Below are 144,179 nucleotides of genomic sequence, written 5' to 3' on the forward strand. Positions count from 1 at the left end.
GACCATTGAGAAAGAACTACAGCTAGGAGTGAGACTACTGAGAAAGATCAACAGCTAGGAGTGCGACCATTGAGAAAGAACAACAGCTAGGAGTTCGACCATTGAGAAAGATCAACAGCTAGGAGTGCGACCATTGAGAAAGAACACTAGCTAGGAGTTCGACCATTGAGAAAGAACAACAGCTAGGAGTGCGACCATTGCGAAAGATTAAAAGATAGGAGTGCGACCATTGAGAAACATCCATGCTATTGTTTTTTTTCTCCAGAACTGGTAAAAGAATTGTAGAATAAAAAAGACATATGCAACCGTCATTACTTCACATTTACCAAATCTAAAGGATCAACCTCAAGATTATAAAATATCTTTGAAAAACACAAAATACTTCATTTTGAAATGTAGTTTTATTATATCCAATAGTACTAGCAACACATATCGAATATAGAATAAATGGTAGAATGAAAGTGGTATTTAAGAAAGTATAAACAATTGTTCTCTAATTGACATAGTTTCATCTAACTCAGCACTCGATATCTGCTCTTCCATTTTATATATTTCGTCTTGGTATCATCGACATCTGATCACGTGCATCATCAGAAGGGTTCCAGTAATACGTGTAGTCCTTGGTGCGTTTTTTCCTTTGCGTGTCAGTCATATCACCATAAGATACATATGGATAGTAAGAAGAGTACGGATTCCAGATTTGAGGATCGACAAAATAATTGCTCGTTGGTTGCAAGTAGGACTCATTCTTTGTTTGCTCTCTATAATTACGTCGTGGAATTCGTACGGAAGGAACCAAACGAGGATCATATCGATATGTTGGAGGATTTTCCCATCTTTGTACACATCGTGCTAAATGCCCGGAAACAGGTGGGATATATCCGGAGCTAGCAGGAAAATATCCAGATTGAGCAGGTACATATCCAGTTTGAGCAGGAATATATCCACTATATGGAGGATACCACATAGGAAGCTGTACAGGAGGACAGGTACATCTGTGATTGACGTCATGCACGTGACAAGGGGCACAATTACAATTACCCTCGGGTATATAGGCTCCAATTGGTTCTTTTTCACTCCTTTTAGAATATTTTCTATTTCGTCTGATTCCTCTTTCGTGGAAGGCGAATAAAAACGCCAAGAATGCAACAAAAATCTGTAAAAATTATGAAATGTTAATTTATTTTATGGGTCTTTTAAATGTTGTCGTCAATGTGGGAAGAAAAAAACCAACTGTAGCGGTACCTAATCCAATGAAAACAATGATATATCTTACCCTTCCCACAATAAATTAGATGAAAATACTAAACCGATACATATCAAAAATAAATAATTATATAATATACTGATAACGAAATCTACCTACTATTTATTAAAATACTATCCAAATGACTAAGATAATACAATTAAATCGACAGCATTACCAATGAATAAGATCATATTCAATACAAGTACGATATAGCAATGTCAATGATACAATAAAACAGATATTTAATCTAATGAAATGGAACTTCTCAAATGAATGGGAAATATAACTATACACCTGCTCTAACGAATAACTTAAAGATGATACAATCAAACAGATATTTACCCATTGAACAAAACAAAACATTTTTACAGACATTTACTCTAATTAATAGGAAAAAACTATTAAAAAGATACCTACCACAATGAATAGAATGATAAAACTTAAAAGATACCTACACCAATATATAGAATGATGCCACTGCATAGATACCTTCTTCAATGAATAGTATGATACAATTGAACAGATATTTATCCTTATGAAAGAAAGATTGTACAATTTAACATATACCTACCCCAATGAACAAGATGATAAATGAACAGGACAGAAACCCATCACTGTAACTCTTCAGATAATCAGACACCGCTGTGTAGCATCCCTAAAATATAAATACAGGATTACTCACGCTGATATGTCTCGCCTGATTTACTAACCATGATTGATTTTATGTTTGATAGTCCTGAAGTTCAAGTGTTTCTACAAGTAACACTTTAACTAGATGTTATCAATAATCCACGAAAATGAGGTCAAGGTTAGAAAAAAAAACAAGCCAGGCACATCTAGACTTATTTATAACATACTAAAACTGATATCCAAATTACAAAAAGTCTAAAATAAATATTTTTTAATGCTAGGGCTCGATCATATGTATCAGCATTTCGTGTGTAATTTAGTCTCGACGCCATCTAAGTAACTATCGAGGTGACCTCCGAAAATTGTTATATGACCCGATTAGAACATAAATAAATATGGAGCAAACTGTTCCAAAGGATTTGTCTATGTCTGTTTGATTTCATAGTATAGGTTAAAATATATATCTTATTCGTCGTAATACCTGTATAAGGATGAGTCAATTAAATAGTTTACCCCTTTTCACTTTCAATGATGACTTATTATCCTTATTTTTTTTTAAAATAACTCCGATTCTAGCTAAGGGTTAATTTGAAGGTCACATTAATATGAATTAAATGAGGTTAAATTAATTACTTGCAAGTGAATAGTTCATCAGCAATGTTTCTTAGCTTGTTTTGACAAAATTGAACCAAACTGGCTAGTAATTTAGCGAGTTCATATTTTACTGCTTATCTTTCGTTATTGATTAAACCAAAACAAATATGTATAATTTGTTTGTATAGGTTTCGTTGCTAATATGAAAAAGAAGTTGTGGTATGATTGCCAATGAGACAACTTTCCACAAGAGACCAAATGACACAGAAATTAACAACTATAGGACACCGTACGGCTTTCAACAATGAACAAAGCCCATACCGCATAGTCAACTTTAAAAGGTCCCGCAATGAAAAATGTAAAATAATTCAAACAAAAAAACTGACGGCCTAATATTTGTAAAAATGAACGAAAAATTAATATTTAACACATCACCAAACGACAACCACTGAATTACAGGCTCTTAACTTAGGACAGGCACACAGGGGTTAAACATGTAATGCTCCGATATTTCCAAGAAATTAATAATAAAAAAAATATCTTTAACAAAAACATGACAACAAAAGATAAATGTGTTTACATAAATCATAGGTAAACGAGTATAAATATACTAAACTATACCTTGTCCAGCCAAGCATTTTGTAAGGTAGGATTTACAGTACATGCTGCCCCCGAGAAACTTGCAGCAGTGTTTTTCATTGCATCTCTACAGCAGTATCCGGGAACTTTGTCGGCACCTCTTGTCGTGTTCCACGTGGTTCCCGTAAAATCGTCTACTTCGTTAACCGGATTCACACCACAACAATCAAACTATTAACAAATTAATTAAATATATGTAACTAAACATCATTTTCATAGGATTAATAACTATTTGTATATTACTGTGTCAGCATGTTCGTGTGATTTTTTTTTAATTTAAATTTACATCATTTAAATGTATATTTATTTAATTGAAACTTCTAAGTGTTTTAAGATAATCTTATACTTTTGGATATTCGGTAGGATGTCAAAATAGTACCTTCCATCTTTTGTTTAATTTAAATTCTAGGACAGCAACAAAAATCACTGCCTATTATAAAGGAAGAACTTGCCAAAGCAATCATAAACATCTTGAAGTGTAATTTTCTGACATTTAAGAGATAACTGTATTGTATTTTAAGCTCCGACGGCATCAATTGGGGATTTGATGGTCGCAAATTAAGTTTACTGGCGACGCGTTAGCGGAGACAGTAAACGGGTATTTGCGACCATCAAATCCCCAATTGATGCCGTCGGAGCTTAAAATACAATATTGTTATCTCCATTCTAATGAAACTGACAGAAAACAACGTTAAAACATGTATTTAAAATCTGTCATATGCCGTCTGCGCTTGCGCGTAGGTCCCATATCATCAATTGTCAATTGATGCCATGTAAGAAAGTGACGTTGTCCAATCAAAATGAACGTTACAAACGTTGTTGCATTAGAATGTATATTTAATGGTATCGTACGTAGTATGTAACCAGGGACATGTAACTTACCCATAGGAAAAGATTATTCCATGCTTTAGTGATAGACTTGGTGCCAGTATTCCCTTCGTAATGGCTCAAAAGAGAAAGCATTTTGTCTTTAACTGTGTAAGTAACCTATAATGCAAAGATCTGGATCAAACTGATAGAGCGTCGTTGTAGCCAACATATTTTAGAACAGTTACGTCAAAACATACATGTTATTGGTAGACAAAAACATGAACATACAAACTAAGTGTTAAATCCTTGTATAGAGTGAATTGCTTTAATTTTTTACATTCTCACTTCAGTTTGTGACATAAGTATGCAATTGCTGTCATCAAATAAAACAACATTTTTTTGCGCCACGGTCTTCATTTTTTTTTTCATTTTCAACCAAGGCTTGTCCTGCAAAAAATATTTGCCAGTTGGACCCATGATGATAAGCAACCAACAATAATGATTTTAATCAATAAATCTGTAATGGAAAAGTAGTGCAACAAACTATACACAGCAATAGTGTTCCTATTACCTTTATTGTGTTATTAATGTCATCTTACCTCAACCTTCAGCTTAAACCAGAGATAAAGAACAAAGATCTTACCTCGTCCCTCAGCTTAAACCAGAGATAAATTACAACGATCTTAATACTCGTCCCTCAGCTCAAACCAAAGATAAATTACAAAGAGCTTCAGTACCTCGTCCCTTGAAGCTTAAACCAAAGATAAATCACAAAGATCTTACCTCGTCCCTCAGCTTAAACCAGAGATATATTACAAATATCTTACCTCGTCCCTCAGCTCAAACCAAAGATAAATTACAAAGATCTTGCCTCTTCCTTCAGCTTAAACCAGAGAAAAATTATAAAGATCTAACCTCGTCACTCGGCTTAAACCAGAGATAAATTACAAAGATCTTACCTCGTCCCTCCGCTTAAACCAGAGATAAATTACAAATATCTTACCTCGTCCCTCAGCTTAAACCAAAGATAAATTACAAATATCTTACCTCTTTCTTCAGCTTAAACCAGAGAAAAATTATAAAGATCTTACCTCGTCCCTCAGCTTAAACAAGAGATAAATTACAAAGATCTTACCTCTTTCTTCAGCTTAAACCAGAGATAAATTACAAAGATCTTACCTCGTCCCTCAGCTTAAACCGGAGATAAATTACAAATATCTTACCTCGTCCCTCAGCTTAAACCAGAGATAAATTACAAAGATCTTACTTCGTCCCTCAGCTTAAACCAGAGATAAATTACAAAGATCGTACCTCTTTCTTCAGCTTAAACCAGAGATAAATTACAAATATCTTACCTCTTCCCTCGGCTTAAACCAGAGAAAAATTATAAAGATCTTACCTCGTCCCTCAGCTTAAACCAGAGATAAATTACAAAGATCTTACCTCTTTCTTCAGCTTAAACCAGAGATAAATTACAAATATCTTACCTCGTCCCTCGGCTTAAACCAGAGAAAAATTATAAAGATCTTACCTCGTCCCTTCACCTTAAACCAGAGATATATTACAAATATCTTACCTCGTCCCTCGGCTTAAACCAGAGATAAATTACAAATATTTTACCTCGTCTCTCAGCTTAAACCAGAGATAAATTACAAATATCTTACTTCGTCTCTCAGCTTAAACCAGAGGTAAATTACAAAGATCTTACTTCGTCCCTCAGCTTAAACCAAAGATAAATTACAAATATCTTACCTCTTTCTTCAGCTTAAACCAGAGGTAAATTACAAAGATCTTACCTCGTCTCACAGCTTTAACCAGAGATAAATTACAAATATCTTACCTCGTCCTTTAGCTTCAACCAGAGTTAAATTACAAAGATCTTATATCTTCCTTCAGCTTCAACCAGAGATAAATTACAAAGATCTTATATCTTCCTTCAGCTTCAACCAGAGATAAATTACAAAGATCTTACCTCGTCTCTCAGCTCAAACCAGAGATAAATTACAAAGATCTTATATCTTCCTTCAGCTTCAACCAGAGATGAATTACAAATATCTTACCTCGTCCTCCAGCTTCAACCAGAGATAATTTACAAAGATCTTACCTCGTCCCTCAGCTTAAACCAAAGATAAATTACAAATATCTTACCTCGTCCTTCAGCTTCAACCAGAGATAAATTACAAATATCTTACCTCGTCCTTCAGCTTCAACCAGAGATAAATTACAAAGATCTTACCTCGTCCTTCAGCTTCAACCAGAGATAAATTACAAAGATCTTATATCTTTCTTCAGCTTCAACCAGAGATAAATTACAAAGATCTTATATCTTCCTTCAGCTTCAACCAGAGATAAATTACAAAGATCTTACCTCGTCTCTCAGCTCAAACCAGAGATAAATTACAAAGATCTTATATCTTCCTTCAGCTTCAACCAGAGATGAATTACAAATATCTTACCTCGTCCTCCAGCTTCAACCAGAGATAAATTACAAAGATCTTACCTCGTCCCTCAGCTTAAACCAAAGATAAATTACAAATATCTTACCTCGTCCTTCAGCTTCAACCAGAGATAAATTACAACTATCTTACCTCGTCCTTCAGTTTCAACCAGAGATAAATTACAAAGATCTTACCTCGTCCTTCAGCTTCAACCAGAGATAAATTACAAATATCTTACCTCGTCTCTCAGCTCAAACCAAATATAAATTACAAAGATCTGACCTCTTCCTTCAGCTTAAACCAGAGATAAATTACAAATATCTTACCTCGTCTCTCAGCTTAAACCAGAGATAAATTACAAAGATCTGAAAACCACATATCATAATCACGAGAATACCAAACTGAAAATTAAACAGAATGTAATTATACTTTTATGTATGAATATATATAGATAAGAAAATGGTTTTAAAGAAATTGGTCAATCATTTGAATTTTTATTTTTCAAATTTATTATCACTTGCCAGTTGCGGATGCTTCTTTGGTCGACAAAATAATAAATGATTATATTATGTTATTTAAAATCTTTCAAATTTTTCGCGGTATATAATCAGTTTTATTGAATTGAGCCCCCTTTCAAAAATTGTTTATTCGCCTTGCATGCTTCTGAATGATTACCATGGTAAATCTACATTCATAGTTTTAATGTCAAAAAGAGCGAGTGGTTTAAAAAAGTCAATGAGTCCTCATCATAGTTCTAAGAGATTAAGGTAACACGCCATGATGTTCTTATACAAACAATTTTATACATGGACTAGTAATAGATGACTAACCACAGACGTTTGATAGACATTGACAGATTTCAAATATTTATCTCAAAGATAAAATGGACACTACAAATCAAGAATAAGATTTCAAGAAACCAATTGAGCAACTTCATTATTGGCTTTAAGACACAAATTATCAACGCTCTTTGATAAATCGGTTATCTAGGAATATCTGTAGTTTATATAACAGCATGAAGTAAAATCTTATGTTTTTCTATGGATATACATAATAATTCCTGTCCAATTCTATGGATATACATAATAATTCCTGTCCAATTCTATGGATATACATAATAATTCCTGTCCAATTCTATGGATATACATAATAATTCCTGTCTAATTCTATTGATATACTAGTACATAATAATTCCTGTCCAATTCTATAGATATACATAATAATTCCTGTTCAATTCTATGGATTTACATAATAATCCCTGTCCAATTCTATAGATATACATAATAATTCCTGTTCAATTCTATGGATAAACATAATAATTCATACATAGCTGACTTACCAAAGCCAATACTGGTACGGATCTGTAAAATATTCCTAAGAAACCTAACAGAGTTACCAAGAACAGTATAATAGCCACAACCAGTATTCCTATAACGATCTTGGTGATGACTGATCCGACTGTAATATCGTAAGATATCGTCAACTGGTCAAACAGGACAAGAACATTGTTATCAGTGGCGATATCCCCAGATCTGTACAGAACAGCAGATACCACTATCAGTCCAATGGCCAATAACTTAAAAACAATCAAAGTGATTAAGGTCTGAACTCTAGATAGAATATATCTATATACAATAACACACATCATACCCGTAGCCAGGGGGTTTTGGAGGTTCGGACGAACACCCCCCCCCCCCCCCCCCCCCTTAAAAACAAATAAGCACTGTTAAAGTCAATGTTCTGTTCGAATTGTGACTGTTGAAGTCGATTTTGTGAGTCCAACGATCCCCCCCCTTTTTGGAAATTCCTGGCTACGGGCCTGCACATTATTAGTGAAAAAACTGTTTAGAGCTAAACATTACAAGTTTGCACTTCTTTTTAAGTGGAATGTGCACATTATGAACATATTCGAGACTTTCATTATATGTATAAAACACAACAAGCAGCAACAAGATCCTTTATGTAAAAAATACCTTATACGAATCAGTAACATGTAGCTTTATTTAAGAATTGAATACTTCTTTTTGTAACTTTATTGGGGTGTAAAAGTGTTGACCGAAGTACATTTTGTATGAAGCGCGGAAGCGCTTCATTCTAAAAATGTGCGCGAGGTCAACGCTTTTACAACCCTATGAAGTTACAAAAAGAAGCATTCAATACTTATATAATTACATTTTTTAGCTATCGGATCATGAAAAACACGAATTTTATAATTTGTTTTTTTAATTCACCTGTGCACTTTATTTTGGAACCATACATTCCTTTTTATACTATAAAATAATCAACTCGACGAAATATTAAAGCTTTCAATGAATTAATCTGTTCTTGGTAATTGAATTTGTAAAGTAAGATCTCACTACACAAATCCTTGGTTAAATAAAAATTATTGAAATATTTATAGAAAATAAATACGAAAGTGAGAGAGTTCCTGCGTATATAAACTTATGAGAATACAATCTAATATCTTATAATAATTTGGCATCTTTTTCTCATTTAATCATGATGGCGCTACGGATCGTAACACCTTTAAAGTTACTATTTTCAACTTAAAACTTGACCCAGTATACCTTCTTCTTCCCTCCTTTAAGTGAGGAACCGAATTCATATTAAATGTGTATGGTCCTGCGAAAACTTTCACAGTGTCGGGCAATACCGCTAGTCGTCTAATAGCTATTTAAGACATTCACCAATTTACCGTAAAACTATGCTGTTTATTTCCTTCCAGAGCCTGCTTCCCAATCAATGGGAAATTGGATAATCACTTTCACTTATGAATATTGGCAGATTTTCAGATTTTGAATTTATTTCAACACTTCGCTCCTTTTGACTTCCTTCGCACCCACAGGCACTTGTCTAAAAAAAAATCCTATATACCTTAATATAACAATTAAGGTGTATAGGATTTTTTTTTTGAGACAAGTGTCTGTGTTCGCACCCCTAAAATTCGGGCAATCCTAAAGCTTTATATTCCACGATATCCATTCCAATTTTAAACAAGTCATCCGGACTATCAATTGAAACCTTTGAATTGTTATTTAGCGTACAGTGGATCCTTCCCTCTTTTGCTGATTTTACATTGGTCTGCTTTTTAATGTAAAAGAGTAGTCAGTTCTGATAATAATTTTGCACAGTGTAACAGTTGCTTCCCTTGTCATCTGCAGTTTTTGGAAATATACACTCTCTTCCGTTACAAAATTTTCAAAGACATTTAATTTACCTCAAACTGCTTTTATTGTAGTATTTGGGTTTATAAATATGTATAAAACTGTAATGTTGAATTGATTAATAAAATATTCATGTAAACAAAGTAAAAATGTTTACCTTTATGGATTACTCAGCTTGGAGTTATATATAAAGATTGATTTTAATCATTCAATTGTGATGTATGTGGTACTACTGCTAGTCAGCATGTAGTTAACATTAAACTTTTGCAAATCCTACCCAGTGTGGGATTAAATATATAACAAGTTTGTAGTTTTTAAAGTTAAATCAGGAAAATCAATACAAGTATAATGATGTCTTCCTGCGCATTAACATGGTATTACATCACATAAATAAATATATATTATGTATGACAAAAAATCAAATCAAAGTTAAATGAATAAAATTACAAAGATTCAAAGCATAATTGTATGTAATGGCATATATTTTTTGCTGCTCTTTGGTCGGGTTGTTGTTTCTTTGACATGTTCCCCATTTTCATTCTCAATTCTATTTGTAAGCCCGTCTGACTTTTGGTTGCCGGATGATAAGGAGTACCACTTGAGCAAATCTTAATATTCAATATTCAAAAGTTATCTTTTAAATTGGATATTATTTTTTTCATTTAATCGTGTTTTATTTATGTGTGTGTTTTTCTTTCGGGGAAATAGGGGTTGTGGGCTGGAGGTGGGGGATAATTGAAGTTACAGGGCAAAATATTTTTAGATGTCGTTTGAGAGTTGGGCACCCTCCGCAATAAACTTTAGAATAGGGATGTTTGTTTTTTTAGGAATTTGGGTTGTTTGGAAGTTCACCGGATTATAGTAAGTATTCCCCCTTACACACTTTTTGTCGTTTTTACTTTCTGTATAATTGTTGGTGTTTCCACTTGGATTTATCTTTCAGAATTTGATTACCATGTCAAGGACCATGTAGTTAAGGATGTACTTAGGTGAGGTTATGCAAAAATTAAGAAATTAAGAAATTAAAATTGATACTATAAGCTGGTAGAGCATCAATTAAGGATTAAGATAAGCTAAAAATATTGATAGGTCATGGACCTCCTTTTCGAGATATTTGAGATTTAAAATATGGCGGAAAAGGGCAGACAGCGACTTTTACTTTATATTTGCATTGCTAATATTTGGGTCTCAAATCAAAAGAAAAAAATCAAGAATCTTCTAACATTTTGGAAAATAACCTTTCATGAGCTCTTAAGTCTAATATGAAAAAATAAATGGGTGTTATGGGGCAAAATATTTTACATAGTATTGTATGGAAAAACACCAAGGAGTCTGAACATTTGACACAAATTCCAAAACCTCACCTAAGTACATCCTTAAGTACTTTTTGACAGTGTTAAAATGCAGTTTAAGAGAAATACTGTGTGTGGGGTATTGCAATCTAATTAAAAACCGATCTCTCATGCTCCCGTTTTCTGATATGTCGCGTGGCCAGAAAACGGGAGCATGAGAGATCGGTTTTTAATTAGATTGGGGGTATTGATGACCAACAGATTACCTAATTATGTGATAATGAAGACTTTTGTGGTTTACTTCCAGTGGCAATTATTTCAACCATATTAGATCGTGAAAATATTAATTTAATATGAACATGCACTCTTGTTACATTTTACCATGGACTAGGGCATCGACCATTTATCTTGTAAAATCAAATGACTAAATTCGAGTATGTTATTCACATCTATATTATTTTGAAGTCATTTTTTTGTATTTCATTTGCATTTGTCACAAGTATTCATTATGTTTACTTTTATACATATATTTTTTTTCATTTTAGCAATGTATGATAATGTCAAAGTCTATATGGAAGTTAATAATTTTCTGTACAAATACTAATACTTTATAATAATACTTTAGGCCGTGTTACATTTTAAAACTTTATAAATAGTTGAAGTGTTATTACATTGAGATAAGATCAATTTGAAACAAATAGAAATAAAGGCCGCTTTGGTGTTATTGAGATTGTCATGTAAGCGAAAAAATATATTGTGTTAGAGGTTGTCGAACAAAAGAAAAACATATATACATACCAACAAAATGAAATTAAGAAAAACTAACACCAATTTGGCAAATTTCGCAAAGCCCGGTGATAACAATGGCATCTTTCCCTGCAAATAATGAAAAATACAGACAAATTATTCAATTACGTACTTTGGTATGGAAAGACACTACTAGTATAAAGGTCATAATCTAACTGATTGTTTGATTGATATTTTGGTCACTTTTGCTAACCTATAGGCCACTCATGTGGCTTAATCTACCAATTCTAGAGAGGAAGAAGCGGATACTAATCCTTGGCTAGCGAGGTGACAAACATTTGAACCTGGAAAAGTTTTGATTTTTAAAAAGTGCCTTAACATTTTTCTATGTGAGCAGGGTGTTTTGGTGTAGACAAAACTGTTCGTCTTGAAACGTCTTAGGTATGGAAAAACTATGATAATCGTTTCAGATATGGAAAAACTTAATTGGAAAATCGTTTCAAATATGGAAGAACTTGGAAAATCGTTTTAGACAAAAGATAAAAAGAATCTCTAGATTACAATTCAAATCATAATTCAAAGATTTATTCATAGTCGGCATATTATACAACAAATAAACATAAGCTCTCTGATCTTTTATAACCGACAAATACATACATTTACATAATAATCATACAGAATACTAATATTAAAACATGAAAGACATAGAACAAAAAGTTTTATTTTTTTGAAAACATAAAATGTATTTTAAATATATATACATTTTATGTTTTCAAAAAAATAAAAACTTTTGTGCATGAAAAATAGATTTACACATCTTGGTTCTGTGCAGTGTTAACACGATCATGTCTGTCAATTTCTTCTAATGAACCTATATAATTTAGCATCTGGAATTGTAAGTATTCGAGTTCACCGAACACTGGTAAGGATAAAATAGTATTTTAAATTTGCCCAATGTTTTTAAACTTTAAGAAACTAACCTTGGACTTTCTGTTGCTGACAAGGGTGTTGCTTCTTGTACAATGGTCAATGCACCTGAATAATTAGTTCATTACAGGTGAGAACAGTTCAAATCTATTTCTGACCCGGAAAAAGTTCACAGGACACCAGTTCAAGTTAGTCCTGTTCACAGAGTGACCATTCTAACAAAAGCATGTCATTTTTTGAAAGTTTACTTTGTTAAAAATTTATTGCAGCCGAAACCAAAAATTTCTTTTTACGTACGTGCATGATATTGTTTTAGTGTTATATCATCGCATGAATAGCTCTTATGGTGTTATACTTTTATTTTGACATAATACAGAAGACAAGTTTAATTTAAAGTCGGTATATGCAATACAAATACAAACATAAACTCTGAAGAGCTTTTAAAACCTACAAACAAAAATAAAACAAAACATACATAAATTAAACATACATAGATTAAACATATAAAGCATAGTTCGTTTCAGTATGTAAACATGCAGCACACAAGTTCACCCCGTATAACCCCGATACAAATGAATCCGGACGTTGACGCGTTCGAAGCGATAATCAGGACAACATTTGGGATGACAATAATTTCGAATGCCTCTCTAGAATTTATTTGAGTATATATAAATATGTCAATGAGCATGTTAGTTTGTTTATTAAATTATACAATTGTTGTAAGTTTTAGATATTGTATAAAACGTTGATAAAACTGCTAGATGCAAAACGCACAGACATGGTGCAATTTCATACGGTTTATGATATAAACAATGCTGAATATCTTTTCGTGCATACAACTTTGCGTATTAATACCTTCAGCAATACTAAATAACTATAAATTGAACTTCTACGTGCCTTCAAATGTTCCCTAGAACTAAGAATAAACACAATATCATACAAAATAAATTTTTTCTTACTGTATTGTTCGTGTCACCAAATGTGTCTCGTTCGTTGTGCGTTTTGAAATAATCACTGTACAGTTCGTTGACAAAAACCGTCACAAATCACTTTCTTGTCAAGGTTTTTTAGATGGTGTCGGCGACCTCTTTCTGTATTTTATTGTAAATGTCCATCTATTAACTTAGTCAAAGTAGGTGAACTTAAAATATCTGTCATACAAAGCCAAAATTGAAATATTTAACCATCGTACATCTGCTTGGAATGTTTCTATTGAAAATTGAGACTGTCAATGTTTTGCCAGATGAAATGAACAGTTAATAAATATATTCCAGAGGAAGTAAAGTTTCAAAAAATATATAATGATTTCCTTTTTACAATTTGAGGCTCTTCCAAATGCCGATGTTGGTCCAAATTCGCCTAGACGAAAGCAGACACACATGTAGGAGCTCGTTGAACTTAGTTTGCCGAATCCCATAGATGGCATTCCAACTGCTTTATTTTTATGCCCCACCTACGATAGTAGAGGGGCATTATGTTTTCTGGTCTGTGCGTCCGTCCGTCCATCGTACCGTTCGTTTGTCCGTCTGTCCCGCTTCAGGTCAAAGTTTTTGGTCAAGGCAGGTTTTGATGAAGCTGATGTCCAATCAATTTGGAACTTAGTACACATGTTCCTTATGATATGATCTTTCTAATTTCAAAGCCAAATTAAACTTTTTACCCCAATTTCACGGTCCACTGTACATAGAAAATTAAAGTGCGAGTTTCAGGTTAAAGTTTTTGGTCAATGTAGTTTTGGATGAAGTTGAAGTCCAATCAACTTGAAACCTTATACAAATGTTGCCTATGATATGATCTTCGTAATTTGAATGTTATAATATTTTTTGCCCACTTTCACGGTCCATTGAACATGGAAAATAGTAGTGCGAGTGGGACATCCGTGTTCTTTGGACACATTCTTGTTTTTATTATTTTTATTACATATGAAGCTTTGTAGATGCGGAGTGATGGCCCGTGAGACAACTTTCCACCAAAGTTTAAATGAAGTGGGTGTATAAAGCAACTAATATAGTCTAATGTACAACATTTAAAACAATAAGGAAAACCTATACCATACAGTCGGCCAAAAAAAAAAGCACAGATAAAAAAAAAATTGATGAAAAATTAAAACGATAAAACTAACGGTTATTAATTTATAACTTATGAATTATGTAAAAAAGAAAAAGAATGACAGATCTATATAAGCAATGTACTACAGGATCCTGACGTTAGACCAACAAGAAAAAAGTGCGGCGGGATTAAACATGTGAGCCCCCAAACCTCTCCTTAATCTAGAACACTGGTGTAACAGCACAACATGATACAAAAGTTCAGTTGCAATTGGCTACACTCAAAATGTCGGTATAAGGCACAAAAACGAAAAGCGAATTACAACTAAGGAGTAAATCATGTATCTAAAGTGTTAATCAGTATATCCTACGCTTTTAGGTAAAGACGTAATAAAAAGCATAAACTTGTGCAATGCCAAATATAAACAGTATCGAGAGGATGTACGGTATTATGAGTTCTCATAAGTGTGCATAAATCGTAATAATGTTAAGTGATGTTTTGATTTATCAGGTACAGCAAAACTTTTTATATTATGGCTCAAACAAAAAATTTGCCACAATATAGAAAGTTTTGCTGTACCTGTTTTTTTTTTAATTATGAAAGAATTTGGTGAAAGGTGACTGGGAAATATACTATTAGATATGATCACTTTGGTCTTTTTCCGATCGGCAGTAAAAACTGACAGAAGTTGGCCACCCGTTTAGTTGTGTGGGATGTAAAAGTACACAGTCACGTCCAGTCCGAATGGGAATATAAAATCCAATGTCTCGTGTAAAGAGAGTACCACGCTAACTACACTGTACAGACCCCTGCAAAAACTCCAAGAGAGGTCCATAAATATCCTGTTGAAAGGCACCATTTGTGTTCTTATAAAATATACATCATTTTATTCAGTGGCAGTCAAAACGTCTCTGACGTAATTCTGGAGGGTCTCCTTCCAGGACTTGCATGCAGTATGTGTTGCTACTTTGTGCTTGTCCTGAACATGCATGACATATTTGCAAGTCAACGTTAATCAACCAACATTCAGTTATTACGTACGCGTGTCATAAACAAATAAAAGGGTCTATATATTGTAAAGTACCAATATGAAAGAAGAAACACAGCAAATGTCTAAGGTTAGGTTGGTGATTGATGCTTTGCTCAACCCATAATTTACCAATGACGCCAAAGATAACTGGGGATTATAAATATGGTCCTTGTGGTCTTCTGTGAGATAAATCAAAATTTGAATGAAATACATATGGGTGGGTATAAACTTTAAGCTTATGAATAACCAGAATGACCTGACCAATTTAGATGTTTGCACCACAGTAGAAAGACTGTTATGATCGAGGAATTTAAGCATAACCTTTATACCTTAAAAATTAAACAAACACAAAACCATAATTGAAGAAAGCAAACCAGTTAATTCCTTCATCTTTATATCTTCACATTAAAGTAACTGTTACTATTGATTGCTATCAGTTACATGTTCCTTGCATACACCTATTCTTTAGCCTTAATGTGACTCTATGGTAATCCTAGGACCCGCCTCTGAGATTCAGGTCAAAAGGCTTAACCTATAATCCATTGATTGTTTTTGATTGCTTTCTATATCAAATAGAAGATGTGGTATTGAAACAGCTCTTCGCAAGAGACCAAACGAAACAAAAATTACCAACTATAGGTCACCGTACGGCCTTTAACAATGAACAAAGCCCACACCGCTATAAAACACACCGAAATGACAAATGTAGTACAATTCATACGAGAAAACTAACGGCCCAATTTATGCACAAAATAGTGAAAAAATTTAATATAAAACTACTTAATTACACGCTCCTGGCTTTGGACAGGTACATACAGAACATGGCGGGATTAAACATGTTAGCAAGCACCCAACCCACCACCTAACCGTACATTGACTGTTGTATGGTAAACAATTTCAAAAATGCTATAAATTAGATATTCGGACGTGTGTATCTGTATGCGTAGTCATAGTTGCATCTGTCGAGTTATTGGAATTTGTATTTTCCTACCAATTCACACTTTCGAATGTATAACATGAGGATTTTTTTACATGTAAAAATTCCTCCGAGAGTTTTCCGACAATATAACGGACATTATGGGTTGCTGTCTGCATGTTATGGGGGTAAATTATTATTTTCAAACATGCATATTGGTTATAATCATATCAAAGCATAATTTAATACATGCAAAATTCATTGACAAACGCAATAGTGTGTCAACGAAGCGTACAGTATAAAAAGGTGTAATGACAACGAAGCGTACACAACATGAAAATAAAGACAATTCAAAACGTGTATTGTTTTTGTTTCTAGATACAACATAAACAAACGATCTTTATAAGTTTGTTAATTTATACTATGAAGTTTTCAAAAATGTATGTTTTAAAAACTATGAGGTACGAGAAACATTAAGTTTTGGATGTTTAAAAATACCAAGCACGTTTTATCATTGATTCCGTCGTGCGTTTTTTTATGTTTGTATCTAAAAATGTCACATATTTGAAAAACCTTTTAGTAACTAATGAGTATTATGGCAAAGAATATATTGGAGCAAAATATCCGAAGAATAGATATTGGATTGTCTTTAAAAGTATGAATTCCTTACTGTCTGAACTCAGTGTTACACGGTGTGTTCGACTCGAACGCGTCAACGTCCGGTTTCATCTGTATCGGGGTTATACAGGGTGAAGTTCTTAAAAGATTCTTACAAGTTAAACACACACTGAAAAATTGAAAACAGCACGTTAAATAATTTCTCGCGTCCGGAGCGCTTTTCTGGATTTACCTTCATCAGCAACGCTCAAAGCCAAACATTTGAAATCCTAGGATGTATAAGCATCGAAACCGTTGGAGAGCTATATGTAAAAAAAAACTAAAATAAATAGCCAAATTCATATAAAGTCAACTTTGCCTGAGATGTTGAAACCTTAGTTTCTTAATAATTTCAAAATTTTAGAAAACATCCACGAATGAGATACACACACAAAAGCAAAAATAAAATAGTTTACACATTAAAAACACATATAGATAAGTTGAGTAACTAAATGAGCACAAAGCAGCAGAAGCACTATAGTAAAGATAATAAAAAAAAATAGATTTGCCATGCTGAAAATAAAGCATGAACAAAAATAAAAGAAATTAAATGTAGGCAAAACATTGGCATGATCTGCCAGACCAAGAATTTATCAAGTTCTCGAATTGATTTAAAGATGATTGCTTAGCTCATAGCTTAGCACCTGCATACCTTAAAGATTGTATGTCGTATGCATACAGTTGTTCTTATATGTGGTACCGTAGTTCGGCTGAATTCTGGTATCTGAAAGAGTAAGTGTATTAAATCATGGAGTTAACAGGACGATCTTTATTAATAATTTTGCAATCTTCAATAGCCAATGATCTCAATCTACTTATTTTTAAAGACGATAATTTTGATTTGAAGAGTAGATCTTCATAACTTGCTGAATAGTCTTCATAGATAAACCCTAGTGCATTCTCTTTTGCTTTTACAAACAGTTATTCTTATTACTCACAATGGGCTTTCGTATGAATTACAATAGGCATTGCTTCGTTAACAAAAAGGATTTCCTATACATGTATCTCGTGGGTCTCATTGGGGTCTAAGCATGACGCGGGATTGCCGATTTTTTGTAAGCGTGACCCGTGAAAATTATTGTGTCGTGAAAACGTGAAATGAGGTCTAGCGGGACCCGGGAAACGACAAAAAATTGAGAATTGCTTACGTACATAGTTTAAGCGGGGTACAGGATTCTAACAAAGAACCCCCCAATGAGACCCCCTATCTCCAAATAGACTTTCGTATAACTGCATCATGTATATGATTAATAGTCGTACTCGTACTGGTACTCGGAGTCGGGTAGTAAATATCTAATAACCTTTTTGTTACACCCAATACGAAACGATATTACACTGAATAAGATTTCACATTTCTCCCAAAAGGCTGTCGTGTTTCTCTCAATAGGAGTTTCATATGATTGTCATATGCTTTTGTATTACTCCCAATCAGCTTTTATTGCTATACCATTTTTTTTTGGTAAATGAATTCATATTCACTTTCGTATTACTCTCGATAGGTTCGAATTATTCTCAATTGGCTTTCGTATTACTCCAAATAGCCGCTTCATGTATAACAGACTCTCAAAGTTTTCGTATTTCTCCGAATTAGTATTCATATTACTCCCAATAGGCTTTCTTATTTCTGCCAATGCTTTTTTCATTTGTATAAATCCCTATACACTTCCGTGTTCGTATTTCTTCCACTGAATAGTCTTTTGCTTTTCACTCAATAGGCAAAAGCCTTTTGCATTTATTAAAAAAAAATCATGTTATATTTCAAATTTTAAGCCGGTTATTTGTTTTAAAAATATATTTGCCTACATCACCGAAAGCATTTCATTTTTTTTAATCATAGAATACCTCAAGGGAAATCTAATTTAACTACATATCTATGAAATTGATCCTGTGAACTAATATAATTATAATATGTGTATATAGAATAAGAATAAGAATAAGAATATTTTATTACTCCAATCAAGGGCCCTTGATGGGCAGCATAACATGTACACATAGAACAATACATCATGATTTGTAACAGAAAAACAGTTTTATATAATAAAATATTAAAAAAGTTCAGACAGGTGTTATTATCTTCATTATATAAAAATCATATATACATTTAATTCCAGGCACGATCAGAACCATAAAATTATTACAATTTTCAATAATTGTTATTACTTACATTAATTAACATTTCGTCTAACATCTAGACATTTAATAATATAGCTCCCTAAATATTTAAGTATAGACACATTTTCATTAATAAATAACCAAACAAATTTTGCCTCATTTGAAAGATGTATAAAATTAGGACAAATACAGTTTATCTCCTTGAAAAATATCTCCCTATCATTTGTGTATGCTGGACAACTAGTAATAAAATGTTGTTCATCTTCAACCAGATTTAGAGTACATTTCTTACAAAGCCTTTGATCTCTTTCTATAAATAATGTTTTATACCGGTCTCTTTCTATTTTGAGATCATGACAAAAACAAAACCAGCATATCCTTAATTGGAAATAAAATATGTTCTATATATAAATCATGTTTTAGTCCCACCCTTTAAGGCATTTAGAGTTTTAACATAGAAGCTAGGGCTATATATATCCTTGGAAAAGACAAAGACAGTGCCATTCCACAACAAATGGAAGTTTTTAACGACCTTGACTGGCTATACAGCCTTTGCACGGTCGGTACTTATACTCCAATTAACCAGATATCGATTTTATACTCTATTTTTCTACCACGGAATTTATCCTTTACCGTCTTTGATCCCACAACAATTAATTTTCATAACTTCCGGAAAGCGGTCAAAATGAATTTAGAACTTTTAGGTTTGTAAAATTATGAATTAAATGACAATCTACACAACTGTTTGGTAAGCAGGCATATAAAATACAAATAGGTACACTGTGTTTTTGAAAACTACATTGCAATAGGAGTTTAACGCTGATGGTACAGCTTTTCGGATTCTGTCATTGTAAAAAATGTTTTGTTTACATCTCGAATATAATAGGGCTCTTCACGGTTAGTTCGGCCATATTGGATAGGGGGCAAAAATACGGGAAAACATCATAGAAACAGAGCAGTTGCTTGGAAACACACATAGGATTTCCCATACTTTCATACTATTTCCACCTCTTTCTAAGAAATCTGCCCCCTATCCAACATGGCCGAACTAACCGTGAAGAGCCCTATTTTTACTGATCAAGTTAAAAAGCATAAAGATATATCAGGACCGGATCCAGCCATTTCAAAAGAGTGGTTCCCAATCCAGAATAAAAGGGGAGGGTTCGAACCCCAGCACCTTCTGCATTTGTTCTGGATCTGACACTGTATGTATGTATGTACAGACATGTAGATCCGAAACCGTAGATCCCACTGTTTACTGAGACCCCTCGAGATCTGTGAGGCTACAGTGAAATCCGTATACACTTCCAATGGGTATTAATGTAGAGTAGCCACTATCATATTTACAATGTTTAATATGTACATATATGATGTAAAATGACAATTCCCACCCCAACACCAGGAAGAATTAGGAAAATGGACAGAATCTGTCATTATGGTGGAGAAAGCCGAAGTACGCGGGATAAGACAAAGCAAAGTGATTTCTGAAAATTGATCTCTAGGTCAAAGTTGGAAGCAACTTTGACCAACTGAGACCCCCATACAATTAATGTAGTATCCGTTCTACATTTGTAGTTTAAACTCAGGTCTGAGTTCCAGAGATGTGTATATCAAAATTTCCTGTTTCATGAAAAATAAAATCCTTTTTAGTCTATAAAACCAAAATTACAAAATGACAAAATGCATTGCATTCCTTGAATGAATTTTTGTTTCTTTTAATTACAGAATCTTTTGGACAGAACTATCCAGAGGTGAGTTAATCTGTTCAAATATGAAATTGGGTAAATGATGTTTAAAAGCAGACATATTTTCTCCAAAGTTATATTGAAGTATTAAATTAAATTGTTATGCCCACATGTACAAGTGAGTGAAGGCAACAGGGAAATTAACCTTGACCTTCCCATTTTCATTTCTGTACTTTAACTTTAGTCATTTGTCAGTTTGCCTCATGCAAATTTTCTGAAATTAAATGGAATATGCTCAAAATAAAAATTAACCCTTTTTAAAGAGTTATGCCTCTTTATAAAATTGCAAATGTTTTCATATGTAAGTAAGTAAGTAAGTAAATTATTTATTATAGTGACATGTGTAAATTATGTACAGATTATAAACATATAATATACAATGATATATGATCAATAGCAATACACCCGGCCCAATGGACCTATAAGTCACCTCAAATAAAGTAAAACAATTATATCACGTTCTAATCGTTCGTTGACGTAAGTAAATTTCAAAAATATATAGACATAAAAATATTTGTAAACAAAAATTTAAGCTTTAAATATGTAAAAAAATTAAGTGTTATATAACAACTGACGTCTGATATGAAATGCATGAACTATATATTTTGCTAATTTTCTTATGTGGAAAGACATTAAAAAGTTCAATTTGTCAGCATGATTCAAATCTGTGAAATTTTCCTCAATTAAAAGTTTACCAAAAAAGTTAACTCGACATTCAATATACAATGGACAATCAAACATAAAATGGAACTCAGTTTCAGTTTCTTGATTTTTACAAAATATACACAGTCTTTCTTCTACACTTTCGTTTGAGTATCTACCAGTTTCCACTCTTAATGGTAAAATTCCACTTCTAAATTGCGCTAAATGTGACCGCTCAATTTTACTCAAGTTCAAATTCACATAATTTTCAGTTTCAAAGACTGTTTTAAAGTTCCTATATGTTCGTAATTTTGAAACGTCTTGGACGGAATTCCTCCATATATCTGAATACAGACGAACAATGTTAGTTTCAACCAAAGATAAATCGACCTCTGATTTCAGTTCGTAAAAATGTCCTAGTTCAAGCTGGTCTAGTATATCCTTTACTTCACTACACCAGTTACTTTTACAACGATCATAGTCAATATTGAATGCTAATTTGGTGATGCGGTTGTTGTCAAATCGAATGAGTCTATTCCAGTATCTCACCATATTGATCCAACGCCGATACTGACTCAGGATCCAGCCGATATCTCCGTGTATAGCAAGGATAGGTGCAAATCTGTGTACTCCTAAATAGTAACGAATAGCCCTGTTCTGAATATTGTCTATTGACTGATATTTTCGGTATCCCCATACACCAGAGTCAGACGAATAATCAAGTATATGAACAATACATGAGTTGAATAATTTTTCATATGATTTATATCCAAAGTCCTTAATATTATGAATTTTAGCAATTATATTCCCAAGTGCTCGTCCGCCACTTTTCGCAAGAAGATCCACATTTGGCAAAAAACTGCCGTTGTAGCTAAATGTTATACCTAAGTATTTGTACTCGTTAACTAATTCCAACTGGTTCCTGCCCACGGTGAAATTAAACTCAGTTTGTTTCGATTTCCCTTTCCTAAAATGAATACATATGTGTATAATAACTAACAAACGCATACATAATGCTAAAATGTAAGTTAACAAAATTGGCACTGCCAATTTGGCAGTCAAAATTCAAATTTAAGCAGTGAGTCACTTATCGTTCTAGAATTATGCCTCTTTTTAACTTTTTAAAATAGCAAAGCTTGAGCTGTGGCATTCCTGACCTCAGACACATTCTTCTTTTATTATTGTAAATTTAACTAAAAAAGGAGATTTAGAGCATGTTATCAGATCACACAAGAAAGATTATTATTTGTCAAGTACAAATGTAGTTCATTGAAATGTGTAGTTTTAATAAAAGATATACCGGTATACATTTGTATGTCTGTATTTTAAAAATCTGAAATGATAAAAATTATTTAAAATTAAAAGTTGTGCAGTTTTACAGCTATGACCAAAAATGATGACATTACCAGAACTATAGTTATTACAAAATCATTTTACTTGGTAAAAAAACAACTTTGTAAATGTTTGTGTTAAAGTACATTGTACATTTTTTGTATTTGTTGTACATATACGTGTACATAGATTTTGGTTCACTGTCGATTATTATCAAGCTGTTTTCAGATTTGCAAAGATTGAGCCTATGCAAGATCAAGGTTGATAATTCACATCAGTGTTTTAAATAATATTAAAACAGTATCATGAGTATGTCTCATATATATTTACATGGTTTATGTACATGATGTACAAAATGTATTTGCTTGTTATTCCCTGCTCATGTTTTTCAACACATACTTTAAATATACAATGTACATGTATATACATTATATACATTTTATACTGTAAAATCTTTGTGATATTTACAAAATCTGAAACACTTTTCAGCTCTAAGAATAGAACATCTGCATGAACATGAACCTATCCATCATTTTAAATCAAAATTTAGATGATTTTGTAGCATAGGCGGAACCAGGGGGCCCACCTTTTGTGGGGAAAATTTAGTTGATTATATGGGGAATCACTGAAGCGTGACTGGAGTGGGGCCCACCTTAGGTCAGTCAGCAGGCCCCCTTACAAAAAGTTCTGGATCCGCCACTGTGTAGGACTTTATATTTTTAAGAAAAGTATGGATTCTCCTTGTTTTATGTACAAAAATGATGTACAAGCTTACACTATCAGAATAACAAACATAATTGAGATATCTTTCTTTTTACAAATTCTTGACAGGAATCTCAGTATTATTGGATGAATACATTAACTACATGTAGACCATAAACAACAAAATTATTTTTTAATACAAAGAAACATCATCACTTGATCATATATATTTTTATTGGCTATATTTTTAGTGACAGGCCTTTAAATAGAACCTTTTTAGACATAGCATTTTTCCTTGTTTTCGTTTTTGATTTTGATTAATAACATGTATATATTCAGTATATTTGTTTACATTTATTGTGTACATGTCATTGTTTTTTTCCCCACAGGAATTTGATGGAGCATTAGATTGTGTTAGTATAGCTATAACATGTGCATTCAATAGACATGGGACATTATTAGCAGTCGGTTGTAATGATGGACGTATTGTTGTGTGGGATTTCCTTACAAGAGGGATTGCTAAAATCATCAGTGCTCATGTACATCCAGTGTGTACTTTGTGGTATGTATCAAATATTTTTTATCAACTACTGCACCTAGTTAATTGTCGTTCTGAAATTAAAAACCTTTTGGTTGTAGATTTTGTATATATATTATATAAGTCTAAAAAAAACAGCACTTTTGGACGATGGTTATATACCAAAAAGATGTTATAAAATCGAGATGACAAATTTTTCAGCTTAACAAATAACCTTTAACAGTGTCTATAATTTTATCAAAATAGCATTGATATATACAGTTTTTTTATAGTTTTTTTTCAATTAACACCAGTTATTGAAATATTACTATCATGCTTTGAATATGCACATGATATTTGAATACATTTTTAACAAATATTAATTTTTCAGTTGGAGCAGAGATGGACATAAATTACTGAGTGCAGCGACAGATAATACAGTATCAGTATGGGATGTAGTGGAGGGGGAGTGTGATAAAACATACAGATTTCCCTCCCCTATCCTTAAAGTACAATTCCATCCTAGATACAGGTAACTAGATAACAAATCATACATGCTAAGAGACATCTTATAAAAAAAGTGGTTTCAAATTTTCTATCAGTGCTTTTTCCATCTTTGTGTGTTAGAAATAATTTGAAGATGAATATTGATATGTTAGGATTTTTTTAAGCCACATTACATTTTGAGTTTACTGTAGCTCAAAAGTGAGTTAACTTTTTTTGTAGAACACAGTTTTTAGTATGTCCAATGAAACATCCTGCAGTTAAAATGGAGATTGATGGAAAACACTCAGTTATTCCCCTTGATGATGATGTAAGTACTAAGTTATTCCCCCTTGACTATGCTATTAGTATATAGTTATTCGTCTTACAGCACATTTCAGTCAGTATGTAGCTAATGGTAATATCTTTGGTTAGCTTGCTTGTTAGCTGAACCGTGAAGTCACTGCAAGGTAAGGTAAATTTCCCTCCTTTAATAGTAGACTTGCCCAACTGATAAAAAATGTATCTCTCTGTAGGACTAAGCTACTATTAAAGGAGGGTAGTTTACCTTACCTAACAATAACTTCACGGTTCAGCTAACAAGCAAGCTAACCAAGATATTACCATTAGCTACATACTGACTGAAATGTGCTGTAATGACGATGTATATTTACAACTTTTTGTTATGAATGATTGATCATTTTGATTTTTAGAGTTATTTCCCTTTTAAAATGCAACAGTGAAAAATTGATTCAAACAAAATCAGAAAGTTGGTATAAACAATGAAAATAATGCAATGAATCACTTATTATTCTTTATTTCAAATGAAAAAAATCCTTCAACATATATTGACAATCTGTCTCTTTTGCTGATTTAGGTAAAGAACTAGACCAATTGTGTTTCGCTATTTTACAATCTAAGTATACAGTTTATGTCATGCATATTACAGTTAAAACAAAATTAACAATAAATCCAATTGGTAGGTTTATTTACATGCAGAGTTTGTCAAAACTACAAATTAGATATCCAAAGGAAAAAAAAACCTTCTATCAGTCCATTAATATCAGTGTCAACAAAAACTAAAAAATGCATAGAAGTCAAATTTTCAGTCTTTTATTGTCTTTTTTTTCTTCCTTTGTAGTCAGATTTAAACATCGTTGCATCATATGACAGACGAGGGACAAACATTTATACAGGAAATGCTAAAGGAAGGGTGAGTCTGTCTGTAAAAATGAAACACAAATAATTCAAAAGATTGGATGAGTTATTCCTTACTCAGACAATCTGCTGAGTAAGATAGTGTTTATGTCCCTTTTTGTGCAATTTTTGATTTCTTATTCCATTCTGCACATTTAACGGTTTAGAAGAAATATTTAACACTAATAAAAAAAAATCAAGTTAGAAATCTGAGACAATATTTTGTAAATTAATTTCTCTACCATGAAAAATTCTTGTGTTAGGTCAAATTAAGGTATCATTTCAGTGTTAAAAACTATGGCAAAGTATAGAATCAAATATGTGTAAAATGTTTTATATCATTCTAACATGCCTTATCAAGTGCAAATTTACAAATTTTACAAAAATATACAAACTAGACGATGTTTTCAAAGTTTGTTGATGAATTCATAAGTGTAGACATGGAAAGAAGTCTGACTATAAAATATTTAAATTATAAATTTCATATAAAAAAAAAGATGTGGTATGATTGCCAATGAGACAACTATCCACAAAAGACCAAAATGACACAGACATTAACAACTATAGGTCACCGTACTTTCTATCTTTTAAGCAATAACATGGTCAGGTATGGCACTAAATCCTCAAGTGGTATATCAGTCTCTAGGTTCATTTTAGCAATTTTGATATAACATAAGGAAACAAAATAAATATTCCATAACATTTAAGGATTCTTTAGAGAAATATTGAGATTGGCTTAATACATTTAGTTCAGATTATAAGGTTTCATGAGCTAGAATAATATTATTATACACTGACAGAGAGGAAATATATATATGGCATGAATGGTAAAAAAACACTGTTATTTTATTCTTAGTTATTTACACATGTATTGAAGTTATCTAATTGATGAATATTATGCTGTTTTATTTGTAGTTGTTGCTGTTCCATAAGTAATTTCAAGAGTATTGTAAAATAGATATATTGATTTTATTGTTTATATTTTTTCAGATCCTTGTATTTTCTGAATCAGATTTAAAGTTACTAGCATCATTCAGGGTAACCACAGGAACATTAAATACAACAGCAATTAAATCTATAGAATTTGCAAGGAGGGGGAGGTAAGAATGTTTGGATGTTTGGATGTAGCTACAGAAATTAAAAATTACCATGTTTTCAATATCTTAATGTGAAAGCTAGATACAAAATGACAAGGCACATATGTGTATAAACTCATAGAAGCAAAATGTTGATTTTCTGTAATTTTAACATTTCACATAAAGAACAAACTGTGAATAAAAGGCTTCAAAATTTTTTTCAGACTGAAAAAAAAGAAAAATAGAACATCATTAATTTTATTCCACAAAAGTTAAAATGTTTATTCAGAAGTGATATGGTATTAGTATCTGCATTCTTGATGTATTATTTATTTATTAATTGATATTTGTATGCCCCACCTTCCATATTGAAGTGGTAGACATTACCTTTTCCAGTCTGTATATATCCATCTGTTTGTCTGTCTGGTTTGAGATAGTTTAAAGTGAAATTATAGTCACATCAACATATGAGAGTTATAATGTACTTACTGAAAAGCTCAAAATAGATGACAAATTTTAAAGGGTTTGGTTCTTATTTAATGTTTCAATGAACATAAACCTGTGATAATCCGCAGTAGAAAGAACAGCGTCCTGATGATGCATTTTCTTTTTTAGCTGTTTCCTGGTAAATTCAGCCGACAGAATAATCCGTGTATATGAATGTGGTGAAGTATTGGCTTGTGGTAAAGATGGGGAACCAGAACCTGTACAGAAACTACAAGATCTCGTTAACAAGTAACTTATTATTATGGAGTATATATTCAGAACTTGAAGTAAAATATCCTATTTATCATTATTGTGCATTAGCTTTTCATTTGAATTTAAAACACTATCATATCTTCTTTCTTTTAGGACATATGCAAAAATATACGAATAAAAAATAAGTTTCTTAATACACCATCAAAGATTTTTTTTAAAAAGACCGACAACCAAAACAGAACAAGTTACATGCTAGATGTATGTACACATAATATAAAAGGACAGACAACTCTGCATTGAAATCATAATGACATAGAAGTTAATGACTTTTAGTCCCTATACAGCCTTGTTAGTCCCTATACAGCCTTGTTAGTCCCTATACAGCCTTGTTTGTCCCTATACAGCCTTGTTAGTCCCTATACAGCCTTGTTTGTCCCTATACAGCCTTGTTAGTCCCTATACAGCCTTGTTTGTCCCTATACAGCCTTGTTAGTCCCTATACAGCCTTGTTAGTCCCTATACAGCCTTGTTAGTCCCTATACAGCCTTGTTAGTCCCTATACAGCCTTGTTAGTCCCTATACAGCCTTCAAATGGGAACAAAAGATGGTTCAGTTTAAAATCAATCTTAGATAATGATTGGTTGTTTTTTTTCGTTGAAAGACCATAGCTAATTTTTTGGATGCTATTTTCAAGGCAATGTAAAGGATGTTATCATGTTCTCATTCTAGTGGACTGAGAAAAAACACATCTCAGTCAGGAGGCTTGAATTGAAAAATTATCACACAAAAAGATCAAAGCAAGAAAGTATAGATATATCCTAAAATAATTACACAACTGAAAACTCATGTTCAGAAATATGATAACCTCTTATGTGAACAATGACATCAGATACTGCAGATAATACTGAAATCAACATTAAAATACTGTAAATTCAGAAATTATTGCGAGATTTTTATTATTGCAAATAATGCGACTGAGTTGTAAACGCAATAATTCAAACTCGCATTTTGTAATTTTTTAACTGAATTAAGCCTGACTTTTCTCAAAATCGTAAAAATTAAAATCGCATTCAAGTGTAAAATGACAAAATCGCAATAATAAATGAACGCAATAATTTCTGAATTTACAGTAATCCACTAACAATGAAGCTAGCTAAGTTATCTATAATCATTGGTTGAATACTGCTACACGACAATACAGTTTTTTCTATATCTTTATATTCACTTTGCAGTGTGTGACCAATATTTGAAATACATGTATAATAATAATCCTTTTTTGTAATAATTGTCAAATTAATGTTTTTATTTCAATCTACAGAACATTATGGAAGAAATGTTGTTTTTCTGGAGATGGAGAGTACATTGTAGCAGGATCAGCCAGACAACATTCTCTGTATATGTGGGAAAAAAGTGTGGGAAACTTAGTCAAGATATTACATGGAACGAAGGGAGAATTGTTACTGGATGTTGTGGTTTGTATCATCATTTTACTTTTAAATGAAACAAGAATATTGTGTATTTCTAAAAAACTAAATTGATTTATACACTATTTAAATTAAAACTGATTTACTGCACTGTATCAGTCTAAAAATGGATTGTAGGACAAACATGACCATTAAAGACTAACACTCATTAACTCGTGTACTGAATTATTAGTTTATTATTATCTGTTCAGTTCTTCTCCTGAAATAAAGATAACTAGTGTAAAATAGCAAATAAATAATATTCTAAATTGTAAAAGGTTTTTCCATCTTTATGGTGACACATCTTCCGCCATCTGTGTGCAGAACTAAAGATAAGTTGAAAGGTATACTGAAATTGTTGCTTTGAGGAATATCATTTTATAAAATTACAGTGTTTGCTTAATTAATAATCCTATATTTAATTTCAGTGGCATCCTGTAAGACCTATCATAGCCTCCATATCTAGTGGTCTTGTATCTATATGGGCTCAGAATCAAGTGGTAAATATACATTGTAAATATTAGTTAGGTGGAATGCAAAAATTTACCACAATATTATTGTTCATGAAATATAATGCCATATAAAACTACAAATCAACTTACAAGAAAAAAACAAACATATTTTTTTATATAATTGTCAAGTTTTTTATTTTGGGTTTATATCCTTTCTTTTTAGAATTCTTATCTTTGTTTATATGATCCACTTTATAGAAATATGATCACAAGTAGATTATGCTGTATTGTCATAAATAGGACAATTAGTTGGGTTTACATATACCAGTGTCCTAGGACTCTGAAGATTTGTAATAAAATGAAAGACAGAAAATTTTCAATAAATGGCAATTTGTTAAATCTTTTCAAAATGTAGATACCATATTAACATGTTTTGTATGAAAACTGGAGTGCATTTACAACAGATACTCTATAAATATGTATTATAGGAAAATTGGAGTGCATTTGCACCAGATTTTAAAGAATTAGATGAAAATGTAGAATATGAAGAAAGAGAATCAGAATTTGATATTGAAGATGAAGACAAAGAAAAAGAAGAAACAAAAGGTAGTGTAGAATCATTCAGTGTACTAACATACACCAGAAGGAATTTAAATGAGTGAAACAAGTAGAGAGAAGAACATGTAAAGTTGACATTTGAGGACTTTTTTCATTTTCACAACAATATTTTCTTACATTATATTTTATAAAGATTACGCTGATGTTAAAAAACAATGTTATACTGCTTTGCAATACCTAACCGACATGTTTTAATATGCCAATTCTATTTTATTACATTTAGGAAATGTGTTGAGGAAATTTCATCCTGAAAAAAGAGCTGCTTTTGCACTTTTGTCCATTTCAATTTTCTAATTGATAATTCTTAAGATTATTTAAATTATGAGTAAAAATAAATACATAAAAACAATTGATAATTTTTATTTATTTTAGGTCCCTATGATGAGGATATAGAGGTTGATGTAACAGCTATAGAACCTATACAGGCTTTTGTCAGCAGGTAGGAATTAAGATATACCTGTCTTTGAAGCTTTGTGGCTTCCATCAGCAGTTTTACCGTCACACATCAAGTTTACCTAGTGAAAATATCAGATCATTTAATTTTAGTCGTGATGTCAGTAAAAATTTTCATTCAACAAAAGTTCTACAAAATTATGTTTTCTTCTTTTGGTGCCTAAACTTGGTGGTGTCATAGGCATGTTTCAATATCACACAAGGAAACCTTCTGGCTTCTTGTTTGCCTGAAAATGTAATAAATTTGAGGAAAAAGGGATTTTCGGATGTAAAATGTTGTTTTTTTTAGTTGGACTGTAATAATAAGTGTTGATTTTATTACAGTGATGAAGACGATGAGGATGATGATGCCTTGTTATATTTACAAGTAACACCAGAGATAGATGAACCAGAGGAAGGTTGGCCATCTACCACAGATAATAATGTAGGTAAAATAACTATTAATACCAAAGCCATTTAGTTTTCACCTTCAACATTGCTTTATTTTGTGATAACAAATTGTTGTTCTATTAAACAAACTAAATCAATAATTCTGTGTTAGATATAGTGATTGTTTGGGTTTAGTGGTAGTACTTCGCTTTTATTCTTAATATGACCAAATTTTGGCTCAGACTCACAGAACAAAATAACTCTCATTAAAGAAGCATTTGAAGAGTCCAAAATTTTATCTAAAACATATAAAGACAATTGGTTGGGAAGCATTTATTCATTATTTTTAAAAATATCTTAATTTAACCCCAGAATATTTGTTAAATCACAAATCTCATATAAAGTCAATTATCATTAAAAAACTCCAAATTAAATATGATGAAATTTGGCTTAACCAACTAAATAATGACAAACCTGGCATGGTGCAAGGAAATAAATTAAGGACCTGTAGACTTTTTAAAAATAATATAGGCCTTGAAAAATATTTATTGCTAAATAATTGTAAAACATTAAATGAGTTAACCAAATTTAGAATTAGTGCCCATGAACATGAAATAGAAAAGGGAAGACATAAAGGAATACCCCAGATAAAAGATTTTGTAAATTATGTAATATTAATGACATTGTTTAGGATGAAATTCATTTTCTTCTTCAATTTCCATCACTTAAAACTGAAAGATCCAGTTTCATTTTAGATTTATCCTCTAAATTTACTAATTTTAAAACTTTAAATGACCAATCTAAATTTCTATGGTTGATGTCAAATGAAGATCCATTTGTTAATAACATAACGATTAAATTAATAGTTTAATTATAAAGACTAGAAGAGTAAAATTTAGTATTAACGCATGAGTAGTCCACAGCTCTTCTTTTAATTATAAAACGGTATTGATTGTGTTCACTCGCTCATTATCTTTGAGAATATATACTGTGTTTGTTGTCTCCCTTCTCTTATATAATATAGTTTTAGTTTTATTGTCATGTATTGTAATTCCAATGAAAAAAATCACCATAATTATTTGTTCACTTTAATTTAAACTGTAATTGTACTGCTCCACGGGGTGTCTTGATTGACAAATAAAAATTGTTGTTGTTGTTGTTGTTGTAGAAAGACGTGTGTATATTTCAAACTTGAGATGTTATGCATACAAAGCGTAATAATCATATGACGTTACAATACGTTACGTTAACAATAAGAGCTGAATAAGTTATTGTCTCTGTATTGTGGCTAATTTGTTTTGGTGATCATGAGATTGAACCTGTAAAACACTAAACAGATAATAAAACATTTTAAAATACCTGCCCAAAGGTGTCTTAGGGGCTGTTTGGTCTAATATTTCATCTACAGGAATCAATAGCCTGTCAAAGCTGAGGTTTGTGTGAAACCCTATTAATGGCAAGGTGTGTATGACTATTAGGTTACCATTTATCCTGCCAGAAGTCTGTGTTGGTCCAACTTCTCTGTCTACCAATAAAACTGATGTCACAATAATGTCAATGTTTAAACCCCACTTAAGTTTATATCCAAGTAACTTAAGTGTGGTTAAAAAATGGAACAGACGAACACAAAACTTAACGATGTATAGAAAGTTTCAAGAAACAAGTCACTATTTATCATTATTGTTTCATGTTAGATTTGTTGGGAACACCACGTTTTGTATACTTTAGAATTATTTTAATGCAAATGTACAATTCATTTTATTTCCAACAGGCACCTGAAGATCAAAGTCAGAATGAGAAAAAAAGAGGCCATAGTCAATCAAGTAATGCTCCATCACCGAAAAAGAAAAGAACCAAAAGTCAGGAGATATCTATAAATCTACCTAATGCTCCTTCAGAAGGTAAGCTTTATTCCAATACTGAGGGGGGTTGGAGGGGTCCCGATCCTGAAATCCTGGGCTTAAAAACATGAAATCCCAAGATCCTGAATTTTAAGAAATGTAAATCCTGACCTTCCAAAAGTCGAAAAAAGAACCCGAGCTTAAAGAACCTGATCCCGACATTATGAGAAAAGTTCCCCCCCACTCAATACTGATCTGTCATATCTAAGACAAAATTATTTGATTTATGTTTCAAGTTAATTAATTAAAGTAATCAGACAATTTTCATTTAATATTGAAGATTTTGTAAATATATTTTTTTCCTGTCAGATTTAACAAAGAACATCAATATGTCATACTTTGTATTCATTATTATTGGTTGGATTCAAATTTTCATGGATTTTGTGGGTACAGGTAAACCACGAAATAAAATGTTAAAAAAAATGTTATAAAAAATATAACAGATCTGATTTGTCTACATTATAAGGCATTTTTATTGTTAGAAAAATCCTCTGTAATACATGTAATATAACTGATCATGACTGCTGTATATTACCTCTGATTATTAAATAATTTTTTTTAAGGTATAGACAATCTCATAAAATCTACAGATCGTGAGCATCTGAAAAATAGTGAGAATTGATGTTTCTCTAGTTGAGATGTCTAAGATGATAATAAGGCTTACTAAAAACAAACTCAGCAATATCTTTACCCAACACTAGAATGTTAAAATACATAAGTCATTTGGGCATGATTCATAGGTTTTAATACATAAGTCATGAGGGCATGATTCATAGGTTTAAATACATAAGTCATTTGGGCATGATTCATAGGTTTAAATACATAAGTTATTTGGGCATGATTCATAGGTTTAAATACATAAGTCATTTGGGCATGATTCATAGGTTTAAATACATAAGTCATTAATACATAAGTCATGAGGGCATGATTCATAGGTTTTAATATATAAGTCATGAGGGCATGATTCATAGGTTTTAATACATAAGTCATTAGAGCATGATTCACAGGTTTTAATACATAAGTCATTAGGGCATGATTCATAGGTTTAAATACATTAGTCATGAGGGCATGATTCATAGGTTTAAATACATTAGTCATGAGGACATGATTCATAGGTTTAAATACATTAGTCATAAGGGCATGATTCATAGGTTTTAATACATAAGTCTTGTGGTCATGATTCAAAGTTTAAATACATTAGTCATGAGGGCATGATTCATAGGTTTTAATACATAAGTCATTAGGGCATGATTCATAGGTTTAAATACATAAGTCATGAGGACATGATTCATAGGTTTTAATACATAAGTCATGAGGGCATGATTCATAGGTTTAAATACATTAGTCATGAGGGCATGATTCATAGGTTTAAATACATTAGTCATGAGGGCATGATTCATAGGTTTAAATACATTAGTCATGAGGACATGATTCATAGGTTTAAATACATTAGTCATGAGGGCATGATTCATAGGTTTAAATACATTAGTCATGAGGACATGATTCATAGGTTTAAATACATTAGTCATGAGGGCATGATTCATAGGTTTAAATACATTAGTCATGAGGACATGATTCATAGGTTTAAATACATTAGTCATGAGGGCATGATTCATAGGTTTTAATACATAAGTCATTAGGGCATGATTCATAGGTTTGGTTGTCAGTTGTAATGTCCTGATTTCTTTATTAATTTTCAGAAATTCATCCATTGCTAAATGTTAAGAAACCAACAGACAAAAACCAGCAGAAGAAAGTGAGTCGAACAAACAAAGGAAAACCATCAAAGTCTGAGAAATCAAAACACAAATACAGATCAGATGAGGTAAATTTACATAAGTTATTTATTTATACACCTGACTATATCATGCTGGGGCTACTGACTTATTCTACAAAGGACACATGGACTACAATGAAATATTATATATTAAATTCAGGGTTTTCATTAGTAATTTTTCATGTTGAGTCCTGAGACTCATCAATATTTGAAATCATTATTCTCCTAGAACATTGCTTAGTAAAGGTTTTGTATGTATTCTTCAACTACATAGTACCGAAAGCTATGATACTGAAAATGTATTCATTTACCTCTGTCAATGAATCAATAACAAATGGTATACATTGATATTGTCTTTTTGTTTTGAGAAATTTCTGAGGTTATGTTTGTCTATAGATATATAAGGGAAGATGTGGTATGAGCACCAATGAGACAACTCGCCATCCAAGTCACAATTTGAAAAAGTAAACTGTATTAGACATATACGCTTTTGAAGTATCAATTTTGATGTCATAGAATTCAATTGACATTTCCTGTAACTTTGACACATTTACACAATTCATAATATTGAATGTTTTTTTTTTCCAGATATGAATGGTCAGTGCTTTTAATGCGATGTTGGGAAAGTTCTTTGACATTTGACAGAATGTTAGTCAGTGATGCAGTTCCAAGACAAAACCTGTATGAGCTAGATATGCTCAGATATTAATTAAAACTAAGCAATGCTTATGGGCATGGATAACAACTAGATCGTCCCCATATTTATTATGTAAATAAATAGAATGAAAAACTGTGACAATGACTTTATTATTGTGGTTTTTAAAAGAGCTTAATTATGCAAGGATAAGATGTTGTATGATCAATTCGACAGCCTAATCTTAAACAAAAAATGTAGACTTTACTATACTGCCTTCAACTATGACAAGCAGCCAATTAGCCAATAACAACCAATAAGTGGTTATCAGTGACTGCATTTTAGTAGTTTGCTACATCCAGTCTGTGTTTTTGTTAGATGTAAGATGTTTTTTTGCTCTTTGTCCATCTTATGATTTATTTTATTGTCTACTGATTTTTTGTTTGTTTTATACCACATCTCCCAAATTTTTAAAACATTTGACAAAAAAATAGTGTATTGACAAATCAACCACCAGGAAAACACATACACATATATATTAACTGTGGCCAATATTACTTAATATGTATGCAATAACCCTTTTGTAGTATCAAACACATTTTTATACGCCCGTCAAAATTTTGACGGGACGTATTATGGTAAACACATTTCCGGTGTCCATCCGTCTGTCCGGCGTAAACATGTCGCACAGTAACTTGAGAACGACTTATCCAAATTTCATGAAACTTAATATAGTTGTTTCTTATGATGGTCAAATGATCTGTATACTTTTTGGTGAAAATTAGATTTAAACTTTTTGATTTACGGCACTTTGTAACTAAAACAGGGGTGTGGTTTTTTTCACATGTCACACTGTATCTCAAAAACGATTCTTGATTATGGCTTAAAACTTTAAACACTTCTTATTTATATTAATCTTAATATCTGTATACTTTTAAGTGATGATTCAAAATTTCATTTTTGAGTTATTGAGTATTTTTTTAAAAAGGGGGATTTTTTTTTTACATGTCCCGCATATCTCAAAATCGATTTATGATTATTGCTACAAAGTTTACACATGCCTTTTTTATATTAATCTCAAGATCTGTATACTTTTTGATGATGATTCCAAATTTCATTTTTGAGTGATTGAGTATTTTGTAAAAAAGGGGGAGGGTTTTTTTTACATGTTGTGCCATATCTCTTTTACAATTTATGATTATTGCTTACAACTTTACACACTTCTTTGTTATATTGATCTAAAGATCTGTATACTTTTTGGTCATGATTCAAAATTTTATTTTTAAGTTATTGAGTATTTTGTTAAACAGGGGAGGTTTTTTTTACATGTCGCGCCGTATCTCTTTTACAATTTATGATTATTGCTTACAACTTTACACACTTCTTTGTTATATTAATCTAAAGATCTGTATACTTTTTGGTTTTGATTCAAAATTTTATTTTATTGATATTTAGTTTTTTGTAAAAAAAAAACAGAGTGGGGGTTTTCCCGCCGTGTCTCAAAAACTATATATGGTTATTGCTTTAAACTTTCTCAGAAACTATTTATGATTATTGCATATAACTTCCACATAAGACGTCGGGCGTATCATGCGCTCATGGCGCAGCTGTTTATTCTGTATTGGTGCAGAGTAATTTGAAAAAGAACAAATGTTTGTCTTGCATGCAACAAAAGTTGCAGAAGTTAGGACATAGGTTTTACAATTAACAATTGTCCTTGTCCACATTATCATGGTTCAGTGAATGCCAGAAAAAAATATATAGGATAACTGTATTTGGTGTTTGGAATCTTTGCAGTTGACATGTCTGTCTGACGGTCCACCTAACCTCAACCACATATGGATCAGTGATCAAGGTAAGGTTTTGGTAGTCATTTGGGTATCTCAGATACTATATTCTATAAGCAATAGGTCAATTGTATTTGGTGTATGAATTGGTTGTAAGGTGTACATATCTGACTGGCAGGTTTTGTTTTTAAGGTGTGCTGTTACACAACTGTCCAGATAATATAGAATTGACACTCACAAACAAGTTAAACCCCACAACATTCTGTATGTACCTTTCCAAATTAGGAAACTGTAATTGATGTATTAAACTAAAGTGGATGACTCAAGCTTGAAGGATTTAGGGTCAACTAATTTACGGTGACCTATAGTTGTTAATGTCTGTGTCATTTTGGTCTTTTGTGGATAGTTGTCTCATTGGCGATCATACCACATCTTCTTTTTTATAATGATGCTTACATCTGTCATTTAATTTCAGGAAAATAGTTATATCATTGGCAATCATACTACATCTTTTCTATTTCATATTGGGACCAGCTGAATTATATCTGTTTAATGTAATGACACATTTTCTATTATTTGTGACTTGTGTTTGAAGTTCATTTATTAAGGATAATCTTATAAGGGCTATTCCAGAAAAAAATGTATGGGGGTTGGAAGGCAGTTTTTGTCAGCACCTGCCACCCATACAATTGTAATTGAGAATTAAAGTGCATTATAGTGTGAAAAGTTGCTCTGATATCCATCACCCATGTATTATTAATACAATGTGCCTTCCAACACCCCATACATTTTTTTCTGGAATAGCCCTTAAGCAAAAAATGGAAACTGCTGTTTAAATGCAAGAAATGAAATCATAATTTTTGTGACTTATAACATGGATGATTTGATTGATTGGTTGTTGTTAGTGTCTGATGTCACTTTCAACTCTGCTATTTTGTGGCATTTTGTATAGGTTGAAGAAGCCAAAGTGCTTGGAGAGAACCATTGACCTTTGACAGGAGAATTAACTCATACTCAATATTCAAACTAACACCAGTGTTGACAGGCTATTTTCTATCACAGCTGTATATGAACTACTAAGACCACTTAACCACAAAGACCCCTTGATGAAATGGATACTATATGAATGTTTCAGTGTACTGATAATATTTTTTTATGATTAGTAAAGAATTTCTATGGGCCAAGTTAATGAAAAAAGATGAATTCAGGAAGAAAGTAAATTATCTCCCTTCTGTGAGAGAACCAATTTTGACTTTTAATGGCACACTACATTATTAACTGAAACAAAAGAGCACTTCAGCTAAATATAACTTTATTCATAAACATTTTGTTTATCATTCAAATTGTATATTCGGTACCAAAAATTTAAAAATCAACTAATTAAAAATAACTGGATGTTGGTTTTAATATGTAAATACTTCTAAAAGATGTTACTTATTTTATTCTTGATTCTTTCATTTAATCTACATATTGTTCATTAAAATTTTATCATGAACATAATATTATATTTTTAAAGAACCAATCAAAATAGGACAATTACAATATTTGGCTTGACAAAAAGATGTACACATTACTATATCAAAACCAAAGGGAATTGAAAATCAAAGATGTGATTCTACAAATTGCACAGTGAACAAATATAAAATTTAAAATTTAATAAATATACACATAGTAAATAAATAAACAACAGTATCACAGATCTCTCCATAACAATATAAAATTTACTTTCAAAGTAAATATATTCACCGATAATCATGGAAGAATACACAAAGACATTTTTGACAACAGATTTCAAAATAACAGTTACTTCCCTTAAAGATAACTAATATTTTGTCCATTTAACATAATAAGTTTATATCATCCAGCTTTAGATTTTGTGTGTTTTAATTGGACAACTACTTCACATCAATGAGTTGCCACCACCAAAATATATATTTATTAGATAAAAAAATTAGATGAGGGTTAAACCCATTTCCCTTGAAAAAAACTTAAAAAGAGTGAGTAAAGTTTCAACATGTTAGAACAAACAATTCACATAAACAATAAACCGGAGACTGGGCTTAACTACTAGTATATAATCAGTATCAATAGATCAAAATGGCATGTAAATATTTCCAGCATATATTTAAGGCCAAAACCATTCCCCCCAAGTTGCAGGCATATATATTTGTAATTTTTAAATATACTGCATATTTTTCATATAGGTATATAGTTTAAAAAGTAATCAAGTGAAAAAGACTTGCAACATATCAAATTCTTATTTCCCTAAAAAGAGGGTAAGAAAAATCTCACAATATATTTTGCTCTAAATTATAATTACAAGCATTAAAAATATAATCACAACGTCATATATTGAATTACAATTTATTCTCATGATTTAGAATGTTTTATTAGGCTATTAATTAGAAAATGCATTTTACTGTACTCACAAAAAAATGGCAGTGAATTTTCTATTAAAATAACCACCAAAAAGTATTATTATTTAAGTATGTGTATACACTACTTCTACTGATAGACTTTTAAAGCATAAAAAGTGAAACTAGTGTAAGTTTACATAAACAGTAAAATTTACTTCTTAGAAATTTCATCATAATCTGATCATTTTCTTCTTTTAACATAACTATGTCTGTTATTCCCGTTTTTCAGTGGACTAGGCATTATTCCAAGTATACAACTACTAATTTTCAAAATGTCTATGCTTGTACTGGAGGCTCATATGATTTAGGAGAGGGCCAATTAATAGGAGTTCTTGATGACAGCACTGGCATATCTGGTTCATATGTTCCAGCTACGGCACAATTCGTTGTGGCTGGGTATTGTCCACTTCTTCTGGATCCTGCCGACCTAGCTGGTGACTGTGGGTGTGGCCAGTTAAGTGTTGGAGTAGGCGGTTTGGAACGATAGGTAGGTGTCATTGGTTTATATCCTATTGGTGGCATCTTTGGACTTGTGGATATTGGCTCTGGATTTCTAGCACCTGATCTTCCTCCTGAGCCATTCATCAAAAGAGTTTCAAATGGTCCTGGGCCAATACCACCATCAGCTTTAATATCTTCCTTTACACGTAAGGCATCTGGAACCTGCAAATCACATAGTAATAAATCATACATATTGAGGTATATCAATATATCAAGCGAATGGCAGATGTTTCATGGAATTTTGTGCTGATGACTTTTATTCTTTCTTTATGTTCTATATCTATAATTGTCTATAATACTTTTATTTGCAATTCTTTTTGTAGATTTTAGATTTTGATATTGTAAATACTCCTATCTTTAAAAATTGAAGATTGTGTGTTGACCACAGGCCGGTACTAGCTACCTTTTGGTCTATAAGGTTCAAATACCTTCGTATGAGAATTAGAAGTTCTTAGAACATTTAACTCGTATACAATTTATGCATTCCGTAATCTTCAAATAATGTATAAAAACTTCCTTGATAACAAATTTGGTTTATAAACATGAACAATCAGTTGTTTTCTTTCCCAAATAAAATTATATATTTATCATAATATATAATATAATGATATTAAGTGTAGTTAACCTTTTATTAAACCAGTTTTGTTTTTGTTTTTAACCGTACCTTTAAAAAAAAAAATCTCAAACAAATAAACAAAATTTTCATTTAACCTTGAGTAATCTGATACATATACCTCAGACATTAGTGTTTTTACCTTGCATCTCTTTAATTTTCCTCTAAGAACAATATCACCATCTGTTTTAGATCTCAGTAAACTTTCTACTGCATGTCCAGACCGTGCTGTGGGGTTTGTGTTACCTGTGGACAAACAAAATATATGATATATCATTTATTGCTAATTATAAACCCTCATTAAATAGTGGTTATACAGAGATTTCTGGAAAACATGCAGGACATGTTATATCACATTAATAAAAACAATGATCAATCCACAGGTGACAAATTATATGTATCTTACACAAATACACTGGATCTTTAATTTTATCAACACAATTATTGGTGCATACTCTCAACTGTTATCATTATACTTTGTAAGTTTATTTGAAATCCCCAAGTTGCTACTCTTCTTTTCATCCCAAAAATTACAAATCACAGCAGTTCTGTATTTTGATATAAACAATTTAAGTGTAGTGATTGATACTAATTCTTTCATACCATTTTATTTTACATATTTGATAAAAACATGTCTTATCTGTTCACATATTATTCACAGAAGACAAACTTTAAACATCATCGTCTAACTATAAAGTCTTTTTTTCTGACCTGGAATTTTCAGTGGCATATCCCAGGTTCCTACAAATGTGCCCCATGGCGAATCTCTTGATCTTTTGACCCCTGGAATCAAATGTCCTCTGTTGTTGGCAACTATCTGGGTAAAGCCATCAAATGATCTTGGCCTCTGTAAAAATAGAAGATAAAATAATCAGAAATTCAACACTTTTACAAAATAAACATAATACATTTTTTTTTAATTTGGAAAATTATATCACTGAAATATTTTAGCTAAAACTATAAGAAAATTCCATAAGTCTTACTGTTTCCTTCGCGTTCATGATACAATATTACATGTGTGATGACAAAGGAAAGCTATACACTATACCAATCATAAAAATATACATTAACTTTAGAAATGTCGAGGGATGTGGATTTTAAATTTTAACAACTGAAACCATTCACTGTGACTTTCCAAGTGTAACTACCTAAATATGAATACTACCATTATGTTAGGTCAATGGTCATAAATGTGTTCAAATAACATATAACTTATTAATTATATTCTGATCATAATAGAAGTCTTCAATATTAAGAAAGATTTTACTTGGTAAATAAATGCCAATTTCTTGTGATATAATTAATCAACAAAGGTAAATATGAATGAATAAGTGCACATAGGTCATTATTGTTAAAAATACAATAGGACAATAACTTTTTGGTGTACAATGTATACATGAACATTTAAATTTAACATTAACATGACTAAATAAGTCATTTATAAAAACTCCACTACCTTGTTTATTCAAACTGTAAAAATATCAAGTTTTAACCACATAAATGTATATAGCCCTTCAATGTACAAAGATTTATTTCTAAATATCCGATCTTAAATTACAATACTGTAAGTTCAGAAATTATTGTGTGCATTTATTATTGCAATATTGAGAAAAAAAACTGTTAAATTCATAAAAAAAAAATGAAAATCAAGTTTAAATTATTGATATTATAACCTTGTCACATTTTTGCCATTAAATTCTGAATCTACAATATGACAAATGTACATGTATTACCTCTCTGTATTCTCTTGCCACCTGCCAGTTCTGTAACTTCACAGGATCAAAAGCATTTGTGTACTGGAAAAAAAATATTCTACAATTATTGTGTGATGCTCATGGTAAAAGTGCTTAATTTCTACATGTTCCAAATCTGTAGTTTCTGTTTGGTTTTTTGTTTTTGTAAAAATTATTAAATAATAAATTTTATAAACATTTATTAAAACAAAACCAATATATGGACAATGTCACCTTTCTTTAAGTAGGTTTTTCATATGGGAAATGGGATCAAATTTAATAGTGTTTCTTACAGGTTTTGGCTTGATATCATTGGTATGGCACCCTGCACTTATGCAAGTATGTGGTGTCATGCTGCTTTTTCATCATAATTAATAATGCCCTATTAGTATTACTGTTGAAGATCAGGTCCATAATAAGCAGCATTTCTGTTCACTTTTCTTTCAACAAAATCATTAATTTTAATTATGGATGATGAATTTTTTTTAAATATATGCTTGAACATTTTTGAAGCGACTTATGTTTCATCATGAGTTGAATAAAACTTAATGCCGTCTGCACATCAGAGAATTTTAAATAGGCAATTAAAAAAAAGGAACCATGTGATTGTTAGAGTTGTAATTTACGATGCAGCGGTCTAAAATTATGTAAGCAATCAATTGCACCAATTCTTTTTGTATATTAAATTTCAACATCATTGTATGCTCTCACTCCTAAATGTGGCAGAATAGTCAACCAGTTGACGGTGGCCACTTTAATAACCGAAAGAAGAAGCTGTTTATGTTAAACTGATTTACCTTTTAATACTGGAAATGAAAACAATAAATCTATTATAAATATACTACTTTGTATTGAATTTGTAACGAAATATGTTGAAATAAAGCTTAAGATTATTTTTACTATTCTTATCCACACGCAAGATTAATATTAACAACACACTTTGAATTCAGGATAATGTTTAGCTGTGAAGAACATTTTATGGGTGACTGCTGCTGCTGATAAAAGTTTCTTTGTATGTAAACAAAGGGGCACTGTTTCCCTTCATTTTTAAACTCTTCAGCAATACAATGTAGTTTTTGTTGTTCAACAAATGCTAGTTTATAATTAACAGTCTATACTACCCTAACCAATTTGAAATATAGGCTAAAGACATTTCTATAAGCATAACATTTTGCACCTTCAGACTAGAGACAGTAGAGTGACATGTATCAAATGCAATATAAAAGTTATAAAATTTGCATTTATCAAGATGACAATACAAACCTGATTTGCACTAAAGTGTAAAGACATCACGAAGGATTATTTTTATAATATACAACGGTTTTATGAGAGGCTTAACGCCTTTTTATCAGCTCAGATATCCCTTATCTTGTTGGATTCTTTCACTCGATGATGTTCGCCATAACAATACAGTATCGTTGCCCATAGAAACGGGTTCAGAAATGGTGATGAAAAAATAAGATTTATATGAAATCATAAAGAATAAATTAGTAAAGAAGTACAGAATTCCCTAGATTTGAAGAAGAATCTTAATTTCACTTTTAAAGATAACATTTACCCCGTTAATCGCGGAACCGATACGCACTGAATATATCTATTTCTACTTCCGGTTAAAGAAGCCGGCGACTCTTGCATCTAATTTCGCATTTATTTAACAGTTGATACGAGAAAATGACGTTATTCCACTTTGGAAATTGTTTAGCGCTTGCTTATGTGCCTTATATGATTGTTTACAAGTTTTCAGGATTGTAAGTAAAACTAGCACAAAAGAAGTGTTGCAGTACAGCTGAGACTACTAATGTGTTCTAGTTGTCTCAGAGTACAGCCAGTATAAGGGGTCTCATTGGGGTGTTCTGACTCCAGATCAAGCTAACTTAGTTGTCAGATTCCTGTATCCCACTTACACAATGTATTGTAAGTAAGCAATAGACAACTTTCGAGTTCAATGCATTTCTAATCTTCAATCTTTGTCGTGATGACAGAGTATACTCTCTTGTAAAATAAGATTTGCATTTCCCTCAAAAACTCTGGTTTTAGTGAACGTCATTTGTGTGTTTAGGGGCATCGTCACTCCCATTCTAATGTTGAGCGAGTGGTTGGAAACTATATTTCTGTATTGTACGAATTATTCCTCAAATTGAATTCTCAAAATTGACAATCAGCACTGCTTTCATTAGGGAATTTTCATTAAGAACCTACAGAACAACAATTATTTCTAGTTTATCCTGCACAATGGCGATCACGAAGACGCTTGATGAACGTTCATAGTGCAGGGATACAGGCGACTCCCTCTATCAGGTAAATGACGTCATAAAGGCACATATAATTGATGATTTTTTTCCAGTGAGGGATGAACTCGAAAGTGGTCTATTCTCATATTTTGGTAATTTCCTGAGTCCCGCTAGACTTCATTTACAATTTTTACAACACAATAATTTGTCTTTCACGTGTCACACTTACAAAAATCGTCAATCCTGCATCACGTCTAGGCGTTATGTATGTACATTCTTTACCTAAATTTTGTCTGTATAGTGTTTTTTCCAGGCTGATAATGAGGCTGTGGGGTTCACGCTGCGGCACCGCAGCGCCTTCATAATAATGCAGATCCTGCAGCATCTTAATTGGCCGTTTTCCCTTAATTCTTGATCCGGCAGTGTGTTAATTTTCACATTTTCATTTTGTATGTTGGTTAAAATTGTCAATTGCTGATCACCGCTGAGAGGTCTTTCAGTGTTACGCAATAACTGATAATTATTTTTACCTGAGCCTCTTATCTCAGCATTATCAGACTATGTTATCATGTAAAAGCGTTAATGATCATCAAGATATTTAACAAATTATTAAAAACTTCAGTGCAGATATTGAAGAAATAGACAGCAAATACTTTACACATTGTCTGTAAGATCACTGGACCATTTAAATAACGAGTTTGTTCATTGGTCATGAAAAAGAATCTATTTAACAGTGTTTTCCATTCCGCATTCAAGCCTGGTCTGCCGACCACCTAAAAGGCTTTCCATTTAAGGAGGTGGTAAGCTTTTTTTTTCGGTTGCAAAACGTAAGAATTTAAATACATGTACTAATCGCGCCTCGCAGTTTGTTTTCATTGACAAAAATGGGGGATCGTCAAATTTCAATGTTTTCTTTTATAAATGGGGGGAATGGAAAGGCAGTTGACAATTGATAAGGAAAATTCTAAGCCATATAAGTCAACTAAAAAGGATAGTTGAATTGAAATTGTTGAAATAAAAAAAAAAGTAACTAAACAACAGAAAAGGCACACAGGCGATCGCGAAGATAAACAGGTTGGGAACGATCCCAAAATGAGGGATATTCCTTAAATGAGGGACTGTCCATCAGGCAAGGGGTCATATTACTGTTTAAGAAAAAAAAGAAAAACTTAGATTTATTAGCATAAAAGGGGGGAAATCGTTTTATTTGGTACAACTTTTCTAAATGAGCGTCCATAATGATAAAAAGGCCAGAAACAAATATGTCCTCATTTGTTTCTCTTTAAATGTACCCTACATAAAAGGGATAGTCATTACATGGAGAGGTAACCCCTCATCTGTTTCTCTTTAAATGTACCCCTCATTAAAGGGATAGTCATTACATTGAGAGATTACCCCTCATTTGAGGGTTGGTGATAAATATGAACAGGACTTTAAATGGATAATCGTCACAGAAGGATATTACTGTTCTCTGTGCCAAAAATATAGCACTAAAGCGAGGAACATGACAGAAACTTCAATGGTTCTATAGGCCATGCATTAGCAGACTTCTTGGAGGAGGGAGTCCTGCGAAAGCCATTATGATCTGCTATCCCAGATGCACAAAACTAATTTGTCAAATCATTTAAAGAATTTAATGAAAGGCTAGCAGTGATAGCAGAAAAATGGTTCAATTCCATTAAATGTGAATACAATACTTATCCTTCTATTTGTGACCCCAACCCACAGTAAAACTGAAAAAAATAAACCCGCTTGAAAATGTTAAAAAAAATCACCCGGTTGCCAAATCCAGCTAAGGTAATCTATGCCTGAGGTAAAAAAGCCTTAGTATTTAAAAAATTCTAAATTTTGTAAACAAATAATTTATGAATATAACCATATCAATGATAATTCATGTCAGCACAAAAAGTGCTGACTACTGGGCTTGTGATACCCTTAGGTAAATAAATCTCCACCAGCAGTGGCATCGACCCAGTGGTAGTAAATAAACTCATCATAGATACCAGGACTAAATTTTGTATATAAGCCAGACACACGTTTCGTCTACAAAAGACTCATCAGTCTTCAAATTGATAATAAAAATATCTTTATAATTAATTCCCCAACTTTTATTCAGAAAAATATAATGTTTTTTGGTATATACATGTACATCTAGAAAAATTTATCTAATAATAGACCACTTTCGAGTTCATCCGTCACCGGAAAAAACTCGTCAATTATACGCGCCTTTATCACCATCATTTGTGCGTTTAGGGGCGTCGTCACTTCCATTCAATGTTGAGCGAGTGGTTGTAAAACTATAATTCTATATTGTACGAATTATTCGGCAAATTGAATTCTCAAAATTGACAATCAACACTGCTGTCATTAGGGAATTGTCAGTAAGTACCTACAGAGCAACCATTATTTCTAGTTTATCCTGCACAAAGACGATCACTAAGACGCTTGTTGAACGTAAATAGTGCAGGGATACAGGCGACCCCCTCTATCTGGTAAATGACGTCATAAAGGCGTGCATAATTGAAGAGTTTTTGCCGGTGAAGGATGAACTCGATAGTGGTCTATTCAACTGGAATTTGAATAACAATTGGGTGTGAACTCAATTAGGGGGCGAGCGTGTGATGTGTGAATGTATAGGGTGTGAACTCAATTAGGGGGCGAGCGTGTGATGTGTGAATGTATAGGGTGCGAATGAGAAGTGATACCTTCACTCAAACCACATTCTTATCAAAGAACTATTTAAAATGAAATTGTTATTGTGCTCCTTCCTATACTTTTTTAAAACTGATAAATACATAATTTATATATGTCTCACCATCATGACAAACGAGACCAGACATTTCTTTCTTCCAGATAAATTAGAAGTTATCAATTTTGAGTTCGCTAGAAGATTTTATAAAAATAATAAAAAAAAATCTACTGTGTATCATTTTGTAATATTCCTTTACTTGCATTTTTTGTTGTCCCATGATGTTAAAAAAAAAAAAAAAATATTTTGAAAATGGATCTATTTATTCTCTTAAAGTCTGTTTGTTATTTAAAAAATAATAAAACACTTTTAAATGATATTTTACAAAATATTAATCCATGAAATAGTGTCTCAATGCATCTGGATGATCTCCCTTTAACCAGTGACAGTCAAATTCAAAATTGTCTATCTATCAAAAAGACCAAATTTCATATTGAAAATTGTCCTACTCAATTAACAGTTATTTACGAAAAATAATTGTACGTCAAACATATTGACATAGAAGCACTCTACTTTTAGCGCAGTGAATATACTTTTTCAGTAGGTGAATGTGCTTTTATTCAAATTTTTTAAATTTTACGTCTTTAATTTATGTTGTGGTAATTTGATCTTTATAAAAACACACAAATGTGTAAGCTCTATTAAGAATAACCCCATGCCAAATATTGTTGCACATGGAATTTTTATCACATATTATTATTGTTATCCTCATTTTGCATGTTTTGATCACATTAGGGATACTACAAATGTGCCTCAATGAAAATTTTCTCAGAATTATAAGGATGTTCCTGTATAAAAGAACACTGAAACATGCTGAACAAAATATATACTGAAGTATTTACACATCCTACTTTCAAATTTTCAGATCTTTATTTCCATGTGCAGGTGGTAGTATATATATAAAAAAATACCAATTTTTGTACACATATTCAAATGCCTATTTTATGTTCATTTCAGAGCCGAATATGGAGCATTCTGGAAGTGTGTACAGGCTGGAGGAACCTACCTGTTTACACAGTTATGCAAGATGTTAATTTTGGCGACATTTTTCCCTGCCACTGAAGTATCAACAGGCTTGGATGTTGTTGGGGTAAGTACAACTTTGACAGAATATTCCAGGACGTTGTTTGAATTAAGTAGTACATCCACAAAAGTATTGACAGGACTAAGTATAAGAGAAACAGTCACAGTACATGTATCTCTACATGCTTGTATGTTGTATGAACCTGACTGATACATTTCACAAGCACAAAGAATTTTAGATATAGCACTTTTTACTGTGAAAGAAATAATTTCTTCTTGGCTGAAACTAAAGTATTTAGATTTCATGGTCTTCTCTAATAATGGAATTTAGTGCATTTTTATGTACCAAACAAAATTAAAAAAAAATTGTGTTAATTATGGAACCAGAAATTTAAAACACCACACAATTTAAGTACTTACTATCACAGTATGTGTTCCTTCTCTTTAAAAAAGGGAACACTGCTTTCTCTTATTCTTTATACTGTGGATTCATTTATTTTTCAGGGATTAAAAAAAATTGCATGATCTTGAATACTTAATTTCATGGTTTTTATACCACAGTCTACATACAATCCTATTCATTGAACCTTGATTTCGTGGTTCACCTGTATCCATGAAATACACAAAAATTAGGATCCAAATAATAATAAATCAACAGTAATTAGTCGATTTTTTGTTGATTTTGTATGTATTGGTGAACTTATGCAATGGTCAAATCTATATTCAGCTTTCTCAGATCATCTATCAAACTTTGTCATCTTATAATTTTTTTCCCTGAAAACCTACACATTATCCATGCATTATTTGTGAAAGTTATTTTGTTTGAAATTTTGTTAAATTACACATTGTTACAGTACAGATGAATAATATAAAAAAGAAGATGTGATATGATTGCCAATGAGACAACTATCCACAAAAGACCAAAATGACACAAACATAAACAATTATAGGTCACCGTACGGCCTTCAACAATGAGCAAATCCCATACCACATAGTCAGCTATAAAAGGCCCAGATAAGACAATGTAAAACAATTCAAACAAGAAAACTATGTTCTCTGCAAAATGTGTATATGTACAAAACAAGGCCTTTTTAAAGTATTTACCAAGCATAATTTTACAGTTCAACTCATTCCTTTATTCCACACTTGATCACATACTGGGTGTGTTTGGATATCTATAGGTAACATATAGACAGAAAATAAGTAAACCTTGGTTAAAATGTAGACAATCCACGGGCTACCCATAGGTTTTGCTTTAGAACATGTTGGTACCTATGGTTTGCAAAGCAATTCCAAAAGATTTTTTATCACCTGTGGCTATTAAAATTAAATTTAATGATGAATTTGACTCAAATGGAACTCAATGTCATGGCATAACTCTCTACCATTCATATGAAAAATGCACAGCAGATATTGTTTTTTTTGACAACAAAAACAATTTACCGTATAAGTACACAAACAACACATAGAAAATTAAAGACTAAGCAACCCAACCCCCACCAAAAACTGGAGATGATCTTAAGTGCTCCGAAAGGGAAAGCAGATCCTGTTCAACATGTGCCACCCATTGTGCAGTTCATATTAGTGTAAACCCAGTATTAAGACTAATTGGGTAAGTTTCTACCATGTTTGTGACTAATAATTTCATTTAACCATACTCTTAAATATGGGTAGGAATGGCAACCTATAGTAAGTAAATGAAAAAAAACTGTGGGTAAACCCTAGGCACAAAAGGTCATCCATGGTCAGATTTATTTCTCGAAATAACTAACCATAGGTACCTAGAGCTACATATAGGTAACCATAGAACGCATTTGGCGTATATCCAAACACACCCATATATATTGCAGTATCAATCTTATATGATATGTACATATAAGGTGATATCTTAATCATTATATTAAATATCTTTGTGAAATGTCTTCTAAATCTTAAGATTATTTTTTTCTGTAGGAATTCATGAAGTCAACAGTAGATTTTGCAGACTTAGTTGGTATATATTTTGTAATGTCTAAAATAGCAGGAAAAGGACAGCTTAAATTTATGGTGGCAGGTCTGGGATGGGCAACGGCAGAACTCTTAGTTACAAGGTAATAAGAAAAAATTGTTAAGTTGAGCACCTGCAGAACTCTTGATAATAAGAAAACAATGTACATGTACATAATGTTCTTAAAAAGGGGGTGTTTACAGACAAGCTTTATAATCATAAAATTTCTTAGTCATGATATTTACAAAGATGAATGCTTCAAGCATATTTTTTTTACAATTTAAAAAAAATTGAAATATACATTCTCCTTTTCAATGTAGTTCTTCATATTTTTACTTTTTAACTGGATTTTTGTGACAAAAATGTCCGTTATTGATTTGGGGATGTACGGCAGGCAGGCGGGCTGGCGACAATCAAATGTTGTCCGTGCATTAACTCATGAACCGTTCAACCAAAGCTTTTAAAATTTTAATATGCTGTTACTGACAATTCAATGAAGGTCAAGTTCAATAATGGCCATTTTCACTTTTATTGTTCAGGAGTTATGGTTCTTGAAAGATTGAAAAATGGAGTTTCTAGTCTTGTCCGTGCATTTACGCATGAACTGTCCTACCAAAGCTTCCCAAAATTTAATATATTGTTACTAATAACAAAATGGACGTCATGTTTAATAATGACGATTTTGACTTTTACTGTTCAGGAGTTATGCTTCTTAAAAGATTGAAAAATGGTGTTTCCAGTCGTGTCTGTGCATTTTCTCATGAACCATTTAACCAAAGCTTTTGAAATTTTTATATGTTGTTACAGATGACAAAATAGAGGTCAAGTTTAATAATGATGATTTTGACTTTTACCGTTCAGGAGTTATGGTTCTTGAAAGATCGTAAAATGGCGTTTCCATTAACGTTGTTGCATTTACTCATGAACCATTCAATCTAATCTTTTCAAATTTTAATATGTTGATACTGACTAAAAAATGGAGTTCAAATTTGATATTGACGATTTTCACTTTCACCATTCATCAGTAATGGTTCTTGTGATATTGCCAGAACACAAATAAATGTTATTAAATCCGTTTTGCTGTCATTGTGACAGCCTCTTGTTTTGTATATCCCCTGCTGCCAAAAACTTTTTATATATAAAGGCATCACCATATCTGTCTATCCACACATGTTTGTGCACACAATCACCCCTAGTAAACAGCTGGTCAGATGTTGAGGAAACTTTACACAGTTGTAGAAAACTACCTTATGATGTGCCAAAAGGAATATTATCTTGGTCTAAACATGTTAAAGGGGAGATAATCCTGGTCTAACATGTTAAAGGGGAGATAATCCTGGTCTTACATGTTAAAGGGGAGATAATCCTGGTCTAACATGTTAAAGGGGAGATAATAAGATTCATATCTGTAATATTTTTTGAAGCGCTTAAAAAAAATTGTGGCATATTTCATTTTGTGTATCACATTTTAATCAAAAATAGTATTTCCCCGAAAAGGTAATTACATTATAAACATATTTCAGAATATTACCTTTATGGGTTGGTGCCAGAGGAGTAGAGTTTGACTGGAAATATATACAGATGTGTTTTGAATCTAATATTAATTTGGTAAGTATGGAAAGTCTTGCTCACATAGATTTTGATACGTGGTGCATAGCAGGGCATAAAAAAATATATATATATCTTGTTGCATTTAAGCACTTAAAAAAGTCTGAACTTGACCTGATCTTTATGGTTCAATGGTCAACATTAACTTGATAAAGGTTTCGTAATTAGATATGTTTCTCAGATGCTATAAGCAATAGGCTAATTATATTTGGTGAATAGTATGATTGTAAGTTGTAAATGTCTGTCTTGGTTATACTTGAAAATATTAAGCTGATATTGGATAACTTAGTATAAAACATAATGATGACCTATGCATCACAATTATGTAAGCTCCTTTTAATTTTTTATAAAATTCTGATATGACATAAAGAGGTAATGGAAATTCTTTTTTTGAAATTGCGATGGGCATATCATGCTCTCATGATGCAGCTTTTTATTTGCATTTTGTTCTGGTTCACTCGGGTTGATGAACTTGCTGCAAAAGAGGCAGGGACATTTTTGTTGTACTAGAATGTCTAGCTTACATAAGGATTAAAAGCTTTAAGAAAACTGACAATAATTGCTCTCTTCTTTCCCAAAGATTTTTACTTTTTACAGTACTTGTATTTCTAAACATTGTTAATAATAAATACATAATTTATCTACAGGGACATCATATGTGTTTGGCTATGTTAGTATGGTTATACAGTAGAAATGACCTTCAAAAGACATATGTTCCTATAGTGATGACCTTGTTAGCACTAAGTTGCTACAGACCACTTATTGTAGAGTAAGTATTCTAAATGGTTCAATGGGATGACGTATTAAAGATAAGCTTTTATTGCAAAGTGTAAAATTACAAAATATAAAATCCAGAAATACATCAATAACCTGAACTCAATTGAATGACCAAAATATTTTCTGAACATATTTTTTTCAAGCCTTATAAAATCCCAAGTTGTTTGGCAAATATGAATCTTTCCAGACCAGATGAATTCATTTATTTCCGTGGGTTCCAACTTTCGTGAATTAAGGACAATTTAGAATTTTTTGAAATACTAAGGCTTTTATACCTCAGGCATAGATTACCTTAGCTGAATTTGGCAACACTTTTAGGAATTTTGGTCCTCAAAGCTCTTCAACTTCATACTTTATTTGGCCTTTTTAACTTTTTGGAATCAAGCGTCACTGATGAGTCTTATGTAGACAAAACGCGGGTCTGACATACATCAGGGTTTTAGCTAGGATTTTGAGGGCTTTAGTCACTTTTGCGCGTGATAAAAATCAGCCTTATTTTTTTATAAAGCAAGGGATCTAGGATGTTTATCAAACTAGCTATACATATATGTCCAAGTCCTTCAAGGACTAGTCTAGGATCTTTGAAGACTTTAGGATTACTAATGTAGGCAGTTATTGGCCATATTGAATGAATTGACTGATGTGATGCTAAGATATGAAGATCAGAACAGGAATCTGGTAATATGGTCAAAACTTCACTTCAGTTATTTTCAGGGCACACCCCTTATCAACAAAAGTTGGGTGCCTTTTTTTTTTATCCACTGCACAAATGAACTTGTAACGACTTTTTCACTTCACAATCAATTATATCCTTGAAAATACGTTTTGATATCTATTTGGAATCAATTTCTTTAATATTGGATAGCAGGATCTGCATCTATACTTAATGTGACGATTCTAATGACTGTAGACTGTAGATCACGTTTACTTTCGATCTTAAAACGAAATGAAATGAAAACGGGAAGTGACAATTGATTAATAATTTCAGAATAAAACCGGATTCATCTACGAACTTTTACGCATGCGCAATGCATAGAACAGGAAGCACCTGTTTGCAAGTGAAAATATTTTCGTTTTGAATAAAGTTCATTCTTTTTAAACGAAGTTGTCGAAAGTTTTTGATGAATATTTATATGAAGTATGACGAAAATACGTTGAAATGACGAAACTACGACAAGAAAACTGCAAATTATGATCGTAAGGGAAATATTGAAATTAAAATAAAGTTGAAATGTCCGGGAAGTTTATCAATTTTGTTCAAATGACGAAAATACGACTGAACTGTGAGAAATGATTTAAATGAAATGCTGACTGACTGATTTATCTTAAATAGATTATCATGATGGTCATTTATGAGGTTTTATAATGATAATTAAGGGATTAGTGACCCTTCTGATTGGCGATAAGCGGATTACTTGTCATCACAACTTTTAACACCTTTGGTTAACGTTAATTACCTGAGGGTCATAAACTTGTCACAAACATAAAGACAGGTAGAATGATCACTTTCCAAATTTAAGTGACGAAATTGATATGAAATATTTTCGTCATTTCGAAAACCTTTTCGTAAAATACGAAAGTGACGAGCGCTAGCTAAATCACTGCATACATACAAATTTTAGTTCTGATATCTATGATGAGTTTATTTACATGTTCGTGGATATATAATTTTGTGGATTTGCTGAAGTATGCTTACAAGCCTATAGGAAATTTTCTATTCTATGAACATTTTATTGCGTGGTTCCCATATACCCACAAAATCCAATGAAAATTGGTATCCATTGAATAATAGTGAATCTACAGTATTTGAGATATATGTTATAAATATCACAACAAAAATTTATTAGGAAAAAAATCATGTCCTTAGGTCTTCCTTTAATTTATCCTTGCAAAACATTTTATTTTTGTACAGTTGTTATATTAGAAAATATTTGACTGTGGTCCAAGTGTTTGTTGAATATAACAACTGATCAGTGATTTGGAAGTTGTCCAAAACATTGTAGGAAATTAGAATGAGATTTAGGACAGATACTTAACTAACGTGTATGGATCTATCAACGGTAGCCAGATACCTGTTTTTGTTTACTACATGTAATGATACATGTATGTGTATATGTTCAGGTGTTTTGATTGGCTGATGAAATAAGGACAAGACCACGGATATAAGATTTGAATTTCCTTCACCTCTTAATCAAGCTGATCCTTTACCTTACAACTTAGAATTGTTTGTTTACTTTATAACACAATTCAGGAAATCATGCTGTATGTTTGTTTGAGTCTCCAGCTAATGAGATCATTATCATTATAAATTGGCAGCTGGTTTAAGGAAGTGATATACCATCTTCCTATTAAGACTACTAAGTGGTATTGTAATTCAGAACATAGATATATGTTTTTTTCTCATGTTTTTCACACTAAGGTTCACTGTTGTTTTTTGTTTTTTTTATCAATTTATGCAATAGGAAGTTAGAAGCAACAAAAACAACTTGCCTTGTAAATCTTGTTTGTATGTTGAACTTTCATAATTACATTCATGTATGTGGCTCAATTACAATGATACATACATTTGATAATTTCTATATTTTCAGTATACAATGATATGATGCATGTTTTTATTTTTCAGAATTTTAATCCATGCAGTTGGCCTAGGATCATGGACATTATTAGCAGCCAAAGCTTTATTTACAACAACAGTTGGGGTGATTGGACTTCAGATATTCCTAACAATGACTGTACAGACATCTAATAACCATTACTAATGAGATTAACACCTTGTATATGGAGTGCCTAGAACAACTGGAGTCGGTTTCACCAAAAAACTTACGATTAAGGTTAATAATAAGTCATGAACAATTCAGAATATTTAGGATAAATCTTAGTTGTACGTATTTTGGTGAAATTAACTCCTGGTCTTAAACAATAGACCAAAACTATAAACACACCCTATTACTGGTTATCGGTATTGGAGATTTAACACAGTATAAAATCAGCTATACCCTGTTGCAAAATCCATTGTATTGCAATGGCAGTCAGAAAAGCAAACATGAATCTGCTGTACATAATAGTATGAATAATTGTAGTAAATACAAAGGAAAAATTGCAACATCTGTTTTTCATATGATTAGGCACGATATAAAAACATGTTTTTGAACATATGAAAACATGGAAAACACATATGAAAACATCATAACACATATGTTACAATTTTTCCTATGTAGCAATGGGAACACATATCCTATTATATCTGCCATACCAATGGACAGTAATACGGTTGGGTAGTAAATGTGTTATCCTATTTTCTTATGAACGTTTTTATTTTGATTTGTCAGTCTGGTAGTTTTATTAAATTGACAATTGCTGAACCTTATTAAATGGTCTTGTAAAACTATGGTCGGGAGAAATCTAGAATATTGTTTGAAATAAGCTGTTTTACCTGACCAATATCAATCTCGGTATTTAATCATTGTTAAAATAGCTCTAGATGACCATACATGATTGTGTAAATGTTAGAGAGATAGTGACTTAGTGTTGCAGTATAAATGAAGAATTCAGATTTTAGTTTTTTAGGAAATGTGCTTTTCACTAAACATTCTAAAGTATCCTAAGTTCTGTTGTGTGTGATATATTTTATCTATTGTTTTTATTGTAAATCATTTTATATATAAACTTTTCGTTGATGAATGAAATTTCATACTACAATCATGTCATCATAAAGTATATTGTACCGTTAATTTAGGTAGTGGTGCTTGCATTTATTGTGTCGCCTGGCTGCATCCATATCACACTGTTTATTTATAACTTTGTAAAAACAACTGGACAGTATTTAATCAAACATGCTCAGATTATTCTGCTAGGCATGAAGTTTTGCACAGCCTATTTTGCTTTTGAACTGAGTGATCTTTTGGGGTTTCACATACTAAAACAGGAAATTAATCATTTTTGCTTGTATTATCTGTCCAGCAGCACACATCTTCATGGAACACTCATGCATTTTTGACACTTAATACTGCATATTTTATTACATTATGTTACATATTTGAAATATTAAAATAAATAGGAAGAAAAGTGAACTTGACCTGAATTTACAAATTATATTTTATTCTAAATGGAGTTCACACACTCAGTAGTTATGGTGATTCTGTTCAGATAATGATTTATAAATCTTTATACAAACCAAATATAGGAAAATATTTAGCTTCACTTCTCCCTTCCTCAATATTCTGTAAATTATTATTTTAAAACACTGCCATTCCCATGATATTGTTTCAAAAATTTTAAATCATTTCATTTATATTTGACATTTAGTGTTACACTTGGTTTGCCTGGTCTGTGAACATGTAAAATCTTTGTCCTTTTTCACTACAACTAGTGAATAATTTGTTTGTATAGCTATGTTATTTAAAGAAAATAATGTGTCACTTATGTTAGAAATTGTGCATTTATATATAGTATTGTATTCTATTCAGAATAAAAATTAAGAATTTTAACATTTTTATTCATTTTTGTCAAGCCTGCAGAAAGCTTGACACAGGGAAAGTGATCCAGCAGCAGCGTAAGCTAACTTCTTAAAAGCTTTATATGTTCAATGAATAAAAAAATTTCTATAGGCTTGTATGTAGACTTATGCAAAACCATAAAATTAAATATCTATGAACATGTAAGTTTTCCTTAATCCACGAAAATTGGTACCCACTAAAATAAATGAATCCACAGTATATGCAGTAGGTCAACTGTATTTGGTGTATGGAAATATTTTATGATCTATATGCCATTCCCACAGGTTTTATTTGACCTTGACCTCATTTTTACAGTTCATTGCTCATTGTAAAGATTTGGTGTTTTGGTCAGATTTTATTAAACAATAAGCTAAAGGTCAACTGTATTAGATGTATGGAAGAATTGTAAGCTGTACATGTCTGCCTGGCATGGTTTTTCTGACCTTTACCTTATTTTCATGGGTTATTGGTTCATGTTTAGTCTTCTGGTAAAGTCTTGTTTTTTAGAAACCATAAGCAATAGGTCAACTATATTTAGTGTATTTAATCATGATTATAAGGTGTACATGTATTTCTTGTCTGGTTTATATGACATTGACCTCATTTTCTTGGATCATGTTTAAGTTAATGTTATACTTACATAGTCTGGTCATTGACCTTGAAAGTCTGGTCCTAGTGTTCTAACTAACCATGAAAAGTTTGGTCATAGTGTTCTTGTTAACCTGAAAAGTGTGGTCATTGTGTGCTAACCTGGAAGGTCTGGTCATAGTGTTCCTGTTAACCTGGAAAGTTTAGTCTTAGTGTTCTTGCTAACATGGATAGTCTGGTCATATAGTGTTCCTGCTAAACTGGAACGTCTGGTCTTAGTGTTCTTGCTAACCTAGAAGGTCTGGTCATAGTGTTCTTGCTAACCAGGAAAGTTTTGTCGTCGTGTTCTTGCTAACATGGAAAGTCTGGTCATAGTGTTCTTGCTAATCTGGAAGGTCTTTTCATAGTGTTCTTGCTAACCTAGAAGGTCTGGTCATAGTGTTCTTGCTAACCTGGAAAGTTTAGTCTTAGTGTTCTTGCTAACATGGAAAGTCTGGTCATAGTGTTCTTGCTAATCTGGAAGGTCTTTTCATAGTGTTCTTACTAAACTAGAAGGGTTGGTCATTGTGTTCTTGCTAACCTGGAAAGTGTGGTCATAGTGTTCTTGCTAACCTGTAAGGTCTGGCCATAGTGTTCTTGCTAAACTAGAAGATTTGGTCATAGTGTTCTTGCTAACCTGGAAAGTGTGGTCATAGTGTTCCTGCTAACCTGTAAGGTCTGGTCACAGTGTTCTTGCTAAACTAGAAGGTATGGTCATAGTGTTCTTGCTAAACTAAAAGGTTTGGTCATAGTGTACTTGCTAACCTGGTAAGTGGTCATAGTGTTCTATCTAACCTGTAAGGTCTGGTCATAGTGTTCTTGCTAAACTAGAAGGTATGGTCATTGTGTTCTTGCTAACCTAAAAGGTCTGGTCATAGTGTTCTTGCTAACCTGGATAGTCTGGTCATAGTGTTCCTGCTAACCTAGAAAGTTTGGTCATTGTGTTTTTGCTAACCTGGAACATCTGGTAAAAGTGTTAGCGCTATATAACCAAGTTTAATCCACCTTGTCTACATTTGAAAATGCCTGTAGCAAGTCACGAATATGACAGTTCTTGTCCATTCGTTTTTTATGCATTTTGTTATTTGATGTTGCCATGTGATTATGGATTTTCCGAAATGATTTTCCCCTAAGTTCAGTATTTATGTGATTTTACTTTTTGCTAACCGGAATGTCTGGTCAGTGTTCTTGCTAACCTGAAAAGTCTGGTCAAAGTGTTGTTGCTAACATAGAAAGTGTGGTTGTTGTGTTCTTACTAACCAGGAAAGTCTGGTCATAGTGTTCTTGCCTACCATGGAAAATTTGGTCATAGTGTTCTTGCTAACCATGGAAAGTATGGTCATTGTGTTCTTGCGAACCATGGAAAGTTTGGTCATAGTGTTCTTGCTAACCGTGGAAAGTCTGTTCATTGTGTTCTTGTTAACATGGAAAGTCTGGTCATTGTGTTCTTGCTAACATGTAAAGTCTGGTCATAGTGTTCTTGCTAACCTGGATAGTCTGGTCATAGTGTCCTTGCTAACCTGGAAAGTCTCGTCATAGTGTCCTTGCTAACCATGGAAAGTCTCGTCATAGTGATCTTGCTAACTGGAAAGTCTATTCATAGTGTTCTTGTTAACCTGGAAATTCTGGTCATAGTGTTCTTGCTACCCTGAATAGTCTGGTCATATTGTCCTTGCTAACCTGGAAAGTCTGGTCATTGTGTTCTTGCTACCCTGGATAGTCTAGTCATAGTGTCCTTGCTAACTTGGAAAGTCTGGTCATAGTGTTCTTGCTAACCTGGAAAGTCTGGTCATAGTGCCCTTGCTAACCTGGAAAGTCTGGTCATAGTGTTCTTGCTACCCTGGATAGTCTAGTCATAGTGTCCTTGCTAACTTTGAAAGTCTGGTCATAGTGTTCTTGCTAACCATGGAAAGTTTGGTCATAGTGTTCTTGTTAACCATGGAAAGTCTGGTCATTGTGTTCTTGCGAACCATGGAAAGTTTGGGTAAAGTGATATGTCTAACCTGGATGGTCTGATCATAGTGTTCTTGCTAACCGTGGAAAGTCTGGTCATTATGTTCTTGCTTTCATGGAAAATTTGGTAACAGTGTTCTTGCTAACATGTAAAGTGTGGTCATAGTGTTCTTGCTAACATAGAAAGTGTGGTTATTGTGTTCTTGCTAACCTTGAAAGTCTGGTCATAGTGTTCTTGCTAACCATGTAAAGTCTGGTCATTGTGTTGTTGCGAACCATGGAAAGTTTGATCATAGTTTTCTTGCTAACCTGGATAGTTTGGTCATAGTGTTCTTGCCAAATGTGGAAAGTCTGATCATTGTGTTCTTGCTAACATGGAAAGTTTGGTAATAGTGTTCTTGCTTACCTGAAAAGTTTGGTAATAGTGTTTTTGCTAACATGGAAAGTTTGGTAATAGTGTTTTTGCTAACATGGAAAGTGTGGTCATTGTGTTCTTGCTGACCTGGTAAGTCTGGTCATAGTGTTCTTGCTTACATGAATCTGGTCATAGTGTTCTTGCTAACATGAAAAGTGTGGTCATTGTGTTCTTGTTAACCTGGACATTCTGGTCATAGTGTTTTTGCTAACCGTGGAAAGTCTGGTCATTGTGTTCCTGCTAACCTGGATAGTCTGGTCATTGTGTTCTTGCTAACCTGGAAGGTCTTGTCATAGTGTTATTGTCAACCGGAAAGTGTGGTCATAGCGTTCTTACTCACCGTGGAAAGTCTTGTCATAGTGTTCTTGTTAACTGGAATATCTGTTCATAGTGTTCTTGCTTACCTGGAAAGTCTGGTCATAGTGTTCTTGCTAAACATGAAAAGTGGGGTCATTGTGTTTTTGCTAATCTGGAACTTGTGGTCATAGTGTTCTTGCTAACTGGAATATCTGGTCATAGTGTTCTTGTTTTCTGGAATATCTGGTCATAGTGTTTTTGATAACTGGAATATCTGGTCATAGTGTTCTTGATAACCTAGAAGGTCTGGTCATAGTGTTCTTGCCAACCTGGAAGGTCTGGTCATAGTGTTCTTGCTAACCGTAAAAGTCTTGGTTACTACAAATAGAGTTTTTAAAAGGTTTGCTGAATTTTAAATTTGTTTTACTTGATTGATTGAAACGAAACTTCAATTGTAGAAAAAGGATAGAATCCTTTTTATTACGGGGTCGAAAGTCAAGGTCATTGTAATTAAAAAAAATTTTCAAATGGTTTATGGATGGAAACTTGATTTTCACCTGCTTTATCCTAATAGAGACGCATTCAAAGGGAAGGAGAGAATGGTTTTGATGTTTTGGAGTACAATCAGCTACGGAGCGGCAGTGTGGGGAGATAGAACATTTTCATGTATAAATTCGATACAAAATAAGGCAATTCGTTTTTATATGGGAGTCGGACGGTATACACCTAATGTAGCAGTGAATGGAGATTCAGCCTGGAAACCACCTTGTGTAAGGCAGTGGCGAACTGTTATAAATCATTGGAATCGTTTAAGGTATATGCACACTGATCGACTTAATAAAAGAATCCATAACTGGGCGGAACATAGTTTTAGGCGGTATAAAGCATGTAAAAATTCAAATTATAGACTTTATCAGCAGTTTGAATTGTGTAATATTAGTGACTGGTATAATGAACACGAACATTCACAAAACTACGGTGTTAGCCAAAATAGAAGATAAACTGTTAATTGATTTTAAAACTAAGTGGACCGAAGATCTCCATAGAGTTTCTGCAAGACGTGTGGATGGTGGTTGTAACAAATTAAGAACATATAGAACATTTAAAACCGAAATTAGTTGTGAACTTTATTTAAAAACACTTTTATCTCCTGCTCAACGTAGAGCATATTCGCAATTCAGATGTGGGGTTGCACCCATACGAATCGAAACCGGGCGCTTCGAACATTTACCAATGCATGAACGGACTTGCTTTATGTGTGAAAGTAAAACTGAAACTGAGGAACATGTACTAATTGAATGTCCGCTTTATGACGATTTAAGGAACGAACTTTATGAATATATAAACAGTGTAGATGAGAACTTTAACATGTTAACGAACCGTGAGAAACTGTCTTTTGTGTTGGGATGTCAAAACGTTAATGTTATTTACAAATGTGCCAAAACCTGCAAATCTATTTTAGACAGAAGGAGACGTTTTTTATATCGATAATATTTTTTTTAGACTGTAAAGTTATTTAAATTTGTTTTAGAAATTTTAAATAGTACATGTACATAGTTTTATAAAGTCCTTTTATTGTTTGATGAAATTTTACTTTTTGTCTCTCATAATTCTTTTTAGAATGGCATTAATATATATTTATGTTTTTATGATATATGTAAATATTGTATTGTGTATATTAATGGTGAGACGTTAATAAACTATCTATCTGTAAAAAAAAAAAAAAACAGGCAAAGTCAAAGTCCAAGGTCACATTAAAAAAAAAATGGAACAAAAGTAAACAAACGATCAAACTTTAAAAACTGATTTTTGTTGTTGAAAATAATAATTAGTTTTTCTGGAGCAATACAAAAAAAAAACCGGCATTACAGTACTTCGATACTTTGAGTACAGACTATTTTCGAAACCATATTTTACTAGTTGTCAAGCCAGATACTGTATGGATATTTCTCACCGTTCCAAATCTCCTTTTATTTATATTTATAAGGATGATATAATCCGGACACACGAGTGTCACTGTTATGTCATAAAATTGATATTGACATACAGTATTTCACCTAAAATGGTCATTAACTCATAATTGGATATAAATGATGGTCTTATTTAAAAATAAAACTTTTTACCCGAATTAACATCTTTCAACGTAATAAAAATCGTGTTAATTAAAAGATTTCTTTTCGGGGAAAACCACAGGTGCTTGGGTATATGATACAGATATCTTATTTTTTTGATTTTTTTTGTTTTTGATTAAAATATTCAATTTCTTTAATATAATACATATCTATCACTTCTTTTGCATGTCTCACCTAGTTTCCAGTGATTTAAACGATTCAGAGAAAAAAATCAAATTTTACTATTTTTTTCTTAAATTTTTCTTAGTATGGATGGTAAAATGGTTTTTCTGAGTCGTGATAGATATGTATTATATTATAGAAAATTGAATATTTCAATCAACAACAAAATGAAAAATTAAAAAATTATCTGTATACCAAGCGCCAGTGGCCTATTTTAGTAATATTTTTTTATTTTATTTTTTTCTACAACCATGTGTAAAGGATGTTACTTGATATGTATGTGATACTTTTTTTCATCTTCAAGTGACTAAGAAAAGTGGCCTAATTATATATTATACTTTTCCAGTCATAGAAAACTGGTAATGACATTCAAACGGAATAATTAAATATATGTTCATATCGATGCACGTTAAAGGAAATTAATTATGCAGCATGAGTATGTTGAATGAGTTCAGTGCAACAATGTTGTACACATGAAAATCGACATATATAGTCGTCAGAAACACTATCGCTATATGAAAAAGAAATATAATATGGCGTGTTTACATTTCAAATCACACATAGAAGATGTTACCTTATTGGGTAAGTAAAGACCCATAACGAGTATCCCCTTACAATACATTATTTATCACGTGTGTCAGTTCCAATTAGTTGCCAATTAAATCATCACAACAGATGATGATTAATATCGTACCATTGGTTACTATAAATAAATTATAACATTTATAAAAGCTTAAACAAATTAAAAGAAACAAGCTTCGAGAAATGTTAATTTGTCAATATATGTATCATCTAAAAATTTATACCTTAAAATTTATCAATTTTTACATTTTGAATCTACAACAATATCAAAATGGTAGCGACGTCGACGTGTAGCATAATTAAGAAGCGCCACCTGTTTTGCTGCTGTGTGTGTGGATTTATCTTTGGTTGTGCCGCAACTATTGGTGGCATCGTCGGAATAGTATGGTACTTTCAAAACAGCATATCAAATCATTTGAAAAAAAATAATAATGGTAAGTTTCTCATATAACCCCGCCTCATTCTGTATATATGTATATATATATACGTGTTTTCCGTTTCTCGTTATTTTTTATATAGATTAGACCGTTGGTTTTTCCGTTGGAATGGTTTAGTAATTTGGGCGCCCTTTATAGCTTGTTCGGTGTGAGCCAAGGCTCCGTGTTGAAGGCCGTTCATTGACCTATAATGATTTACTTTTTTTAAATTGTTATTTGGATGGACAGTTGTCTCATTGGCACTCACACCACATCGTCCTATATCTATAGGTACCTAGGCTTGTTCCAAGTCAGGATCCTGTATTCAGTTGTTATCATTTGTTGATGTGTTGTTTTTCGTTAAATTTTTGCACGAAATTAGGCCGTTAGTTTTCTCGTTTGAATTGTTTTATATTAGTCATTTCGGGCATTATAGCTGACTATGCGGTATGGGCTTTATTCATTGTTGAAGGCCGTACGGTGACTTATAGTTGTTAATATAGATCTGTCTCATTTGGTCTTTTGTGGAGAGTTGTCCCATTGGCAATCATACCGCATCTTCTTTTTTATAAATATTTCTCCAGTTTTTCTCCAAAAGAGATGATGTTTGAATGCGTACTTTCATATTTCTATAATACATTAATGAATTAAGTTTATTATCATTAATTATCTCATGCATAGAGGGTATTGTCAGACTATAAAGAACAACATTAAGAAAAAGGAAAAAAGTTAATTAGAATTTAACGACACAAATATTTTTTTATAAAATTAGAAATGACCTTGTTTGACCTTGTTTGATGAAATGTCAAGTTGGCATAGCAAAAGTTATTGGCATATTGCAATTTACGAGACAAATTGTGTTGCCTTTAAGTTTGAATTAATTTTAACAATAAAAAAACCTAAATTTATATCCTCATTTGCTCCTGTGTTGAATTAAAATGATACAACTCATGTCATCCTTTTCCATATCACAAGGACTTAGATTTCCGGTACAGTCACTACAAAGTTATATTTTTATATCTTCCCAGTGAAACATTTAGTTTGTATTGTTATCTCGTCAGAAACGAATTAAAACATGGAACTGTACGCAAACACGACAGAATACAATTTCGACGATCCATGTTATGAAAATGGAGACACTCTAAAAGAAAAACAAAAACTACGATTCGATGATTATCACAAAAACGACACAAAAACGGCGCCTGTGTCTAAACGTTATAAATTTGTTGGTAACTTGTATGATACCGAAGAAAGTTTAAAAGCAGAAAGAGCTACTCGTTCTGTTCGAACATATAGTTGCTGTTGTTGTTTTCTTGGTTTTACATTAGGATGTGTATTTGCGACTAGCGTCTGTGTCTTGGTGTATTATTTTGTATTGCCTTATTTAGTACCGTCACCAAAAGGTATGTTGCATGGTTATTATTTTTCTTATTTGTTATTTTTTACTTGTTGTTTAGAACTGTATAATTTTTGATTCACCAAATGGATATTTTAATAAACAACGCTCTAGTATGCCACGCCTCGAGATCTTAATTTATAAAAATCACAACACGCACCAGACAAATCACAAAACAATTTAACAACACGTTTACTGATGTTTTAAGTCATAATGAGGGGTTTAACATCACAAAACAATTAAACTATACTTTTACTCCTGTTTCAAGTCAGACAAAAACAATGAAACAACACTTTATTTACTGTCTTAAGTCACGCTAAAACCATTAAACAACACTTCTGTACTTCTGTTTCAAATCGCACAAAAACCATTAAACAACACTTCTGTACTTCTGTTTTCAAATCGCACAAAAACAATTAAACAGCACATGTACAGCAGTGTCGCTGTGAGCGCTCCAACGTAGAGTGATTATTTAAGATAAAACGAATAAGAAATGCTGAACCAAAATCGAATCTATTTGAATAATGACGAACTTATTTAGTAAATATTCAAATCATCTAAAGTCCACTTCATATATGGCCAGTTGTATCCTGATTTTATTTGCACTGCATTCTTCCTTTTCTACTTATCTTTCGATAATTGTTGGTATTGTTCATGAAATCGGAGTCAGTGTAGATAGAGTGTCAAAGTATCAAACTTATAAAGGAAACACGTCATCGTATATCCTGTCTGAAAACAGTAAAATTGATAATCATAAATACACAATCCTAGGGGGGTTTGACGAACCCAAACAGAAAATTGATCACAAATAAATATTGTCCGATCAAATATGCATTGCATAATGATTTTAATTAAAAACTGTTTAACGGTGATTTATGATAACAGCATGACCTATTGGCCTGTCAAGTGATATGATTTCATTGACCGTAAAAGGTTTTTTTTTTTTAGCGGAATCATGTATATATATTTTTTTATGTACATGTATCCTTTGTGTATCGGCTAAAGCACATGAATTATGTTATCTACTTCCCCCAGATATGTGTGCAATAATTTCCAAATATTTCTATTAAACTCCGTGGATGATAGCCTTGTATTTTATTTAATTCCTGTTGTTAAGTCAGCCCCACAAATGTATAAGAAGAAAACTATTTTCTTGTTATATTGCTCAGGATTCCATTTCGAGTTTTTAGAGTTATAATACAGACCAGAGGTCGAACGACTATTTGTTTTTGGGTTTACACTCATCTTTTTTGGTTTTTATATTACTGAAAAATTATTACATAAGAATTTGCGAAAGTATCACAAACTAGTCAAAACAATTGCCAAATTTAATCATCGGTACAAGGACATCATTCGTATAAAGCAGACATCTTATACGTTAGGTATTTCATATCCAATATTTTTATGGTAATATTCTATACAAAGCACAACAATGTCGCCATTCACCCCAAAAGCTAACCAAACCTTTAAACAGAATTATTCAGAACGGACATAGTTACTTATAAAATTGAGAATGGAAAAAGGGAATGTGTCAAAGAGACAACAACCCGACCAAATAAAAAAACAACAGAAAAAGGTCACCAACAGGCCTTCAATGTAGCGAGAAATTCCCGCACCCGGAGTCTTTCAGCTGGCCCTTAAGTAAATATATACGTATATTTTTTGGACACTTTAAAGCTTACTGTTCGGTGTGAGCCCTAGCTCCGGTGTTGAGTATAAAAATGGCATATTTTGGAATTAATATTGATTCACTCTTATATCATGTATATGATATAGGACCTTTGCATCGGAAGTAAAACACGTGTATTCTAAAACTGGTTGTTGGCATGATACGGGTGCTGAGCGTTTGTTTGACCTACATTGGCTAAAGGTATAGGCGTAGGGCTGAGATATCACAAAACAGGTTTAAACCACCACATTGTTGTACCTGTCCAAGGTCTTTTAATAATTAGTCTTGCATGTTTTATTTTTATTTTAGTACATTTATATGTTTCTGAGTTAATTGTGAAGTTCATTTTCACTGAACTAGTAATCATTTTAGTTAAGGGGCCAGCTGATGCCCGCCTGCCCTCCAGTTGCGGTATTTTCTCGCTATGTTGAAGACCCATTAGTCGCTATGAGCTGTTTTCTGCTGCTTCGTCGGATTGTTGTCTCTTTGGCAACAAAGAGAGATTACAGAATTTCTTTTTATATTGAGTTTAATCATGTCTACTATTTTCAGGTACACAACAGATTGGATGTTTAAAAGGCTGGGAACGATACAAAGGGAACTGTTATTTTTTCAGCAAATTCAATATGTCATGGACTGACGCTCAGGTTAGTAAAGATTAAAACCGTCAATTATGATATACATGTTGTTTAAAATTGAGAATGGAAATGGGGAATGTGTCAAAGAGACAACAACCCGACCATAGAAAAAACAACAGCAGAAGGTCACCAACAGGTCTTCAATGTAGCGAGATCTTTCCCGCACCCGGAGGCGTTCTTCAGTTGGCCCCTAAGTAAATATATACGTATATTTTTGGGACACTTTATAGCTTACTGTTCGGTGTGAGCCATAGCTCCGGTGTTGAAGGCCTTACTATGACCTATAAAGGTTGACTTTTACAAATTGTGACTTGTATGGAGAGTTGTCTCATTGGCACTCATACCACATATTCTCATATCTATAGACAATAAATACAGGAAAGGTGAAATAGAAAATTAATAATATTAATTGCTGATTCTTTGTCAAAATGTAATAGTTACCTTTCTATTATACTATAGACACATATTCATAATAAAATGAATTATGTTAACCAAATATGAAAACAGATAACCTTAATCGTTTGCGTATTTATTAAATCAAACAAATAAGAAAGTGCAAACTAATATTAATTATCTTTTACTTAGTTACCTGCATTTCTTATACATTATTATGTAGTTAAAAGAATGACAAGTTTTCTATATTTAAGAAAAAATGCATGCTTTTATAAATATGCTTAAACAATGAAAATGTCTTTATGTAAAAGAAAGATTTTCAAATGTGTTTTTAAACTGAGTGTATTTTTTATACAGACAAATTGTACCAATATGAAATCCCAGTTGACGGATATAGAGGACCAAGAAGAGGCTCTTTATTTTGCATCATTGACGAACTATTTTATAGGCAAGTATTTTTCAAAATAATCTCGTTCACAAAAACTCATAATTTGTTATTTTGAAAGCTGGAAAACATAGAATGATTAAATTGAGAACATTAAGAACTATTTTCGTTTCCCATTTCCTCGTATTACTTTTTTTTATCCCATTTCTCTCGTTCAATCTTCGTAAACTTTTCATGTACATTTTGAATGCTCGTGATTCTTAACACATACATCGTCTGTGTGTATGTGCGTTACTGGCGATCGGGAAACACTTACCATATCTAAATATAGAGGACGACTGTTTGATATCTTGGGGGTGAGGTGGGAGTGGCAGTAGAATTGTTTCAATAATTAATCCAGAGTAGATGATTTAATTATTTTACGTTCCCTAAAGTCTAGGATTATTATCATAAAAAGGTTAAAATTGTCTCATTGGCAATCATACCACATCTTCTTTTTATATAAGATGCTGGTTTTACAATAAGGCTGATACTGTCTGAGCCTTCTTTTGAAAAGAGGTGGTAAGACCAATTTCCCCTGAGTTAATAACACTCGTGACTGATTTAAATACAAATATAGATTCTCAAGAAGTGAACTTGCAATTCGCGGGTCTTGTAAACTAATTCGAAAACAGTTTTAAAGAAAAAAAATACTAGAATTTCTTATTAATTCGTAATGTATGGAATTTCTTATTAATTCGTAATGTATGGAATTTCTTATTAATTCGTAATGTATGAAATTTCTTATTAATTCGTAATGTATGGAATTTCTTATTAATTCGTAATGTATGAAATTTCTTATTAATTCGTAATGTATGGAATTTCTTATTAATTCGTAATGTATGGAATTTCGTATTAATTCGTAATGTATGGAATTTCTTATTAATTCTTAATGTATGAAATTTCTTATTAATTCGTAATGTATGGAATTTCGTATTAATTCGTAATGTATGAAATTTCTTATTAATTCTTAATGTATGGAATTTCGTATTAATTCGTAATGTATGGAATTTCTTATTAATTCGTAATGTATGGAATTTCTGTTTCAGGTGATGATGCATGGATAGGCGGAAGAGGAACAAATATTAGTAACTTTAAGTGGTTTACTGGTGTCCATGGCAGTATTCCTAAGGTCATGAACTTTACATACTGGGCACAAGACAAACCTTCATCATTAAAAATTGGAAAACAATTAAATTCTTCCCCGCCAATAGAGAATTGTGTTCTTGTCTGGAAACAGAAGAATTACAAATGGACTAATGAACAATGCTCGAAAGAAAAACCATTCATATGTAAATATGTATATAATAAATGATCGTTAAAAAACTTTGGTTGATTTATTATTGAATTATGGTATTTAACCATTTAACTCTGAAATAGTGATAATATCTGCTTATTTCTGGTTTTGGACAAATTCAAACAAAATATACGTTTATATACAAATTGATTTTAAAATTGAGAATGGAAATGGGGAAGATGTCAAAGAAAAAACAACCCGACCAAACAGCAGACTACAGCGGAAGGCCGCCGATGGGTCTCCAAAGCAGCGAGAAAGTGCCGCAACCTGAGATGGTCCTCGTCTGGACACTAAATAAAATTGTGTACTAAGTCAGTGAAAATGGACGTCACACAGAACTCCAAAACATTTAAATGAACTAAAATTAAAGAATCTACAAAACTAGCAAAGGCCAGAGTCTCCTGACTTGTAGTGTTTTGCTTAAAAATGACAGCAAATGCGTATGATAAAGAATGTCCTAGTAATTTGTTGGTGACGAGAAAGAATGTCCTGGTAATTTGCTGGTGATGAGAAAGTATGTCCTGGTAGTAATGAGTAAGCATGTCCTGGTAATTTGTTGGTGATGAGAAAGAATGTTCTGGTAATTTGTTGGTAATGAGAAAGTATGTCCTGGTAGTAATGAGTAGGAATGTCCTGGTAATTTGTTGGTGATGAGAAAGAATGTTCTGGTAATTTGCTGGTGATGAGAAAGAATGTCCTGGTAGTAATGAGTAAGCATGTCCTGGTAAGTTGTTGGTAATGAGAAAGAATGTCCTGGTAGTAATGAGTAGGAATGTCCTGTTAATTTGTTGGTGGTGAGAAAGAATGTTCTGGTAATTTGTTGGTAATGAGAAAGTATGTCCTGGTAGTAATGAGTAGGAATGTCCTGGTAATTTGTTGGTGGTGAGAAAGAATGTCCTGGTAGTAATGAGTAGGAATGTCCTGGTAATTTGTTGGTGGTGAGAAAGAATGTCCTGGTAGTAATGAGTAAGCATGTCCTGGTAAGTTGTTGGTAATGAGAAAGAATTTCCTGGTAGTAATGAGTAGGAATGTCCTGGTAATTTGTTGGTGGTGAGAAAGAATGTTCTGGTAATTTGTTGGTAATGAGAAAGTATGTCCTGGTAGTAATGAGTAGGAATGTCCTGGTAATTTGTTGGTGGTGAGAAAGTATGTTCTGGTAATTTGTTGGTAATGAGAAAGTATGTCCTGGTAGTAATGAGTAGGAATGTCCTGGTAATTTGTTGGTGGTGAGAAAGAATGTTCTAGTAATTTGTTGGTGATGAGAAAGAATGTCCTGGTAGTAATGAGTAGGAATGTCCTGGTAATTTGTTGGTGATGAGAAAGAATGTCCTGGTAGTAATGAGTAAGCATGTCCTGGTAAGTTGCTGGTGATGAGAAAGAATGTCCTGGTAGTAATGAGTAGGAATGTCCTGGTAATTTGTTGGTAATGAGAAAGTATGTCCTGGTAGTAATGAGTAGGAATGTCCTGGTAATTTGTTGGTGGTGAGAAAGAATGTTCTGGTAATTTGTTGGTAATGAGAAAGTATGTCCTGGTAGTAATGAGTAGGAATGTCCTGGTAATTTGTTGGTGATGAGAAAGAATGTTCTGGTAATTTGCTGGTGATGAGAAAGAATGTCCTGGTAGTAATGAGAAAGAATGTTCTGGTAATTTGTTGGTAATGAGAAAGTATGTCCTGGTAGTAATGAGTAGGAATGTCCTGGTAATTTGTTGGTGATGAGAAAGAATGTTCTGGTAATTTGCTGGTGATGAGAAAGAATGTCCTGGTAGTAATGAGTAAGAATGTCCTGGTAATTTGTTGGTGATGAGAAAGAATGTTCTGGTAATTTGCTGGTGATGAGAAAGAATGTCCTGGTAGTAATGAGTAAGCATGTCCTGGTAATTTGTTGGTAATGAGAAAGAATGTCCTGGTAGTAATGAGTAGGAATGTCCTGGTAATTTGTTGGTGGTGAGAAAGAATGTTCTGGTAATTTGTTGGTGATGAGAAAGAATGTTCTGTTAATTTGCTGGTGATGAGAAAGAATTTCATGGTAACTAGTTGGTAATGGGAAAGAATGTCCTTGTTATTTGTTCGTGATGAGAAAGAATGTCCTGGTAATTTGCTGACAATGATAAGGAATGTTCTGACACGATGTTCTTTTTATTTGAGTCTACAGTGGTATAATTGCAAATAGATAAAACATTATATCCTAGGAATTGGTCCATCCATGACAAAACTGCTGCAAATAGATAAAACATTACATCCTAGGAATTGGTCCATCCATGGCAAAACTGCAGTATTTGACTTATATCTCAAATACTTCAGCAGAAATCTTATATGGTAAATAAAGCAAGACAACTTTGGAACTTTTGATAAATCGGACAAAAATAAGGAGATTGGTATAATCGTCAAAGAGAAAAAAATCCACGAATATTCAAATGAAGTGGATATAACCAATCATTGGAAATCATACGGCCTTCAACAATGAGAAAACCCCATACCGTATAGTCGGCTATTAAAAAAAGGCCCAGAAATAACTTTTTTCTAAACAATTGAGAAAACCGTTGGGTTTATATACTAAAGGAGCAGATATGGCCATTTTCTTAGTTAATAGCTTTGACCCAATAAGAAACCAAATTAAAACATCAGATAATCGTCAAAAGTCATCATTTTCGTCTGTGTTTACATATTGTTTTAATGACAACTAGCAACCGTTGTGGACAAAACCACCATCGAAGAACATCATTTCGGAAGACAATATTATCCGCCGCGAATTAGCAATGTGTAGAATATACTGAAACAATGGTGGGCCTGTCGAAAAAGGCCTTATTTGACTGTCGTTAACGCTTAGTATTATATAGTATCCGAAAATGGTCGCCTATGAATACATCAAATATGTAGGATGCAAGAGCACGTGAGTGTGCTTTCCTCAAAATTTTCTTTTTTATAATTCGCTCGATATTCGGAACCCGTCGTGACTGATTTTCTCAATTCAAATCAAGCTGTGCCCTATTACAAGAATCATGTAATCCTATAGTGGTATAATATATAAAAGCAAGTAATGAACTAAGCGACCTAAAAACAAACCACAACGAAATATTTATGGTCATAGTTGCGTGGTATCTATATCAAATCTCAATTGAAAATGGATTTCCCCCATTTTCAACACAAATATATAAACTTGGATTACGTCCATGAGAACATTACCACTCCGGCATAACAAATCCAATATAGATATGACTCGGAAACCACTTTCCTGTAACTTAAAACTGTTATAAAAGTTCAAGTTTCCTTATTGATATTCGTACGGAAACAAACTAACAATACAGTTTGACTACACAGTTCCTATATAAACAATTACATAGCATTATCAAAATATAGTCATTTCAACAGAGTGTTCAACACTTAAGTGCACTAGAGAAATCGAATACGGAGTAGAGGTGGAAGCTACGGAAGCCGATAAGGGCCATTCAAAAAAAAAAATTTATGTCGTTATTACGACATAGCATGTCGTAATTTCGACATAACATGTCGTTATTACGACATCTCTATGTCGTAATTTCGACATAACATGTCGTTATAACGACATCGCTATGTCGTAATTTCGACATATCATGTCGTTATAACGACATCACTATGTCGTTATAACGACATCGCTATGTCGTAATAACGACATCGCTTAATATAAAAGAATATGTATTATGATTGCCAAGAGACTAAATGACACAGATATTAACAACTATACGTCATCATAATGCCCCCAATAATTAGAAAAGCACCCGCATAGTCAGCTATAAAAGAGGGAGGAAAGATACCAGAGGGAGAGTCTCCGAAATGCTGTGTTGCGGACAGTGTTATTATTCAATTATTAGCTCCCTTGGTAAAACTCCAAATTTCATATTTAGTGCATGCTATTGATAAATAATTTACATGATGCTTAATAAGTATATATTTGTTAATTGCATAGCTTTGCTATTTGAATTCATTGGTTAAAGATATTTATTTATATTGTAAAGTTTAATATTTGCATCGTCGCAAAATCTTTGGATACCTTCTTTGAATACTTTCAGTGAGAAACTTATATATTTTATAATATACAATCGAGGTTAATAAATTAACGAATTTCACATGGTGGTACAGACAGATTATGTAGATAATACTATGTGAATATGCGAGCCAGCTAAGCATCCCATATCCCTCAAAATAAGCGCATACTACATGGCTTCTTGTAATGAGGGTGAATTAAAGTTTCAATTGCTTTAATGCTACTTTCAAACGTTGAGCACGATATTCCTACAACACGTTACACTTAAAATGTGACGTCGAAGAGGATCTTTGACTTCGATTAATTTTTGCAAGTTTAATTCGTTTTTTTTATATTGTTGGTTGATTCTGGTTCTGTTCGTTTTGTGATGTCATTTTATCAAAAAATTACCTCGAGTTGTGGAAATCGATATAATAATGTTTACCCTTTAAGTTATTTCAACATAAAATGCATTATCGCTATTATCTGTATTTTTCCTTTGATGTTTTTTTGTGATAATTTTCATATCACTCGTGTAGAGTGAGAATGAAAATTATCGCTAGTTTCTAAGGTCCTTAGCAACAGCGTATTAATATAATGCATGCGCTAGAGTGTCGGCCAATCAGAAAAGATTAGCCAGAACTATACAAAAAAACTGTTATCGGATGACTTCGCTGAAATGTCAACAATAAAAGATGATTTCTCGTTTTCATATTTTACCGTGAATTTCGCCGTTAACTAATTTATTGGAAGTTAATAAAAGTAATCACATCATGTTATTAACAAATAAAAAAAAAACTTTTTTTACATAAGTCTACTTCAAATCATCGTAGGTCTGTCTGCATGTACATTTCTTCATGCATGTATATTTCTTCGTCTGCTTTGAAAATACATAATATATTCAACCGTTCACTTCATTTTGAGACGTGGAAACACCAAATTACAGCTTATCAATAGTGAAAATGGTTTTCGCCATATTTGAACACGTCGGATGGTCAGATGAGACATCTTGTTTTAAATGAATGAACTACCTGAGCGACTACATAAATATATCAAATAAGCCTACGCCAAAAAAAATAGTACCACAAAAGAAAATGCATTATCATCGTAAAAGATACTTTTTTTTTACTGAAATTTAAATTAAATGATATCCGAAAATACAAATAATAGCGATAAATAGATTATTTATGTTTTTTAAACTCGATGCATTTTCTCATTCTCATCTCATCTCAGGGCTCCGCCCTTCGATGAGATGAGAATGAGAAAATGCATCTCGTTTAAAAAAACATAAATAATCTATGAGTACTGTCGCAAGTAATGTAGGAAGGAAAGATGGGACGGAAGTACGGTTTTCATAAATTTTTTTTATCATAGGATGTTTAACTTTCAAGTTGCATATCATCTGTCATTGTAAAATTTCTATATCTTAATTCATCACCAATATAAATATATCTGACACTCTGCAAAAAAATAATCGAACATTTTTTTCCCTTGGTTAAATTTGAATAGAATGGTATTTTCCCTGACATATAAGTTGTCGAAATACACCCCTTCAATTACTTGAACCTTGGCTTGAGAATTATTTCCCAGTCATCTTCAGATATATACACTTTAAAATATAGTAATCTACTCCTGGGTCGTCCGCGAAAACGGCAAATAAAAATATAATCCCAGTTTTTTTTTAATTCGATGAAACGGTTTTCGTTGCTGTTTGGGATTCGTCTTTCAATTACCTCCATTTCATGCACAAGTTTATATTGACGAAAAGTTCCGGCTTCGCTAGTACAGGAATTACTTTCATCACGAAATAGCAGGACAAATCGCGAAGTAAAACATTCCGTGAACTGGTATTAGAGATTTCCAATAAAATGACTTTACTAGACAAAACCGACCTAACTCAACGTATTTCGTCCTACTGCATTGAAGCATGACGGAGGGGAGCATACACTGCATGCATGTGTTGCTCTTTGAACACGCATTGTTGCTGGAATAAGCCTTCAGTAAAAATCAACCACAACTATTTTTTTTACTCTTTAAATATTTTGTCATTAAACTTTGAATGATTTTTATTAACATAAATACTTTAAAGGAACAAGTACATTACCAACTTGTAATCAAACACACCCATCATTTCTTGTCATTTCACTTGACCCATATCTTAGTTCTTCTCACATTAATTGTCCCCTGTTTTAATTCCATGAGTGAAGAAAATAAATTTGATTTTATATTTTCCTGCGAAGAATGTGATATTTTACTTATCATTGTTAACTACATAAGTGAAATGTATAATGAGAGAAACAATTATAATGTCAATATATGAACTGTGTAATGTATATTATAACATATTTTTTGATACATAAGCATAATATTTTAATACATAACTTTAAAGAGGAGGCATGCTGTCAAAAATAGTATTATAATTAATACTATTGATCTATGTTTTTGTTTTTCTTTCAATGCTACATGTTTGTAGTGTAACTGTTTATTGACTATCGTTTTGTAATTTTAATATGCCTGTTTGTTTGTTTTTGTTGTTGTGTATTTTAGTAACAATCCTATTGTTTGGATTTCAAACTAATAAAATTCTTATTCTTATTCTTATTCTTATTCTCACATTATGAATTTTAAAAACTACCAAGATGACATTTAGCATACAAATATTAAAATAACGAATTCCGAAGCGATAAGGTTGCCTTTTTGTTGTTTTAAAAAGATTTAACGCGTAAAGTAAATTCCAACACACCCGAATGTAAAAGGTGTACTCGACTTGTATAACAAAATAATATTTTTCTATAATTTAATTGAAGATAATTTGATGAGGGCAGAAATTCATATCAATGATATATTTTTCAAAAGTACTTTTTCGTCTTTAACTATACCAAATTATGGGGCGAGGTTTTCGTCTAAGTATACCTAAACTTGCATCCGAGGATACAGGGGTAGAGGGCGTACTCCCCCTTGTCGATCGATAAATAAGAAATTAAATATTATAAAACATTAAAAATCGAAAAGAGGAATATATCTGATAACGACACACAAAATCAATACAAATATCAAATAATAAGTTCATTAAATTTTGCAATTATATCTGAAAATCAAAGTCATTGTCAAAACCATGAAAGACAACTCCAATGAATCGTATGATAGGTAAAGATACGTATATATACGTGGTCTTATGACAGTGAAGTTTAGGCGGGAATCTCAAGAATCACGTGATATATAAATATCATGATTTCTTTCGTTTTTCATCATCTTAGAAATATTTGATATTGATTAAATTTATCATGAATGGGTTTCCTAGTTTATGAATACTTAGTTAAAACTTGAGTAACGCATTTTAAAAAATTAATTGGTTAGCAATAACCGGTCCCGTTACGTGCGTACGTCAAGTTAGGTACGTATGTCATTTTATTGGAAATCTCTATTAAGTCTTTTGTTATTGGTGATTTCACTGAAGTGACGACTTTAAATGATCAATTTCGGAGTACTTCCGTAACATAAATTTCAATTTATTTTATATAATGGGATTTTCCCCCCATTTCCAAATTCTTTTAAATAAATCGTTAAAAGTTATACAATTAATATAAATTGCAAAATTTAACCTGTGTCGAACCTATGCCCCCGGGCGGAGTCTTTAGCAAAATCCACTATTTTTTTTTCGGCAGCAATCATTAACATCTTTCTCCAAATTTCATAACACGATTTGTTTTAATTATCATAAACATTTAATTGAAACTTTAGCACGTTTAACGTCGGAAATTAGCGTCTTTAGGATTTTAGACGTTTTCAGACATTTGGAAAAATTGGCTACCGTTTTGTAATGTATGGAAGCATTTTATTCCTTTAAGACCCAAATATGTAGTTAATAAGGAAAGAATCTTGGCATTTTTTACTCTTCGTATATCTATAACTTTTGTTTTGATCAATTATAAAAAAAACGCCTTAACTGCTTTGAAAAATGAAATATCAACTTGGACAAAATGGCTACCGTTTGAAAAACGACTGTGTAGAGAAGATTTTTATTGAATAAGCAATATTTGAACTCACATGAGGCAAATATTTGTACTTTTGTTAGATATTATTATTGTCTTACTATTTTTATTCATTTTGGTAAAATAACGGATTTAACGCCACAAAGAACCGACACATGTCGTTGTTCCTGTCAAGAATCAAGAAGATCAGAGAATAAGAAATAGGATCACTATACATAAAAGTTAAAACAGTTTTTCATAAATGTAACGTTGGATGGGGACATCCGTTTTTTTCACATAGCTTTCTTTTTTTAATCCTCAAATATACTAGATATTAATTAGGAGATGATCAAGAGCTGTAAAAACATAATTTAAAACATATATTGAATTTGTTTTAATATTGGTTCGTGTTTTCTAACATTTTAATTTTGTTTTGCGGATGAAATTTCGAAGATTCTGTTTTAAATCCTAGGGGTTGTAGGAACATCGCGCGTGCCCAACGTTTGAAAGTAGAAATAGAGCTATCAATATTTTAATACACCCTTATACCAAGAAGCCATGTAGTTTGCGCTTATTTAAAGGGAGATGGAAAGCTTGGCTTGACTTGGTTGTACAATTTCAGTCCTCTGATAATTCACATTTGATTTACGACCGGTAACTTGGTAATTTAAACGACTTTTACTGACTGTACAGCCTTAGCAATATGGGCCATGTTCATCTCAATTGGTATCTATAACATATATAACTTTCTCATTGAAGGTATCGAAAGAAGGTAACCAAAGATTTTGTGACGATGCAAATATTAAACAATATAAATAAATATCTTTAACCAATGAATTCAAAAAGCAAAAGCTATGCAATTAACAAATATATACTTATTAAGCTTCGTGTAAATTATTTAACAATAGAATACATTAAATATAAAATTTGGAGTTTTACCAAGGGAGCTAATAATTGAATAATAACACTGTCTGCCACACAGCATTTCGGGGACTCTCCCTCTGGTATCTTTCTTCCCTCTTTTATAGCTGACCATGCAGGGGCTTTTAAAATTATCGTGGACATTATGATGACGTATAATTGTTAATTTCTTTGTCATTTAGTCTCTTGCCAATCATAATACATATTCTTTTGTATAAAGCGATGTCGTTATTACGACATAGCTATGTCGTTAAAACGACATAGTGATGTCGTTATTACGACATGATATGTCGAAATTACGACATAGCGATGTCGTTATAACGACATGTTATGTCGAAATTACGACATAGCGATGTCGTAATAACGACATAACGACATGTTATGTCGAAATTACGACATGCTATGTCGTAATAACGACATAAAATATTTTTTTTGAATGGCCCTTATCGGCTTCCGTAGGGCTGTATTTGATTTGATTCTTCTGGGGGAAAATCAGTGGCCACTGGCGGATCCAGAAATTTTCATAAGGGGGGCCCACTGACTGCCTAAGAAGGGGTCCGCTCCAGTCACGCTTCATTGATTCCCTATATAAGCAACCATTTTTTTCGAAAAAAAAAGGGGGGGCGGCCCCCTAAATCCGCCTCTGGTGGCTGGATGTCAAGCAAACACAACACAACACAATACAACAAAATAGATAAGCTTTTCTTTATAATGATCATGTCTAATAACTGTTGCTACACGTCCAGCGGAAAGTATTACGGTATCGGATAACATTTTGATGGCAAAATACATAATTCTCGAAGATCAAATTGTCTCTAATTGATTTGCTTCGCTATGTTCTGCAATAATAATTAATTTTTTCTGGAATAATCCCATTTCAAATATCCTGATTCCGCCACGGAATATACATTTGTGTGTACCATACACACTCAGAGGAGCCACCCTTATATGGAACTAGATACATGGTAAAGGCATTGACTCTTACAAGTATCTTTACATACGTTGGCTTTCAGCCCCTTTTCAAAATCCTGGATCCGTATTTTCAGTACTATACCTACTTGTCTGACTCGTGTATGACATAAGCTACTTCAAAGTTAACTGTCATGTCATTCTGAATGATTGTAATCTATTCAGTAACTTATTTGTAAATATGACACTATCTACTTCAATACACTTGGAAACTTTCAAGTGTTTAAACTCATGCAAATGACAATACCAACTCTCATAACATATCTTGGTCATGTTTACAATTTTCTTGTTAAATTGCCCATATTACATATTGTTTGATAAAAAAAAGTAATCCCACGAAAAAAACTAGACAAATTAAAGCAATTCATTTTGGAAATTGTAAAAAACAGTATTGAAGACCATTAATTATAGATGAACATGATTAAAAAACGTTTCTTTAATAAAAAAAGAAAGAAAAAGATCAGGACTTTAATTATTTATTGATTTTTTATAGCAGGTTACAGCTTCCTAGTTCATCAAATGATGTTTTTGTCATTTTGTTATCATATGGGATGATCATGTGCACCTTACAACACATTTTCAAAGTATAAATTACCTGTTCAACATACATATGTAGTAACTTGTTCCATATCCGCGAGTCTGACATCAAAAGTCGAACATAGATAAATGAATCACAAATTATGATACCACAAGACTGTCATACACATCTCACAACTATTTCTAAGTAACAACTTCAGTTGACTTATAAAATAATAAATTCACGTTGAGTATTTCACCAAGAAAAGGAGGTCAAGGCCAGCTGATGATGCCAAACATAAATGTTCAAAATGAATAAGTTGTAATTGTGATACACCTTTTTCTGAATATTTTTGCTGTTCCTAGTTTATACCTTTCTATCGGAGATAATAGGCATTAACACTAAAATTAGCCAAAGATCGTCATTACAGGCAATAGCTCCTTCATTTGGTGACTTTAAAGAACTTGTACAGCTCAACATTATGCCTAAAACAGATTATGCCTGTCTAATATATTTTGAGGTAATAGTCAATAGATATATTTTCCAAGATATAAAACAATTAATTTATTTATCTTGTTTTTAATTTCAGCCATGGTGGCCATGTTTCTTGAACAAAAATAAACACAATTTGTGTATACAAGACAATTTTTATTTATTCACAGCAAAAAAGGGGGAAATCGTTCTTGTAGTTTAAGAGAACGACCCCTGAACATCAATCTATGGCATTAGTTTACAGGTGATCTAAAAAGGGAGGATTACATACCATAGAGGTAATCAAATACCAGCTGTCAAAGAACGACCAAAAGAGAAAAAGAACATATCAAGTCCAGAAAATTAAATACTCAGCAACATGACCACATGAACTCCGTTGTAAGCCTTTAAGTTGGAAAACTATTTTACATTTCAGAATATAAAAGAATGATGATCATTTCAATGGGATAAATTCTCAAAATGTCTCACTTCTGGGTCCCTAAATAGGTGAAGATGGTGAAATATGTAGCGGTACAAAACATGTGATCACTTCTGCAATTTTGTTTGCTGTAAACTATCTTTACAAATAAACTGGCTGTACCATGGCCTATACTTGCTTACAACCACTACATTTGAATTATTGTGGATAGTTTTTCTCATTGGAAATCATATCTCATTTTCTCAATTTTATATTTATAATATATATATATTGCTATATTTGGGTACACAACAACAAACAAATGACTGTAAATATTTGATAATCAATTTCACCTGCATATAGAGGTAATATAAATGTATTTTACAGTCTCTCATAACTATTTTTAGAGTGTCTCTTTGATCAGTGAATTTTATATTGTGTTTTATATCAAATGTTTTAAACAGGCGAGACTCTAATTAACTTTTTGCTGTTGTTGTTGCATAAAAAGAAATAATACCATGTCAAACTATGCTTTTAATGGTTTTCATCACCAAAGGAACAATGTTGTATAAATTATCACACATTCTTAAGTTGTATTTATACTTCATGGTAATTCTTGTCATACAAGAACATAATAAATATATATATGTATCCACAAGAAACAAATCTAATCAATGTGGAATCAAAAATGACAATGCTATATACAAACAATATATTTCAGAAGTGCCTTCTTGTATAAGTGAAATGTTGGTGGTATAAAAAAATTAGACAATGAAAGTTCATGAATTGTTGAAGCGATGATATTGTAAACTGACTATACTAACACAAAAAAGTAACAGAACATCATTAACAAATCAGATTTTCTACTCTTTAAAAAATAAAACTTAAACCATGTAGTGAAAAGTTCACTTACACATATACATTTTGTGTACAAGCCAGAAAAGCTAAGAGACTATGTTTTTAAGGAAAAATTTCTACCAAAAGTTAATAAATTTGAACAAAATCTGTTTTTAGACTATCATCTTATAATAACATTGCATCATAAAAAGTATCACTAAATTCAATGTTGCATCATTTCTTTGCACTTGAAAGATTTTGTCAGCATGATTCTGTGTACATTCATATAGCATGAGACCAAATCTGTGTCCGTATCACTATATATTTGGCTGAAATCCACACTTTAAATTTATAAAATTTATTTACATACAATTAGTATTATACCTCTTCATTCTCACTTCAGACATATTTAGACATAAACATGTAATAAGGGGTTCCACAAAAATGTTCAATCCAAGATTAATAAAAATGTCACATTATTTATTTTACATAAGGTTCTTAAATTAGCCCCTGATAATTTTTCATGTTCTAATTCCATTATTTTATCATAATTTGGCATAACGCAAAATACAATAACCTGCAATGCAGAGATTCACATTCAATATTATCAAAAGAATTCCATTTTACAAATACCATGCAATCATCTAAGAAACACACAAAAACAGAATCTTTGTCTATTGCAAACAAATTAAGAAAACTAAACAAATAATGTATCAGTCCCAAAGGTTGGTTAAGTACTAAATAACTTTACACTGTTACACACAAATGTTTTTACCAAAACAAATCACTCCCTTCATCAAATAACAATATTTACATTCACAAGACTAGCAAACATGATCACTGCTTACAAGCCTTTCAGGACAATTAGAGTCTAATGAATTCTGGGAAATATTTCCAAACTGTACACCAAAACAGCATCCTAAACAATGGATATCCAATTATCGGTGAAATGTCATGCTCATTTTGGTGTACACACAATAAAATTACCCACAAGCACTTGGGTTCTGCAATCACCAAGAATGTCCATCAAATCTGACAGATTAATTCTCTGACTAGGAGTAAACATTCAACAAAAATGATATTTGTGATTTTAGGAAAAATAAATGTTCCAAAAATATTTCATATTATGATTTAAACATTAAATGCTCTCAGTCAACATGTCAGAAACAAAAACCATCAATAACTATGAACATGTATATTGTTATATACACAAGCAGAATTATGGTTTGATATATAATCTGAATACCATAACAACAATTCAATATGTTGCAAAAAAATGGAAAATCAAAACTATGGTATAAACAAACAAAATCACAAAATGACATATTTTCAATAAAATATTTGTTTCTTTGTCAAGACTGAATTCAAAATGCATATCTATCCACAACTTTAAACAGTAAAAATGAATTTGAAAATGAATGTATTTTTGAAACAAAGATAACATGAATACCTTTACACAAATAAAAGAAACACCGGTATTGTTATCATATATAAAATACTTAAAAATAAATTGAATTTTTGCTTTAATATATCATTTTATAGACTTTGACACAATGCAGGATTGACATGAACTGTTCATTATATTACAGCATTTCTACCTATCATTTTATTAAAAGCTTTATAAAAATGGGAGACATTGATTGGACAAAACTGTATGAATAAAAACACATTGTTCAACAGTTTTCTCCTAAGTTATTTACTGACAGTTTTTGTTTAACAAATTGAATTTGTAGAAAACATGACAAAGTGAATTTATGGCACAGGAAATGTCGAGTTTACTATGATGGTGCACAGGGAATTCTGGGAATATCATCTGAATCGGAAGAATCATTCTCACTGTTCTCTGTGCTGGTTGAGTCTCTTTCACCTTCAGCTTCTCTTTCTCTCTAAAAAAGAAAACTTCATTATAAACAAGTGGAACTATCAGCTTCTACTCAAAAATTATACCACTGCTTTAATTGTACAATAAATGGGAAGTTAAAGAAGAATGGATGTATAACCCTCACATTATAGTTGTTGGTCCACCATGATAACATGTAACAATAGAACAGTGCACACCTGCATATTTTTAGCTCACCTGGTTTTAATTTAACTGGGAAATCAATGTAATTTATTGCAACCAATGTAATAAAGATAGAGATAACTGTAAGCAGCAAGAATGTTTAGTAAAGTAAGATGTACAAACACATTACCATCACCAAAACACAATTTTGTCATGAATCTATCTGCTTCCTTTATTTAATATTCACATAGACCAAGGTGAGCGACACAGGATCTTTAGAGCCTCTAGTTAAGTTAATCAAGGATTATTTGAATATAGGGTTAGTTTTCAATGCATTTTTGTCAGTCTAATAACAACTTTCAATTTCTTGTCAGAGGCATATGTTATATGTCTGATCATAAACCACTTACCCGCCTTCTTGCCCTTGGCATGTGGTGCATAATATACCATAACATTTGCCCGTCTATCATATCTACATCATGTATTCTTTCATCTTCTCTTTCTTTCATATTCCGTTTTGTTGCCTTATTTTGTAATATAAATATGTAGGAACATATAGATACAAAGGAAAATAGTATTTTTTGTTTATACAGCAATGAATTTCATTTTGATGTGTACAGTAGGAAAAATACATATTTTAAATATACTGAAATTATTATCAAATACCATACATGTACTTTTTTTTATAATTTATACTGAAATAAAATATGATCTTATTTATGCTGAAACATAATAACAGCATTTAAATTACATTTTTATTTTTTATTAAGGTGGTACATAAAACTACAGGGAGATAACTCTGTAAAAATCAGAAAAAAAAAGTAACAAGAATTACATAAATGGTCATTATCGAATGGAATTTATAAGATTTGGTAAACAGGAAATATATCAGCCATCAATCTGGTAATACATCACACAGTTAGCATGTTCACATGTCACATGAAGCTTGATACCAAATAGAAGATAGCACTGGTTTGTAGTTCCTCATAAAAATGTGACTTCGGTTAAAGTGACGAACAGAAAGACAGATGACAACTTGTCATTGAGAAATGGTATAATACAGATTTATCAGATTTTTAAAGTATAATATATTGTAAAATATCAGCCACTCCACACAATATGATTTTTAGTATCTTAATTTCACTCACTCACTAATATAAAATCAAAACAAGCACACAAAAAAATACCACACTTATCTTTACATGTTATTAAACTGTCAACACTAATATTTGTACCTTTTTAATTCCTTTGAGATCTGTAGGCTGTTCTGCCATAGGAGACCATATCTTGACTTCATGGTCCAATCCACTGGTAGCTAGTACTGGCAAGGTTGGATGGGGTTCTAATACATTTATCTACACACAAAAAAAAAAATGTCATGCCTTGCAAATTTTCAGTAAGAGAAAAAAAAATCATACATTGAAAATAAATGACTTAAGATATTATAAAGTATATTGTTTTATAGCTTGTATAATAAGTATATGATACAGTTTTACCTAATCATAATATGTAACAAGGGGGATAACTACAGCTAAAATATGGATTGCTGTATTCTTTATAGAACATAATTTGGCCAACATAAATTGTATTTTCTTTCTTTTGTTGGAAGTAACTGGCAAAGAATTTATCTATTAACAAAAACACTGGCTAATTTATTCATACCAAAATGAACTACGCTATAATGTGATAATGCAGATTTGTTTATTTTGTAAAAATGAGGGACAATTGTATTTCATAGAAAACATGATTTTGTGATTATGAAAATTACTGCATAAGAGCCTATAGAAAATGTGTATTTTGAGTGATGGCTAATTCACATCATAGGGATATTATCTGTATAACTTACTGCCCCATTGTCATCTCCAGTTAGATATTGTACAATCTGTTCTGTCTCTTTGTCCCACAGGAAAACATGTCCACAGTCACTCCCACTCACAATAAACTCACTCTTGGGGCCATAGAAGTTCACTCCCTTTACTAAAATAATAATATTACATATTTTAAAATACATTCCGCATGACCTTTGAACTATGATCCTATGTTCACTATTAAATAAGCATAAATCTGTAATTGCCTGCTGTAAAATAATCTTCATTAAATTTAATAGCAAAGACAAGCATACTATTTGTCTTCATACTAAAACTATTCTATTTGAGTAGTCAACATGTGTTCAATGTAAGTTTTTACGTGATATCCTGTCACTGACTGTATACTAGATCGTCTTCCACGTTTCTAAGCCTTATCCTTATATCTTTAATATGTCAAGTCAATACAATTTTATTGTCTATATTTTTTATGCCTTATCTTAGAGTATATTCTATTTGATCTACTGGTGTGGTTATTTCTATATCCAGTGTAGTGATTAGCTGACCTTCCTGTGTGATTATTTCTATGTGACCTACCGGTGTGGTTATTTCTATGTCCAGTGTAGCGTTTAACATATTCTGCACCGTCAGTATGGTAATTATTAAACATGTAGATATCTTCATCATTATAAGATCCAATTATTTCTACAAATATAAAAAAATTAGTTTGTTTTAGCTTTATTATTATAAATTTATCATGTTTGTACATTAACTATTTTTAAGATTTAATGAATCAATGCAAATGACAAAAGGTAATAAAGACCAATTGAAACACCAACAGATAGATATTTATAACAAAACCTGTACAAATCTATATGTTATTTACACACATTTGACCAATAGACAAGCACTTTAACCAAAGTTTTAAATGGTTTCTAAAAATTTCCACAAGCTCACTGTAATGGAAATTCAACTGAAATACTGTTTTATTCTTGATATACATAGAGATAAGAAGATGTGGTATGAGTGCAAATGAGACAACTCTTCATCCAAGTCACAATTTGTAAAAGTAAACCATTAGGCCACGGTTTTTTAATTTTTTGGTTTACAGATTTTCTCAATGAAAAAGTCGGGTCGGTCGGTCGAGGAAAAAAAAGATTTTTTTTTTTTTTCAAGACATAAAACTGATATGCAAAATAAATATATATATTTCACCTTTCTTATAATATGTTTGTCATACTATTTTGTCATCATTCTTAAATTTTAGTTCGATGAAATAGTATTTCTCAGCTGTAATAAACATCGCATGACATTGTCTAATAATTTCCCGTAAAAAAGGGGTGCATGGACAAAGTCGAAATTATATCGTCATTTCACAGACAAGAAAAAGAGATTTATGTCGGTAGCTCTTAATTGAAAAATATTTGCGCAAACAACATTTCAAGGTCATTAATAATTGATTTGTCTATTTTTAGAAACGTAAACTGAGTTTTATTTTTTCACAACAGAAAGTGTCATCACTTCTGTAAGTGATTTATGCATTTCGTTTCATCAAAAAAGGATATTTTAATTATTTTTCAGGGATAGCATTTGTTAGGGTCGGCGTGAATAAAAAAGCATGAAAAGTCAATTTTATTTTTATTCTGAAAATCGGCAAAATTGGGTCAGGGGATCCGTAAACCAACAAATTAAAAAATCCTGGCCTTATAAAACGTACCTGTTCCATTGTAATTATACACAGCACATGTAACATTGGCCTTTACATCACTGTCTACCTGTTATCATAATAAAAATAAAATTACAACAGAATTATACTATGATGATCATGACAAGGAACTAATTCATACAACTACAAGTAACTTCTATTTTGGTGCTTGTTTCTCTTTCTTTTATGTTAGTTATTTCGTTGCCTTGTACAAATCTTTTTGAGTTAAGCCAGTTTCAACTTATTTTTAGCTCACCTGGCCCGAAAGGCCAAGTGAGCTTTTCCAATTACTTTGCGTCCAGCGTCCGGCGTCATCGTTAACTTTTACAAAAATCTTCTCCTCTGAAACTACTGGGCCAAATAAAACAAAACTTGGCCACAATCATCACTGAGGTATCTGGTTTAAAAATTGAGTCCGACAACCCGGTCAACCATCCAAGATGGCTGCCATGGCTAAAAATAGAACAATTTGGTAAAATGCAGTTCTTGGCTTATAACTCAAAAACCAAAGCATTTTGAGCAAATCTGACAAGGGGTTAAATTGTTTATCAGGTCAAGACCTATCTGCCCTAAAAATTACAGATGAACCAAACAACTTGTTGTTGGGTTGCTGCCCCTGAATTCGTAATTTTAAGGAAATTTTGCTGTTTTTGGTAATACATTTGTATCTTGAATAATATTATAGATAGAGATAAACAGTAAACCGCAATAATATTCAGCAAAGTAAGATCTACAAATAAGGCAACACCACTGAAATGGTCAGTTGACCCTTTAGGAGTTATTGCCCTTTTTAGTCAATTTTTAACCATTTTTCATTTTTCGTAAATCTTAGTAATCTTTTACAAAAATCTTCTCCTCTGAAACTACTGGGCCAAATTAAATAAAACTTGGCCACAATCATCATTGGGGTATCTAGTTTAAAATTGTGTCCAGTGACCTGGTCAACCATCCAAGATGGCTGCCATGGCTAAAAATAGAACAATTTGGTAAAATGCAGTTCTTGGCTTATAACTCAAAAACCAAAGCATTTTGAGCAAATCTGACAAGGGGTTAAATTGATTATCAGGTCAAAATCTATCTACCCTGAAAATTTCAGATGAATCGAACAACCTGTTGTTGTGTTGCTGCCTCTGAATTGGTAATTTTAAGGAAATTTTGCTGTTTTTGGTTATTATCTTGTTTAATATTATAGATAGAGATAAACAGTAAACAGCAATAATGTTCAGCAAAGTAAGTTTTACAAATAAGTCAACACGACCGATATGGTCAGTTGACTCCTTTAGAAGTTATTGCCCTCTATAGTCAATTTATTACATTTTCATAAATTTTTGTAGACTTTTAGAAAATATTTTCCACTGTAATTACTGGGCCAAGTTTATTATAGATAGAGATAATTGTAACAACAAGAATGTTCAGCAAAGTAAGATCTACAAACACATCACCATAATCAAAACACAATTTTGTTATGAATTTATCTGTGTCCATTGTTTAATATGCACATAAACCAAGGTGAGCGACACAGGCTCTTGAGAGCCTCTAGTTACAGTTTTCTAATCGTGTGTTGTTATACCCTTATCCCAGATTATGGTGAGGGTTGATTGCTCACAAACATGTTTGAATTTGTCTAACTTTTTAAGTGCCTGTCCCACGTCAGGAGGAAGTTGTTCAGTTCATTTGATCATGTCTGTAATATTTGTTTCTCATAAAAAAGTTGTTATAAGTTATCCCTTTGGTTCTTTGAAACAATTCACATTTTTCATCTGATTCTTATATCCACTATAGAGATTTGTTTTTCTCATTAAGGCTGCATGATGCCTATAATTGCTTAAATCTCCTTTATTATAATTTTAGTGGATAGTTGTCTTATAAGCAATCATACCACATCTCATATTCTTTTTACTATAAATTTGGTTGTAAAACTACTCTGCAGTCCATTATCATATCTAGTACATGTATTGTCATGTTATCTCTATAAATTAAACTTACCAGATGATGAGGACAAAACTTTTTCAGTAGCCCTGAAGATGGATCTTCCTACAACAGACAAAAAAACAGAATACACATGGTAATTCTCTGTATCGAGGCAATGATTGTTAGGTTTTAAGGTGTGTACTTCACGTGACTTTAGACTAGGTTTGACTCTCAAGAAAAATACATGTGTACAGTTCAATATTCATTCAAATATAAGCATATAATCATAGTTACAATATAACATTGATACCTGACGTCATATCTTTGGTGGCAACATAGTTCTCAAGTTAGTTGATGATTTCATGCAGAGTTCACACGTAATTAGAATTCGATTTGCTTTAACTAATTCAAATTAGTATTATTCGCATTCAAAACCTTTGACATCCTAACATCAATTATAATTCAAATTGTCAATTCGGGTCAAATTCACTATACTGTCCAAACAACGTTAACTTGTATTAACATAAGGGTATTTCTAATGCGAAATTGGATAATGCAAATTAGCCATTTGAATCAATTCGAATTAAAAAAGAAGAGTGTGTGAACACATTCAATTCAAATTAAATGTACCTGTGCATCAAATGATCTGTAAACTACTATTCCTTTACATGTGTATATAGTATATTCAATGTATCTTCAAAGGTCTAAATTAATAGACCACTTAAGGGGGCTCGCGGGTCTAAATGATTTTTTTTATTTAATATAAGATTTCGCTATATTTTTCTATAAATGAACTTTATCTTATCCTGAATGGAAAAATGAAATAAAAAAATGGGGTCACCGTTCATTTACGCTCACAATCTGCCTTCGACAGAAGCATACATTTGTGTTAATGTCCCTTTTTTCTGTTGAACTAATAGGAGAAATAGCGGTAATATCGAAATAAAAAAAGAACTAAATTACAGAAATCGTTTAAATTTTACAATTATTTAGTTTATGTACAGCTTATTCGAAAACAACAATAAAAAATATAGGTCACCGATGAGTTAAAAAAGATATTTCTATTTTAATGCCAAAAAATGACATTTTTCACCAAAGGGAGATAATTTAGAGCTTTTTCAATGATATCGACATTTTAAAAGTCACCTGGGGTCAACACGAATTATTTTTTGGAATGATTTTTGTACCATATGATAAAGTTACAACTACTTAAGGTAATGTATCGAATTTGTAATGTAAAATAAAAGTTTATTTTTTTTCGGAAAATCTTATACCCGCGAGCCTCCTTAAGGTAGATTGATGGTATACCACCATCTTGGATTGTACAATCACAGTACAAAATCGGTCTAGTTATTTGCCCAAATCAGCAAATTTGGAAACAGATTTGCAATTTTATGGTTAGAATGTGTATTTATATAAAGAAAACTTGTTAATTTATTGTATTATCCAAAATATTTTAACAAATATCAACCTTTTTGGTTTTTAAAATCATTTTTTGCAAATGAGCCATTTAAGGGGAGATAACTCTTTTAGTACAAAATTTATACTAGGCTAATAGGGAATTTTTTCATTTTGACTTCTGGCAAGAAAACAAGTTCGGTGACATTATGTTTTATTTTTATTTTCTTAAAGCATATTAAGAAACCTATCTTCTCACAATTTATTTCAAAATTCTATCTCATAGAACTTTTTTTATGCACTCTTATGTGTTTTTCCATGAACAAACTAACCAAATTTAGGCAATTTTCAACGAATAATAACTTGAAAAATAGCAAGGTGACCCATACTTTTTATTATTTTTTTGAAAAAAGCATAGTAAAATCTTCATTTTGGCAAATTATAAGAAAATTCTGTCTCAAAAAACATTTACTTATGATCTACCTTAAGAGTTTCTTGCATTTCCATCAAAAACTTTAATTGAACATCACTCGTGCGTTTAAGGGCATCTCTAGTTCCATCCCATGATGAGCAATTGGGTGAATAAATATGAAGCTAAATTGCACAAACTATTTGGCAAATTAATTTCTTATAATAGAGAATCAGCACTGCTGCCAAAAGGAAATTGTGATTTAGTACCGTCAGACCAAACATTATTTCTAGTTCATTCTGCATAATGAAAATGATGAAGAGGTTTGATGGAGTTTAATAGTGCAGGGATACAGGTGATCCCCTCTATCTGGTGATGTCATAAAGGAGCACATAATTGATGAACTTTTCCCATGAAGGACATCAACCGAAAGTGATCTATTTCTTTTGAATGCAGTATTATCATTTATTAATTGCATTAATGTTCTTGTAATTGAAGATCAGCATGATCAGCAAGCCCAGTAGTCAGCACTTTTTGTGCTGACATGAATTATTATTGATATGGTTATATTTAGAAATTAACTGTTTACCAATTTTTTTATTTTTTTTAACTTTTTTGGATTCAAGAATTACTGATAGGGTCTTTTGAATACGAAACGCGCATCTGGCCTATATACAAAATTTAGTCCTGGTATCTATGATGAGTTTATTTATTTCCTACCTTATCAATCTTTCTTTTATCATACACCCTAAAACATAAGAAAAGTATATAAATATATTCTAATATGTATAATAGTATATATGCAAGAAATCATTGGTACAAAACAACAATTTGGTATTGTAAGATAAAACTATAAATTAGGATAAAACAAGAATGCTTTGTTGGTGTGTTCACTCATTTAATCCACACCTTCTTATTTTTATCCCCAAACTAATAATTAAAAGTGTCTGCTCACATCTGATAACATACTACTGTTAAGCTCCTGACGAAACAGGAAGTCATACTGTTTAGTATCTGAGAAAATGTAATGAATATATATATATATTGTTGGGTTGATGTTTAGACGAGGTATATATATATATATATATATATATTTGTTTGAATAGAAGGAGGGAGGAAAAGGTGAATGCAATACATGTTTATCCCTTACTTGAGAAATTATATAAATAAGAGCTAATAATTGAAGGCTACTTTCAATTTCATTAGTGATACATGTAGTACCGTCATGCAAGATTTGTGTGAATCCTAAAATATCAAAACAAAGTCAAGGTTTCGCTTAAACATGTTAAACATGTTTATGCAATTAAAGAACCTTTTTGAGCACACTCATATACTCTTAACCCAAAAATGTTAGTGGGCAAACAAAATTTGAACAGATTTTCTAAGTTCAAAGACTTACAAGTAAGACACAAGTCAACTACCAAACCATAAACTTTACCTGATGAAATGATCACGCCCACCAACACAGAACTCAAATGAATTGCCAGGATTTGAATGGATGGAATATAATGGTATTCTTTTATCTCCTTCTTTCGTAAGAGCCAGTCTGAAATACATTAAAATCATTCTAATTTGTTTAAGAACATCTTTTAATAACATGTAGTTAAGGCTATAGGAATTATATTGGAAAAGTTTTTTTATGTTTTATTCCTATTGGTCTTTTAATGTTTTAAGTAAAAGCCAAAGAGCAGTATTTATATGAAAAATAAGATGTGGTTTTATTGTAAATGAGACAACTCTCCACAAGAGAACAAATGACACAGAAATTAACAACTATAGGTCACCATACAGCCTTCAAAAATGAGCAAAGCCCATACAGCATAGTCAGCTATAGACTGCCCTGAAATGACAATGTAAAACAATTCAGATGAGAAAACTAGCTGCCTAATTTATGTACAAAATTTGAAGGAAATACATATATGTAACACATAAACAAACGACATCATCTGAATTACAGGCTCCATTATAAATGTAGTATATTCTGACAATTAAACAAATGTTATGAATATTATTGATCTGTTGGTCTGAATTAATATTTAACAATTATTAGTAATAGAAACAAACATCTCAAAATTACTGCTGCAGTACTTGACATATAATGTTTGACGAGATTCCATTAGTATTATCATTGCTTACTTCTCGTACTAACTTACTTAGTTGGTTTCTCTTCTCTTAAGTCTACACCATACACTAAAGCATCTTCTCCACAACTTAGGAATACATGGGGAGAATCATGCTCTAAAGCCAACTGTAACAAATATTTAATATCTGTATTGCAGTCAGATCTTTGTAAGCATGAAAAATCTTTCAAACAGAATAAATTTGAATTGTTTAAACATGTAACAGGTCAGGACCACTACCTTATATGGAAATGCATAAATTAGCATACTTATGTTCTCGCACATGTAATTGTTTATTTACATGTGACGCAATTTATTTTTACCTAGGTTTTTGACCAATCCACTAAATGAGTCACAATGCATGATGGACTACTACGTGTTTACAATCAACCAAGAACACGTGTTATTTACTGAAATACAACACATTTTTTCGTGCAATGCTGGATTCACAATTTCGCTTAGTTTTTCATTTTGTGTATCCTTATTTATAGTTCATGATATAATGTATTACTTCCATGCTCAGATTAACGAAGAGTTGTTTCTATGCGAAGAAAAAAGGGTTTGAATTACCCGATATATAGCCATTAACATGTTTGATGATGGCACAGATATTTCATGTATTTGTCCACCAGACAACAACGAAACAACAGCGAAAAAACACAATTACCCATATGACAACTTACTAGTGTAAATAAAGTAAGCCGTCGATAACAGCCGGTGCTGATATTCATGGGTACAGCAATTTTTTTGTAGATAATTAAAGGCTAATGTGTGATCCTTGAATTTTGTGTTCGTAAAAAAGGCGAAGAGGTATTTACATACATTGCAGTGTTTACAAAATCTATAAGTATTTATTTTTTTCACATTTCAGTATATGGGACTTCCAAACTGTTCCCTTAGTTTTGAAGGTAGTAAAGGTCAGCAACTGTAGTTTCAGTTTGTTTGTTTTTTAACGGGCTCGGACATTTGCCAAACTGAATAAAATCATTACAGCTGATTTCTTATACCTGCAAAGTAAAACTTTGGTTGGCTTGCTTGCTTTGATTGTATAGTTGTTTATACAAGCTTTGAAAATAAGATCGACATCTTTAAACAATATACATGTATAGACATAGTTTAACTTGTATATTTTATATTTTGTACAATATACAAACAAAGCAAGCAAGCTAACCAAAGTTTTGCTCTACATGCATTAGGAAATAAGCTGTAATGATGTTATCCATGTGTATGTGCGACAAGGTGGAAAATTTGATATGTTTTGTGAAAATTGTAGCGTTGGCTCAATAATAAAATAAAAGAAGATGTGGTATGATTGCCAATGAAACAGCTTTCCACAGGAGACCAACATGACACAGAAACTAACATTTATAGATCACCGTACGGCCTTTAACAATGAGCAAAGCCCATACCGCATAGTCAGCTATAAAAGGCCCCGATATAACAATGTAAATCAATTCAAACGAGAAAACTAACGGCCTTAATTATATATAAAAAATGAACAAAAACAAATATGTAACACATAAACAAACGACAACCACTGAAATACAGGCTCATATACAATTTATTTTTTATGGGATAGTTTTTTTCTCTTTTTATATATTTAATTGGGCCGTTTTGGTTTTTTTTTTTGTAAATTGTTTTACACAAGTAATTTTTGGGTCATTTATGGCTTACTTTTCAGCATTGAACCTATGACTGCTTACTTTACTAGATTATTTTTTTGTTGGAAAGATGTCTCATTTGGCACTCATACCTCATCTTCTTATTTCTATATACAAAGCACGTTTTAGAAGGAAAAAAAATAGGTAATATGGCACCCACTATGATCCAGACTTTTAATATTGGAGATATTTTGTGATAAAACTAGCAACAAACGGATGTTATCGATTGTTGAAACTATAAAAAAAAATGTATTGAGCTATATACCGTACCCGCTCAGTGGCGTATCCAGGGGGCGGGGGTTCCGGGTTATGGACCCCACTTTTTTTGAAGGATCAGTGCATTTGAATGGGGACATGTAGTTGGAACCCCCTCCCCTTTTGTCAAGGGTTAGGACCCGCCTTTTTGAAACGGCTGGATCCGCCCCTGCCGATTTCATAACACCTATTTTTAGCATAATGAATATTATGATGTCCTTATTTTAAGTTCAGGTCTTGATAAAAAAAAAATACACATTCAGTACAAAAAGAAGTGTTTCAATAAAAGTTTTCGTGTTTTTCTAGGCAGAAATGATTTTGGAATGACATAATATCGGTTTTAAAGATCTCAAATGATTTTCTTACTGGACAGTGGTCACTTCACTGGATATTTCACTGTTTCATGTCTTGAAATTAATGTAGGTTCAATTCATAACAATGCACAAAACCGGTTCCACTACTTTTGCAAGGCGAAAAAGAAAGTCGAATCGTGAAGCCAGTAAGCAATATTTTTTTAATCTGAGCATGCAAATTGAGGATTACGTTATATATTTTACATTAAATATATTTGCAGAATAAACACATTGGTAATGAGAGTCCCAGACAATATATTAGTTGACTGTTTTCCCACTAATTCCACGTGTTTTAAGTAGTAGTTTACTCGTAGTAGCCCACAATGCATTGTAGTTCATTGAGTCGATTGGTCAGTTTTTCAAGGCCATATTGGCCTTGTGTTTTGGAAATTACTATGCAAATATATTCTGACGTCAGAAAATCTAGAGTTCTCGACCTGTGTAACATTTATTGTTTAGCCATAAAACATCAATATGTCAATAAAAACAACTTTTACAAAATAACATGTGATGTCCTGCTAAGAATACCCCACTGTCAGTTCTTCTTATGGTATCTGAAAATAACTTGATTAAAAAAACTTAAATGTAACTTACACACAAGAATGCAATATTTTTATTTAAAACAAGTGAAACTGTGAGCTACTGCTCACTGATGGTACCTACTCCCAAATATTTTCGGTAAACAGGAAGTTGTTAAGCGATAAATCTAAAACTGCATCACATGGTAAATCTAACTTTCTTTTCTCAGCACTTTACTGTCAGTGTCCCCAATACTTTTAAACAACCACAAAGTTTTTAGAATCTACAGCTCACCTTATGAGCAGCTCCTTTGTGTTGAGCTAACTTTTTTGTATTTTTACACACACCAGTCAGTGAAAGTTCAGCCAATCGTATCTGTCCATCCCTGGCACAACTCACCACATGACAATCACCACTAAATGGCATAAACTTTGCCTAAAATTAGATGGAAATAAAATTTATGGTAAAAAAATCACAGATAGTAAAGTAGAACATGTAGAAGGTGAACTCTAATTGACAATTGAACTTTGAATATGGGTTTATGTCTTAGTGTCATGGAACCTAGATTATGTAATGTCATCTATATGTTATCTATATATTAGCTTAGTACAAAAATTTGGCAGTCTGACTAATATCCTTTGAAAAAAGTTTTTCCTCATTTATACATGTTCTACAAAAAGTTGATGATGCAGAGCACTGATATTAACCATGATTATTCTTGCAATCTTTGAATCAGTCTAGTTCCTATTCATTGACATCACTTTTCTAATCTAAAATAAATGCAAAGCAGTCGAAACTTTAACTACAGGTACAACATGTATCTCATAAACTTAATATTCTCTTACATTTTGACTTTAGATGAAAATGGAGTAGTACTTATATATCTACTTAATACCTGAAACACATTAAATCTACTTACCTGAAACACATTGCTTCTGTGTCCACTGTCATAATATAATGCTGGTCTTTTTCGTATCCAATTCCAAAGAACTATATTCAAATCATCTGATCCACTGGCTAAAAGTGTACCTAAAAATATATCATTTAGTGTAGATTAATTGATTGTTGATTGCTTAACATACATTGGCAAATATTTAATGCCTACTCTAGAAGTGAGCAAATTAACGATAAATACAATAGGTACAAGTCATGCTATTAGGTCCAGTAAACAAGAGGCTCTCAAGAGCCTGAATCGCTCACCTGATTTTTTTTGGTTTAATCTCTCATCAATGATTATTTTGGCTTTTCAAATATTTATTTAAATGTTCTTTGAATCATCATATTAACTTCAAAAGCAAAAAAAAAATATTTTCTCCTATGTTCTATTTTAGCCATAGGAGCTATGTTTCTTGATATACAAGGAAATGAAATATAAAATTTATACTAAATACTCTGAAACTCTGAAACTCATTTAGCCTAAGTTTGGCTGAAATTGATACAGCAGTTTCAAAGGAGAAGATTTTTAAAGTAAGTCAACATGATGAACAAATTGTGAAAAAAGTCTTTAAAGGGCAATAACTTCATAAGAGGTCAATTGACAATTTTGATCAAATTGACTTATTTGTAGATCTTACTTTGCTTAACATTTTTGCTATTAACAGTTTATCTGTATCTATAATAATATTCAAGATAATGACCAAAAACTGCAAAATTTCCTTAAAATTACCAATTAAGTGGCAGCAACCCAACAATGGGTTGTTTGATTCATCTGAAAATTTCAGGGCTGATACATATTGACCTAATGAACATTTTAACTCCTCTAAGATTTGCTCTAAATGCTTTCATTTTTGAGATATAAGCCAAAAACTGCATTTGACCCCTATGTTCTATTTTAAGTAACGGCGGCCATGTTTTTTGATGGATCAAAAATCGAAGCACACACTTTGTGCAGAATAATCTAAGGAACAATCTTACTAAGTTTCATCCAAATCCATTCAGTAGTTTCAGAGGAGAAGATTTTTTAAAGTCAGCAAATATGATGAATAAATTGTGAAAAATTGTCATTAAAGGACAATAACCCCTTAAGGGGTCAATTGACAATTTTGATCAAATTGACTTATTTGTAGATCTTACTTTGCTGATCATTTTTGCTGTGTGCAGTTTATCTTTATCTATAATGATATTCAAGATAATGACCAAAAACTGCAAAATTTCCTTAAAATTACCAATTAAGTGGCAGCAACCCAACAATGGGTTGTTTGATTCATCTGAAAATTTCAGGGCTAATACATATTGACCTAATGAACATTTAACTCCATCTCAGATTTGCTCTAAATGCTTTCATTTTTGAGATATAAGCCAAAAACTGCATTTGACCCCTATGTTCTATTTTAAGTAACGGCGGCCATGTTTTTTGATGGATCAAAAATCGAAGCACACACTTTGTGCAGAATAATCTAAGGAACAATCTTACTAAGTTTCATCCAAATCCATTCAGTAGTTTCAGAGGAGAAGATTTTTTAAAGTCAGCAAATATGATGAATAAATTGTGAAAAATTGTCATTAAAGGACAATAACCCCTTAAGGGGTCAATTGACAATTTTGATCAAATTGACTTATTTGTAGATCTTACTTTGCTGATCATTTTTGCTGTGTACAGTTTATCTGTATCTATAATAATATTCAAGATAATGACCAAAAACTGCAAAATTTCCTTAAAATTACCAATTAAGTGGCAGCAACCCAACAATGGTTTGTTTGATTCATCTGAAAATTTCCGGGCTGATAGATCTTTAGCTAATGAACATTTTTACCCCATGTCAGATTTGCTCTAAATGCTTTAGTTTTTGAGATATAAGCCAAAAACTGCATTTGACCCCTATGTTCTATTTTTAGTAACGGCGGCCATGTTTTTTGACGGATCAAAAATCGAAGCACACACTTTGTGCAGGATACTCTAAGGAACAATCATGCTAAGTTTCATCCAAATCCATTCAGTAGTTTCAGAGAAGAAGATGTTTGAAAAATTGTTAACGACGACAGACGACGACGACGACGGACGCCAAGTGATGAGAAAATCTCACATGGCCTTTTAGGCCAGGTGAGCTAAAAAGGCTGTCAGGAATATTTGTAGTGCCACCTGCACTTAAAAAAAATAAGGGTACATTGTTGTATATTCGAAAGGGACACCAAAGAGTTACTAGTATTGCAAAAGTTCTTAATGTGCAGATAGTTTGGCACTCTCTCTACACAACCTACAGGCCCATTTTGATAAAACTTGGCAGCATATTTGTACATCCAGAACCTGTACATCCAAATGGACACCAAACATTGACAAGGATTTTACTGATTGTCTGGAGAAGACCTATAGCTAAGTGACCTAAAAAGATACATGTTTATTTCTGTTTTACATGTTTTAGATATAAATGTGTCACAGAAATAAATTAGGGTTATATTTTGGCCCTACTTGACACGACTAGCAAAAGTTTGGATTTTGTAAAAGTTTATCAATTTTTAAGCAGTGTTCTTGTTACCTACATGTATTGTGATAGAAAAAAATCTTTCCTTGTATTTGCTAGTCAGACTGTCTGTTTACAAATCATGTCACGATGATGTTTCAACAGATCATTAACCAAGTACAAGATTAACTTACCAATTCTGTTGAAATGTAATGCATTAACACATCCATCATGATAACTTACCAATTCTGTTGAAATGTAATGCATTAACACATCCATCATGATAACTTACCAATTCTGTTGAAATGTGATGCATTAACACATCCATCATGATAACTTACCAATTCTGTTGAAATGTAATGCATTAACACATCCATCATGATAACTTACCAATTCTGTTGAAATGTAATGAATTAACACATCCATCATGATAACTTACCAATTCTGTTGAAATGTAATGCATTAACACATCCATCAATCCTGATAACTTACCAATTCTGTTGAAATGTAATGCATTAACACATCCATCATGATAACTTACCAATTCTGTTGAAATGTAATGCATTAACACATCCATCATGATAACTTACCAATTCTGTTGAAATGTAATGAATTAACACATCCATCATGATAACTTACCAATTCTGTTGAAATGTAATGCATTAACACATCCATCATGATACTCAAGTTTGCATTGTAATTCAAATCTCTTCACTAGATTTACACTTCCCTGAACTTTCTCTCTAAAATGTGATGGTGGAATCTTTTTTGAATATCCATATTCTCTGTTGCGCAGATCTTTTATTGCTTTGAATGTTTGTTTCAGATTTTCATTTTCAAATGCCACTTCTTCTTCTGATTCTGACTCACTACTTTTTTTCTCTTCCACATCAGAATCGTCGTCAGAATCAAGAACATCTTCACTCCTATGAACACTTGAATCTAAATCCACATTGTCACTGCTTTCATTGTCACTACTTTCGTTTTCACTACTTGAGTCCACTCTGTTCATTCTTCTCTTGCGTTTTATTTTCTTTGTCCTCACAATAACTTCATCGTCTTCATCTTCACTTTCACTTTCACTTTCATTGCCTGTCTCTTTAACATCATCATCATCACCTGACGGCATTGTTGCATCACACGACGGTTCACTTTCATCCATGTCCATGCCCTGTCCAACTATGGAATTGTATGATTCTCTAGAAGAGTCTTCGTTTTCTGACAACTTTGAACTTAATGCAAGACCTGAGTCTGTTTTTGTAGACATGGCGCCACTTTCACTATGAGATTCACTTACATCCAGATCTGATACACCATCTCTCCCTGGGGACCTATGCAAATCTAGACCACTGTCATCTTTTTTTATTCCAATACTTTTGTCGGTAAAATTGTTTGTTCCCTCACATTTATCAGTTGTTTTTTTGGTTTCATCATTTTGCTTTATATCACACATTGTTTTAACATTGTTTGAATCTTCACAGACAATCGTACATTTATTAGTATCATCTGTTTCTTTTAAGACACCATTTTTACTGTGCTCAGTCATATCTGCACATGGACTGTCTCCCAAAATAGATTTATCGCAATCGTTAGAACAATTTGTCGATCCTCCAATCCCATCACATAAACTGTTGTTGCAACAGAGATCTCTCCCTATGCCAGACTCATCATTAGTCAAGTATGCTTTCCCAGGAGTGTGTATGATACTGGTGTCTTGACCAATTCCAGACTCATTTAGGGATACCTTATCTTTATTTTGACCAATCCCAGACTCATTAAGGGATATCTTGTCTTTATTCCTGGGTTCTGTAATTTCATTTTCTACTTCAGCCATGTTTTCTTCTTTAGATGACTTTACTTTTATTTCACATCCTGTAAAAACACAGATATATATGTACATTGACAACTATTAAAGTTATATTAGCTAATGGCACTGCGTTAAAGAAGTTAAACATACATGTAATGTCTCAGTGCATAAATGAAAGTATGATTATCAAAATTAATTTGTGATATACATTTGTATTTCTTATCCTATGTTTAAAGACATTTTTAAGTTAATATTCTTTATCTTATACAATTTAGTATTCAATTTGTATATACATGTATGCAAGTACTATTTTAGGAGCACACATATTTGTTATAATTTTTCGCACTCATGTGACATTTATATAAAGCAAACACCAATCAATCAATTATAATTCAAAAAATAATTTTAAAGTATGAAATACACAAACATGTATGTGACGTACAAATGTATTATTTATAACCTATAAGTCTGAGGTAAGACGTCTATTTGCGGTTCGTCTGACTTCCAAGCTGTCAATTGAATCCAGTGAGTTCAACTGAGTTGTCCAGCAAATTTGCTGGAACTAATCAGATGTATGATGTGTGCTTAAAGCCACTATAAGACTAAAGACATTAGGTATAATTTGTTAAAAAAAAGCAAACTGATTTGAAACCTTTTATTTTCAATTTTTCGTTTCTATATGGAATACAATTAGATTTTCCTGTCCCTTTGCACCCCGCACAATTAAGCTCCCCCTTCCCTTTTTGCTCAAAAGCCCTCACTAGTGGCCGAAAGAAAGGTACAAGACAGGCAACAGTGGAGGGCGTTGGTAGTGGCCTCATGTGCAAGTATGCACGAAGAGGATTAAGTAAGTAAGTAAAGTGGCATGACTGGACATGCTATATGTCACCTACACATGATTGATGTTTGGGTACCATTTTGGCTTCTTAGGTGAAGTGCATGCCTGTTGCCATCATGGCCATGAAGAAAAACAAATTATTATATTGAACATGTAGTGTGGGGTGCTCATTTTCGCCACATCTTTTCATGTTTTCTACAGTTTATGTTCAGGTCGAAATGTTTTTGAAGTATACTGATATTTTTCTATATGAAGATAACTTCAAACGCAAAATATTCTTAAGCTTGAAAACCTGTTTGTTAGAATATAATCATCTGAAAAGTTAGATTAAAGGGTGTATGAAATTTCCTGATTTTTTGTCAATGGGGGACACATATACGCCGTTTTTACATATCTATTTAAAACCAAAAAACCGCAGCCTTAAACAACATTGATCAAATCAATTTCATTATAGATGAATAGCTGACATTTCAAAGGTGTTAAAAGAACTGAAATTTAGGGCATTCAGACAAAGAATTACTAAGAAATACTTCTTTGAATTCGGGTATATTCTTCATGAAATTGGCCGAAAATCGTTGTCCATTTTTCCGTCCTTTTCAGTAGGTGCCGCAATTTTGTCTCAGTTTTAAAAAATAATCATATTTGTTATATAATATCATTTTCTGGTATATGTCTTTCATTTCAGCCATCCCTTGAAGTTTTTACACCTCAAAATCATAAAACGGCGAAATTGTGTCCCCGGCGAAATTGGGCACCCCATTCTACATGTACAAATGTATAATGTCTAAAGTTAAAGTGTCACAGATTCCAAAACAGTTCATGTCCATGCCATGGCATAGTCCAAATAATTATGATGCTGGCAAGGCTGTATTATTTTTTTTCCAGGACGCCTTCCTATGCCAGACATCATAGTCCATGCAGGGAAATAACTCCTATAAAATTTCTGAACTAAAGTGAAGTAAAGAAAGAATCAAATGCTAATGGATATCATACTTTTAATCTAAATAATAATGAAGGGATGGGATCTTTAGATGTTTTCCTGTACATTAATTACAAGTGTGATAAACATTGTTGGGTCAACATGGTCAAGGATGACTGAAAATTATTGAAGTTGTCAACAAAACAATTTTGTGCCAAATTGTGGAAAGAAATGTCTATTTACGACGATAAAACTTGGCAATTGTTTATTATGTTGTTTGTCACTGACATGTCAGACTGTATCTGTATGGTTGAAGCTATGCTTGTTTTAAAACAGACTTGATAGTTCAAAGCTGTCAAAGTCTGTTTCTTTTTCCACAATCAGCTGTGTTTTTCTCTCTCTCCTTCTTTGATGAATGATAAACTGCTTTTTGATTGGTTCCTGAGTATGTTTAGAAAGTTATTTAAATTTGTACAGAATAAAATTGTATCAATCGTTTATGTATTATCACAAAACATAATAATTTCTTAATATTTTCTAAAGTTTTTAATAAAATTGTTTATTTTTGTTTTCCTCGTCATTTACTGCTGTGCTGTATCATGGACGAATTTGTCAACAACCTGTCAAAACAAATCCGAACTTTGGACTCGTGACCTGTTGTTTTAAGGATAGACAATGTTTTCAACGCTTCTAAGAGATCTTCGAGCTCACGCTATTAACAACATTGAATATTATCAGAATGGAACCACGACATCGACGTCATTATTTCACAAATCCTTTAGTCTCATGCATGAGCATCTGGAGAGAGGGATTCAACCCTCCATAGAAGAAATCACCCCTCGTTTGGCTGATTATGATTTATCCCCTGATATCCAAGCGAATGGGTATCGTAGTTTGATCAAAGTTGTTCACAAATGTTGCCTTCATCTTTTACAGTTATCTCGACACATTTCAAATAATAGAACTGGTATGTTCTTCCGTGGTCACCACTATTCAAAGGAACTTGAAGCTTATGTTTCAGTTTTGGGACAACTTAGAGCTAGTTTACATTATGCTAATAAGCTTATTCCGTTTTGTGATCAAGGAAGTCTTTTTGCTAACGAAGCCTATTTTGACAATGAAGTTGCTGAAAATTTATTGAAGGATGTGGAACGATTAAGTCAGGACTGTTTCTATGGAAGATGCCTTGGTTTTCAGGTATAAGAATATTTTATGTTTCTCAGAAAGTTTAACTTTGCTGCTTGTCCATGTTGCCCATTTGCCAGGGTGCCTGTTTAAGTAATCATGCAGCTTATCTGATGGGACATTACAGTGGAATCCCAGGTGTCCACGTGGCCCGTGATATCGTGCATTAACTGATTTTGTCATATCAACACAGTAACATCAGGGCTCACACTACCAGGCGACTTGGGCGAATAAGTCGCTTTCCTGACCGTCACTTCGCTTTCCCTGACCCCAAAAAGCGAAAACAAGTAGCCCTGATCTTGATGATACTCGCTTTCAGTCACTTCCGTCATCGGACATTTTCAATTTTTACCCAGTTGATGAAACATCAATTTTTTATTGATAATTAAAGAAATTAAGACATAAACGATTCATTATCTTAAGAAAAGAGGTTGATGCATTGTATTTGCAGTGTGTAGCAGGTTATTTGATAAAACTACATCTTTTTATCACTTCGTGCATTTTTGCAAGTTCCAGTGCTTGTTACTCGAAAACGTACATCAACCTAATTTTCGGCGGCAAAATAAGTTTGTAATTTCATTTAAACGTGATAAAAGTTGCCTCCAGTAAATGTTTAATCCATTTATTGCATTAAAAACGTCATTTTCCTTTTCAAATAACTTGTCAAACATCGTTTCTTTTTGTAAATTTTCTCACATTCATCCGCCATTGACCAATTTCTAATCTACGGATCTAAACCATTTTACCATTATAACTACGGACGCACGGATGGAACAACTGACTAATATTGACCCAAAAGGGAAAAATTACGTATTCCACACGCATTAAGAGACTTTTGGTTACTTCTAATTGATTGGTGTATATAATTCCCTATATTTTTATGGATTGTTTCAAACTATTGACTAAAGTTGCTTAACTCTGAGACTATTAATCTAATATCAATATATTATGGCCCAGCTTAATAACTTTTATATTTTTTTTATGAGAAACACTGAATTTCATACATAAGATAGTTTTGAATTAAATTGTAATTGATATATTATAATTTCTTTACATTTTTTAAAATAAACAAATTTTGATTTTAGTGCTACATGTAGATATTAAATGTTTAGTTGAAAGTTTCTCACAAGAACTTTAGTAAAACTTAACAACTTTTCATTTGAAATCTTACTATAATTGTATACTCAGATACATGAGATATGAATTGAACAATATAAAAAGAACATTATTTACATATATATGACCCTTTATACTTTAGTAAAATCCAAACATTGTAGTGCACTGCGCGAATGAGCACTTCTCTTTCAAAACTCACCACTTCTCCCTATCAGTTTCAAAAAGAGAAGTCACTTCTCCCTATAATTCTGAAGTAGTGTGAGCCCTGTAACATAAACAAAATCGTTTTTGTTAAGTTGTTATTGTTTTAGCCTTCCAAAGGGATAAAAAAGAATAAAATTGATAAGTTCAATAGTTAATTAATAACTGCAATCCCGTGATTTGCCATATTTGGCTCATTTCCATAAAAAAAATACATCCTCAGAAAAATTTGTTGTATTTAAGTCAAACTTATAAGTTATATCAGACTGAAATAATTTTTGCTCTGCATCCTTGGCAGTGTATTGAGAAAGTCGCAATTCTTAGGTGCACAAATACACCAGACTGCACTGTAATTAATGATCATCAAAAATAATTCATTTTTAATCAATGAGTGCAAGACAAGTTGACCTGGAGACAACTTGGACTGTCTCCAAAAAAGACAACTCAAACTTCCTTTGAAGACAACTCGAACTGTCAATAAGAAACTCGGACCGTCTACAGACTAAATATAAAATAAGGCGAAAGTAATGATTTAAAGGAAAAAAGTATGTGTCTGATGAAAAGTTTTGAAGCCTATTTTGAGTATACATGTACATGTACCATGTGTACAAATAACACTAAATCAGATGTCTATGAAGAGATGTCAGTCGTCTATATATATATATGGGTTTGTCTCTATAGACAGTTGTGTGTTGTTGCCAAGTATGATCACTTTCTTGATAAATTTAATAAGTAGAATAATTAAATTTACATTTTACTGATTGTTGATTAACATGATTAAATTCTGATGATGACAACAGTAAGTAAGTAAGTAAGTAATTTTTATTGGGTGAAATCCAAAATTACAGGATTGATACCAAGACAATACAAAACATACAAACATATATATCATACCAAATTCATAAACATTGTGTTTATATATAGATATGAGGAGGTGGTACCACAAACATGAATATTTTTATTAACAGATTAATTTAGTTTGTTTATTGAATTAATGAAGATTTTATTGAAAATGTAGAATCACTATAACGAAGTAGCCTAGGTTAAGGATAATTCTTTTCATTTTATTACAAACGAAAGTGAAGAGCTGGAACACTGATTACTCCTGACCGAACAACACTGATAATAAACTCATGCGCTACACACATTCAAAGGTGTACATATGGAGCTGCACATACAAGTACAATAAAAAAATTAAAAAACTGATTAAAGTCCATATAACTCATGTAATTACCATTTTCATCTCCTTTACTTTCAGTTTTGTGAGTCAATGGTAAAACCCTTACATGGAGTTGGTGTTGCCATGGCATCATTTAGTGATGGATACCAAAATGAATCACATTTGTTACAACTGACAACAGCTTTGTTTAACAGTGGAAAATACTTCTTAGACCCAGACCTAAGAGCACAAAGAGTAAGTACAAGTACATGTATGTATGCATTTTCAAATTTAAATGTAAACTTCATTCAGATTGATACTGTGGACTATTAGAACAATAGTTGACTGTACAATGTATGTAACCTTTAATTCTTACATGCAATTAGATCGCGCAGACTGAGTCCAATTGTAATGCAATGAAGGCAAATACTGTCTGGTATACAGTAAAAAAAATCATGCAGCCTTTTTTTGGTTGTGGTACATTATGCATGCATATGAAAGGAGATAATGCTCATAGTTCCCAACTTTCCAACATCAGGCAAAGTAATTAATAGAGTCACAGATACTCATTATGCTGCTTAGAAAGCATTTTATATATATTTATAATCAATTTATTGGATACTCCAAGGAAAACAGATTGGGAGGGGAAAAACAGGTAATGAAAAGTATCCTGAGAAAGATAAAAAGATAATGATTATGAAAAAGAAAGAAGTATATTGGAATGACATAATTGTGAACATAAAAACACTATGGAGAATTAAACATTATGTCTTTTAACTTTTATAGGTTGTAGATGTCACTAGAACAGCAGATATAAGTTTCTGTAAATCTTTCTGGTCCATACCTGAATCAGATTTTATGCAGGTTTGTAGTGTTATTAGTAAATGTTTAAAAAAAAAAGAGAAAAAAAAATATTGGATCCTCAGAAATGCTCAGCTTGTTTAAGCTACAGAATTAATTAATGCGCAAGGATCCGGAAATTTGTTCACCTAATTTCGGTCATTTTCATACAACTTAAAAGTTGATGCCCTTTTCAAAAAATGATTGTCAAAATCACATCACTGCATGAGACTCATTATGAGTATGCTCATACTCGATCGTCATGTTTGTAGCATCAACACACTTGTTTCACTGTTGCATCGCGTTTGCTTCATGATTTGTCCTACCATTTTCCAAAATCGATCAAGAGCAATTAAGGGAAGGCAACAGTTTAAAAATAAAATGATTTTAATGACTCAAAACGATAATATTCTCAGTTATCACTTATGTTTCTTTCGATTCTGAAGTCAAAATTAAAACCAGATGTAATGCGACAATACTAGAACGAACAATTCCGGACTCATTTCCGGGATTAGTTTTGTTTACCCAAATCACAAGAAATCATTGGCTTTTTAATATTTTACCTTTAATAGTGCAAGAATATTAATTAAAATAGTTGCACTAGCTTTATTTAGGATGAAATTATTTTAAAATTACGATTAATTGTCTAAATCTGTGGAAGAGAATTTCAAGCATGCGTATTACATAGTAAACAAAGCACGTGTATTAGAAGTAAAAAAATATTTTATTCTACGAAAATTAAACCAAGTTTTAATTTAATTTTAAATCATAATTGACAATTGTCTGACCTGTTGGGTAATTAAATAATGAAGCCAGTTGGAATAGAATTTTTATTTCTTTATAATAATAGTTTGGAGCTTGTGATTAATTGGGGAGAAATCCGTTTGCGCCAAAAATGCGTCCTATTGCGCCACAACTTTTTTTCTCCAAGGCTACGTTTGCGCCACCTGTTTTAAAATTACATGGTATCATTTGCGCCAAAAATAAAACATACGATTGCGCCAATTAGAGGAAAAATGACTTCCCTCCACCTTTATTCTGACTTAGAGCCGGCAATTTACACGACAAATGTTTCCTTTTCTGAAACATATCTTCTTCTTACTGCTGCTGCTTGGGTATACTTCCCTAATTATTTTATGTAGTTAATAGCTTGTAACTTCACTTTATTGAAAAAAAAAGAACAAAAATAAAAGGATGAAATGCAATAAACAGTTCAATATAATTCTTGTGGAATGCTTCTGCTCTGTTACTGATACGTCTTGCGGTAGATACATGTAGTTTCAGCCCATACGCATCATGTGTCATCAACATATGTGACTAAAACATAATCTGCAAATGCTTCTATGTTCTTCTCTTTTGGCATATCTTGTATTCAATATTCAGCAAAGCAATAAGTTTTCTCCTGTTTAGTTTTACATGGACTGTCTAATGCATTTTAAGTCATTTCTCTCCAGATGCTCATCTACATGGTGAAATATTTTCGAACATATGATACTGTTTAAGCCAAAAATAAAAATAAATATATATTTATGATAGATATGTGCATGATGCGTACAGGTTAATTGGCGCAAATGAACTCCAAATATCGGCGCAATTGATGCATTTGGAAAACAAAATTTGGCACAAATGATACCCCTGAAAAACAGTAATTGGCGCAAAGGGACTGCCATTAATTGCCAGGTGTGAATTAAAAACACAGGTAAAGAGATTAGCAATCATTAGCCAATAGCTCCCAGAGGCATTAATATAGTTATTAGGAGGGCCCTCAGGATTATAACACTTTATTGGAGTGGCAGTTTAATTACAGGAAGTCGATTACAAAACAAAAATATGTTCAAAATGGCGATTTTGAAAGTCAATCTCAACGAAATGACCGAAATAATTACTGTTGAAAAATAAAATTTGACCTAAATCCCAATTAAAAGTTTAGGACATTATAGTTTCAGTTTAGGACATGACTGGCAAATATGACTGTTTCCGGACCCTTGTTAATGCTACACTTATATTTCACCTTCAAAATCCATCAATCATATTATTTATGTTACAGGGTCATGTATGTACAAATGATTTTCCCTGTATGTGAGGTGTAAGAAACTTAAAGCTGTGTGACTGAGCAAATGTATCACTAATTAGATCCTTCAATACATATTGTAAACTTTATCATTACATTTATAATACTTTCGTTTGTAATTGATTTATAATATTTGTACACATATTACGAATTGTTTGCTCGTAATTTTTTTTTAAATTTCATTTTAGTTGTCACATCTTGCATGTCCAAGAGTTCATGTAAATGAAGTTATTACAATTCAACCAGGTCCCTTTGAGATGAATTGCCATAACAGTGTGGAAACAGTTGTTATAACACCTCCATGTGCCTACACAGGGCCAGGCAATATCAAAATGAGGCTATTCTCAAATCATTGGAGAGAAGGACAGGTCAGTATATACTTTAACTGTATGGAAACATAACACCTCCATGTGCCTACACAGAGCCAGGTTATATCAAAATCATTTAAATGAGGCCCTTCTCTAATCATTGGAGAGAAGGACAGGTCAGTATTCACTTAACATTATGGAAACATTACACCATTATATATATATATGCTTACACAGGGCCAGACAATATCAAAATGAGACTATTCTCTAATCATTGTCCAGAAGGACAGGTCAGTATTCACTTAACATTATGGAAATATAACACCAGCATAAGCCTACTCAGTGCCAGGAAAACCAAAATTAGACTATTCTCAGATAATTGGAGAGAAGGACAGGCTAGTATTCACTGTAACAGTATGGAAACATAACACCTCCATGTGCCTACTCAGGGCCAGGAAATATTAAAATGAGACCCTCCTCAAATGATTGGAGAGAACAACATGTCAGGAAACATAATACCAACACATGCCACTGTTTCTGTAAATTCCTTTTAATTTGTTGTTTCTTTTTCATGACATCATCCTATCACTATTTTTAATTATGACCTTGAGACTTACAAGATAAACAAATTTAAACAGTTGTTTTGCTTAATTAAGAATGTCAGTGTTATAACATCTTTTATTTTACAGAAAGTTCCACACACAAAGATGAAGAAGAAACCAAACCCCAAATCTTCAGGATTAGTTCTACATTGTCATGGTGGAGGATTTGTAGCTCAGTCTTCAAGGTCACATGAGGTAATTTATAGAACTTAGACAAAGTGAAAACACCTGCATGTATTTAACAAGAAAAATTATCTGCTCAGAATACATTTTATTGTTTAATTGTTAAGCATCTCTATTTCATGCAGTACATCCTGACTTACAATAATGCTTGAAGGCAATCAACAGAATACTGATGGATAGTTATTAAAGACCACTATAAGTAACCAGTACAACTGGCATTAATAACATAAACAGCACCAATTTGAATGCACTACATAAACATTTATAAAGTTGATATCTCAGTGATGTTAGAATCCAAAATATTTAAATATTTAATATCTAATACAAATGTCGAAGACACATCAAAACAGAGGACATCATGTTCTGCAGCAGTCTTTTTAAGAATTGATTATTGAATTTTTTTGGAAACAGTTAAATTATTCACTATTTAAATAATGTCTAAGTAAAAAACTATAACTGTTGTGCATTATGGGATTGTATTGTAGGTATATTTGAGACAATGGGCCAAGGATTTAGATGTACCTATATTATCTATAGACTATTCATTAGCGCCTGAGTATCCTTTCCCGAGAGCATTAGAGGAGTGTTTTTATGCATATGCTTGGGCACTTGAGAATGCAGAGCTTCTAGGTATTACATTTACTTAATTAAATAAGTCAGCTTTTTTTTCCAAACTCATTCATAATATTCTAAATATTTCATTTGGAAAAGTTCTTTAAGAATATTTTTTAAATGATATATTAGTACACAATTGCAAGTATATGTTACAGCAAGTTTTCAGAAAAAAGTCTCGGTCTTCTTTTATTTATGTTTCAACTCATTCTGACTTTTCTATTATTGATATATGATGGTAGGTTATACTTTAAAAAGGGATTCACCTTACATATAAAAAGTACCTTGATAACATTTTAGGCTGGACAGGTGAGAGAATATGCTTTGCTGGAGACAGTGCTGGTGGTAACCTGATGATGGCCACAGCAATCAGAGCAGCATCCTTCCAGATCAGGGTACCAGATGGAATCATGGCGGCCTATACACCATTCATGGTCAGATATACACCATCACCATCAAGGATGATGGGATTGATGGATCCCTTACTCCCTATGGGGATCCTCACCAGATGTTTAGCAGGTAAATACTACCATACAGGATAATAAGAATAAAGGTTTAAATAATACAATGCACTAGCATCAGAATATTTGGATTTCATCAAACAATTATAAATGCAATGTAAATAATAAGCAATTATATTTAGAATATTACTCCTAAACCTCTTAATATATAAAGTGTATGGCAAGAGTTATTTTCAATCTTCACTCGACACTGCAATGTTCTACTAAATTCCAGTAAAAGTTACCTAGTTTAAAAAAAAGTTGAAAACAAAGATATATTAGACAATTTTTTTCTCAATATTGAAATTTGCTGCAGTCAACATAGTCAAGCAACAGAACAGATTTTAAGGTAGAAAAAACTAAATTAGAAATAAGTTTTACATTACAGATAGTGCATTGTTGTTGCAGGCTGTGGCATATCATGTATTTATAAAAACTATACAGTTTTTTTTGAGAAAAAATATCTAAATTTAGATCTGTCAGACACTTTCTTCCTGTATAACATTTTAAATTAGAGTTGTGACAACAGGTTCATAATTTCTTGTTTTAACTTAAGATGTCAAGTCAAAGAGCTTTTAAAAACACTTATTAAAGCAAACTACATTATTGCACTATGAGATAAATTGACAAGCCATGATACTTTTGTTACCAGTGTAACCTGTAGCAGTAATCTTGAAGACATAATGAATACTTTGTGACTGAATTCTTATTGATTTCATTTGTTTACAGCATACGCTGGGGTTTCCACATGTTTTTCACCAAAAGATGACAAATGGGTTATAGTAGAATATAAGAAGACTGACCACTCATTTGAAGAGTGTGAAAAATCTACAAAGGGAAATAACTCTCCAACAGATACTTCAGCATCAAGTTCATTACGTAACTCTGCAATGGATACTCTGACATCTAGTTCTGAAATGGAAAGCAACAGTGGAACAGAATCATGTTTTGAAGAGGTTGAAATTGACAATGGACATGTACATGTACCTTCTATTAATGAAGAAACAACAGAAAAAGAGGATGTAAAAAGTGTAGAAAGTTTTGAAGTTTTGACTGTTTCTAAAGATGCTATGGGAACTCCTGATTCAACAGACTCACAGTTTTCAGTGGAAGATTTTGATTCTGAAGGTGCTGATCATTGTACTTCCCCGAATGTAAATGTCAATGATTCTGAACAAAATGGTGCGGTAATGGAACTGTCAGAACTCAAAGTTGAAACAAACTCTGTAGAAAATGGTGCTATTAATGAGCCATCACAGGATAACGTTGTAATGAGTCCTATGGAAGATGGAACTTTTGATGAACAAAATCTCTCAAAGGATATAAGCAGTCAGTTAGATAGTGTAGCAGACGGTCAGAGTAACAAACATAAAAAGTTAGCAAGAGTCAGCAAAGGGATTACCAAACAAGCGTCTGTTGATTTACCTAAGGAGGTTTGTCAATCTGTTCCTCCCCGTCAGAGCATGACATCTCGGTCAAAAACATTTGATTGTGGTGTCCAAGGTGATTCAGATTCCAGTTTTGTGACAAATTGTACTGGAACATTGAACTTTGTGCCCCTAAGAGCTGCCAAACATCACATTCAACATAGTCCTCTGACAGCATTTCGTCATCTACCTATTGTCAAGAATCCTTATATGTCTCCATTGTTAGCTTCAGAGGAGTTGTTGAAAGATTTGCCTCCTGTTTATCTTGTGGTAAGTGTTTTTCATAATACAAATGATGCAAACACTATGATGTTGTGAAAGTACATGTATGATACATAGGAAACAAAAAAGAAGTATTGTCTTTCCAATGATTCACACTCTCTGTATAAGCCTGGTTCGGTAGTAAGCTGTCTAATACAATGTACACAAGCAGTATTCAATGATTAAACAACTCGATTCACATATTTTTTAAAAATCAGGTCATCATGGTCATACATGCACAACACACTCAATGACATTCCTGATTATCGACTAAAACATCAAATATTGAAAATTAATGACTGAAACATCAAATATTGAAAATAACGACTGAAACATCAAATATTGAAAATAACGACTGAAACATCAAATATTGAAAATAATGACTGAAACATCAAATATTGAAAATAATGACTGAAACATCAAATATTGAAAATTATGTTCAATACTACTTGAATAAGAACTTTGAGATAGATTGAAAGATATTCACAAAAGATGTCAAGGTCATACATGCACAACACACTCCTGATTAATGACTTAAACATCAAATATTGAAAATAAGGACTGAAACATCAAATATTGAAAATTATGTGCAATACTACTTGAATAAGAACTTTGAGATAGATTGAAAGATATTCACAAAAGATGTCAAACTGTTACATTTTTGTAAAAAGAAATTAGTACTTAATAACATGTATTTGATTTACACACATTGATGTGTTTCACATTTACTGGTATAAAACTTGCACTTTTGTTCTAATTTTAGGCCTGCCATTTGGATCCTCTCTTGGATGATTCTGTGTCATTTGCTAAAAAGCTGAGAGATCTGAATAAGAAAGTTGACCTTCACCTTATTGATGATTTACCTCATGGGTTTCTAAACTTTTCAATGGTCAGTAAGGAGGCCAGATTAGCATCTGATATATGTGTCAGTAAAATAATGACTGTTCTTGGATAATTAATGAAGTATGACTGTTCATTGAAGTGAAGTGTTCCCAGGAAACCAGTGACATTCTAAAATATGACTGTTCCTGGCTGAAAAACCATGGCATTGTTGTTAAATATTGTCTTTCACTAATTTATTGTTAATTTGTGATATGAATTGTTAATATTTATGTTATAGTTATTGCCTTATAAAATGGCACTGTTACATGTAGTCTTTTTAGTCAAGTTGAATTTAAATTAAATGCACACTTTGCAATTGTTGTGATACATGTACACAGTATTTTATTTTTTAAGAAATTTTATAATTCTAGAATAAATCACAATAAATTACATAAAAGAGTTATCAAGTTGAAGTTCACTATTTTATTTTTATATTTTGGCTCATATTAAAAACTAGAATTATTTCAAGCTGGTGTTTAATGTTTGTTACATAGAGGCCAAATTAGCCAAGTTTGTAGTACATGTACAAAGAGATTGTAGCTGAGATGCACCCTCTTGTTTGAAAAATATTCAATGATATATAAATATTCTGTTTTAATATTTTCTATTTTTCATTAATTGTTATGTTTTTTACAGATCTTCTATTTTAATGGAATATATGCTAAATGTTATGTTAAATGTAATTGATTACAGATCTGAAATTTACATTTATAATGATATTACATCAATAATACCAGGTTAGATATATTTTGATGTTTGTTCAGATTTTCAGTGTTTTGGCCCAGAAATCAGATTAATCAGCAAAGAACAAAATTGAACTCTTAAATTCTATCTTATTGGTGTATTTCAGATGGTTTTAGGATTCTGAACGCAAAATAGTTATTTTTATGAAGCTTAGAACAAATTATACAAATGAATATGAAATACTACACCAGAAATACTGAGTGCAGTAACAAAAACACTATATAAAGGAACAATATTATCATGTGTTTAATTAATAATGTCTGCAATGTCAAATCAGTCAAATTGGTGTTCATTTATTAATATTTAAACTAATTACCATATGCTACATGTGTTTAAATGTATGAGTTATAGATTTTTTTAATGTCCAAATATTTACACTTTCATGTTGTTAGTCTGCTAACCTTCAAAGACTATGCTCTACATTGTCATTACAGTGCATTAAGTCTGAAGGTGAGAAATCTTAAATATGTCATATAAATATTTACTCAGGTGATGAGTCTAACAATGTAAACAAAGTCATTGAATGTCCAATATATTTTTCCTTCAGAAGATAAAAAGAACAATGGCCCCTTTTAATATAGCAAACATAAGACATACATGAGTTTAAGTTTTATATTTTAATGTTGGTCAAGCACACATACAAATTATAATATCTTATGAAATGGAGACTTACTGTTTTATGCTTATCCTTGAAGTGTTACAGAAGCTTGTAAATTATATTTTCAAAGCTTTTCAGTGTTTAAGAAGCTTGCATTTTGTATTTTTCCAGCTTTTATTGTTAAAGAGGCTTATATTTTGTTTTTTAACATGCTAGCTTTCAATGTTAAGAAGCTGCTACTTTGTATTTTTTCAGCTTTCAATATAAGGATGCTTGTACTTTGTATTTCTTAGCTATCTGCGTTACAGAACCTTGTATTTCTTAGCTATCTGCGTTACCATGGTTACGGAAACTAGTAAAAAAAATGTATATTCATAGCTTTTAGTGTTTAAAAGGCTCTTATTTTGGTATAAACCTGGCTTCCAGCGTATAATATACTTGTATTTTGTATTTTCCTAGCTTTTAGTGTTTTTAAAGAAGCTGGTATTTTGTATTTTCCTAACTTTTAGTGTTTGAGAAGCTTGTATTTTGTAACTTCCCCAGCTTTCAGTGTTGAAGAAGCTTGTGTTTTGTATTTTGGTAGCTTTCTGTGTTAAATACGGTTGTAAATTGTATTTTGTATTTTCCTAGCTTTCCCTGTCAAGCATGCTAAAGATCCTTGTATTTTTATATTTTTCTAGCTTTCAGTATTATATTAGCATGCATTGTATTTTCCTAGCATTCAGTGTTAAAGGAGTTTGTGCTTGTGTTTTGTATTTTCCTTATTTTCAGTGCTGTTAATTTTAACTACCTCAATTGAAACAGAAAAGTGTTCACACTATCAAATGTCCTTTTGAAACTAGCAATACAAATTATGATGTTTCATATGGATAATTGCTCTGTTTCCCTTTTAAGCTCACCTGGTCTTAGTATGAGCTAAGCATCTGTGGTATTATTCCGAAGAGACATACTTAAGTGTTTTTAAAAGTACTTACTCTAAATTGGGTATTTGGGATGTGCACACTGTGTCATGGTGCTAAGTATTTTGATGTGCAATTTATCTTTGTTTCTTGGACAGATAAGGATATTTGGTATATTTTTGTATTGTTTGCTAACAAGATATAGCGAGGAAGTTCAAAATATTCATTTTTTTTATTTAGATATCTTGATAAGGACAGAGTATATAAAAAGAAACACAATTGCTTTTCTTTTTTTATCCAATATCATCATTTGCTTACTTTCTTCTTCTTATACTGTCCATACCCTTTATATTATCTACAAAAGGCATAGAATACTTAAAATTTATTATTATTACATTAATGACCATATAGGTTTAATCACTGCCTCATTGACCATTATAGTTTTTGATAAAATTAAAGATATTCTCGTTTCGAAAGTTATAATGATACTATAAATTCAATTCTTTTGTCGTCATTATAATTATTCCTGTTGAACAACAGACAAAAGTGTAAGATTCAAGTATTATGAATTTAGGAAAAGCTATATTCAAACTATGCTATTAAAATACCTGTCATGTTGCAATTTTTGCAAAACATTAAAAAAACATCGCAAAAATGGCTTAATTTCATTGCAAAAATGACTGAACTAACAGTTTTATTATTAAAGAAATATCTTTTCAATTTCGTTTGAATTTTGAAAGTTGGCTGAAGAAGCTTAATTTTTATATTGTATAGGTTATTGCTTATAGGTAAATTTTCCTGCAGTATCAGAAATCTATGTTTTTTATATTGTAAGTTACATCAAGATTAATATATACAATGCATGTGTTATTAATTCATGGAGAAATGTTTGCTCATTGTTTTGCCAATCATTGCCGTACAAAATTGTCTACCATTTTTTCAGTGCTTTGTAATGTCTTCCTCAGTACAACATTTATTTTAATTTGTTCAGTTTCTTTTAACATGATTTTAATTTTGTAACTTGATTTAAACCTCCCCCTATATAGCTCAATCATTGCCGTACAAACTTGTAACCATATCAGTGCTTTCCTATTGTCTTCCCCAAAACAACTTTAATAGTAATTCATTCATATTGCATTTTATATTGTAGCTTCCTGTGATTTTTAACCAAGCCCCTTTTTTTCTTTGTAATGGGTGTAAATATTGAGCTGGTTCTGATTATAAGGGTATATATATATAATGTATAATGGTTAGTCGAAAATCAAGTTTGCGTATGAATTGACATCATTATGACCCTTTGCAAATTGTACATGTCTGAACCTTTTGGTTGTATATTGATGCTGTTGATTACATACTTTTGACTACAGAGTTCTTCCAGTCATTCCACAGGATTGAGCTTTGTTGATATGGATAACATACTTTTCAGTATAAAGTTTATTTCTCCACAATACAGGCCAATAGTTTGATCTGTTGTCAAAAAATGTTGATTATAATTTTTCATTGTTCTTTTTACTTTTGTATCATGTTGGATATATATGCATCATGGTCGCCATATTTTTGGGGTGTTCATGACAAAAATGTAACATGCCTCAATGGTTATATAAAAATTCTACTTGAGCCAAGTAAGATAAAACCTAGTCATCAGTGGCGGATCCAGGGGGTGGTCCCACGGCGCACCGGACCACCCCCATGACGAATCTCAATTTTTTTTTAAAGTGTCTATTTTTTCAAGAACTAGCTAATTAACAAATTAATACTTAAAATTAATCCTTTCATCGCACTATTTGGTTAGAGATTACCTGGATACCTGGAGGTGACACAATGATAGAATACGGATCAATGCGTTTAACCTGTATTCATGTAATTAAATTGTCAAAACAGCTCGTCAATATACAATCAGATGAAGTTTGCGATAGTCGAGGTAGCTCATCTTAGGAGTCACTTTTGGATACAATTGTTAAACCTTCATGTTCACACACTCAGCCATTGCAGGTTTCTACTAAAAATGATGTTTGTAATTTTTCGTATAAACTGCAACTCAGTGATGAACAGAAATATCAACTTCTTAGGAACCATTTTATTCCGAATAAAACTTGAAATTTGTATTTCCAGTTACCAAGTATGGGGGCTGTAATAGAACATTTCAGAGTACTTGGTTGGAAAGATATGTAGGCCTTGTATATTCACCTTCTTTAAATGGATGCTTTTGCATCTATTGCTTCTTATTTGGATCAGATGATTTAGGTGTTTTATCATCCAAACCTCTTTTAGATATGGCCCATGCTCGATTTGTGGAACGACACAATGCGTTTGAGGTTTTTTTGGTGTTATATTCCGCTATTGAGGCATCTTTAACCGAAATGATGTCAGCACGAATTTTCAACAGAGAGACGTCATCCGAGTCCTCAAAATTACATGCCTAAATGACTAACTTTCAATTTTTGATTACACTGGTCATAGTGAAAAACTGTATGGCGTTCACCAGAGGCTAGAGCACAAAATTTCAGGGACGGACTTTAGACATCGTAGCAGCTTATACTTCTGGCTCAGTTGTCAAAGAAGCTCTAACCGATGTACGCAAAACTATCGACGAACGGTTTAGTGAATGGTTTGCAGAGACCGCAGAACTTGCAAAGACCGTCGCTGTAGAGCCCTCAATACATAGACGGTGCGGTCGACAAACTCAACGGGAAAACTGTCCTGCAGACACACCAGAAATTTACTACAGACGTGTCATCGGAATCCCATATCTTGACGATGTATTGAGTGGCATGGAAGCAAAATTTTTCGCGCCTTACATCAACAGCAATTCAAGCACTGAAGTTGGTACCGGCATTTGTACAAAGCGCAACATTTGATGAAATTAAACATTTTGTAGACTTTTATCATACTTTGCAAGAAAAAACCCGCTACGGATGATGTTGAATGACCTGATAAACGACTCTTTGTTAAATTAGTGAATTTTGAACAATTTTACGTAGAACTATTTTTACCGATTATGAACATTTTAGCTAAACTTTTTTTACAGCTTGCCTAATTCAGACGACAATTGTATGTTGTGCTATTTTAGATTGCAAGATATTGTATAGAGGCTAAAATAAAAATCAGTTTTACATGTCTTTAAATTCCTTTACCTAGGAATATGAATATTGCATGGTGTTGTCCAAATTCATGATATTCCATAATGTCGAAGGTATTTTTTAACCTTTTTCATACCATTCAATATTCATTTGGGACCACCCCCAAATTTTTTTCTGGATCCGCCACTGGTCATGCAATACATTTTTTTATAATATCCTAAAATAAATGAAACGATTTTTATTGCAATAAAAGCCAAAATCAATATGACATGAAAATAGAAACACTACAATATACCAGAATATTTTCATACCATATTATTCATTGGATGTTTTTAAAGGTTTTCCACATTTTTATGGATAATGATATTTGTTTTATGTATAAGTGAGATATATATGGATGAAGTCAGAAAAGTAGTGAATATTTTCTGGTCGCTAATTTCTCCCATGTGCAATTAATTGTTGTAAAATGTATACCCTATTTCAATTGATTACAATATGTTGATTATAAGTCTTTTTATAATAGTATAGCATTGTTTTGTTGACTTTTTTCTTGTGTTCTGAACAAAACTGGATAGCAGTAGCAAATTCAGAAATCATTATTTCTGAGGAATTCATTTTTAAAAATAATGCAAATAAAAAAAATAATATTTAAAATGTTGTTTTGTAGTTTGTCTTATCAAAATATGTTCCCTAAAATTGTTGTTCTGCTCTGCAGCAGTTATCATTTTGATCAAAACAATTTCCAGGAGTCTTAATTTAATGACAGTCATTTGATTCATGGGATGTTGTATTAAATATCAGAGGTTACATTTGAAACAGTTTACAGAAATGTCAGACTGATGTGTTGTTTGTTGTTTGCTTGATACTTTTCTCCAATACCACAAAAGATAACTTTATCTTTGGTGAGCAGCTTGACAGCAATGTGTTTGATAGTGTCTGTTTTACACCTACTTCGGGTTGTGGTACGGTTAGCATTTAGACAAAAAGTAAAATCACAAAAATACTGATTTTAGAGGAAAATCAATTCGGAAAGTCCATAATTACTTGGCAAAATCAAATAACAAAACGCATCAAAAACGAATGGACAAGAACTGTCATATTCCTGACTTGGTACAGGCACATTAACGAAAACGAGAGAGAATACACCAATTTACCATTGCGTATTAAAGCAACGACGCAACGTGACGGAATGAATAAGTGTCGAGCCACAGTAAAAGTAATAATGCACTAAAGAACATTTTAAACGATATCAATTTGACAAACAATGTCAGTACCTAGAATCTCTATTTCAAGACCATCGATTATTATGTGTGAAGATGATATGGAATATTTCTCAGTAAGGTCTTCGTATCTTCAGATGAAAAAAGACTAAAAGGACATATTAAATCCAAGTTCCATCAACTTTCTGTTTAGACACTGATGATGCTTTACAAAGTTTGAGTAGCTCTTGAATGCGGAATGATTCGGTTAAAAAGTAAAATTACAAAAATACCCAATTTCGAGGAAATTTCAAAACGAAGAGTCCCACAAATCTGTAATAGATTAAGATATCATTGGTATACTAAACCAAATATTTTTTTAAAACTGCATTTGACAAAGATAACAAGAAAATGGAAAGTCTCTAATCATGTGGCAAAATTAAAAAGTGCAAACACATCAAACGAATGGACAACAACTTTCACATTTCTGACTTGTTACAGCCATTTTCGTATTTAGAAAATGGTGAATTTAATCTGGTAATGTATATTGCATATGCAACTTAATTTGGTGCAGTTCTCGTTTATCACAGATTCTAGTACTGAGATGACCACTTATGTCAAATTCGAGGTATAAGTCCAAATCTTAGCCAGATGTTTCTTTAATTTCTAGTTTGTTCTGGAGGATCTATTACTGGAACCCAATCAGAAAAGTATGGATTGTTAATGGAAAGAACATCATGGTTATACCCGAATGTAGAATGCAATGACATGGTTTCTTTGATCTTGTCTTTGACAAGTGTTCGAAGGAACCCAGACTCATTTGCATATAAGAAGAGGTCGACACTTTACTATGCCTTGACTATAGGTGTTGCCTTAACCATCACCTATTGTTTAATTAGAATGTAAAATTGACAATATAATTGGGACATTAATAAAATTAACGGCACCAACTTTCTTGCACCAGATGCGCACTTTGACAATACATGTCTCTTCAGTGATGCTCGTGGCCAAAATATTTGAAATCCAAAGCTTATATAAAAGATGAAGAGCTATAATCCAAAAGGTCCAAAAAGTATAGCCAAATCCTTGAAAGGAATCATAGCTTTGCATGAGGGAGATACATTCCATACATAAATTGCCCGGTTGGTATTCTTAGAATTGAATCTACTTTAATGTCACTTATACAGTTTCACTCACCTAACCCAAAATTGCATCATCCTTTTTTCATGAAGTGCTTCCATATCGTGTTCCTCAATGTAAGAATGAACGTGAAGAAAATATTAATGGTTTTCATCGTTTTAAATTTCCAATATACCGATTGTTCTTACTTTGATCCAAAAAATTAAAGCAGGATAAGACTTTCATAATTGCATGTAAATATGTATGAAAATCAAAACTGTTTTTACATAATAAATGAAGGTATAAATTTTTAACCCTTAAACATAGTATTTAACATTTGTTAATGACAGAACAAATAGCTATTCAGGTAGTTTTAGTTTCACTTTCCAGATGGATATGTTTTGCATTGCTTGAATCAATATGCATTAAATATTAAATTTCATATTTCGTTTAAATTCACTATCTAGATGCTATCTGATTTTGCCTCCTATATATGACTGGATTTCCAAGAATATATGAAGCAGGAAATGATTTATCCATTTATTTCGTGTTGCTTTGATTATGTACATGTAAAATCAAAATATTTTTGGAGTTATTGTATACATTGCAGTGTTTTTCTTTGAAATCTATTAGAATAAGTGTGCATTAATTATTGTTGAGTGTGAATTCACATTTCTATAAGACGTGCCACGGTACTTATCTGTCCCAAATTCATGTATTTGGTTTTGATGTTATATTTGTTATTCTCCATAAGGATTTTTTCTAATGCTTAGTCCGTTTCTGTGCGTGTTACATTTTAAAGTTGTGTCGTTGTTCTCCTCTTATATTTAATGCGTTCCCATCAGTTTTAAATTATTACCCCGATTTTGTTTTTTGTCCATGGATTTATGAGTTTTGAACAGCGGTATACTACTGTTGACTTTATATAAAATACTGCGTTAACTCGTAAAACATTTTATAGAATGGATTTGGATTGAGTTTTCCAAAATGGAAACACAATTCAAAACTGGAATACATGTAAGGGAAATGATACAATCCCACATGTTTCTTTGGCTTAAAATGTGATTTTGAAAATTATCATCATCATATTATGAATTTAACATGAAGATGATTAATTAGGATATATATCTTGGAAATGAAAAAAATGTTAATAAAAGAGGGACGAAAGATACCAAAGGGACAGTCAAAGTCATAAATCTAAAACAAACTGACAACGTCATGGCTAAAAATGAAAAAGACAAAAAGACAAACAATATTACACATGACACAACATAGAAAACTAAAGAAAAACAACACGAACTCCACCAAAAAATAGGGTGATATCAGGTGCTCCGGAAGGGTAACAGATCCTGCTCCACATGTGGCACCCGTCGTGTTGCTTATGTGATAACAAATCCGGTAAATAGTCTAATTCGGTAGGTCACATTCATGAAAGGGAAGGAGATTGTAGTTACGACGTTAGGAACATATCCGATATCATTTTTGAAAGGTTATTCCATAACGGTCAACCAACTCGTGATGGCGTCCGTAAGATTTACGAAGGGATGATTTGAACTTCACCATTTGGAACTCTTGGTTTAATAGCTTCCTTGTGAGCAGCAACCCCCTATCAAGAAAAATCATGATAGGAAATGCAAGCACAGGAATATCGTATCAATTTGGAGATATATACCCCGTATGCAGGTGCTGCTGGAATGTTGCTACTTAGAAATGGAAAGTCCACAATTGGAAAGCTGAAATCATCTCTTTTGTCGTAAAGTTTTGTTTTCAATCGACCCTCATTGTCAATTTTTAGATGCAAGTCAACATATGAAGCCGACCTGACTGTATCTGTAGTATCCTTTATCTCTAGTTAAATGGGATAGATGCGTTCCACATAGTCACCAAATTTTGAATTGTTTAGTGAAAGGACATCATCTAAGCGGAAAGTAGAGTTAAAGGATATTGCTAACTTCTTATCTTTCTTCCTAAGAAGTTCCTGCATGAAGTCAGCCTTATAGTAATAAAGAAATAAGTCGGCTAGTAGAGGGGCACAGTTTGTTCTCATTGGAATGCCGACAGTCTGTTGAAAAACACGTCCTCCGAGCGTTACAAATATGTTGTCAATCAAGAAATCAAGCATCTTGATAATATCAGTTTCAGAGATTTTTTTGTTTGAATCAGAGTGGTCCTTTACAAAGTAGGATTTATTCCTCCTTAAGACAAGATACTTGTTTTTACGTTGGCCATTATTTTTTTATGAAGCAAAGCTATACCAACTCTTTCAATTTGTCTTTTAGTTTGGAATGTGGAATACTTGTGTAAGGAGTAGAATGTTTTGATACTGTTACAAGATGATAGAGAGTTAGATTGCATGTACTCTAAAAGATCTTTGGAACTTTTAAGTATCCACATCTTTAATAAAGTGGATAAAGACAAATCTGGTGATGAATTTAATAATAAACATAAAATATTTCAACTATTCATAATGCGAGGATACACTCTTGAATGTGATATTGAAATTATCATTTTAAACTTCTGTATTGCAAACTTACATTAAACTACATCGGCGATCGTCACAACACCAATCAACGATGGCTACTCTTCAAAAACTTCATTTCTTATTTTTCCTATATTTGTCTATGAAATGCTTAACGAACTCTTTTTCTAATTATTAATATTTATTTCATCAACAATCAAAGTTTAGCTTCAAAGTCACTGCCAAACTATACTCTAGTTTTAGTGGCAATGTGAACATTACAGGTTAGTTCGCCACCTACATAATTGTTATGCATTGTCCAAATATATATGGTGTCAGCTTTAATATCTAAATAAACTCATCATAGATACCAGGACTAAATTTTGTATATACGCAAAAAAGTTTAAAAGGCCAAATAAATTACGAAATTGAAGAGTATTGAGGACCAAAATTCCTAAACATTTTACCAAATACAGTTAAGGTAATCTATGCCTGAGTTATACAAGCCTAAGTATTTAAAAAAAGTCATTAATTTGTAAACAGTAAATTTATAAATATAACCAAATCAATGACAATTCATGTCAGCACAGACTAACATCTAACTTTCTGTATTAATAGTTGACTGTAATCTTCACATTATTACATGCTGGTCATATGCACCTGTGATCTTATCATGACTATCGTGCATTGTATAACCGCTATATCAGGTAATATTTGTATCATACTTCTAAATTACCATTGATCTGTTGTTGACCTTTCTACAAGAATTTGTAGGCACTAACATTGTGATTGAGTATGATTCTACTGTTATCAGACAGTTACTTAGTATTTATTTCACTTTAATATCTAAGGCGGAATATGCACAACTGAAGTTACATGTGATTTGTCTTTATGCAGGCCATGGTACATATACTGTACCTTCGTTGTGAGTGAATAAGTGGATTTCATTTTAAATATCATACATATTGTTTGAGTTAGGGACAGATTTGAATACTGCTACTCTGATACAAACAGCACAATTATTATATGAAACTTGCACCAATAAATTAATTGATTTATGATAGACATTCGCTTGGTTGAGTTGATGGTGTGTTTTGACAACCCAGTCGGTTTTCCATAAGGTAACCAACCACTTATGCTTCTCTTTTCTCTAATATTGCGCCTTTATTTGTATAAGGCAGACGTTACGAAAAGAGACTGTGATGCTAGCTGAGATCATGTCAGTTTTCCCATTGTAAACTCTCCATCTCACAACATGCAGCAACATTTTTGCTGTACGTTAGAAAGAGTTTAAATCTCTAAATTGGTACGATGTACCAGAGCTAGTGTTTACTGTGATGATTTCAAACAATCTTCTATTGATACATTTCCTTGATAGAACATTGCTTCTCACAGGGAAGCTATGGAACCAAGTGTTAAATTCAAATAGTAACTTCTTTAAAGTCATTAGCGTCATTGTAAATTGTTAAAACAATATGGAATAACTATGTCACTGATAACGAGGCATATGTTATATTTGTCGTTACAACTATTCCGTCCTTTTTTTCTCGTTTGTAACATCACCGAAAGCAAATAATATCCGTGTTTTTACCTACAGCAATATCAAATGAATTTATTTCTACAAGAAAGCTGAAGTATTTACATTCGATGTATGCACACCGTTAGTAAAGATAAACATGACGAAGAAAACACCGGAAAAAAGTATTAACAAAAATCAACAAACGGAACGAATGGGAAACAACGATGTCGAAATGATTCTACATTATGTAATTCCATTATGTAACATATTGTTTTAAACTATCTAGAAAGAGAATTTCATATGGCTAAATTATTTATTTATTGACATAACCTTGATGATATATGTAATCAAAATAGGATACTGTTGACTTCCTATCAACTGTATAATGTCAACAAAAGTCTTATATACAAAGGTATTGAAAAGTAAAGATGCACGAGTCATTTGATAACTTTCAGAAACATGGAGATGTATGTGATATTAGCTGTTCTTGGTATATATTTTTGTGGAGTACTTTCAAAAGGTAAATCATAATATCTTAACACTTACCAAACATGCCAAAGAATCACAAAAAAAAAAAAAAAAAAAAGTTTCCTTTACCTTCAAGTTCCGCTATACAAGTCTTTGAAGGAATGTCGTTTTATTTAAGTGTTGAATGAACTCTCAAATTTGACCCGAAAAAATGTGCATTTTAAAACTTTACAAGTGTCCTATAGTTTAATTTGATATGATATAATTTCAGAATTTTTTTTTAAGGAACCCCAAAGTACACACACTAAAGTTGCATTTTAGTAAGATGAAATTTTAAATCGTCCTAGAGAAAAATAAATTTCAAGGGAATATTCTTGCCGCTTTTCTAAAATAAGATAACACACCAATTTCCGAGCGAAAGGGATTTTAAAGATATGCGCACATTATTCATCTTCTGTCTCAATCTTGAAATTGTCTCAATCTTGAAATGGTCTCAATCTTGAAATTGTACTCACTAAAAAAAGATGTTTTCAACAAACATTTTTCAGACATCAATGTAAGGATAGAGCCAGAGATTGTTTACCTAGACACCGACGACTTGATGATTACATGCGAGTACAATTCACAGTCTGTCAAAACTCCTAGATGGATAACCATCGTCAGGAACGGTTGGTATGGAAAACATGACATGGTTACCATAACTGATGGGAATCCACCTAGTATTGGCTACTTCTTCAGTGGTATGGAATTTACTAACAGAATGGAAGTAACCGGTAGTATTAAAGAGAAATTTGTAAAAGTATCGATGAAAACCGTGGAATGTTTGGATGAGGCCCATTACGAGTGTACTGCTGGTGGATTTAATGCGCTGGGAGGTCTGGAAAGGTTTACAGATTCATATTCCTTAGTTGTGAATTGTAAGTGAATTGATATACTTATTATACCATGTTTTATGTCATTTAGTTGTTTAAACTATTATTCTTACTAGTTTGCCTAGTTAGGAGTATCTTTAATCGACCTTAATATGCTTTTTGGTGTGGTTAGTAATAATACTGCACGTGCACACACTACATTTCTTCATCCTCTAATCAAAAGAGAAATTTCAAAGTCCTTTAGAAAAAAACTGGATACAATTTCAACTTCTTTAATAATTATAAAGCGTTGCCAAGTATACATCGTAAACGAATGCTCTGCATGATAAAATACGTGAAAAATAATTTGTACTAGTTATGTTTTCACCGATGTCGATATTCAAGCTTTTCATATATTGGGAATGCATTGACCTTTTAAAAGTTTTCTGTTTTGATCTTTTAAAGCACATGCACAGAGACCGATTGTGAAAATGAATAACTTGATTGTTCCTCCAAAGATGGCAATAGGTGTGGAAGATGGTGATGAGGTTAAAGTGGAATGTGATGCTCTGGTGGGGAAACCACCAAAACCTATGTTCTGGTACCGGTATAACAACAATAATGGTTCCTATGTTATTGAAAGAGATATGATAACCAAAAGTTAGTATTATCGATTAAACACATAATACATTGCAAGAACCATACCTTCTTCTTTGGAGTTAGTCAGCAATATTTAAAAATGTTCCATTTCCCTTGACACTGTCATATTTCGTGTTGGATGATGTTGCCTGAAAACCTGTTCCAAATGCCTTCTTTCAGCTGAAGCTCAGTAGGTGGTGACATAGTTTTTGAAATAGCTTTGTCAGATTATCTGATTTCGATGAAATGTCTTGGTTATTGTCAATGGGTTTCTATTTGACATAATTAAATACTAACTCATTATCGTCAAGTTGTACAATCTTGGACGCAAAAATTTGCAGAAGATGGTTCAATTAAAGAATTGGTGATTGTGTCGCCATGTTGTATGAAATACTGATATAACACATAATACATTGCAAGAACCATACCTTCTTCTTTGGAGTTAGTCAGCAATATTTAAAAATGTTCCATTTCCCTTGACACTGTCATATTTCGTGTTGGATGATGTTGCCTGCAAACCTGTTCCAAATGCCTTCTTTCAGCTGAAGCTCAGTAGGTGGTGAAATAGTTTTTGAAATAGCTTTGTCAGATTATCTGATTTCGATGAAATGTCTTGGTTATTGTCAATGGGTTTCTATTTGACATAATTAAATACTAACTCATTATCGTCAAGTTGTACAATCTTGGACGCAAAAATTTGCAGAAGATGGTTCAATTAAAGAATTGGTGATTGTGTCGCCATGTTGTATGAAATACTGATATAACGTTCATTATTTGAACTTATTGCATTTTTTAGTCAGACGTTCTCTAAACCTACAGTCAAAGAAAATTTTCATTTCTAATAAAAATCATCGAAAAATAAGTAAACTATGAATTTTAAGTCTTTGATGAATATAGATAAAACAGGGACAAAAGATACCAGAGGGACTGTCCAACTCATAAATCGAAAATAACCTAAAATCCCATGACTAAAACATAAAAAGACAAACAGACAAATGATAGTGCAAAAGACACAACATAGAAAACTAAAGACTAAGCAACGCGAACCCCACCAACGCTGGGTGCGATTGCAGGTGCTCCAGAAGGGTAAGTATATCCTGCTGCACATGTGGCACCTGTCGTGTTGCTCATGTTATCATAAACCCGGTAAATAGTCTAATTCAGTAGTTCACATTCGTGGTGAAAATGGAAGGGATTGTAGTTCCGACACAAGGCAGATACTCAACATAATTTGATCTTTTGAAACCCACATCACTAGTGATCAACGTTCTGTTTTCTCGACAAAGCGAAAATTCTTAATTCTTATTGTTTTTTGTGTGCTATATAATTTTTCAATTAAACAAACGAATGTTCTATTTACAGTTGAACGCAGATTGTTGGAGCGAGACCTTTGCAGATGGTATACAAAGTTTTCTATAAGGTTCATCGCCTCCTTAAGTACACCGGAAGTAAGACTTAGATGTGCCGTAGGCAATCAAGAGGAGGACGTCATTATAACAGTATACCCATCCATGCGTCCATAGAACATTTCAAACATTGTTACGTGTACCAAGATTAGATTTTCTTTGCTGTTTTGAATTCAGTATTTTGCAATATCTTTATTTAAAATTCAACAACTGATGCACATGTACTACTCAGTTGTTCACATTAGTACATGCGTGCATTTTGTTCGTAGAACTCAAATTAAAATTGAAACCACATGATATGCCAAATCTGTTTATATCTAATATTTTTCCAATTTATAAATATGCATTAGAAAATATTTCAAATATTACCTTTTATTATTATATGTCTATATCATTATATGTAATACGTACACACATAAAGTAATAAGATTTAAGCGTTTCCTATGAAGGTAAATCTAGAAAATTTATAACGTCAATGGGTGGATACCTCTGCTGGTGAACTCCTCATTTAGTAGTCGTACTTCGATACAGGCATAATTTATAACAATCCTAATAAAATTGTCTATTTAAAATTTTGAAATTAATTAAAAGCTAAAGTTTCAACTCCCGAAAGCAAAGCTGACCATAGATAGATTTGTACTGTTTTTATTTTATCGTAGTGTCTTCAACTGTTTCGATTCTTATATATCCCTGGCTTTCAAATGTTTGACATTTAGCGTTACTGATGAAGGTTAATCCAGAAAAGCGCGTCAGACGCACAAAATGTATAACGTGTTGTCTCCATTGCTCATAACCAATAATACGTTCAATAAAATCAAAAAGCTAAAATTAAAAAAAAACAGTTTCTGATGAGTACTGAATTTTAACTATAACTTACCTCGTCCTACAGTGACATTTTTTCATCAATCCCTATCGTTAACGACGTTAATGTCCCAACCATAAAAATAGTGTACATCATTTGAAAGCTTTTTATCCATACTTTCAGATTTGTCCGGTCGTAAAATATTCGTAAAGTGTGACTTTGTGTGTTTCTTTGGTACATATCACGCGGCTCTGTGCTCTTAATGATCCCGCTATTATGTTATTGTTCTCTTATAATTTTGAAAATACTTTGAAAGACATTATTATTTGACTTGCGAAGTGGTATTAACCTTTTATGGGTTCTTCAAAATTATAAAGATCTTCTGGATAGTTTTTAATCTCGGTCTTTTTTCTAAAATCAGTTCTAACAAAACTTTTGATTTTTCAACCCTATTACATGTTACACCATTATTAATGTAAATTTATAATATTGAAATTACACCGAACGACAAAATTACTTTATATTTTTTCCTGTGTGACGTTTAAATTTTCTGACGTCAAACACGCGACTACACTTAGAGTTGATGTGAATGCAGGCATATGGCTTCAAATATTTCAATTCTTTATGGGTTGATTTTAAATACTATATAAGTAAGAAATGCCTGTGGTTGTTAAATTTGATAGATGCTTTTTGTGCTGCTTTTTTTTAAATATTTGTTTGTTTTGAGATTGTGACACAGTGATGACTGCTTTACCCATATTTTTTTACCATTTTCAGTATTTATGTGATTTTACTTTTTTCCATTCAATTTTGGTCAAAGGACTTTAAGAAGGTTCTCGTTTGCTTATTGTTTTATGAAATGGTATGAATTTTATAAAATGAAATACAATAATTCTTTATAAAAAAATAAATTGCACAGTATTCACAGAAATGGCAAACTTTGCCTTAATTGGGACAACTTATTGGAATTAAGGATCATCAATGCTCTTCAACTTTGTACTTATTTGACTTTATAAATATTTTGATCTGTGTGTCACTGATAAGTCTAATGAAGACGAAACGCACGTCTGGCGTATTAAATTATAATGCTGGTACCTTTTTCAGATGGCTTATCCTTATACATGTAAAGGATTTTCAAAAAGAAAAAAGGGGGTCACTGGACAAATTTTTTCAAGGCATTCAAATGGATAAAACCTGAGGATTCCGAAAATCTGACAAAAAATCCAAAACATGACAAGCCAGCTTCCTTAAGGGTCAAGGAACGTGAGTTCAATAAATTGTATCGGAAACATCCTCTTATTGAAGCTGTCACAATTACCGAAAAACAAAGCCATCTAAAAAAACTGTGAAATATGGACCTTTTTGCTGCCCTTTGCTTTCCGACTAATTTTATGATTTATATACTGCTTAGGTAACACAAAAATGTAAATCTGTCTTAAAAAAAGGACAACGATTGTGAACTGCTTTAAACCATTCCAAGATGGCGGTTTACAGTGAATAAACTCATCATAGATACCAGGATAAAACTTTTCTATTTTGGCCAGACGCGCGTTTCATATACAAAAGACTCATCAGTTACGCTTGAATCAAAGTGTGTTAAAAAGGTCAAATATAGTACGAATTTGTAGAGTATTGAGGATAAAAATATATCTAAACAGTTTGGCCAAATACAGCTAAGGTTATCTATATAAGTTTTGTAAAAGGTGGTAACACATTCCTGTTGGAGAAAAACATTAGTATTTAAATTTTTTTCTAATAATGACCATATCAATGATAATTCATATCAACATAGAAGTGCCGACTACTACCTCAGGGAATAAAAAATTCCATCAGCAGTGACATCGACTCTATGCTTGTAAATGAACTCAACATAGATACCATGATAGACATTTTGTATTTGCGCCAGACCTACGTTTCGTCTAAACAAAAGACTTACAAGTGACGCTCGAATCAAAAAAGGTTATAAAGGTCAAAATACAGTACGAATCTACCGTAAAATATCCTGCATCAAGTCAGGAATTTGACAGTTGTTATCCAATGTCCGTTTCTATGTATGTTGGCAATTGTCTTTGCTTCAGTTCGGTGTTTCTGTTATTCCGTTGGTTTCCTCTTTTTTTTTGGTTTGTGACCCGGATTTGTTTTCGATTAATCGATTTATGGCTATTGAACAGCGATATACTACTGTTACAATTATTCACCAAACTGTATAGCACTAGGTATTATAGCAAGAATAAAAATATCTAGAGAAAATATTGATAGAGTGATTCAACGTTGGACAACGGACAATCAGTGACATGAAGTCTACAACCTTCCATATTTATCTGTAAGTATGATATTGTATACTTCCTATCTACTATAATTTAACTAGGACAGGAGAACATGTATTCAGATATCTATTTAGAATTCCAAAATTTATGAAATATGATTACATATGTGAGATTAGCTTTTATAGCTCTTTATTTGGCTGAAGCAGGGACAAAAGGTAAGTCATAGTCTTTTTCAGGTGTTAACTATTGTTTTATCTTAAAAAAAAATAACTATACCATGAGCTTTATATTTAAGCCTGACTACGATTGTAGAAGGCAATTTGTTTTCGGGCTTTTGCGTCCGTTCGTTAGTCAGTCTTGTGTCAGGTCAAAGTGTGAGGTTAAGGCAGTTGACAATAAACATGTTTATTATGATATGAATCTATGCTAAGTTACTGTTGACCCGATTCACGGTTCCTGAACCTAGAAATGAGATGCTGTCAAATGGGCTACCATAGGCTTTGGGTATCTATAAATTGTCCTATTCACAGTTTTGTTTCAATGATTGTTCTTTTTTAATTTGCTATTTCCTAAATCTTAAAAAATAATTTAAATCTATAACTTATTTTCACTAGGAATTTAGATCGAGACAATCTAATGCTGACTCTTACAATTATAAAATAATGTTTACAATTCTTACTTATCAGATATCAACATTAAAATCGTACCAGAACATGTTTACCTTGATTCAAGAGATGTTAATATATCATGCGAGTTCAATTCTAATTTGGTTAAAACTCCACAGTGGATAACTATAAGAAGAAATGGTCTGTTCCTATTACATGACGTCGTTATTGCTACTGGTAATAAAACAGAGCTGGGCGAGTTTTTTCGTGACAGTAAATACAGATCCAGGATGGAGATAAATGGAAGTGTGGCTGACCAACGTGTAAATGTTATGATGAGAACCATGGAATGTGAAGATGAAGCACACTATGAGTGCGTTGTTGGTGGTCACAATGACAATGGGTCACTGCAAATGTTTTCAGATTCGTATTCTTTAGTTGTTAATTGTGAGTATGTACACAATTTATTTTAATATTTCATATAAATTTTTGTTACTATTTTCAGTGTGTCATTTACTTCTAGAATAAATGCACTGACTAAAAATCAAGATTTCTAAAATAAATTGAAAAAGTCGAGAAAAGGGTAACTTTAACTTTTTATTTTTATAAGTCGGTACTATATACTATGACGTGATATCCGAAATAGATAGCACACTATCTGAGAATCAAGTTATTGATTTTGGAGAAGACTAAAATTCTTCCTACCACTATTTGTCATGTTTAACGTGAGGGTATCCAAATTGCAACTATTTTTAGTTTTTTAACCTACATTTATTTATGCTCAGATAAAAGTTTCCATTATGTGTTTATTTTGTAGATGTATCATTATTTACTATATGGTTTTACCAATTTAATTTTGAATCCATATGGAATCATAGAACAAATGATCTGAACTGACCTCCAAATCATCAATGATTCTGTAATAAGGAGTACCTAAATTGCATACATGCTTAAATTCATATCGTCAAAAGTTGAATAACAGAGTTTTTGTTTAATTTCTTCAAATTGTTTGAACCATTAAATATCAGTCCATGCCTACTCTTAATTTTTTAAGAAATAGATACTTGTAACATATTTTATTTGCTAATTTTAAAAAAAGATGACGTTTTGATGACGCCGCATGGCGATGTTTCCGTACATTTTGCTATTTCAGTAATTACCTCAACTGTTTGAATACTGTGGGCGTATTGTGTATATCTAAAATACGTTTACCTATACTGAAAGACGTGCGTAGTATCAAATCATAAAAATACAAATTGTTTTGTTTCTAGGAAATCTTGTAAGATTTCCGCTGCTTGTTTTGATAAAAAGTTGCAATTTGGGTACTTGATGCAATTTGGGTACCGCGACGTTACGGTCATTAGAATGTCCTTGTTTTGTTGTTGGAAACCTAAAAATTAATTTTAAAAATAAAATAAAAATAAAACTGCAGGTGCACAATGTCATTAAGTAAGGCAGAAAAGTGCAGTCAGACAATCGAATGACCGGAAGAAAGATCGCACGGACATAATGTTCAATATGCACTACCGAGGAGAAGCTTAACAGAGATTAACAAGAAAATGAGTAATGATAAACAGTGCTAGCTGAATGTTTTTTTTTATATTTCAAACTGTTAAACTTTGGTATACAAATGGGTATTAAAAAGAACTATTTAACCAAAGCTTGTTTCGTGTTTAGGACCAATTATGTATGTTTAATCTTGCTTCATTCAATGTGAAACACAGGTTCCTTTTACATTTTTTTATTTTACAGCTCATTCGGAAAGACCAACAATAACAGTAAACGGATCATCGGTTCTTAATAAGACATTCATAGGGGTAAAGGCAGGTGAAGAAGTTCATATAGAATGTGATGCTTATGTTGGTAAACCGCCTATAACTATGCACTGGTACAAATATGATGCAAACAATGGTTCTTATATCACTGAAAGAAACATGACAGGCAAACGTAAGTTTTATTCTAAAAACGTCATGTTATCGGAATTTGTCCCAAATGATATTGAAAATATATGTTCAGAATTATTTAGGACAGATTGTATTTTAAATAGGGAAACACCAATGGTAAAATAACTCTACAAACTGGAATGGAACTCTTATATTGTAATAAGCTCGTTGTAATCCATTTTAATGGACATCTTTTAATTTTTTATTTTAATCATCATAAATACAGAAAATTCTATATTAGTAATAGCAACAAATTTTGAAAAAATCTGATATGATACTAATGACAAACCTTTGAAATGTTCTAAATATTAAGGATTTTCTACCAAAGGGATAATATCACCAGCCCGGTAGTCAGCACTTCGGTATTGACATGAATATCAATTCTTACATGACGTCCTTCAAACGCTTTGAGTACACACCCGTGGTAAAATATGAATATATTTCATTGGCTGTTCCGATCGTACTTCCACGTCATATGTTTTTTTATGAATGAAGTACCCGACGTCATAGAATGATGACGTAATAATTTAAGCAATTTACGGGAGAATACACGCTTCTGATATCAAAAATTCTACAACAAGGAAACGTAAACAAACGATGCTAAAAAGTGGTATAAGCCCATTTTTTTTATACATAGAAGACACATAAGTAAATTCATCCAAATCCATCTAAATACGTTATTGTAAATAGTTTGATCATGTCACTAATTATGTTTGCTCCGTTCTTTTCCGCCAATCTAAAAGTGCGTAAATTTATGGGAACGGCAAATATTTGCCTCCACCTAGAGCGCTTCGATCCAAAAGAAGTGCCGTTTTTGTCCTATAAGAATCGAAATAATTCATGGGGGCTTGAATATATCTAGATTTTACCACGGGTTGTCCCTTTATGCCGATATTTTACCACTCGCTATCGCTCAGGGTAAAATATTTGTCATAAAGGGCCAACCCGTGGTAAATTCACGAAATATTCGAGCCCCCATTAATTATTTCTTAATTATATGGTCATTTTAATAAATTTTCTTTTACAAAATTTTGAATTTTTCGAAAAAATAAGGATCTTCTTATCCCAGGAAAAGATTACCTTAGCCGTATTTGTCACAACGTTTTTTGGAATTTTGAGTCTCAATGCTCTTCAACTTTGTTCTTGTTAGGCGCTAAAACTATTTTGATCTGAGAGCGTCACTGATGAGTCTTATGTAAACGAAACGCACGTCTGGCGTATGAAATCATAATCCTGGTACCTTTGATAAATATTTACACCCTTTGGTCAATGCCATTGCTGGTAGACGTTTCGTCCCCGAGGGTATCAACAGCCTAGTAGACAGCACTTCGGTGTTGACATGAAAATCAATTATATGGTCATTTGTATAAATGTCCTGTTACAAAACTTTGGATTTTTCGAAATACTAAGGATTTTCATATCCCAGGAAAAGATAACCTTAGCCGTATTTGGCACAGCTTTTTTTTTGAATTTTGGGTCTTCAATGATCTTCAACTTTGTACTTGTTTGGTTTTATAACTATTTTGATCTGAGAGCATCACTGATGAGTCTTATGTAGACGAAACGCACGTATGGCGTATTGAATCACAATCCCGGTACCTTTGATAACTATATATTACCTTAAATGTGTTTCGCAAACATTTCGGAGATTTGGGTCCTCACTCCTAAGTGATCTTTGATTTGTACTTTATTTTTCCTTACAACTTTGTTGATTTGAGCGTGATGTGTGAGTCTTTTGTACACGAAACGCGTCTGTCATACACAATTGTTACTTGCATTTATAAACCTTTAGATTATTCCTTTGTTAAATCATAATTATTCTATCAATAGTTTTAGTGTATAACAAACAAGTACACGAAAGTTGCATACTTAGTTTTTCAATAATAAATATTTTAGTAAGATGAATTGATGGATAAATATTTAACATCCAGAGGCAAATAGTGTATGTATATCAGGTATTAAACAGTCATATTACTCTTATTTACACAAGAGTTCGTATTTTGCCACTATATTTTTCGCTGAAAAGAAAATCCCCTGCCTAGTTTTGAAGATTTATTTTATTTTATTTTAACAATTTATTTTGCAGCTTCACGAAGATTGCCGATTGGAAACTTTTGCAATTATTACACAACATTTCCTTTAGGATTTATTGCCTCCCTTAGTACACCGGAAGTCAGACTTAGATGTGCAGTAGGAAATGAACAAGAAGACGTGATTATAAATGTTTCGACCTGAATCGGTGCTTTATAATATTAAACCACAAACAATTTATCCTAGATCAAACTGTTCAAGTATATAGCTAAAGTGCCAGAACGCATACATAGAACTATTGTGACTTGAATTGTTCATGTTGTCATTGATATGGTCTTAATTATAAATAAGCTCTTTACAATCTTTTGATTTTTTTGAAATACTAAGACTTTTCTACCTCAGAAATAGATTATCCTCGCTGTTTTTGACAAATCTTTTATGAACTCTTTGTCATCTATGCTCTTCAACTCCATACTATGTTATGCCTATTAAACTTGTTTTATACGAGCGTCACTTATGAGTCTTTTGTAGAGGAAACGCGCGTCTGGTGATCAAACTTCTTGGTATCTATGATGATTTTATTTTCAAGAATTGTATACTAAAAAACCCATCAAAGACACTTATTTTTACTAAATGCCGTAAATATCATTGTAGCTTTAAAAATCAAAATGTGATTAAATAACACTTTATTCATGTTTATAAAATTATGACTTCAAATTATTGGCATTAACAAACCATATTATACTGTGCCTTATTCTCTACTGCAAGCTAGACCACGGGAAAGTAAAAAATATCTGATAAAAAATGAATTCTACATTGGCTAGAGGTAAATGGGGGAGGTTTCAGATCTCACAAAACATGTTTAACCCCACAACATGTTTGCGCCTGTCACAAGCCAGGAGCCGTCTTGTGTGGTTTTTTTTTAAATTTCTATGTTTTGGAGTTTATAGTTATCAAAGGTACCAGGATTATAATTTAGTACGCCAGACGCGCGTTTCATCTACATAAGACTCATCAGTGACGCTCATATCAAAATATTTATAAAGCCAAAACAAGTACAAAGTTGAAGAGCATTGAGAACCAAAAATTCCAAAAAGTTGTGCCAAATACATCTAAGGTAATCTATGCCTGGGATAAGAAAATCCTTAGTTTTTCGAAAAGTTCAAAATTTGTAAATATGAAATTTATAAAAAAATGAAATAAAAAAAAGACCATATTATTGATATTCATGTCAACACCGAAGTGTTGTCTACTGGGCTGGTGATACCTTTGGGGACGAAACGTCCACCAGCAGTGGCATCGACCCAGTGGTGTAAATAATTATCAAAGGTACCAGGATTAGTGTGACCTCCGTTTTCACTGAACTAGTACATAATCTTATTTAGGAGCAAGCTGAGGATAACCTCTGGTGTGAGATTTTCTCGTTACGTTGAAGACCCATATGTTGCCTTCGACTGTTGTCTGCTCTTTGGTCGGGTTGTTGCCTCTTTGACATATTCAGAAACATGTATTGTAATGTTCAGAGAGGACATCATCATGGCATGCCAAATTGTCGGTTTGTTTTCCTGTCAATTTACCCGGCTTTCTGTCGATTTCGTTTACAATATCTGAGCCATGACCTTTTACTGCCTGGATACAAAACACACTTTAATAAGTTAGCACCAATGATCAACCAAATAATTCAGGACAAAGTAACAGGTTGTAGTGTATAACAATGACAATTAAGATAATATCAATGACAATAATATTAATAAAAAACTTAAAATCTATCACTTCAATAAACATTACCTCTCTTGATGCGTTGGTAAGTTGCAAATGTTATATATCTTAAAGACATAATATTGACGCTACCACTTTCTTAGTTGTCTTAGTTTACCATTACGTATGTCTTTAAAAAAAATATCAAACTTCAAAACCTATTTAGTGAAGAAAACTGAAAATTTGAAATGACATGACTTTCAAAAATGTGGAAAACCCATCGCAAACAAATCTACACGTGAAATCGATATAAGAGTAAGATGTGGTATAATTTCAAGATAACTACCCATAAAGGAATTACAGTTACCGTATGGCTTTCAACAGATATAACAAAACTTAAAGTAAGCCATGGACGCCCATGTGATGACAAATTTTTAAACATTTCGAAAGAGAAAACTAACGCCCAAACTTACGATTTACAATGATAAAAAAAACCAACGTAGTATGACAACTATGATAGACAAAAACCAATGAAAATCACGTGATTACAGGTTCCTGGCAAAACAAAGACAAGACAGAATGGTTATTGTGTTGTGCATCTCTATGATCTGTTTAAAACGATGGAATAGTCAATATCACCTTTCAAATAAACGAATGGATCCATTATGCGCACTGATAAGTGCCCCCAAAAACAGGAAAGCTGTAGGTAACATGACCAAAATACAACAATAGAAACGAATAATACAATAAAGTACTATCATATCTAAGACTATTGAAATTTTAATTCAAGTGTTCTCCCACAAATGAATATGGACTAAACAAAATTAAAGGTAGATACTAAATGTATAATTCAATTCCGAAGTCAAAAATAACCTGACACCGCCATGGAAAAAACTCAGAGAGAAGAAAAACAACCAAAAGACCAAAAACATAGTTTAGTTAGTACAATACAAAACACATTCTCTCATTTACGAAATGGAAATACATTTCTAAAACTTTTATTTTATTTCAATATATTAGTCGTGCGCATGGCTTGTTCCACATTAGAATGATAAAGAATAAAAAAGAAGTATCCATGGTTGAAAAAAAACAACACAATAACGGTTGAAATACGACCTCGATGTTGAGTGGCTCATAAGACTCTTCAATCTACCATTTTCTAAATAAGAAAAGCCTGCACCAAGTCAGGAATATGTCAGTTGTTATTCATTCGTTAGATGTGTAAAAAGTTAAATCCTAAATTTACTGGTCTCTGAGGAAAATTCAAAACGGAAAGTCCCTAATCAAATGAAAAAGTCAAATGATGAAACACTTCAAACGAATGGACAACAACTGTTATATTTCTGACTTGGTACATACATTTTCGTATGTAGAAAATGGTGAATTAGCACTTTTTGTGCTGACATGAATTGTCATAGATATGGTTATATTTATAAATTTAATGTTTACAAATTTTTGAATTTTTTTAAATACTTAGGCTTTTCTACCTCATGCATATATTACCTTAGCTGTATTTGGCAAAACTTGTAGGAATTTTGGTCCTCAATGCTCTTCAACTTCGTACATTACATTTTGTATTTGGCTTTTTTTTTTTCTTTTTTTTTTTAAACTTTTTTGGATTTGAGCGTCATTGAGGAGTCTTTTGAAGACGAAACGCGCGTCTGGCGTATATACTTAATCTAGTTCTGGTATCTATGATGAGTTTATTTATATATGGTTTTATAGCGCTAAACATCTCACTTGTACGATATTCGCACCAAATTCCATTATATTGACAATGGTGCGTGAACAAAACAGACATAATATGAGTACAACAACAATACGAACCCCTTAAAAAACTGGGAATGATTTCATGTGCTCCGGAAGGGTAAGCAGATCCTGATTCACATGTAGCGCCCGTCGTGTTGCTAATGTAATTACAAAGCCGGTAAATAGTCTAATTTGGTAGGTTATATCGTGAAAAGGGAACGGGATTGCAGTTTCGACATAGAGAACATATCCGATACTATAGGTTTAACGGATTTTCCATAACGGTCCATCAAACTGTGATGGTGTCCATAAAATTTACGAAGTAATGGTTTTAACTTCACCATTTGGAACTCTTAATTTAAAAACGAAATTTGAAAGCTGAAATCATCTCTTTTGTCGTTAAGTTTTGTTTTCGGACGACACTGTTTTAACTTTTTATTCTAATGATTAGGGACATTCCGTTTTGATTTTCCTCGGATTTCAGTATTTTTGTGATTTTACTTTTTGCATTGCATGGGATGTTATGGCACAGTTTGGATTAGAAAATAGAGAAGGTGCATTGTGATGAAACCATTTAATATCGATTGTACTACAATAATATAAAAGACAGCGTAGTGGTATTAAAAAAACCATAAATTAACAGACTTTTTACATACACATGTTCATGTGTTGGGTTTAATCTAGTGTACTTTAACCCTCAACCATCATCTTTGTATTCTCAATCAATGGAGTAAAAGCCGAAAATGCCTTAAGAATAAAAAAAACGATAAATGAAAAACACAATTATCATATTACTGATACAAGTAATAAATACACAAGCACACATCAAAATAGGAACAGTATCATAGGTTCATTTCAAAGGGAATGCTACCATGTTTGAAATTAGACACAATCTAATATTTGCGGGTGTATTTCGTCGTAGTCGTCTTCATATACATCTAAATCGTGACCAGAACCGGCGCAGCCATACGACCTTGTGAAGTGCAGAAAGCAAAGGTTTAGAAGAAGCAATGATCGAACAACGACAGTCTCATTTAAATCGCTATCGATAAATATAAAAAGCCAAATTAGAAAATTTCCTAAAAGAGACAAGTCCTTAATAAGGGCAACAGTAGTATAAACTCAAAAATCCATGGACAAAAAAACAAAATTGATGGCGTAAAGAATAATAATAAATCAGAAACAGCTGCTTGAAATACCACAAATGTTTCCTGCAGTTTGGATCCTCATAGAATTGCATAATTTATTTCTGTACTATTTGTGATAAGATTTATTGAATGTTTTGTCTCAATCTCTGTTGTAAAATATTGAATTGAGAAAAGTATTACACTTTGTAAATTAAAGGTAATTAAAACATTATCTTCTAGTTACAATGGAGAAATATACTATCCAGTAGGGAGGTCATTTGAGTTATTTGTAGAAGGCGAAAGGATAAGATAGGGTATATACAGAAAGAATGTTTGATGAAGAATTTGGTAGTACTGATACTTGTATTTAATATATATTGATAAGATAGGTCACGTTTGTTAGTTAATGTTTACAAGCTATTAAAATTTGGAAGTAAACAAGAATTGTTTAGGAAAAATGTACATGTTTATTATTTTCTTTTGTGGTAAGCGTATTTATTAAAATATGATAGTCACAACCTACTTTTGTAGTTCAAAACTCTTTTTTAATCATTTAAAGCACGGTGTTTGTTTTAATTGTGTTTTCTTATTTTGATATAGACAACACTGCATGTGTTTAATGTATGTTTTTCAATATAGTTTTAAGGAGACACTTGAAATTATAAAAGATGTTTCAACATTTTTATAAGATTTTTTGTTGTGTAGAGTTTATAATTTTTGATTCTGCTCTTAAAAAACATAAAAATTTGATAGAGTTAAAATAATGTAATGATAATATGTACAAAAATGCTCGTTAGTTAAACTATAAAAACTTTTCTTCGAAGAACTGCATTATTCACATAACCCTTGTTTGGGTAATTTTTCAATGGCACTATTTCATACCACAATCATACAGATAAATAAGTTATTTTTTTACGACTTTGTAGTGTTGTTTGGAAGGACATCTGCTTTCTTCAATAATGGTATGCCATGTGACGTCATCTTAAGTTTTAATTGTGACAGATTCAGTGTTGATACGGATGAAAGAATATGTGACACAAACGGATTCTTGTATCACAACTTGTGAGTAAACTGTATGAATTTCATTTGCATGTCATTCACAGCTATTTATAAAAGCCAAATATACATCAATTTAATTAAGTTGTTTAAACTAAAAATCAAACAGGTATTAAAGATACATATGATATTGTGGCAAAAGAACCGGTTATGTTACAAATAAAGGCAACAGTAGTAGTATAACGGTGTTCAAAAGTCATAAATCAATAGAGAAAAAACAAATCTGGGTCCAAACCAAAACCGATGGAAACGAATCAACTTTTAACAAAAAAAGGAATAAAGAAAACACTATAAAAAGAACACTAAAGTGCAACGAAACCAACCGGCAATATATATAGAAACGAACTATTTGATAACAACTGCCATATTCCTGACTTGGTACAGGGCATGCTAATTAATAATAATATCTAGTATATAGTATTTAGTTTTGAGTTGAAACACAAACCACAAAATAGCAAAGGAATAACAATGTATACGGCTACTGCCTTCAGTTCGTATGATTTTGATCGATCGAATGTCCAGTGCCAATTATTTTCTGCATAGTAACTATGAGATGAAATACACAATAAACATAATAGGTAAAGGTTTTGAAAAGTGGATCCACTGAAAAATGAGGATGTATTTGATAAGGACCGGATTTTTTTTGTCTGCAACTTGCCTTCTCGTGATGTATAAAAAGCTATGTTGCTATGGATGTACTGTTGGATGGAAGATTGATTGATTGATTGTTGGTTGTCTTACTCCGCATTAGCACAAAAAGGCTATATCGCGGCAAGTTGGATGGGAAAAGTCAAGGACCAGTCAACCTTGTGTTCTTCTTAAAGTGTTCTGTATCATTTGAGTACTAATACATAAATTTTGATATATAGGTTTTTATTTCGTCCTTAAAATACATAATGTTCTGTTTGAACACTTTAATTTGTGAATAACATATGATATAAAAGGGGCACTAGGTACGAGATATATAGAAAATATAAAGTTTGATTTTTTTCTGTTCAATCAATAATGAAAGTGAAATAGTGAAATAACAGTTCGCTTTTTACTGCCAAAAAAGTTCAATTTTGTCAAATTACGCTAAGAAACATTGATAATTAGTTATTCTCTTGCAAGTGAATGAGTCGACCTCTTTAAATCCGTATTTATGTGAACTTCAATTTAACCCCTAGCTAGAGATTGACAACGCATGCATTGTACGTGTACTGGTTATTTAAAGAAAAAGAATGTCAACAATGAAAGTGAAACTACGGTAAATCATTTGGTTACTAATTCGATGCACATTAAATCATTCTTATATGGTTAAAACAATGAGAAACATCTATTTTTCATCTATAAAATAAAATAAAGAAACCTATAAAAAATACACACGAAACGAACCTATATATTATCTACCACATGCTCTGTAAACTGTTTATTTTAGACTTTTGATAGTTTGGATAAATGTTTTACATTGTTATAAATCTAATATGAGAATTTGAGTCAAATCGGTGACCGGGCACTAGCTGTCAAATTCATGGTCACCGATTTGACTCAAATTCTCATATTTGATTTATAACAATATAAAACATTTATCCAAACTATCAAAAGTCTAAAATAAACAGTTTACAGAGCATGGGGAAGATAATATATAGGTTCGTTTTGGTGTATTTTAGTCCAGACGCCATCTCATTACCTATCCATTTGACCTCAGATGACCATATGAGTGATGTAAACATAAACACATATATAAATAGA

At 32.1% G+C, this 144,179-nt stretch overlaps 10 protein-coding genes across 11 annotated transcripts in view; 7 read left to right on the plus strand and 3 right to left on the minus strand.

The window, feature by feature from the left end:
- Positions 1–382: 382 nt before the first annotated feature.
- On the minus strand, positions 383–12,673 carry LOC134722152 (uncharacterized). Its single transcript, XM_063585716.1, has 8 exons — positions 12,544–12,673; positions 11,615–11,692; positions 7,700–7,936; positions 6,687–6,761; positions 3,995–4,099; positions 3,095–3,283; positions 1,821–1,904; positions 383–1,156 (listed from the first exon to the last, which is right to left on the minus strand). Exons 2-8 carry the CDS (start codon positions 11,684–11,686, stop codon positions 545–547), a joined length of 1,374 nt encoding a protein of 457 aa, XP_063441786.1. The 5' UTR covers positions 11,687–11,692; positions 12,544–12,673; the 3' UTR covers positions 383–544.
- A 7,183-nt stretch (positions 12,674–19,856) lies between these two features.
- LOC134722153 (retinoblastoma-binding protein 5-like) lies at positions 19,857–35,479 on the plus strand. The gene is made up of 16 exons (XM_063585717.1): positions 19,857–19,958; positions 20,980–21,005; positions 24,065–24,237; positions 24,584–24,724; positions 24,919–25,006; positions 25,817–25,888; positions 26,863–26,972; positions 27,564–27,683; positions 28,966–29,119; positions 29,539–29,610; positions 30,051–30,168; positions 30,553–30,619; positions 30,958–31,057; positions 32,774–32,903; positions 34,604–34,728; positions 35,269–35,479. The coding sequence occupies exons 1-16, from the start codon at positions 19,940–19,942 to the stop codon at positions 35,272–35,274; spliced, it is 1,521 nt and encodes a 506-aa protein (XP_063441787.1). The 5' UTR covers positions 19,857–19,939; the 3' UTR covers positions 35,275–35,479.
- Positions 35,480–38,396: 2,917 nt separating this feature from the next.
- LOC134722154 (protein Flattop homolog) lies at positions 38,397–43,809 on the minus strand. The gene is made up of 5 exons (XM_063585718.1): positions 43,629–43,809; positions 42,366–42,428; positions 41,344–41,479; positions 40,775–40,878; positions 38,397–40,181 (listed from the first exon to the last, which is right to left on the minus strand). The coding sequence occupies exons 1-5, from the start codon at positions 43,653–43,655 to the stop codon at positions 39,795–39,797; spliced, it is 717 nt and encodes a 238-aa protein (XP_063441788.1). The 5' UTR covers positions 43,656–43,809; the 3' UTR covers positions 38,397–39,794.
- A 130-nt stretch (positions 43,810–43,939) lies between these two features.
- LOC134722155 (BOS complex subunit TMEM147-like) lies at positions 43,940–57,227 on the plus strand. Its single transcript, XM_063585719.1, has 6 exons — positions 43,940–44,113; positions 48,303–48,435; positions 50,322–50,458; positions 51,879–51,963; positions 52,611–52,732; positions 55,364–57,227. Exons 1-6 carry the CDS (start codon positions 44,037–44,039, stop codon positions 55,497–55,499), a joined length of 690 nt encoding a protein of 229 aa, XP_063441789.1. The 5' UTR covers positions 43,940–44,036; the 3' UTR covers positions 55,500–57,227.
- A 6,333-nt stretch (positions 57,228–63,560) lies between these two features.
- On the plus strand, positions 63,561–69,666 carry LOC134722156 (perlucin-like protein). 2 transcript variants are annotated; one of them, XM_063585721.1, is made up of 4 exons: positions 63,561–63,838; positions 67,438–67,532; positions 68,274–68,364; positions 69,390–69,666. In XM_063585721.1, exons 1-4 carry the CDS (start codon positions 63,676–63,678, stop codon positions 69,653–69,655), a joined length of 615 nt encoding a protein of 204 aa, XP_063441791.1. In that variant the 5' UTR covers positions 63,561–63,675; the 3' UTR covers positions 69,656–69,666. The 2 variants fall into 2 exon arrangements, with proteins under 2 accessions (XP_063441791.1, XP_063441790.1); XM_063585720.1 differs by lacking the exon at positions 63,561–63,838 and adding an exon at positions 64,785–65,223.
- Positions 69,667–81,427: 11,761 nt separating this feature from the next.
- LOC134722157 (DDB1- and CUL4-associated factor 8-like) lies at positions 81,428–103,270 on the minus strand. Its single transcript, XM_063585722.1, has 14 exons — positions 103,132–103,270; positions 99,919–101,151; positions 96,801–96,910; positions 96,176–96,316; positions 93,127–93,221; positions 92,412–92,519; positions 91,694–91,721; positions 89,242–89,289; positions 87,268–87,325; positions 86,148–86,255; positions 85,592–85,722; positions 84,981–85,100; positions 84,156–84,269; positions 81,428–83,629 (listed from the first exon to the last, which is right to left on the minus strand). Exons 2-14 carry the CDS (start codon positions 101,111–101,113, stop codon positions 83,522–83,524), a joined length of 2,364 nt encoding a protein of 787 aa, XP_063441792.1. The 5' UTR covers positions 101,114–101,151; positions 103,132–103,270; the 3' UTR covers positions 81,428–83,521.
- Positions 103,271–103,425: 155 nt separating this feature from the next.
- Positions 103,426–114,661, plus strand: LOC134722158 (hormone-sensitive lipase-like). The gene is made up of 9 exons (XM_063585723.1): positions 103,426–104,040; positions 106,604–106,759; positions 107,291–107,368; positions 109,604–109,783; positions 110,413–110,520; positions 110,994–111,138; positions 111,421–111,639; positions 112,350–113,317; positions 114,072–114,661. Exons 1-9 carry the CDS (start codon positions 103,519–103,521, stop codon positions 114,261–114,263), a joined length of 2,568 nt encoding a protein of 855 aa, XP_063441793.1. The 5' UTR covers positions 103,426–103,518; the 3' UTR covers positions 114,264–114,661.
- An 11,454-nt stretch (positions 114,662–126,115) lies between these two features.
- On the plus strand, positions 126,116–129,310 carry LOC134723854 (uncharacterized). Its single transcript, XM_063587397.1, has 4 exons — positions 126,116–126,326; positions 126,823–127,191; positions 127,591–127,785; positions 129,127–129,310. The coding sequence occupies exons 1-4, from the start codon at positions 126,266–126,268 to the stop codon at positions 129,285–129,287; spliced, it is 786 nt and encodes a 261-aa protein (XP_063443467.1). The 5' UTR covers positions 126,116–126,265; the 3' UTR covers positions 129,288–129,310.
- Positions 129,311–132,335: 3,025 nt separating this feature from the next.
- On the plus strand, positions 132,336–137,056 carry LOC134723855 (uncharacterized). Its single transcript, XM_063587398.1, has 4 exons — positions 132,336–132,454; positions 132,926–133,291; positions 134,597–134,791; positions 136,874–137,056. The coding sequence occupies exons 1-4, from the start codon at positions 132,394–132,396 to the stop codon at positions 137,020–137,022; spliced, it is 771 nt and encodes a 256-aa protein (XP_063443468.1). The 5' UTR covers positions 132,336–132,393; the 3' UTR covers positions 137,023–137,056.
- A 4,715-nt stretch (positions 137,057–141,771) lies between these two features.
- The window catches only part of LOC134723856 (mucin-2-like), a 4,977-nt gene continuing 2,569 nt past the window's right edge, over positions 141,772–144,179 (plus strand). Inside the window, exons 1-2 of the mRNA XM_063587399.1 lie at positions 141,772–141,877; positions 142,319–142,454. Coding sequence (XP_063443469.1) covers positions 141,850–141,877; positions 142,319–142,454 — 164 coding nt within the window. The 5' untranslated portion in view covers positions 141,772–141,849. The remainder of the gene's footprint in view (positions 141,878–142,318; positions 142,455–144,179) is intronic.

The sequence above is a fragment of the Mytilus trossulus genome, chromosome 6 (assembly GCF_036588685.1).
Source record: "Mytilus trossulus isolate FHL-02 chromosome 6, PNRI_Mtr1.1.1.hap1, whole genome shotgun sequence".
In the NCBI taxonomy this organism is placed as follows: domain Eukaryota; kingdom Metazoa; phylum Mollusca; class Bivalvia; order Mytilida; family Mytilidae; genus Mytilus; species Mytilus trossulus.

Excerpts from the sequence above, each read along its gene's own strand:
- LOC134722152 (XM_063585716.1), bottom strand. The coding sequence starts at position 11,686 with ATGCCATTGTTATCACCGGGCTTTGCGAAATTTGCCAAATTGGTGTTA. Across the intron at positions 7,937-11,614 it reads TTCTTAATTTCATTTTGTTG|TTATTGGCCATTGGACTGAT; the intron begins GTATGTATATAT and ends ATTGTTTTTAAG. Across the intron at positions 1,905-3,094 it reads AAAATGCTTGGCTGGACAAG|GGATGCTACACAGCGGTGTC; the intron begins GTATAGTTTAGT and ends TTTATATTTTAG.
- LOC134722153 (XM_063585717.1), top strand. Across the intron at positions 24,238-24,583 it reads CATCCAGTGTGTACTTTGTG|TTGGAGCAGAGATGGACATA; the intron begins GTATGTATCAAA and ends TTAATTTTTCAG. Across the intron at positions 32,904-34,603 it reads ACCTAATGCTCCTTCAGAAG|AAATTCATCCATTGCTAAAT; the intron begins GTAAGCTTTATT and ends ATTAATTTTCAG.
- LOC134722154 (XM_063585718.1), bottom strand. The coding sequence starts at position 43,655 with ATGTCTTTACACTTTAGTGCAAATCAG. Across the intron at positions 42,429-43,628 it reads TACACTTTAGTGCAAATCAG|TACACAAATGCTTTTGATCC; the intron begins GTTTGTATTGTC and ends TTTTTTTTCCAG. Across the intron at positions 41,480-42,365 it reads TGGCAAGAGAATACAGAGAG|AGGCCAAGATCATTTGATGG; the intron begins GTAATACATGTA and ends CTATTTTTACAG.
- LOC134722155 (XM_063585719.1), top strand. The coding sequence starts at position 44,037 with ATGACGTTATTCCACTTTGGAAATTGTTTAGCGCTTGCTTATGTGCCT. Across the intron at positions 44,114-48,302 it reads GTTTACAAGTTTTCAGGATT|AGCCGAATATGGAGCATTCT; the intron begins GTAAGTAAAACT and ends TGTTCATTTCAG. Across the intron at positions 51,964-52,610 it reads TTGAATCTAATATTAATTTG|GGACATCATATGTGTTTGGC; the intron begins GTAAGTATGGAA and ends ATTTATCTACAG.
- LOC134722156 (XM_063585720.1), top strand. The coding sequence starts at position 64,896 with ATGGAACTGTACGCAAACACGACAGAATACAATTTCGACGATCCATGT. Across the intron at positions 65,224-67,437 it reads TTTAGTACCGTCACCAAAAG|GTACACAACAGATTGGATGT; the intron begins GTATGTTGCATG and ends TACTATTTTCAG. Across the intron at positions 68,365-69,389 it reads ATTGACGAACTATTTTATAG|GTGATGATGCATGGATAGGC; the intron begins GCAAGTATTTTT and ends TTTCTGTTTCAG.
- LOC134722157 (XM_063585722.1), bottom strand. The coding sequence starts at position 101,113 with ATGGCTGAAGTAGAAAATGAAATTACAGAACCCAGGAATAAAGACAAG. Across the intron at positions 96,911-99,918 it reads ATTACATTTCAACAGAATTG|GTACACTTTTAGCCAGTGGA; the intron begins GTAAGTTATCAT and ends ATATATTTTTAG. Across the intron at positions 92,520-93,126 it reads AGAGAAGAGAAACCAACTAA|ACTGGCTCTTACGAAAGAAG; the intron begins GTAAGTTAGTAC and ends AATGTATTTCAG.
- LOC134722158 (XM_063585723.1), top strand. The coding sequence starts at position 103,519 with ATGTTTTCAACGCTTCTAAGAGATCTTCGAGCTCACGCTATTAACAAC. Across the intron at positions 111,139-111,420 it reads TGAGAATGCAGAGCTTCTAG|GCTGGACAGGTGAGAGAATA; the intron begins GTATTACATTTA and ends ATAACATTTTAG. Across the intron at positions 113,318-114,071 it reads TGCCTCCTGTTTATCTTGTG|GCCTGCCATTTGGATCCTCT; the intron begins GTAAGTGTTTTT and ends TTCTAATTTTAG.
- LOC134723854 (XM_063587397.1), top strand. The coding sequence starts at position 126,266 with ATGGAGATGTATGTGATATTAGCTGTTCTTGGTATATATTTTTGTGGA. Across the intron at positions 126,327-126,822 it reads TTGTGGAGTACTTTCAAAAG|ACATCAATGTAAGGATAGAG; the intron begins GTAAATCATAAT and ends AACATTTTTCAG. Across the intron at positions 127,192-127,590 it reads ATATTCCTTAGTTGTGAATT|CACATGCACAGAGACCGATT; the intron begins GTAAGTGAATTG and ends GATCTTTTAAAG.
- LOC134723855 (XM_063587398.1), top strand. The coding sequence starts at position 132,394 with ATGATTACATATGTGAGATTAGCTTTTATAGCTCTTTATTTGGCTGAA. Across the intron at positions 132,455-132,925 it reads GGCTGAAGCAGGGACAAAAG|ATATCAACATTAAAATCGTA; the intron begins GTAAGTCATAGT and ends CTTACTTATCAG. Across the intron at positions 134,792-136,873 it reads AAGAAACATGACAGGCAAAC|CTTCACGAAGATTGCCGATT; the intron begins GTAAGTTTTATT and ends TTTATTTTGCAG.